The following is a 114,651-nucleotide window of genomic DNA, read 5'->3' as shown; positions in this document are numbered from 1 at the left end:
CAAAATCCAGTTGCCAATGTCAATACTTACAAAACCTTGGTTTTATTCTGAACCCCCAAATCCAGTAGGGACCCAAGTCAGTCATCTTTAGTAAACCATTTTTGTTGACTGCTTAAGATGCACCTCTTCACTCAGGCCTTTGGGTCCTTTTGATGAGACCATTGAGTCTTTTGTTTGTTGAACAGTCTTGGGAAAGTTTTTATCTCACTGAGTTGATGAATTTTTAGAGTTTAATAGTATTATTGGTTGTGTTTTGTATTCTATTTTATTGTTATTTTTGTCTGTTTGGCACTTTGGGATATCTTATGAAGAGCAGTTGTTCTTAAAACTCCTCAACTCTGCTTCCTGTTGTTTACTCATCCAGGAGGTCCTGCCATCTTATCCCATGACTGCCACTCAGGCGCCTTTGGTGATGGACTTGGTTGGCCTCCGGGCTATATGGTATCATGGTATCTGTTCCAGCCTTCACCCGGATTTTTTGTTTTAAAGAACATCAGATTTGACAATGAATGACTTCAGCCATTCTATTCTATTTATGTATTTATTTTGTATGAACTTTCTCAGTCAGGGTGGAACAAGATGTTATGATGGGAAACGAGTAGTCCCAAACCAAATCTTGCTGAAGTAACGGGTATGCAGGCATTGGAAACACTAAAAGGAGCAGAAGAAGGAGAGGTGTTTATTACTTAGCTCTTCTGCATCACCTGATTCTCCTCCGTGTATCTGAGTTTGCCCCTTGAGGTTACCTCCCTCAGCTGGGCTCAGTTCCAGAGCCCATCTGGTCAAAAATCAAGTAAAACAGAGTCCACATAGGGCATTGGCGAGTGAGCATTGGCAGGTGTGGGGAGGGATAAGAACTCTTGACCCTCTGGTGATTCTCTGGTAATCTTAGCTCTGCCCTCACACAAACTGACAAAATGAGGTTTTTGTAGGAAGAAGAGGCTACTTTGAAGTGCTGTGCCTAAACTGCTAGCACAGAAATATACAGCTGAATCCTCTCGCTTTACAGAAGAAATATTCAGGTTGCACTGCTCTGTTTGAGGCTGCTCAGCTGAGAAACGGTTCAAACCATTGCCAGTCTCTTGAGGTTGCCCCAAATAGAAGCTATAGAGGAACTGCAGAGCCTGCCCTGCAACCTGTCGATACCAAAGCATGCGCTCATGCCCGTTGGTTTGTCTGCACTCCATCCTGGCATTTTGGCCTTCCACCCGCACCACACTCCAGGGTTGGCTGATGTCTGCATAGGAGCATCCTGGAAGACAGACAGAGGCAAACCTTGTTAAAACAAAATCCATTTAAAACAATGGCTTCAATAAGAATCTTTAAAGCAGCCTATAAGGACTTCTTGAGCAGAGGTCATACCCACTTCCAAGAGGCAAATGGCTACACACCAGCCGATCCACATCTCTGAGCTGTGGGTAAACCTTTGAGAGGTTTTATGTGGCTGCAGTGAGTACTTCCTCTCCTGGCTCCAGTTTATGACATCAGAAAGGCGGGGAAGGGAACTGAGCTGCCAGCTTGAATCAATCTTTTCTACAGAACAGTCCACTAAACATTAGCAGATTCACTGGTGTGATTCCATTTTATTCAGCGCGACTGAGAGTTAGGGGTGTGCGAAACACTTATCCCGTTCCGGCCGGCAGTCCGCGGTGGGGAGGGGAGGCGATCCGTCCCTCCCCCTCAGAATCCTCCCCGGCCTGAGCCGGACTTTCGGACGCTGCTGGGCTGCGGCCGCAAATGGCCATTTTGCATCCCTGCCAAGCCGTGACCTGGAGCCGCCGCCAGAGCCGCCGCCGGAGCCGCCGCCAGGTAGGTCTGTTCTGGGGGGGATTTCAGGGGGTGGCGGGGGGGTAGTCCGTTCTGCCACGGACTCCAGGGGCCCGGATTCTAAAGAATAGAGCCTCACTGGAGTCTGTGACAGAATTCTCCAACTTCCCTACTGAGAGTTCAAGACATTATTTCTGAGGAGCTCAGCCCTACACTGTTTTTAAGCATACCCCTACCATCTGTTTAATTTTAAGGCAACATCATTAAATAACCTTTTGCCAAATTCAGTTGTTTTACGTCTTGGTTTTATTTTGAACCCCAAAATCCAACAGCATCCATTATTAGGAATGTTCTAGTGATGGGTTTGAATAAGAAAGCAGAAATTTTAATGTTCTCAAGCCAAATAGAGCTGTGAATATTTGCTTGATAATCACACCCATTCCCAAATAAAATTAATTCCAACTCTATTTTTAATACAGCTAATATAAAACCAATGATATGACTTCTTTTCAGAGCATATCCTGTGCAATGGACGTTATGCGCATGATCCTGGTACAATTGGGGAGAGCTGCAGAGCAGATTTTAGCCCCTCTTGTTTCCCTGATCTGAGACTGGCAGAGCCCGCTGAGCTCTACATGCTAGTATGGTGTACTGGAGACAGTCTAGTCAATCCACTGAAAACTGGGGGCTCATGTCAAACTACTTGCAAAGGAAACCAAATCTGTCTTATTTAATTCATATGTGCAATGTACTGAACATATCAAAAATTTAGAAAATTATAATTAGGGGAACATTTCCAAAATTGGAGATTTCAAAATGGCCACCACTCTCATGTGATCTAGCATTGCACTTTGGCAAATCCATACAAAACTATCACACATCAACAAAATGCATATATTGCTTTCTCCCTAAATAAATACATTTAATTGTGTAAAAACAACAGATTTTTGTGGCACCTTGAAGACCAACAAATGTATAAATTCATTGACTAAACATGTGTCTAAAGCTGTGTATCCAACTCCCAAAGACCTCGAATCAGTTGACTTTCAGAAGCCTGTTATTCTATAAATTTATTGTAAATTTTCTTAAGGACAATATTTACAAAGATACAGACTTGAAATTACTATTATTATTATTATTATTATTAATTTCATTTCTATACCGCCCAATAGCTGAAGCTCTCTGGGCAGTTCACAAAAATTAAAACCAAACAACACACAATTTTTTTTTATTTATTATTGCATTTATACCCCGCCTTTTTTCCTCTTGCAAGGAACCCAAGGCGGCTGACATGATCCTCCTCCTCTCCATTTCATCCTCACAACAACAACCCTGCGAGGTGGGTTGGGCTGAGAGTCTGCAGCAGTGCAGGAGTTTACAAATTTTTAAAACAGCAAAGCTAAAAGTTTAGAAAGCTAAAATGCTAAAATGCCTGGGAAAATAAAAAGGTCTTCACCTGGCGCCGAAAGGAGTACAATGTAGGTGCCAGGCGAACCTCACTAGGGAGCTCATTCCAGAGCCGGGGTGCCACAGCAGAAAAAGCCCTCCTCCTAGTAGCCACCCGCCTCACTTCCTTTGGCAGGGGCTCACGGAGAAGGGCCGCTGATGATGATCTTAAGGTCCGGGCAGGCACATATGGGAGGAGGCGATCCTTCAGGTAACCTGGCCCCAAGCCGTTAAGGGCTTTGAATGTTAACACCAGCACTTTGAATCGGGCCCGGAAATGGACTGGCAGCCAGTGCAGCTGGAAAAGTACTGGCGTAATATGAGCTCGCAGGCCAGTCCCTGTTAACAATCTTGCTGCCCTATTTTGGACCAGCTGAAGTTTCCAGACTGTTTTCAAAGGCAGCCCCACGTATAACGCATTGCAGTAATCCAGACGAGAAGTTATCAGAGCATGGATAACTGTAGCAAGGCTATCTCTGTCCAGATAAGGGTGTAGTTGGTACACCAGCCTAAGCTGATAAAAAGTGCTCCGTGCCACTGAGTTCACCTGTGCCTCAAGTGACAGTTCTGGATCCAAGAGCACCCCCAAACTACGAACCTGATCCTTTAGGGGGAGTGCAACCCCCTCCAGAACAGGTTGAATATCACCTAGCCGGGCAGACGAACCACCCACTAACAGTACCTCCATCTTGTCTGGATCAAGTTTCAGTTTATTGGCCCTCATCCAGTCCATTACCGTGCCCAGGCACTGATTCAGAACAGCCATTGCCTCACCGGGGTTTGATGAGAAAGACAGGTAGAGCTGGGTGTCATCTGCATATTGATGGCACCTCCGCCCACACCTCCGGATAGGGATGTACGAAAGGTACTTACCTTTCGCGGATTATCTTTATGGTTGGGGGGGAGGCGTTCCGTCCCTCCCCCTGGAATCCTCGCCGGGGGGGGGAGGCGCTCCGTCCCCCCCCCCCGGAATCCTGGGCAGCCGGCTGTGCTCCGCAGCAATTCTGCGGAGCCGTCGGCCAGCTCCGCCAGCAGCCGGACATCCGGCCGCTGGCTAGCAGGGACGCAAATGGCGGCGGCCATAGCCGCCGTTTGCATCCCTGCAGTCAGCCGTGATAGGCTACATAAATGTTTACGTAGCCTATCACGGCTGACTTAAAAAAAACCACGCGCGTACGCAAATGGTGGCGGCCATTTGCGTTCCTTATTTTGGCACGTCTTAGTCTACGTAAGCATTTACGTAGACTAAGATGGCGAAAATAAGGGGAACGCCATTTGCGTTCCTTATTTTGGCACGTCTTAGTTTACGTAAACACTTACGTAGACTAAGACGGCGAAAATAAGGGAAACACAAATAGCGTAGACGCTACGCTATTTGCGTTCCCCTTATTTTCGCCGTCTTAGTCTATGTAAATGTTTACGTAGACTAAGACATGCCAAAATAAGGAACGCAAATGGTGGCGGCCGTGGATAAAATCCCCAGCATAGGGGATAAAATATCCCCAGCATAGGGGATAAAATAGAGCCCTGTGGAACCCCATGGCACAATTGCCATGGCACAGAACAATAATCCCCCAGCACCACCTTCTGGAATCGGCCATCCAAGTAGGAGCGGAACCACTGTAGTGCAGTGCCTCCAACTCCCAACCCAGACAACCTATCCAGAAGGATACCATGGTCGATCAGCTGCTGTGTGTCATGCCATAGTACAAGCTCCGTGACCAAGAGCTACCAATGCCAGTGGGGCAGTGAATCCGCTCTAGGTTTCAGTCAGAACCAGTCAGAACTCTAAAGGAGCTGTCCAAGGTGCGAAGCTTTAGCTCCTTTAGAGTTCTGACTTCTGACTGGTTCTGACTGAAACCCAGACCAGATTCACCTCCCCACTTATATTGGAGCCACCAGTCTCCACTGGCTACCATCATTTCCCCTGCAGGTAGATCTGGATGTGCAATTACATCATCATTTTGCATCAAGTTTGTGATAGCCATGGTGCATAAATTTGGCTGTCCACCTCATTCTGAGGCTGGGAATGTTGAAATGTGTGCTGTCAGATTACACAGTACAGACATTCCTAGCACTACTCCAGTTCAATGTATCAAGTGCATGTAGAATTACACCTGAAGCAAAGCAACTTTACTGCTTTTGCTGATTCCAACTTTCCTGGTATTTGAAAATATTTTGAGAGGACATGAGAAGCCATAGGCAGGTGCTGCTCTTGAAAAGGAGCCAAAATCTGCCGCCTGAACAGTTTGTCTCATTCTGCCTAGTGATGGGGCTGGCTTGCTGTCATTTTGACTCTAGAGTAAGCGCCAGGCCCCCATCTGGATTAGGACCCTAGCATGGGGGTAGGAGGCAGTCTATTCCCTTTGCTGTCCAAATCCAGATCAGGGCCCCCGCATCTGCGATTTATATTCCAAAATAGTGGTCCATTTGCTTTCAGGGATTACTATTTTGCAATATAAATTGCAGGTGCAGGGGGAGGGGAATCGATATGGCTCAGAACTTCGGTGGGGAGAAAGGGCTAAAGCTGCCCTGCCCCCCTCCCCATGCTAGGGACCCAGTCCAGACTGGTGGCCCTGTGCTCACTCTAGAGTAGAAATGAAAACAATCTAGCAGCTATGTCTTTAAAGTAGGGCTGAACTTAACCCAGTAGTCTCCCATCAGTGACGGGGCAGGTGGGGGAGTGGGGATCCTGCACATAAGGAGATCAGCCCGCTTTCCTTTCACTGTGTGAGAGAGTTGTTTAGAGAGAGAGCTGGCTAGCTAGATCTGTGTGGCGTGTCTGTGTTCTACTGCAGCTTCACTTGTCCTTCTTCCTTCCCACCCAGCCCTTCTCAGTTCAACTATTGCCATTAGTCTTCACTGTCTTTCTTGTCTAGATTCTTTATGAAACAAACAAAAACATTCAAAAAGTGCTTTCCTTACCCTGTTCTCCCCCCCTGCCAACCCTTCTCAATTCCTGCATTCCTTCCCTTCCCATTTCAACTCTTATCTTTCTAAAATATATATATACAAAAAATCCACAAAACACTTTTCTCTTCTGTTAGGCTTTATAGTGTACTCCCTCCCCCACCCCCCTTTACCTCGCAGGCAGTTTTTCTTTCTGTATCTCCTTTTCTTTTGCGCGCGTGTGTGCGCGTGCAAAGCACTACGCATGAGTCCATACAATATATAGTGGGCAAAGCACTACACATTTATTATACATTTTATACAATATATAGTGGGCAAAGCACTACGTAATTCATTTGTTTACTGTGGTGCAAAGCAGGCCCAATATGAGGCACCTAAGGTGTCATCAGTATAATTATATTGTCCTCTGGCTGTGCTTGCAGTGCAGGACTGTAGCTGTGAATGTCATGGGATGCTGTAGCATCTCTGTGTCTTCCTCCAATGCCACAGACCGATGCCCACATGGCATGGGCCTGCTATGTGGATGTGCCCACCTGGCAGGACTGCTGTGTTTGCTTCCTGCCTCAGTGAAGACAACTGCCGTCATTATTTTCCATGTGCCCGCCTTCCATGGGTGCACTTCTGCTTTCAACCAGTACATTGTTGTATTGCTTCCGCTGCACGTGGAGAGTGGTGCTTGCCTTCCGTTTGAATGGAGGGGATGGTCTGCCATGCAAGGTGCAAGCATGGTGCCGTCACAGGTGCTACACAGACTGTGCCCACCTGACAGTGGAGAGGGCCCACCTCTCTGCCTGCCTGCCTGCCACATGCCCAGGGCCTGCCCAGGGCCCTCTTTGCTACTGCTGCCACTGCCCACCTCCTCTACCAGCCTCTGCCTGCCTGCCTGCCTGCCCTGTGCCTGGGTGAAATAGCTGGGCTTGGTGGCTAATGTGCTCCCCACTGTACCCCTTGCACATAGGCACCTCTCCTCATCCTCTGCCAGCCTGCCTGACAGGTCAGCCTTGTGCCAGCACCCATGCTCGAAGCTCATGCTCGAAGCTGCCTCTTCTCCTCCTCTGCCTACTGTTTTCTCAACTAGTGTGTATTCCATTCAGCCAAAGAGAGCCTGAGGTCATCCAGTGTGAAGCTGAATAGGAGGGGAGGGGGTTATTTTGCACTACAAAAAAACCTACACCAGAGATTAAGGATAGTGACTTCCTCCTCTTAAACACCTAACATCTCTGATTATCCCTTTGTTACCTTTGGTTTGACTTTCTGAAAACAGCATATTTTACCTGCGCCTAGCACAAAAACTACTGGGCCAAACTGTCTGAGGTTGGGCAGGTTCGGTCATCTGCATTGGGGCTGCTAGGTAACCCAGATTTCATGCACTTCTGTGGAACTGGTGAAAAGTTATAGCTCTTTGCTTTGAGGGTTTTTGTGGAGAAAAGCAATTTTTGCTTGCGCCTAGCACAAAAACTACTGGGCCAACCTGGCTGAGATTTGGGCTGCCAGGTCCCCAAATGTCATGTATTTATCATAGAAACTGAAAAGTTATGGTCATTCCTATTTTCCAATGCAAGTCAACGGGAAAATGTAAAATCCTAATAATCCGGATATCCGAATCTTGCTTCGGATCTGAATCTGGAGTGAATTGGATCGGGTCTGAATCAGTCTGAAGCAAAGCAGAGCCGATTCAGAAGGTCTGAGTCAGCATCCGAAGTGAATTGGGGGGTCCATGCCCAGCCCTGTTATATACAGCATTGTCCCTCTCCTCCATCACTGTCACTGATTGGACACTGCTGGGTTAATTTCAGCCCTAATCTGGAAACTAGAGTTGCCATTCACCAAGGCTCACAATTTCCGCCTTCCCTCCTCCTCCTCCTCACCTCCTCCCTGATCTTTCACAAGTTGATACATTTTAGAGACAGGCTCTGGGCTTCAAAATGGCTTCAGAATAGGTCTGAATCTCTGAGGCGCACCGAGGGCTTCTGGGGTGATCTGCTTCACTCTGGACTGTCTTGGGGCTATTCTGAACTGCTCTGCAGCTCCACAAAGCTCCCCTGAAGCACCCCGATTTGCTTCAGGATTTGGATTCGGCTCCAAAGCAGTTCCAACCCTAATTTTTGTTGAGAAAAGCAAATTTTACCTGTGTTTAGCACAAAAACTACTGGGCCAAACTGTCTGAGATTTTGTTGCAGAACTCAGAGTCAGAGAGACCACGGAGTGAAGGAAAAAGAGATTCTTTATTTAACGTGCGGGCTTAAGGCTGGAATCATTTCCAAAGAGCCAGAAGCCCCGATTTACATCAGCACATTGTTTTATAGATATTGTGACACACAGGAAACGGCTCCTCCTCTCCCTCCCGTGTGGGGTTGCAGTCCTCAACATTTTTTCTCTTAGCACCATTGTTTATAATACAAGAAATGGGTTATAGGGTAGCCATGATAAGCAGAGAACAGAACAGAACAGCAGAGAACAAAATATACAATAAGCAAAGAACAGGAACATGATATGCAGTTCTATGCTGACCTTAGCCTTTGTTGACAAGATAAGAAATTCCTGTGTCTTGTCAGCTTACAAACATATATTTCAGAGAGCAAGAGCTCAGCAAGAACATGAAGCATGAGACTGCATGAGGCTACTTAGTCTGACCCCCGATATGGCTGCTACATTCCCCCCTTAAATGCATAATTTCATTATAATTATAGCATTTTATTACGCAAATAGACATTATTACGCAAATAGACATTCTGGTTTGCGAAGCATAACACAGGACTCTTATAGCAACCCTTTTACTTACTATCTTGTTGAGCTATTAGAGCGTAGAGGGCGGCAGTTTTACTAGCCAAGACATAAAACAGATTGGTTAAACAGCGCATAAGACAAGGAATGCAAAGGCATAACAGTATCTCTCTGAACAACACTGGTAGAATTAGGATGAACAATGCCTTAAGCCAGCTAAGAAATGGAAGCCAAGGGGTTAACTAATTTAGCTAATTGTTTTCTTATTGTTATGTCAGCAACTATATTATGCATGCAGATTACTGATTTGAACACCTACAGCATTACTATTATTAGTCAAATTAAATGATGGAGGAGAAAAAGATTAAAAAACCTGTTTGCAGGTATATCTCTTGGCAAACAAAAATGTTTTACTCTTGTGATGTTAGCCAGGTGAAGCCAGTAATTATCAGCGAATTGCTGGGACAGATTTCCCTCTCTAGGGGCAGACCCCCCTTTTTGCACCTTATTAAGGAAACACAATGCAACATTACCAGCACTACAACACGCATGTTTGATCTTCTTTGGGAATAGCTGGGCAGCTATTCACCTGGCTAGCTGCAGTAGGGTCTAGTCCCCTTCTTTAATTCTCCAGTTGCAGGTCTGACCGTACGCAGGGTGGACAATCTCCAGATGTGTCCACAGTAAAGTCTAGCCTGAGTCTTCTTACTGCTTTTTCAGAATGATTTTTAAAGGATTTTTGAAAAGGAAAGAAATCCTTTCAAAGGATTTTTGTTTATAGTCTACTCCCCCCCTTTCGCTGTCTTGACTCGTGTCCAATATATCCAGGGTTTAACTCCAGCTACTTTTATAGCTGCGGGGGTGGAAAGTATGACAGTTTTTGGTTTTCTTTACTTGGGAGTTAAAGGGTTATTTTTTCCCTCTTCAACTCATACTTCATTTCCTGGTTGGAAAGGATGAACTTCTGTGATGGGAATTGGGGGCTTATTTTCTAAGACAGAGCGACGCTGGGCTTGAAGAACTTCGCTCAGTGTTTGGACTTCTTGTTTAAGGCTAACGTTTGCTTGCTCTTGATGCCACTCTAGTGTCAATCATGAAGTCAATGTCACGGCTCTTCACAGTCAATGTCACGGCCCCTCTCAAGCTGTCTTCTCTCTAACCCGTTTTGGCTCCTTTGGTTTTCTCTTTTGTGTATTTGATTTATTTTATTTGGGCATTCACGCCACCAATGTCTATCTTGTTCACACTGGGCACACTGTGCCTTTGCTTCTGCTGGGTCTTCTATTTTTTCGTCCACATCTTCTTGGGCCTCTGGGTCGAGGGTATACTGGCGATAGGCATCTAAAAGGCGCTCCAAGTACACTCTGGGGCCTCGGTGGCACCTTGCAGCACTTTAGACACTTTGGTCATATTAACTGACTTTCTTCATACTTGCTTTCATGGCTTCTAACAGCAGGGTTTGATACTGGGTGAGGCGCTCTAGCCCCGCTTGTGTCTTGGGATTTTAGCGGGGGGGGGGGGTACTTACAAGGAGACTTTATTGGGTAACTTACAGCACACAGGCATACCTAATGGTTGGATCAGACAGCTTCTCTGAACCACGAGCTATTGGGCTAAATGGGTTTTATACTATACATGTTACCCATGAGGCAGCACAACACTGGCAAGCATTTTCAGCATAGGCTAGAAGTGTTTGGTTCTCAGGCACAGCTTCTTGTAAACAGACTTCACTTCCCAAAGTGCTTGATAACATTTTCATTTATTAGTATGGGAACAGAAATCTCTCTCTCTTTCTTTTGCTTTCTTTTTCTTGCTGAATTGCCTGTATTGCATATTTTAAACTTTTTATATAAAACTTTTTTCTCTATGAACCAGCCTTGTCTCTTTATTTGTCTTTTTTTCAAGTTAAACTCACTTACTTAAACTTTTCTGCCTTACACTAGTCCCAATGACACACATTTGGGATAGGCTCTTCTTCTCCTTCTAGTTACATTTTCTTTATCTTAAAGAACTATTACATTATTGTGGCTACTTTATCCCAGGTAATAAGCTCCAGGCACAATCAGCTGCTTCTAATTTACCCTGGGGGCAACTATGACCACGGTTCTTCTTTATAAATGTTCTTTCTCTTTGCTTCTTGCCTCTTTTTTCTTCTTTTCCCCCCTTCTCTATCTGTCTGCCACTTTCCCTATTTCTGTCTTTTCTACTTGCCTCTGTCGTTCTTTACTTGTCTTTGTCTTTTCTTCTTGTCATCTATTGGGAACCACACAGTATCATTTGGAGTTGCAACTAACACTAATCTGCAAATATCACATATATTTTATGATATCTAAGAAATCATAAAATATACACAACAAACTTTTTTGCAATTTAACACAATGAATGGAAAACACTTTTTGCATGGTAAGGCATGATGGAGCAGATCTAGCAATTATACTGCTCTTCTGGCTGAAAGCTCAGGACCCATCAAAATAAAGGGATGGACATACCCACACACGCAAAGAGTTCTAGGTCACCATTTTTGCATCGGCAACTCTATGCTGCATGAGTTCTGGCAGAAGGAAATCTAAAAGTCATAGATCAAACTCAGCCTGTTGTACACTGAGCTGACTACAAACACAGACACACAGTCTACAGCAATGAGAGTTCAAGTTTATGAAAAGCTTTACAGCACTGTCCATGGCAAGTCTTTGACAATTTAAAATTTTAGTCCATGTGCAGAGTGTCTCTAAAAAGCCCAGATGATGATGGAGGCAAACAGAGAAGGCTCTGGGCAATGAAGATGAGATGTTTCTAGCAAAGGCTCCGCACTTCTGCATTAGGTTAAAAAGGGGAAATGTGGCCCTACACCCCTTCTGACAGACAAGGGCCTTTAACTTTTTAGCAAGGCCTCTGTCTAAACAGAGCGGCACAGCTCAGCTCTCTAGCCGTGACACTTCAACCTGGGCAACTCCTCTGTAAATTTTATTCTACTTCTGTCAGGTTCTCACAGACATTTTAAAAACTTACTCTTTTTTTTTTTCTTTTAACCTGGTACACGAAAGCAAAGTGCCGAAACTTAGGACGCTGGGGGGTGATGGGCATCGCTTTATACTTGCATTTTCAGGCAGCCATTAATCTTCTTTGGGGAGGCGGTGGGGTGATTTGCAGGACTTTAAAGGCAAGCTTCCCAGTTTGTTTGTATTTGTAAATCCCAAGCTTAAAACAGGACACGATGAGGTGCAGGGCAGCTAAATCTTTGCTTTGGCACGGGCAACAAATAACTCAGGCCAGCTTTCTTCGCTGGGGTCTCAAACAGGAAAACAGTCTTAATTTAAAGTTGTAACATCACTGACAGCGTCAGCCAGCCAGCTACACAGATTTCACTGTTTTTCAAGACAGTTACTCCAATATTTTCTTTTCTTCTCAATCAGGTTGGGTCTCCCAGCTTACACAGTTTATTTATCATCAGTGAGATTTCTTCATTGCAGGGAATCCCATGGCAAAAGCTTAATGGTTACGCTCTTCAGAAATCATATAGCTGATGGTCAGTAGCTACAGGCTCTATGCAATTCTAGGACAGTTCAAAGCTAAACACGGTTACCTTGACAGAGATCTTCAACGTGGTCTCTCTGCTTCATTCTGCCTTGGGACAGTCCTATGGCACACTTTCCACTTGAAGAGGGGTCTAGCCTGTGCCCTGGGGGCTGATTCTTCACCTTTATTCTCCATTTTGCGCCTTCATCTTCTGGATCTACATTTTCAGTTTCCATTTCTTAGGGATTTCATCTCAATTAGGCAAGGTGATGATGTTGCACAACTCAGAACGTTGTGGGCAATTTTCCTGCCCCCCCTCTCGGCGCGCTAGGCTAACAGCTACTTCTTCGGCCTCACACTCCCACGCTTTGTTAAAAGCCAGGCTGTCCTGCAACATTTCTCTGATTAACAGCCTCAGATCTTGTTCTTGTTTTTGTCTCAGCTTGGCCTTGAGCTTTTTTGCTGTTTCCTCTCACTATTCTGAATCCTTTAAAAAAAAATCTTTTTCCTTTTTTTTTTTTTTTTAACATACATCTCAAGGGGGTGCAAGTCTTGCTTCCCCCACCTCCCATAGCCTCCCTCCTAAGATAAAGACAGACACAAGGAGGGAAAGGGGATTGGTCAGTGAGTAAGGGGTCTCACTGGCCGACACAAGAGGATTTTACACACCATGCACTTTGCTACTGGCCTGGGCACCCGGACGGTCAACGGTATGCGACAGAAACCGCAGTAGCCACTCACACAATTATCAATTTTCACCACTTCATTCATATGTCCCTGCCACCCACTTTCCCACTTTTCACTAGAGCGGAGAGCGGCTTCCCCAGCTTCCTCAGCTTCCTGCTGAGTACTGGCCGGCTGAGTACTGGCGCCCGCTCGGGGGTGTGATCAGGCCCCCCTTCTACCCGCAAGGAGTAGTTTCTTTTTGTATACGTATACCAACACTGACCTTCTTCATAAGGTGGGGCCCTCTTTTTTTCTGCCCAGTGGCCTTTCTCCCTAAAGGCGGGGCCCTCTTTTATTCCATAAACTTGCCTTTCTCCTGAAGGCTTCCAATGTGGGTTTCAACTCAATTGCAGCTGCGATACAGGCAGGGCTCAAGTTCCTTCCTCCGCTTCCCAAGGTTCTCTTGCTGCTCACTGCCGTTTGGGCTGTCCCGGCGCAGGCTTTCTCCCATTCACCCGACAAAAAGGTCAGTGGCGCCAAGAAGGGAGGCATGCACCGAGCTCTCCCTCCCGGTGCAGCGATTAAGAGCAGGCAACTGCCACCTCTCTGTCTCAGAGCCTGCCACATCCGAGTCACGGCACCATTTATGTTGCAGAACCCAGAGTCAGAGAGACCACGGAGTGAAGGAAAAAGAGATTCTTTATTTAACGCGTTTATTTATTTAGCTTAAGGCTGGAATCATTTCCAAAGAGCCAGAAGCCCCGATTTACATCAGCACATTGTTTTTATAGATATTGTGACACATAGGAAACGGCTCCTCCTCTCCCTCCCGTGTGGGGTTGCAGTCCTCAACATTTTTTCTCTTAGCACCATTGTTTATAATACAAGAAATAGGTTATAGGGTAGCCATGATAAGCAGAGAACAGAAGAGAACAGCAGAGAACAAAATATACAATAAGCAAAGAACAGGAACATGATATGCAATTCTGTGCTGACCTTAGCCTTTGTTGACAAGATAAGAAATTCCTGTGTCTTGTCAGCTTACAAACATATATTTCAGAGAGCAAGAGCTCAGCAAGAACATGAAGCATGAGACTGCATGAGGCTACTTAGTCTGACCCCCGATATGGCTGCTACAATTTGGCTGATGGAATCACCTCCATGGAGGCGACCAGGTCCCCAGATTTCATGTATTTATCAAGACAACTGAAAAGGTATGGTTGTTTCTGTTTTCCAGTGCAAGTCAGTGGGAAAATGTAAAAACCAAATAATTCGGATATCAGAATCCTGATTTGGATCCGAATCCAAAGTGAATTAGATCAGGTCTGAATCAGTCCAAAGTGAAGTAGGTTTGATTCAGAAGGTCTGAATCGGCAACCAAAGCAAATCGGGGGTGGGGCGTGCACAGCCCTACTTTAAAGTAATGTCTGCTTGGGGTCTTCGTGGCAACTCCATCCAGAATTTCTGGCAAAAGATTGTTCTCTAAAGTTCTGGTTGCACCCTGTAGGAGAGCCACAAAGCACTCTCCTTTCATCTGCTCCATCAGTCTTTTCCAAAGCCATTCCAAGATGCAGACTTCCTTTACCCCTGCCTGCCATTTTGCTTAGATGAGGGAGAGACAACGGGAGAGAAAAAGGCCCCAAAGAACTTGAAATATAAACTTTGAGGGTGGTAAAAAGAACAGCGAGCAGGGGAGGAATGGGACCGATAAGAGTAACGAGGGGTGCAGTTGTACATATTTGGCTTCCATTGTTGTTCAGGGTTGAAGCAAGGGCTTCACAGCAATGGAGGTTTTTGAGGGAAAATTTGAAGATCTACCATTTGAAACCTGAAGCAAGACTCAGTAGTATATTTTGGGCAAACGTTCCTTCTATTTCAAGCACATTTTTGAAACGGTGTGCCAGTGTGGTGTAGTGGCAAGAGTGTTGGACTAGGAGCTGGGAGATCCGGGTTCTAGTCCCCACTCGGCCATGGAAGCTCACTGGGTGACTTTGGGCCAGTCACACACTCTCAGCCCAACCCACCTCACAGGGTTGTTGTTGTGAGGATAAAATGGAGGAGGGGGAGGATAATGTAAGCCTCCTTGGGTTCCTTGCAAGAGGGAAAAAGGCAGGGTATAAATGCAATAAATAGATAAAATATAAATAAACGGAAAAGGCCCAGACAAAGTTAAGACCAAATTTCTAAAACCCACAGTGGTATAAAAAGGAAGAATGGGGATGGAGTTAAAAATAGCCAGAATAGATTAGCTTAGCCTACGTTGCATTTTTGGTGTGTTTTATGATTAATGTGTGATACTGTACTTTTCTTCTCTACCTGTTGGTGATAACAGACCCAAGTAATGATTTTCACATTTTCCTTTGTTTATTTTTCCCCTCCATGAAGTCCTTGGGATAGAGATAATGTCCGTTCCAGTGGATAAATACATGCAACAATTCCTCCTGGCTTGTCAACCAGGAGGAAGACACAATGAAATTCATTTTGCTCATTGCCTTCTTAGGAGCGGCTGGTAAGTCTGCATTTTTCCTCATAATTCCTGTCTGGGCCACAAGGTGCTGAGAAGACTCTTACACTGAATCCCCTGCTTAACTTGAGACTGAGGAGGCAGGATTTCTGTTGACTTCCAAATACACTCGTATGTGTGCACGTATTGCTGAGCTTGAGTGCTTTCTGTAAAAGTACAAGGATACAAGCATTTGGCCTAGCTAATTTTTGTCACTCACCCCAAGATTGGATTAATCTTCATGGGCACACAAATTTTCAGGGAGGTGAGTGTCTTCTCTCTAAAGTTGAGGTGGCCAAGGGTCGTCTCCTCCTCCTCCTCCTCCTCCTTCCAAAAAAAGCCTTGTCAGTGTTTCCAATTCAAGCTGTGGCTTCTCTGCTTTGAACAATCCTGCCCTGTTTGTGGACAAATGCCCCTGGGAATGATGCTACATCATGATGTAGTCAGAGCCTTCTGTCCCAAGACATGTCCCCAGAACACAGCCAGGCTGCTGAAAGCAGCCAAGCTGCTGCTTGAAAGGGCGCTAAAGGAAGTTCCCCCAAACTTTCTTAGAATTCCCTCCCCAAACATCACCCCGAATCTCTCTATCACACACACATGCTTTTGCAGAGCATGAATGGTCCCATGAAAGACGGAGGTGATCAGTGCACCTTTAGTTTCTGATGCTTTTACAGGCATACATCTCCTATCGCAGTGCCAAACTAAAAGTTTGCAGGAGACCCAGGTGTGAGAAGCTGAGTGTGGGATTAAGCAGAAACCCCATATTGCCCAAGCCTCCAAATGCAGGAGTGGGGTCCATGATGGGAGGAAGGGACGAAGAGAACAGTGGGTGGCTGAATGGCGAGGGAAGCTACAGAGCGAGCAGCAGCCCTGCCACAGAGGCAGCGGGCAGGCCGTCGGCTGAGGCTCCTCCTGTCAGCTAGTTCCCTTGAGTCTGAGAGATGCTTCTTGACAGTAATAGCCTGCTTATCGAAGTAAAGTTCTGCTCATGAGAACTTTTTATTGCGTTCTTATGGGACCCTCTACAACAGATCTGGAGGGTGCTCAGGGGCTGCAGTGTGGAGAAGCAGATGGGGAGGTTGTGTTCCACCAGCAATGTCCGTGGTGGAACGATGGTCTTGGATCCAAACCCTGAAATCAGTTTCGGACAGGGTGATACATAATATTCACATTCTCTGTGATTTCCTTCCTCCTTTACTCAGGTGCCCTCCCTCTTGGTGACAATGATGACGATAAGATTGTGGGGGGCTACACCTGCCCGAAGAATTCTGTCCCCTATCAAGTCTCCCTGAATTCTGGATACCACTTCTGCGGCGGTTCCCTCATCAACAGCAACTGGGTTGTATCAGCTGCTCACTGCTACAAATCGTGAGTTAAAATGGATTTGTCATTCTGCTCCTTGCAGCACTGTTGCTCTTCAGCAAATGTTACTAGCTGGCCGACACACATATGCCTCACAGTCCACACTGGAAACCACCATCATTGCCATCACTGTAGCAATGGGGCATTGAACCTCTTTTAGCCCAAGGGCCGAAGAAGCATTGGGGGGGAGATCACACCCCAGTGGTGGGCGGGGCCAAAGGCAGAGGGGCGGGGCCAAAAATACCAGCACAGTTTAGCTTGAAATGCTCACTGCTGGTCACTAAGCCTGAAGGGAGCCATTTCAACATTGTATAAGGAGGAAAAAACACTCTCAAAAAGCTGGGAAACCATGAAACGATCAGCAGTCAGGAGAAAGGAGGGAGGGGGCTGGGGGAGGGGGCCATCCAGGGAACTAGGGGAACCCCAGAGGGCTGGACTGGGACCCCAGGCAGGCCAGATTTAGCTTGTGGGCCTGAGGTCTGACACCCCTGCAGCTGCACTTAGCGTGGGCTAAGGCAGTTGTTTTGATTGCTTCCATAGATGGGTGTGCGTGTATCTATGTATCTCTGCATATGAATTGCTTGTAGGCCTAAAGGGGACCAGAAACCCACTTCTAAATGAATCCACATTTGTCAATATCCAAGCCATTTGGGGCCGCTTCCAATGGCAGCAATATTACTGAGAATGGCTTTGGGAGCGTGGGGTGTTAAAAAGTGTTAGATAGCAATGGGGACGATCGAGATGCTTGTGTCCTTCTTTCAATCCAGACGTATCCAGGTGAGACTCGGGGAACACAGTCTGACCTTAAATGATGGCTCTGAGCAGCACATCAATTCAGCCAGCGTCCTCCGACACCCGCAGTACAACTCCCAGTCGCTGGACAATGACATCATGCTCATCAAGCTGTCCAAACCAGCCGCCCTCAACAGCCGTGTCAAGGCAGTCGCCCTGCCCACCAGCTGTGTGACTGCGGGGGCACAGTGTCTGATCTCTGGCTGGGGCAACACCCTCAGCACTGGCAGTGAGTCCTCTGCGTGTTGTTTGTCAAGCGTGATCTGCCACATGCAAGCAGGCTCCATGGCACATTCACGGAGCCAAAATAATAGGAGGGATAGTTAAATATTAGTCTAAACCTGACCAGCCAAACCAGCCAGGCTCCTTCTGTTCCTTTCAATAAATTCCAGCTCCCTCCCAATTTACGATTTTTACAATTTACAATTTACGATTTTTATTTATTACAGTTATTTCTATCTCACCTTTCAGGATACAAGTTCTTCCGCGAACGCTTACAAGCAACACCAACAATCGTTAATAAAATCACAATAAGCAATTTTTTGAAAAAAGACAAGTGATCAGGATCCTTGCCACAGGGCAGAAGGTGATAGAGAGCCTGGAGGGGCAGGGGAGGGGCAGTCCAGCTGGAACAGGCTCTGAGGTGCCATTCACCTCCTGCAGAGCAGCTGGTGGCAATGACCCTGGTGGAGGGGGGAGACTGTCCAGCTGAAGCAGGCTCTGAGGTGGCCTTCGCCTGCCTGCATCCTCCCCTCTTCACAATCCCCAGTAAACCGAATCATTATCATAGCCATTATCATAGAATCCTAGGGTTGGAAGGGGCCTAGAAGACCATCGAGTCCAACCCACAGCTCAGTGCAGGAAGCCTGATTCCCAGGCGGTCTCCCATCCAAGTATGAGCCAGGGCTGACCCTGCTTAGCTTCCGAGATCAGGCACATCCAGCCCAAAAGCAACATCGCCTCAGATGGGTACATAGAACTTTCCTAGAGTCCAGGACTGGGCCAAACCAAGTAATTTTGGCACCTCAGGAAGAAACTGGAAATAAAGAACCGACAGGTGGAGAAATGCGGAGAATCCTTCCTGTCTTATTGCTTCTCCCCTCCAAATCACCCCTCCAAATACGGCTCTTCCTTTTTTTCTTAAAAAAGGGGAAAAAGGGGGGGGAAAGGACATTGGCATTCTGTTCCATAAACAGTTGTGGAAATATGGGGGGAGGGGCATGCTTCCAGTTTTCAGGATGAATATAATGTTTCTATTCTCTTTTGTCTCCTATTTCCTGCAGCCAACTATCCAGATCTCCTGCAATGTCTAAAAGCTCCTGTACTTTCCTCCAGTCAGTGCAGTGGAGCTTATCCAGGACAAATCACTAAAAATATGATTTGTGTGGGATTTCTGGAGGGTGGCAAAGATTCTTGCCAGGTAAACCTTCTCTCTTTGTCTCCAGGATGGACAGTGCAATTCCATTAAGCAGCACAGAAGACTCTGTGCGGTTAAAATGCCTGGCTGGCAACAACTGCTTAACAAGGGCAATATTTTGGATGATGTATGTATGGCCTGGAGGGATAAAATCAAGGAAGAGGGCTTTGGGATCAGGGGCTATTCAGAGGGCCAGAAGAGAATCCTCTAGTAGCTAGAATAACCTCTCAGGTCTCCAGTTGCCAATTCCTAACACAGAAGCAAAGGAGACCCCTTTCCTGCATTGAGCAGGGGGTTGGGCTCGATGGTCTTATAGGCCCCTTCCAACCCTACTATTCTATGATTCTATGAGATAAGCTACACAGAGACAGTAACTTTATTCATAGAAACATACAGTACGCTCTCCAATGCCCATTACATCTATAATCCTATATTAGAGCTGTTTTGCTTCTCTCCTCAGAGATGTACGCTTCTGAGGACAGTTTACGCAATAAGTAGCATGAAGTGGTAGTGCATTTCCTGGACTTCATGCCACCTGGGAATATTCCTCCATGAAAAAAAAACTTCCTTGCACAGCAGCAGCACAGGGGTTGTGTGCGTGTGTTCGGCTGCATTCGGCAAATTAAATTCTGCCTTCTCCCTTACTCTGGCATTGAAATTGGTACAATAGAGTAACAACAGTGTGTGCGCGTGTGTGTGCGCGCACGAGTGTGCGTGCACATACACAACATTTCGAAGGGCCATAGCCAGTGGAGGCCGGTGGCTCCAATGTCAGTGGGGCAGTGAATCCACTCCAGGTTTTAGTCAGAACTCTAAAGTTGCTATCCAACTTGCTTCACTCCTTTGATGGTTCTGTAGCAGCCATATCAGGGGTCAGACTAAGTAGCCTCATGCAGTCTCATGCTTCATGTTCTTGCTGAGCTCTTTCTCCCTTGAATATATTGTTGTAAGCTGACGAGACACAGGAATTCCTTATCTTGTCAAAGGTCATACAATTGTATATCTTGTTCTCTGCTTTTCTCTTCTGTTCTCTCCTTATCATGGCTACCCTATAACCCAGTTCTTGTATTATAAACAATGGTGCTGGGAAAAGAAATGTTGAGGACTGCAACCCCACGCGGGAGGGGGAGGAGGAGCCGTTTCATATGTCTATAATATATATAATGTCTATAAAAACAATGTGCTGATGTATTTCGGGGCTTCTGGCTCTTTGGAAATGATTCCAGCCTTAAGCCCGCGCGTTAAATAAAGAATCTCTTTTTCCTTCACTCCGTGGTCTCTCTGACTCTGGGTTCTGCAACAGTTCTTTTAGAGTTCTCGCTGGTTCTGGCTGAAACCAAGAGCAGATTCACCGCCTCACGGACATCAGAGCCACCAGCCTCCGCTGGCTATAGCTCCATGATAGAGCACCTGCTTTGCATGAAAAAGGTTCCAGGTTCCACTTCTGGCATCTCCGGGCAGGACTGGGAAAGACTCTTGTCTGAAAGCTGGTGCCAGTCAGTGCAGTGGAGGGGTGGGCAACTTGTACTCCAAAACATCTGGAGGGCCACAACTCCCATGATCCCTCACCATTGGCTAGGCTGCCTAGGGCTGATGGAAGTTGTGGGCCAACATGTCTAGAGGGCCACAAGCTTCCCACCCGTGTGTAGACAACACTGCTGGATGGAACAATTTTCCAACAGCTTCCTACTCCACTGGGTCCAATAAGGGTGCTGCTAAGAGTGTTCACTGATGGTAAACAGTAGCAAGTGTTGTTTCTTTGGAAACCATGCAGCCTCTTTAGCACAGCGTATAGTATATTTCTGTGTGACTGGAGAAGAGGCACGTGGTGTATACACTCGTTTCTTTTTTCCTACAAATATCTGCATTCAAAGGAGTTTTTATGAAGCTTTAAAATACTGCATAAACTGGCCAGAGCTAACACTGGGCAAAATAAATGTATGTGGACGCCCGTGGAAATAATTGCTCTCTCATACCTCTTTCAATTCTTTGGCCCTGTCCACAGTAACAGCCTTCTCGGCTTTGGTACTGTTTTGACTTAGGGAGTTTATTAAATTTAGCAGAATATAAATATCACCAAAAATAAATAATAAAATAAAAATGACTGCCTTGGGTTTCCCAAATAATCCTTCAAAACATAAATTTGGTGAGGTACTGAGCAGTTTCTCTCAAAAATCCCTCACTAGTTCTCTAATTCTTGGTGGCAACTCACCACTTGTTCCTTTGCACTAGCAAGTGCTTATGATGTTGCATTCGTGTTGGTTTGCGCTAGTGTAACCTCATTAGTGCTAGCGTTGTGCCACCACTGGATAGTACTCATGATCTGTATTCTGTGGATGCTCCTTCTAGAACAATTGCCTGTCTCCATCCATCCAAGGTGGACGATGCAAGTTCTTATCCCTCTCCAACTTACTGAATATACTTTCATTGTGTTCTTTTACAGGGAGACTCTGGTGGTCCTTTAGTCTGCAATGGGCAGCTCCAGGGAGTTGTCTCCTGGGGCATTGGATGTGCTCAGAGAGGCTATCCTGGAGTCTACACCAAAGTTTGCAACTACGTCTCATGGATTAAAAACACTATCGGATCCAAATATTAAAGCTTTGCATTTGAAAAAAAAATAAATCTTCCTCCCAATGAGTTCAGATTTGGGGATTGAATATGCACAAATAAAACTATGATGGTGTTCATTAGTGCAAAGGAAAGTCTGGTGATTATCACTTCGTGTTTGTTCTGCTGAGGGGAAATGTCTTTGCCATTGAGCAAGCCCAAGCATTCTAATGGGTTTTATTCATTTGAAATGATCAACCACTAACACTTTGAGGCTAAGGATGGTCAGCTGGTGCCTCTCTCATCTTACCAGCAACATCAGCTCTAGTATGTATTCGAGTTTGAGGGAAAGAATATCAACTCCTACTGCAGACCAGAGAGGTGTCTGAATGTGTGCATTTGAGCAGGAATTCTGAGTGTTGCATCTAATTTCACACATCCATGTTTATTGATTAATGTCCTGAATGTGCGCAGGCTCCATAACAGATCGGACACCACAGGCAGTATGTGCATCTGCTGCCCCACCCCCAAATCGACGGTGCTTTCTGATGGAGGCTATTCACACATTTAGCTGTAAATCATCAAGTATCCTATAATCAAGTGAAGAAGAATCAAGTTACATTCATGTGTGAAACCCATACATTTGCTCTAACAGTCCTAGTAACACTTCCTTTAATGATCCAAGCATTAATACTTTGGGGATACTTGATATGTCTTTGAGTTTCATTGCTATTGAAACAAAGTTTCACACATTCTAAACATCAGGGAGAGCAACGGACCTAAGTCTTGCCCTCAATAGACATCACTTTTAGATGTGTTTGGGTTCATTCTCCATGCTGGGACTCCACACAAGAACTGTTTGTGATTGCCCACTCTAAGAGGAAAGAGGTGAAGGGAGGATCTACACTAGAGACTGTTTTGTTTGTGAGGCAGCGCACACAAACGAAACAAGCCCCCCCCCCATTACTGCTTGGTGGTTGTTGTTCAGTCGTTCAGTCGTGTCCGACTCTTCGTGACCCCATGGACCACAGCACGCCAGGCCTTCCTGTCCTCCGCTCTCTCCTGGAGCGTGCTCAAGTCCATATTCATTGCATCAGTAATGCTATCTAGCCATCTCATCCTCTGCCGTCCCCTTCTCGTTTTGCCTTCAATCTTTCCCAGCATCGGGGTCTTTTCCAGGCACACGTTAATGAATGCAGCGTGGTATCCAATGTGTTTATAAGGCATTCAAGTGCCACACACCAATGCATAGTGTTTTGATTGCAGAAGAAGTAGGGAGGAGCTTGAGAGGTCATGAGAGCGGAGTTGCATCACGTATTGCTTCTTACTGCATGTGGCGTATTAGAAGTGGGTGGGGTGGTTGTAAGGGGAGCCCTGCTGCTTCAGGCTTCCCCCCACTTTTTTTACATTGTTTAATGCATGTGCACCAGCAACGGTCTACATTACGTTAACCAGAGAGAAGGGGTTTTTTTGCACAGCAACTGCATGAAGTCCACTTTAGGCTTGCCTCTCCTCCACCAAAAAGTATTCCCAACAGCCCCTTCTGCAAACCAACTCAAAAGCCAATGCAGCCCTCTCCCGTGCAACCCCTGTTCTTATGCCTCAAGCAGTTTCCTCCTTCCCTGCTTGGAGCCCTCCTTACCTGAGAGTAAACACTACTGAAATCAATATGACTTACTTCTGGGCAGGCATTTAGACCCTCACGTTGTCAGATAGTAGCTTTTTGAGGCAAGGAAATGAAAAGGAAAGGGGGCAATTGGGAAGGCTTGAAAAGACATTCCAAACCTCTTCTTTTGTTGAGAGGAGGTGGGGGGGCAGCACTGATTTCACTCCCCATTTCACTGGGCAAGGCAGAGAGAACGAGAGAAAAGGTGTGTGGGGGGGAGCCCTTCAGCAGGAGGGAGGTGCTGAAGCTGTCAGGAAAGGCTGCTCACTGCAGTTCTGCTCAAAGCTGCTGCTGTTCTGCTCGTGGGACTGCAAAGGCGTATGCATACATTTGAATTTTTTAATATTTTCATTGTGCACCTATGCTCTGTACCTGTGCAGGAACGATTTAATAGGGAAAATGCGTCGTTCACAGCTGCAGACCACTGTAGGCACACTTTAGCAAATACTGTTTTTAAGAAATGGTTTATCATGCTCCCCTGGATGAGGTCAGCCAATGGAGGACAGACCACCCACCCTTCCTTCCCACAGATCCACTCCCCCCCGACCTCCCCAAAGGTGAGATGTGAAGGCAGGAAGAAAAGACACCAAACGCGTTCTGCAGGCTGACGCCACTCCCACCAGGAAAAGTTACAGGATTATGACATTAGCACACACCAGAATTTATACAATACAGAAACTGCAAGGCACACAAAAAATGTGATAAAAGTAGTGTGAAGAAATCCAGGATAGAAGGGCAAAAATGGCGTGATGAGAACAGTTTGGAGCATGCATGTGCCACTCTAGTGACCCAGGCATTGCAGTGATGGGCAGAGGGGTGGGGGGACTGTGTAGACTGGCCCAGAGAATTGACACCAATCTCTTCCTCATGAAGCAACCACCAGGAGGAAACAGCAGAGGACTCTCCATATATTCTTTCATCACTCCTGATTCCAAGGACGTCATGCTCGCAAAAGCCAAACTACCCAGGCCTTGCTGGTTGTTGCTGACACATGTGTGCACCCCAAAGACTCGGAGCCTGCGTTAACTTCAGTTAAGGGTTGGCAGACGCCCAGCACAGACGTGTAGATGCACATGTATGTGTGTGTGCTTGTGTGTGTTTCATTTTTGCACCATTTACTGAATTAGTTTTTATCCAGAGGTTTTTATCCAGAGCCAGCTGCCCTACAATAGAGGAAAGCTGCAGTTGCTCTATGGTAGATAACTGATGACAGATAAAGTCAATGTTCTACTTCTTCACACATGACATATGGACTTCTCTATCTCAAGTTGTGGTGATGGTCACTAGTTCAGATGGCTTTTTTTTTTTTAAGGATTAGACAAGTTCATGGAAGATGGCTTTATTACTGGCTGTTAACCACCGAATTTGTCAAAGTGTCTGTGTCCAGAACAATCTTCCTCAGAATTCAAGATGCTGGAGACAAACAACAGGAGGAACCCATCACTTTAATGTTATACTTATGAGCTTCCAGACAACTCTAGCTAGCCACTGTTAGAAACAGTGCTGGGCCAGAATGGAATCTTGGCCTGATCTATTCTCAAGGAAGTCACCGCTCTTTAGAGGTTCACTTGTGACTCTACAGGTGTGTAGAGTCACAAGCAAAGCATCAAAGGGGTGGCATGTAACATATCCAGCTCCCAGTTTATAGCTCTCAAGAGAGACCATTACAAAGAAGGGAACTTCAATCCCCAGCATATGAAGTGCACATATCCCAGACAGCAAGGCTGGGAGTGGAGGAAATAACAAAGAAGCAACTTCTTGAAGGAAGAAGCAATGCTTACTGAGCATAAATGTCTCTCCATCTACTTCTTGTCATTCTATGGCCCTGGTCAGCAACCTCTCTACAAAAGGAGTGGTAGATGGTGACCCAAGGCCCCAAACCCAGCCCACGATATGGTCTGCCAATAAGTTACAGATCTTTCCCAGGTTTGCAGGAAGCTGATTGACCTAACTGTCCTGTGAAATATGGGGAGGATCTACATTGTGTCTGCTAGCACATTGAATTCGATAGACTGGCGGGGTAAATGCCATCTCATTAAAACATGATTATTCATACTCACCCTGTTTCCCCGTTTCAGTACTTCATTGAATGCACAAGCACGGTTTATACTCAAGCGCAGTGCTGTTTTCCTGCTCTTAAAGAAGGTGGCTCTCATTGGAGGAGCAGAAACTCTTCCTGTTTCTGTTGATTCCCTGCCCACCATCTCTCTCTTCCTCTATCCCTGTGTGTGTGTAGGGATGGCGCAAGCATCCTGTTGGGGCTCGAGGCCCGGCGAGAAGTTCCCACTCCCCCCCGCGGACACCAGTTCCCTCAGCAAGAAGATGGGAAGAAGGCAGCGCCTTTCGTCCTCCCCCCATCATTGCTACAGTGGCAGTGGCACGGGAGAGGCTGGTCATTTTCTGTAAGTTCTCCTGGCCTTAGGGGAAATGACCAGCTTGTCCCTTGCTGCTGCCACTGTAGCAGGTGGGGGTGGAGGGAAGAAGGAGGCAGTTAGCCTCTTCTCCCCCCTTCACCTGCTGGAGGCCAGGGCGAGAGGCTGGGGGGTGTCTCTCGATGCTCTTTTCCCCACGCTAGCCCTTGACAGCTGGCGTGAGGAAGAGAGGCAGCAGCGGAGGCACCCAGCACTTGGGCGGCGGGGGGGGGGCTGCTAGTGTCTTTGAAGCTTCGAAGACTGCCCTGTTTTTGTCCACCGCTCATGAGATGACGTTAAAATTGTCCACAGACATTTTTATTGATGTTAGTCCATGAATAGTGATGACTGTCTGCCTGGATATGTGTGTGTGTTTCTTTCCGTGCTGCGAGCATGGAGGGGACTGTGAAAATTGCGCTTGCCTGGGCTTGCCTGGGCAAGTGTGCAGAGAAATTGGGCTGGAGAAGCTACTATTCTTTGAAGATTTGAAGATAATGCCTTAATTAAAAAAAAAGCCAAAGCAGGGGATAGAAGGAGGTAAAACTTAGTGTCATTTGAAGGGATAGAAGAACCCCATGCTCAATGTAGGAAGCCTGATTCCCAGGCGGTCTCCATCCAAGTACTGACTAGGGCTGATCCTGCTGAGCTTCTGAGATCAGATGAGCACACGCACATCCAGCCCTTTGCTTGTTGCTGATGAAACTTTGAGTGCTGAGGAAGCTATGCAATCAGTAGCTGGAGGACCACATGGGGGCGTTGAGAGCTGTGATTGGACAGGAGGGAAATGCAAACACCATTGTCTATGGGCAGGCATGGGAGAGGGCTATGACCTTATATGGTGACGAACACGGAAGAGCAGAGCACATGAATGGGAAATACTGGAATATCAAGGTACTGAAAATGGTAGCAGGGAAGCGGGAAATTGCAGTTCCAATATGAAGCAGGAACAGCGTAAAGTGAAAGACGGGGGACAAAACCTCATTGGAAGTGTAAAAAAACGTAAGTGTAGATCGGCCCATGGTTACTTCTGAGTTGACATGTATAGGAGTGTACTGAAAAATGAGTTATTTCTATGCCCACACTGTAGCAAGTTCAGAAGAATACAATAAAAAGGAGCTATCCAGAAGAGGGTGGAGTTCAATTCAGTTCTTTCACAGCTTCACGTTTCTACCTGTAAGTCAGACGCTTGCAACCTCACACAGCTGTTTTTTAAATTATTGGTATTGTTTGCGACCCAAAACTGGGCCCTCCTGCCCCAACCAAAAATGTGTCACATTAGTAGTACCTCAACAACATTCTTTTGAAGGCTTTCTCAGATCTTGCAAGTGATGGTGGTAAGTTACTTACCTGACAAGAATACAGCAACAAGCAAATGGGAGCTCTTGGGGGCAATGGAGCAGACATTTGCTTGACTGAGCTACAACTCAGCAGACACACGAAAATCCTTGAAATCCATCAAACAGCAAACACAACAAAACACAGAATGTGAAAACAGAAAGTTGTGAGAGCAAGGAAGAAATTAGGGAGAAACCACACATGCTAAAAGCAGAGCCAGCTGGGAAAGAGTTTTATGTCCAGTTTTACATAAGGAAGTCCTATGAACAAATCTCTATAGGGTTTTCTCCAGACAACCCCTCGCAGAAGCCTAGGTGAGGCAGTTGATTTTATTTACTGAGCAGCAAACTGTCTATAATTTTTCTATTTACACACACACCACCACCACAAAAAAGATGCTATTTGGATGTTATGTCCTGGGAACCAAAATACCTCAGGTTATTCCTCTGTAAGAGATATTTCCCTTTCAATTCCCCCGTGAAGAGGTTTCTGTTTGGCTTCCACCATCAAAGGCAAGTCCCATTTGGATTTTATCTCCCAGGCACCAACATATCTTGGTCTGCACCAGTGTAACAGCCATTCCCATATACCAAGCACTCCTCAGTGAAGAGGTTCCTGTTTGGCTTCCTCAGCAGTTGCCTCACTGTGTAATCTTGCTTGGCACAGAAGTAGGTGCCAGTGTCTCCTGGCTGGGCTTTCTCCAAGGATAGAGGCAACGCATAGTTCTTCATCCCGGTGGTCTTGAAGCGGTCCTGAAATGCCTTGTCAATGACATTATCTGCTCCTGAACCTTCTGATGTAAAAGCCACCAGCTGGAGCTGGGCACCCTTGTCCTTTTGCTGCTTGTACCAGTACATGTTGACATGAGTGGTTTTCATTTGGGAACAAGTCAAGGTTACTGGCTGCCCTTCCCTGACCACCTCTGAGGAAGGCTGATTAACAGCAGAACCTATGAGGGTAAAAATAAAAAAAAGAGTTGAGGACATAATCAGAAAAGAGAGAAATAAAGGGAGGGGGTGCAACACCAAAAACAGAACACATTTCTAAAAGAAGTGGGTCCACTATCCATCGCAACCCTTGCTGCCTAAGTTGTGCAATTTCCAACATAATACTGTAGGAGGTCCAGAGAATGTAATTCAAGGCAATATCCAAAACGGGCCACAATTAAGGAGACGTTGACTCAAGTCCTTTGCCACGCTGATGTTTTATACCTATAAACCAAACATCTGCAGCCTTTTCAGGGTTTTTTTTTAATCACTGATCTTCCTGGTGGGTCTGAGTCACATCAGTGGTACCAACATATCTGTCTTTTTTAGGTTTGAGATAGACGGGTGGGGGTGCAAAAGTGAGAACAAGAGAGACCAGAAGAGAGTACAAGTGCCAAAGAAAGATGGCCATAGGCTGGAAGCCAAATATCATTTTCTCAGGGAATTGAAATTGGTTTAACACAGGCATTATTGCCCATTTATCTTGTGGCCTCAGTCTTCACGGATTGGCAGGGTGCGGATGAAGGGATGAGTATGCACACTGACAGAGGCAACTTCCTTTCAAAAGATTGTATTCATCAGACATATAGAAACAACAACAGTGACGACAACAACAACAACAGACTGGATTGTTTCAGACTGGCTTAAAAGCTAGTTCCAGATATACAGGTGTTGAAGTCCAATGATTTAAGTAACAGTGCTAAGTCGCTTACCTGACGCGAACAGAAAAGCAGCCATCAAAGGGAAGCTCAACGGGGCAATGCGGAATTTCAGCAGGTGTTTGCCTGTCAGAACCAATGGCAGACAGAGCACCATCCCGGATAACCAGCAAGCAGCGAATGTTGTACTGTGCTTGCGGCATCACTGACGACATGTCAGAGACACCTCCCACCTCCTGCTCGTGCCTTTTTGAGGACAGCAGTGCTGACACAGGAAGAAGCAGCATTTGTGGCAGCCTCCTTGCTCTCTTTCTCACTGTGGTCTGTGCTGCAGGTGCAGTAGAGAGTCTGGGACTTGGTCACATTCGCCGCCACCCTCAGCTCTGTGTCACTAACCCGTTCAGCCTCATAGGACGAGCGTCCCCAAGCTGCCCTTTCCTTTTTCCCTTCCAGTCTAACGTTTGCCAGGCAGTGCAGCTGGCCACGGAGGTCCTGCACACACCAGCTCATCCAGGGGTACGCAGTATTTTTCAGTGTGCAGGTCACAGAGACAGATGGCTCCTCGCCAACTATTAGATACTGTGATGACAGTTTCACCAATTCTTCACCTGAAAAACAAAAGGGGCACATAGTAGAATGAAGAGACCATCTCGGTAGACCTGGGTTTCATAGGATCATAGAATAGTAGGGTTGGAAGGGACCTGTAAGATCATCGAGTCCAACCCCCTGCTCTAGAGTCACCTGAAAGAGCACAGGCCAGCAGGCCGGTGAGCACATAGAGGAGCAGAAGCATTTGCACAAGGCTGAACGAGTGGCTGGATTGCTCACAAGCCCAAAGCACTTTGGGACAGATTTCACCCAGCCACTCTCTTCCAGGAAGGGGCGTGGCCAGAGGTGTGCCTCCGCTCCAGGCTCCAGGCCACATTGATTGCTTAGGGCCAACCCAGATGTGATGAAAAATGCATGGAAGCATTTAACATTCCTGGGTTTGTTCATTAACTCGGAGCTGCTGATCAGAGCTGCAGGGTGTGAGGACGGGAGCATTAATCCTCCACACACACACACACCATACGGGAAGCCTTTCAGCGTATGCACCCCAGTCCTCCTTACATCTTTCTTCTTGATGTTAAACGAAATGCCTCTCTAGAGCAATGAGCAAGTACACCCAAAGGTTTCTTCTAATGTTGTAAACAGTCTAGGATATTCTGTAAGTTAAGCTTTTTCGATGCATATCTTGCTTTTGTATGGAGCATTACGATGTGAGGCAATAATAATGTTTTATCAATGTATGTTTCACTTTTCAGAATCATATAAGCAAAACAAACAAACAAAGCGAACAACCAACCAGCCAGCCAGACAACTCCCTGGCCGAGGATGTTGATAGTGAGGGAGATAACAAAGGCAGTGATGCGGTTGTAAAAAGAGGGTGAGGGCAGGAACCTGAAAGGTGGGAGAAGCCAAAGGGGAACGTGAGCAAACACAGTCCATGTGCAAAGGCGTCCTTGTGGCGTTGGGGGGGGGGGTGCTGTGCTAGCTTGCTGGTACGTACTGCTCCTGCTCTGCATCCTGGACCCTTCTAATCCTGAGATGGTGAGGGGGGAGTCGGTGGTGGTTGGAGGCTTCCTGTTTGGATGCCCCATTCTTAGAACATTCCCTTCTCAAGACCAGTGCAAAGCTTCTCGCTGTGCAAAGAAAATGAACACATCCCACACAGCGTCTTATTGTTGTATGCTGAGCAGTAGAACCAGAGCACGTGGAATGATCCAGAGCTGACCACAATAATATTGTCCTGTTTTCATTTTTGTCTGCCCCTTTGTTTCTTCCTTCCCTTTACAAGTTTACAGTGGAGATCGGAAGGCTTTCAGCCATGTCTTGAGAGATTTGCTCTGGAATGAAGGAATGGAACCACAGCCAATGGACTGCTTTGTTGCTTCTATGCTCCTGCTGCGAAAGGACAGGCTGTGGCCCTTTCCTTGTGGATCTGCGTCATGGATGCAGGCACCAATGGAATGTTGGCACCCTGGGTGGTTCCCTAGTTTGCCTATTGTCCCTCCATATAGACAACTAGCCTGTCAGGGAGAAGGATTCTACCCTCACCTTTACTCTTGTGCTATTTTTCTATGTGCAGGGAGGTGTTTTTGTAGGGAGTCATTGACGTAAGCTCCCCCTTTCCATGCAAACATGCATCCATTCTGAAGTGATAACGGGGAAAGCTTTGATATGTGACTCTCCCAGTCAGAAGTCCTCTGTAAGGGCAGAAAACAGATGATGGTTTAAAAGGTGAGGTTAGTGTGCATCTATCAGCGTTACCCTTCCTGTAAAAATATCATTTATCGTATCCCACTGTTTTCAAAAGTCCACATGTTTTTTGACAACCGGGATAACACCACAGGAAATCATTCCCACTCCCTCTTTCAATCCATCTTCAACAGTTGAAAAACTATATATCCTTCAGCCTTGGTATAAGTAAAATGTTTATTCACTTTCCATACCTATATCATTCAGCAGGCTGGAGACAGATTATCATTTTCCAATAGTCTGGAGACAGATTATCAGACAGCTGAAAGTAGCGTGGTTGGGACATCGGTACCGGCCCAGTGTGCAAACTCCTTTCTTTTGCCCCACTATCAGCCCTGATCAAACAGGTTCTTCATTTTCTTTCACTAAAGAAATGGAAATAGGAACTGATTTGAATCGAGGCCATGGCCATGATCCAAGTCAGTATCCTTCACTGCTGCTTTTAATGGGGGTGGGGTGGCGGGGGGTGGAGAATGAGGCCAGGAGATCCAGTCACAGATTGGTGATGTCTCAGGTACTTTGACCCTTAGTAGAAGGTGTTTATATGACCTATGTTTATACCGCACTGCCCCCTACTGGAAAGGCTATGTTAAAGCATCTGATAGGAATATCTGCATTAGACCAATGAACAGATGTGGGAGATGCAAATCTGCCCCAGCTCTGCCCACCAAGTTTCTCAGATATACAGAGCAGCGGGGTATCCCTGATCTGTTGGGACTCCATCTCCTTCTCCACTTTCTCTGGCTAGCTAGCAGTTTGCCAGTTTCATGCCAGTACCTAACAGAGCCTACAAGACAGGATTCGGGTTCTGTGGGTCGGTTGGTGCAACACCCACACTCCTGCTCTATATTCTCCTTGCCTACGCTGATAAGACTGCGATTTCGTGGCCACCATGACAACTACAGGTCTGTCATTGGTTGGGTTTAGGCTAGAGACAGCCTCTAACCTCTGCGTGGGTGGAGGACCTATTGAGGTGGTCTGCCTCTGGAGGCTCGTGGATCTGGACTGTCCCCTATATTTTCCAACTGCAGCAGTTGGCAGTCCTGTCAGTTCCCTTTTGGATCTCTGGAACACAGAAGTATCAACACAATGGCACCCCAATGCTATCTCCTGCCTCGCTGAGCTGGAACATCTCCTTGGCTTACTGAGGTCAAGCAAGAAACATGCAGAACAGCAACCAGACTGGGAATGGCAAAAGACTCCGACTACGTCTTTCCAAATGCAACTCAGTGGTGCTGATAGCAGCAAAGGAAACACGTTCTTCCCTGCCACCATTGCATCTGGTCCATGTCATACAGCAAAGCTTCCCAAGCAGTTAAGAGTTCTTTGAAAGCTGGCCAGCTGGAGGATGGTTGAGTGCCCCTTGGAGGCCTGCTGTGAGCACTTTGCAGGAAAAATAATTCCGTTTTGCTCCAGCCTGGATGCCATAGTTATCTCAAAATGCGTTGTGATTGTCACGACGTGTCCCACTGCTGCCACCACCATCATGTGGTTCAAACTCCTGTCTTCCCAGGAGCTGTGCAGTGAGTCAAAGATCAGGATGTTTGGGGGAGCTCTCCAACAAAGGAAAGCGTATGGCTTCAGCCCTGGCTAGGCCTCAAAGGAGGAACTTTAGAGCTGGCTTTACTGCCCCACCCCGCCCCCATTCCTGGCCTGCTATCAGCCCCTGGCTTCCTCCTCACCAGTAGGGCTCAGAGATTGTCGACCTTGTGCTGCCAGAAGGGCACTGCACCTCTGGTTCTGGACTTTGGGTGGGTTATTGGTATCTGCTGATTCTCCTAGACCCCTGTGGGGCACTGTCTAGAGCAGGCCGGTGCGGGCCACCAGTTCCAGAGATCGGCAAGGGAGCTGACAGGAACGGCCACCATATCCATGGCCATGACAAACCTACACCTTCCAGCTCAGGTCCTGTGAGCAAACGGACTCTAGCTTTGGCTATTGGCCTCTATTGGCCCTAAGCACTGAAGCTCCCTTGGTCAAGCTCAGGGGTTCCTGACTCTCTCGGTGCTGTAGCGGTGCTCCCTGCACATCCCTCTTTTGCTTTGGGGTTGGCCACTGAAGTGGCAGCTGTCTCTCCCCACACGTGGCTGGAACAGCTTCTTGTGGTGAAGGGGAAGGGAGGGAGGAAGGCAGGATGGCAAGGAAAGAAAAAGAACCAAGGGGAAGACTAAGAGAGGAAGAAAGAAAGAAAGAAAGAAAGAAAGAAAGAAAGAAAGAAAGAAAACATTAAAAAGCAGGAACACCACTGAGATGAGGAAGAAAGTAAGGGTGTAAATTGGGAAGAAACACCCATTCGACTGGGGCAAGGACGTGCATTTGCGGAAGTGGCCCTGCAGATATTGGGGGATAGCTCTGAGCCATGGGCCGGAATCCCCTTGAAAATGCTGGCGGGAACCCCACTGAAAAGAATGGGAGCAGTGGAGGCTGGTGGCTCCGATTGTGGCGGGGCAGTGTTTCTATTCTGGGTTTTAGTCAGACCCAGCCAGAAACTCGGAAGGAGTTGTCCAGGGGGTTAAACCCTATCCCCCAAATGGGGTCAGTCCCTTGGATGGCTCCTTCAGAGTCCTGGCAGCTTCCTGCTGGAACTCTCAGAGGATTCACAGCCCCACCGAAATCCGAGCCACCAGCGTCCTCTGAATGGGAGCCGCCCAAGAGCACAGGCTGTGGGTGGGGAGCTCCGTCGGAGACCGTGCAGAGCCCCTGTGCCACCATCCATGGTGCTGCATAGTGGAGGCTGGTGGCCCGGACTTCGGTGGGGCTGTGAGTCCATGACGGGTTCTAGTGAGAACCAGCCTGAACTCTAAAGGAGCTGTCCCAGGTGCTGACCCCATTTTGGGGATAGGGTTCAGCAGTTCGGATAATCCCTTTAGAGATCTGGCTGGTTCTCACTAGAACGCGTCATGGATTCACAGCCCCACCGAAGTCCAGGCCACCAGCCTCCACTGTGCAGCACTGTGGATATGCCTGACCCCTGCAAAGCCAGGCATTTCAACAGGGCTTGTGCTGGAGATCCTCCCTGTGGATTATGCCCCACGTTAATGGCGGGAAGGGGCTGCCATGAATGTTTCCTTCCTCAGGTACCAAAATATTCTGCGCCGGGCCCATGTAAGAGACATCGGCTCTGTTCAGATGCACACTGGGGAAGGGCAGTGAAGTTAACCATGGTGCAGGGTGGTTAGCGCTAACTGCTGCGAGACCCCTGCCACATGTGCAGGTAGCCACAGCCCGCAGCGTGGTTAGCGTAACCACTCACTAACCGCCATGGTTACCACTAAACTATGCAGTCCTCCAGACGGGCTGCCATGCATCCCAGCAGCCTCAGCGGAGGACGCTGCTATGGGTGACCATTTTGAGGGCTCAGTGGAGGAAGCTGCGGGCAGCCATTTTGGAGCTTGGTGCTGCGGCAGTCGCAGGCAACCATTTCATGGGGGGGCAGGTTTCGGGGCAGGGGCACTGTTTGAGGCAGGGATGCTGCTGCTTGGCCAGCTGATGGCCAGGCAGGGATGTTTTCCCTTATCCTGGCGGACACAGGTGCTTGTGCCTAGGAGTGCTAAGTGCTCAAGGTCTCTGTGCCAATAATAGCGGCATGGGATCGAAAGCATCTTTTCTCCCTGCATGCTTCTCCAATTTTCGTACTGCAGGCGGGGATGGAGAGCGAGGAAGCTGGCTCTCGGCTGCTGCGTCATGTGTTGCTAGGCAGATTTTGACCATGGAGATCTGGAGCGCTGGCAGGAGCAGCTGGGCCCATTTCAGCCACTCTTGCCGTGGTGCTCTATGGTAGCACTCAGTTAACCATGGGCACCTGTTCAGGCATCATGCGAAGCGATGGTTAGGGCTGCTAACCATGTTGCAGCAAATGGTTAGTGAGCGCGGTTAATCCATGGTTAACAAACCACCATGGTTGGGAAAAATGCCATTCAGCCATCACGCTAAGCCATCACAGTTAGCTAAAAAATTCTAACCATCAAGGCTTAGTGTGATGTCTGAACAGGGCCATTGTCATTTCCACTTTCATTCCCCTGTGAAGAGATGTCTGTTTGGCTTCAACAGTGTGTAATCTTGCTTGGCACAGAAGTAGTTGCCACTGTATCTCAGCTGGGCTTTCTCCAGGGATAGAGCCAGGGCTAGCTGCACAACATGCTAACCCACACTAAGTTGCTGAGCATGGACTGTTGTTGAACTGTGGGTTAGTGTGTTGTCTGAACCCAGGACATTTTCCACAGAATGGCTTGTTAACCACGCAGTGTGGCTATTTTTCTTGAACAAGCCACCTTGAGGACCCATGGTTTGTTGTTGGGTTGTTCAGGGTGGTTAACAAGCTACACTTCATGGTTAACAAGCCACCCTGTGGAAAATGTCCTGGGTTCAGACAACATGCTAACCCACAGTTCAACAAACAACCCACAGTTCAATGACAACTGTATGTGAAAAATACATATCTCTGCACAGAAATACAGGAGAATGAGCTTGGTAGCCCCATCGAGAGCATCTGGATCAAAATAAATGGAGCAAAGAATAAAAGGAACCTGATGGTTGGAGTCTACTACCGGCCACCCAATCAAGGAGAAGACAAGGATGAAACTTTTGAAAAGCAAATAGCCAATGTTGTAAGGAAGCATGATGTAGTAGTAATGGGGGACTTCAATTTCCCCGATATTTGTTGGGAGACAAATTCTGCAAAACATGGCCCCTCCAGGAAATGCCTGACTTGTGTGGTGGATAACTTCCTCCTACAGAAAGTAGAGGAAGGAACTAGAGGATCGGCTATCCTTGACTTGATCCTAACCAACAGAGATGACTTAGTGGATAAAGTAGCAGTTACAGGAACTCTGGGGGAAAGCGACCATGTTGTACTTGAGTTCTTGGTTCTAAGGGAAGCAAAAGCCAAGTTTAGTGAAACGTGTACCCTGGATTTTAGGAAAGCTGATTTTAATAAACTCAGAACAATGATCAGTAAGGTCCCATGGCAAGCGATGTTAACAAGAAAAGGAGTCCAAGATGGGTGGGAGCTTTTAAAAAAGGAAATTCTAAAGGCACAATCACAAACAATTCCAACAAGAAGAAAAGGTGGAAGACAACAGAAGAAGCCAATGTGGCTTCACAAAAAGCTTAGAGATTACCTGAAAACAAAAAAGGACACATATAGGAAGTGGAAATAAGGCCAAGTAACAAAGGAAGAGTGCAGGCAAGTAGCACAGAATTGCAGGGATGGTGTCAGGAAGGCTAAAGCTGAGAATGAGCTGAGGTTAGCGAGGGATGCTAAAAACAACAAAAAGGTTTTCTTCAGCTACGTGCATAGTAAAAGGCAGAGGAAAGAAATGGTGGTTCAGCTATTAAATAAGGATGGCAAAATGATAACAGAGGACAAAGAAAAGGCAGAGGTGCTCAGTTCCTACTTTGGCTCAGTCTTCTCCAAAAAGAGGGTCTATGACCCCGCTGGCAAAGGCAAAGTACAGGCTGAAGAGGCAGGATTGCAGCTTGAGATCGATAGGCATATGGTCAAGGAACACCTAATTACTTTGAATGAGTTCAAATCTCCAGGGCCAGTTGAACTGCATCCTAGAGTCATAAAGGAACTGGCAGAAGAACTCTCAGAACCGCTGTCTATTCTCTTTGAGAAATCATGGAGGACAGGTGAAGTGCCAGATGACTGGAGGAGGGCTAATGTTGTCCCTATCTTCAAAAAGGGTAAAAAGGAGGAACCTGGGAACTACAGACCAATCAGTCTGACATCAATCCCTGGGAAAATTCTGGAGTAGATGATAAAGCAATCCATCTGTAAGCACCTTGAAAACAATGCAGTGATTACTCAAAGCCAACATGGATTTGTCAAGAACAAATCCTGCCAGACGAATCCAGTCTCATTTTTTGATCAAGTAACCTCCCTTGTGGACCGTGGGAATGCTGTGGACATAATATACCTTGACTTCAGCAAAGCTTTTGACAAAGTGCCCCATGATATCCTGATGAGCAAACTAGCTCAAAGTGGCCTAGATGAAAAAATGATCAGGTGGATCCACAGTTGGCTACAGAATCGGACTCAATGAGTGCTTATCAATGGGACCTTCTCAAACTGGGGAGAGGTAATGAGTGGGGTACCGCAGGGCTCAGTCCTGGGCCCAGTGCTCTTCAACATTTTATTAATGACTTGGAGGAGGAAGTGCAGGGACTGCTGATCAAATTTGCCGATGACACAAAATTGGGCAGGATAGCTAATACTTTGGAAGACAGAAACAAAATTCAAAGTGATCTGGATAGACTGGAGCGCTGGGCAGAAAACAACAGAATGAAATTTAATAGGGATAAATGCCAAGTTCTGCACCTAGGAAAAAGAAACCAAATGCACACTTACAATATGGGGGATACATGGCTCAACAACACTTCAAGGGAGAAGGATCTTGGAATTGTTGTCTATCACAAGCTGAATATGAGCCAACAATGTGATGTGGCTGCAAAAAAGGCCAATGCTCTTTTGGGCTGCATTAATAGAAGCATAGCTTCCAAATCCCAGGAAGTACTAGTTCCCCTCTACTCAGCACTGGTTAGGCCTCATCTGGAGTACTGTGTCCAGTTCTGGGCACCGCACTTTAAGAAGGATGCAGACAAACTGGAGAGAGTTCAGAGGAGGGCAACAAAGATGATTTTATTTATTTATTTATTTATTTATTTATTATTGCATTTATATCCCACCTTTTTTCCTCTTGCAAGGAACCCAAGGCGGCTTACATTATCCTCCTCCTTTCCATTTTATCCTGATCAGGTGACTGGAAACAAAGCCCTATGAAGAGAGACTGAAAGAACTGGGCATGTTTAGCCTTGAGAAGACTGAGGGGAGATATGATATGATAGCGCTCTTCAAGTACTTGAAAGGTTGTCACAGAGAGGAAGGCCAGGATCTCTTCTCGATCATCCCAGAGTGCAGGACACGGAATAATGGGCTCAAGTGACAGGAAGCCAGATTCCGGCTGAACATCAGGAAAACTTCCTGACTGTTAGAGCAATACGACAATGGAACCAATTCCCTAGGGAGGTGGTGGGCTCTCCCACACTGGAGGTGTTCAAGATGAGGCTGGACAGCCAGCTGTCAGGGATGCTCTGACTTGGATTCCTGCATTGAGCAGGGGGTGGAACTCGATGGTCTTGTAGGCCCCTTCCAACCCTACTATTCTATGATTCTATGATTCTATGACAACCCACCCTCAACCATTGACTTTCCGTTAGCATGTTGTGCGAACCCATGTATAATTCTTCCAGTGCTCTTGAAGCACCCTTGAAGTGCATTCTCAATCTAGACTCTCGAGGACTTCCTATTGAAAAAATCACCAGCTGAAGCCATGCATCCTTCTCCCTTTGCTGCTAGTATCATCAGTACATGTAATTATGAATGGATTTCACTTGGGAATAGCTCAGGGGCACTGACTCCCCTTCCCTACACACCATGTCTGAAGACTGATGAAAAGCAGAACCTATTTGAAAAAATGCATGAATAAACAAGCTGAAGATTGATTCAGAAGAATTAGATATAAAGGGGGGATGTTCCAACTTCAGAAAGAGAATGCATTTCTAAAACATGTGGATCTATCACACACTGCAAACCTTATTACCCCAAAGTTGTTATTCTAATTACAACCTGTAGCAAAGTCAGAAGACTACAATACAGGGATATCACCAAACCGGGGTCAGGGTAAGACATATTTCAATTAACTTCATACCTTCAAGTTTTCTGTCTATTAAGCCAAACGCTTGCAAGCTCGCATGGGTGTTGATTAAATTATGGGCCTTTGTGACCCACAACTGTCTCCCTGTCCCAGCCAAAGATAGGTCTCATCGGTGGCACCACCACAGCATTTTTTTCGAAGGCTTTCACAGATCTTCCCCAGATTTTGCAGGAACCTGATTGACCCAAGACAACAGTGGGATAAAGATGATCATGCACATAGCAACAAATGATATCTCTATTGTGTCCTTTTAACCCCCTTGGAAACAATGAAATGTCTCCAGACACACAATAACAAATTAATAGTGGGTGCAGTGTTTCAGGCTGGGGTTAAAAATGAGTGCCAGGTCTGCAAGGGTTCAACACCTCTGATTTCAGTGATGGCTGTAAGTAACTTACCTGGTGATAAGAATAAAACAACAAGGAAATGGAAGCTCATTGGAGCAATGAGGCATTTCAGCAGACATCTGCCTGACTGAGCCGACTGCAAACACCAACATTCTAGACACCCATCAAGTAGCAAATGCTACAAAACACAGATGTGAGAACTGGAAGTTCTGAGAGCAAGCAAGGGGAAATTAGAGAGAAACCACTCAACACACACACACACACATACAGAACCCCAAGCCGGTTAAAAGCAGAGTGAGAGGGGAACTATTCAGAGGGGGTAACATTATCCATTAAATGACGATAAAGTATTGCTGAAAGATTTATCTCCATAGTAGTTTCCAGAGCCATCCCTCCCATAAAGCAAGGGGCGGCAGTTGGTTTTGGGGTGCCATTCATGGGCAGCAAATTGCCTACTGTTTTGTCTGGTATCATATTCTCAGTGGCCACTCCGAGGCTGTGGAACTCCCTGGTGAGGGAGGCTAGGTTGGCTCCCTCTCTGTTGTCCTTCCGCCAGCAGGCAAAGACCTTTTTATTCAAGCACGTGGTCTGTTGGGGTGGGTGCTGTTTTCATCCTGTTATTGCTGTATTGATAATTGTGTTTTAATGCATTTGTTTTATTATTGTTTTAGCCAGGTTTTATTCATGATTGTACGCTGCCTTGAGTGCCATTTTTCTTGGTAGAAGGGTGGGGTACAAATCTATCAATAAATAAATTTTGTTACCACCATAGAGATATGGTATTTGGATTTTATGCCTCCACCATGGCCAAGTCCCATTTGGATTTTATCTCCCAGGCACCAACATATCTTGGTCTGCACTGGTGTAACAGCCATTCCCATATACCAAGCACTCCTCAGTGAAGAAGTTCCTGTTTGGCTTCCTCAGCAGTTGCCTCACTGTGTAATCTTGCTTGGCACAGAAGTAGGTGCCAGTGTCTCCCAGCTGGGCTTGCTCCAAGGACAGAGGCAACGCATAGTTCTTCATCCCGGTGGTCTTGAAGCGGTCCTGAAATGCCTTGTCAATGACATTATCTGCTCCTGAATCTTCTGATGTAAAAGCCACCAGCTGGAGCTGGGCACCCTTGTCCTTTTGCTGCTTGTACCAGTACATGTAGTTGTACCTGGTTTTCATTTGGGAACAAGTCAGGGTTACTGGCTGCCCTTCCCTGACCACCTCTGAGGAAGGCTGATTAACAGCAGAACCTATGAGGGTAAAAAATAAAAAATAAAAGAGTTGAGGACATAATCAGAAAAGAGAGAAATAAAGGGAGGGCGAGGGCGTGCAACTTCAAAAACAGAACACATTTCTAAAAGAAGTGGGTCCACTATCCATCGCAACCCTTGCTGCCTAAGTTGTGCAATTTCCAACATAATACTGTAGGAGGTCCAAAGAATGTAATTCAAGGCAATATCCAAAATGGGCCACAATTAAGGAGACATTGACTCAAGTCCTTTGCCACGCTGATGTTTTATACCTATAAACCAAACATCTGCAGCCTTTTCAGGTTTTTTTTTTTAATCACTGATCTTCCTGGTGGGTCTGAGTCACATCAGTGGTACCAACATATCTGTCTTTTTTAGGTTTGAGATAGACGGGTGGGGGTGCAAAAGCGAGAACAAGAGAGACCAGAAGAGAGTACAAGTGCCAAAGAAAGATGGCCATAGGCTGGAAGCCAAATATCATTTTCTCAGGGAATTGAAATTGGTTTAATACAGGCATTATTGCCCATTTTTCTCGTGGCCTCAGTCTTCATCGATTGGCAGGGTGTGGATGAAGGGAAGAGTATGCACACTGACAGAGGCAACTTCCTTTCAAAAGATTGTATTCATCAGACATATAGAAACAACAACAACAGACTGGATTGTTTCAGACTGGCTTAAAAGCTAGTTCCAGATATGCATGTGTTGAAGTCCGCTGAATTAAGTAACAGTGCTAAGTCGCTTACCTGACGGGAACAGAAAAGCAGCCATCAAAGGGAAGCTCAACGGGGCAATGGGGAATTTCAGCAGGCGTTTGCCTGTCCGAGCCAACGGCAGACACAGCACCATCCCGGATAACCAGCAAGCAGCGAATGCAACAAAACACAGATGTGAGAACAGGAATCATGTGAGCAAGAGAGAGGAAATCGGAGAGAAACAGCTCAACTGCAGGAGCTAAAGGCAGAGCCAGCTGGGAAATGAACAGTTCAGTGGAGGTAACGGTGTACATTTCATGAAAGGATAGCTTGTCCTAGGGAGAATTCCGTTTTCCCCACAGCTATCCTGAGAGTTGCAGTTTGAAGTGCCATGTGGACTATGAAGGCCAGGTGGCACAGTTGCCTGCCAGTCATCATTTCCATCTGTTACCTTCCTGCCCTGCCCTTTGACTGAGGAGCTCCATGCAGCATTTCATGAAAGGATAGCTTGCCCGGCCCTAGTGGGCAAGTAGCTCTCGCCCGTCCCTGGCACTGCACTGTGCTTGCGGCATCCCTGACAACACACCGGAGACACCTCCTGCCTCCCCTTGCTTAGAGGTGGAATACAATGACATTAATGGGTCAAGTGAACTGCAGCTGTTCCTCTTCAGGACTCAAGGGATATGTATCTACTCAAGAACGAAGGCACTTTCCTCGGGAGAGCAGTGATGTGATGTTCCTTGGAAGGGGAATGAATGGAACTATAGCAGTAAATATGGTATGGTCCCACTTTTGTCTATAAATTGGCAGATGAAATGGTCATTGCTGAAGTTGCCACTGGGTTTCTGTCGGTATTGGTTGATGAGGTGGGGTTTCTGATCTGCTCAGTTCTCTGGAGTTATTGGGTTCCCTCCCCAGATAATGCAGTCGATATTTTGTTGCAGCGAGAATTCAGTTGTCCCTATTGTTAGCCAGTCCTTTGCATTTGGAGTGCCAGGGGGATGATGATTGCCCAAATGCCACAGTTGCTTATTAATCCTAATTTTACCTGCTACACAGCTATAATGGCCCCTGCTACGGAGCTCCATGCAGCCCTTTATCCCACGTTCCCTGTGCGGTGGGCTAGGCTGAGAGACAGCAGGGATTTGCCCTGGGATGCCTATATCCAATGCCTATATCCTATATCCTTCAAGCCAGTGTCTGGCACTGTATTGTGCTTGCGGCATCGCTGACGACACGTCAGAGACACCTCCCACCTCCTGCTCGTGCCTTTTTGAGGACAGCAGTGCTGACACAGGAAGAAGCAGCATTTGTGGCAGCCTCCTTGCTCTCTTTCTCACTGTGGTCTGTGCTGCAGGTGCAGTAGAGAGTCTGGGACTTGGTCACATTCGCCGCCACCCTCAGCTCTGTGTCACTAACCCGTTCAGCCTCATAGGACGAGCGTCCCCAAGCTGCCCTTTCCTTTTTCCCTTCCAGTCTAACGTTTGCCAGGCAGTGCAGCTGGCCACGGAGGTCCTGCACACACCAGCTCATCCAGGGGTACGCAGTATTTTTCAGTGTGCAGGTCACAGAGACAGATGGGTCCTTGCCAACTATTAGATACTGTGATGACATCTCCACCAGTTCTTCACCTGAAAAACAAAAGGGGCACATAGCAGAATGAAGAGACCATTTTGGTAGACCTGGGTTTCATAGGATCATAGAATAGTAGGGTTGAAAGGGACCGGTAGGACCATCGAGTCCAACCCCCTGCTCAGTGTTTAGTAGGCACAGCCCTAGAGTCACCTGAAAGAGCACAGGCCAGCAGGCTGGTGAGCACATAGAGGAGCAGAAGCATTTGCACACGGCTGGACGAGTGGCTGGATTGCTCACGAGCCCAAAGCACTTTGGGACAGATTTCACCCAGCCATTCTCTTCCAGGAAGGGGCATGGCCGGAGAAGTGTGCCTCTGCTCTAGGCCACATTGATTGCTTAGGGCCAACCCAGATGCGATGAGAAATGCACGGAAGCATTTAACATTCCTGGGTTTGTTCTTTAACTCGGAGCTGCTGATCAGAGCTGCAGGGTGTGAGGAGGGGGGCATTAATCCTCCCACACACACACCATACAGGTCCCTTTTGATTCAAGTTCCCCCCTCCGAATCTGCCCAGAAGGGAAGTTGCCACTGATGCCCATGGACGTTTCCCCAGCAGTTTCAGAGGGGAGGGTGATCGTCATCACTACTGTGCAACTTGAGGGAGGGTTGAAGCCTTTCAGCGTATGCACCCCAGTGCTCCTTACATCTTTCTTCTTGATGTTAGACAAAATGCCTCTCTAGAGCAATGAGCAAGTACACCCGAAGGTTTCTTCTAATGTTGTAAACAGTCTAGGATATTCTGTAAGTTAAGCTTTTGTGACGCATATCTTGCTTTTGTATGGAGCATTATCAACAACAAGAACAACAACAATGTTTTATCAATGTATGTTGCACTTTCGGAGTCATATAAGCCAAAAAACAAACGAACAAAGCAATCAGACTAATCCTTGATCAGGAATGTCAATAGTGAGGGAGATAACAAAGGGAGTTATGTGGGTTAAAAAAAGAGGGTGAGGGGAGGAATCCAAAAGACAGGAGAAGCAAAAGATGGACGTGAACAAACGCAGTCCATGGACGATGGCTTCCTTGTAGCTCTGCAGGTGGGTCCTGCGCTATCTTGTTGGTACTGCGCCTGCTCGTCTCATCTTCTCATCCTGAAAAGATGAGGTGGGGAGTCAGTCGGGCTGGGAGGCTTCCTGTTTGGATGCCCCTCCATTAACGGGTGGGGCTCAAGCCCAGCACAAGGTGTGTTGCTGCTCAAGGAAAATGAAAATCTCCCCCATGACATCTTATTGTTGTATGCTGAGCAGTATAACTGGAGCATATAAAATGATCAGAGCTGACCACAATAATGTTGTCCTGTTTTCATTTTTGTCTGCCACTTTATTTCTTCCTTCCCTTTAGAAGTTTACAATGGGCCTATGCAGCCAGAGAACTGGAGATCTGCTCAGATGGATTTCAATCCTGTCCCTCATAGATTTGCCCTGGAATGAAAGAATATCACCCGGGCAATGAACTGCTCAGTTGCTTTTATGCTCCTGCTGCAAAAGGGCTGGCAAAGATACCAAAAGGACAGGCAAAGATATTTACATTGTGGACGCATAAGAGCAAAAGAAGAGCGATGCTGGATCAGACCTATGGTCCATCTAGTCCAGTATTCTGTTCACACAGTGGCCAACTAGCTGATGACTGGGAACCCACAAGCAGGACATGAGTGCATTAGCACCCTCCCACCCATGTTTCCCAGCAACTGGTATACATAGGAATACTGCCTCTGATACTGGAGTAGCACATCGCCATCAGGATGAGTAGCCTTGATAGCCTTCTCCTCCAAGAATTTGTCTAACCCCCTTTTAAAGCCATCCAAATTGGCGACCAGCACTACATCTTGTGGAAGTGAATTCCATAGTTTGACTATGTGCTTTGTGAAGAAGTACTTCCTTTTATCTGTCCTGAATATCCCACCAATCAGCTTCATGGGATGACCCCATTGGGTTCTGGTATTATGAGAGAGAGTGGAAAATGTCTCCCTACCAACATTCTCCATACCATGCCTAGTTTTGTACATCTCTACCATGTCTCCCCTGACCCTCCTTTTCTCCAAACTAAACAATCCTAGCTGTTGTAACCTTCCCTCAGAGGGGAGATGCTCCAGCCCCTTGATCATTTTAGTTGCCCTTTTCTGCACTTTCCAGCTCTGCATTCTCTTTTTAATTTGCAGTGAATAGAACTGTACACAGTATTCTAAGTGTGGTCACACCATAGATTTGTATAAAGGCAGTATGATATTGGCCATTTCCTAATTATGCCTAACATGGTGACTTTTTTACAGTGGCCACACACTGGATCAACACTTTCATTGAGCTGTCCACCACAACCCCATGATCTCCTTCTTGGTCGGTCACCGCTAGCTCAGATCCCATCAGGTTATACTTGAAGTTGGGATTTTTTGCCCCAACGTGCATTCCTTTACACTTGCTTACATTGAACCGCATTTGCCATTTGGATGCCCATTCCCCCCTGTTTGGAGAGATCCTTTTGGATCATTCACAGTTCCTTTTTGTTTTAAGCACCCTAAATAATTTGATGTCATCGGCAAACTTGACCTGAGACCTTGCAGAGCTACTGCCACTCAGCGCAGACAACCTTGGGCTCAAATGACCCGGGAGGTTCTTCACAAGAACAGAACGAGAAGCACATTGGAGGATTACCTGGATTTTCATGGAATCAGCTTTGGTCCATCAGGGACACACGAAGCAAGAAAAGCTGGGTGTACAGTACCGTTAAAATCTGGTTTTCAGGGGTCACACAGTGCTTGAAAAGAACATACTTCTGGGTGGGGTGGGGGAAGTAGAACTGAACATCATCAGACTGGCAGGGGCTGTTCAACCAATGAGAGAGTCTTGTTTGCCCCCTTGTCCAGGCTCCCCCCTGCTATTACGTTATTATGAATGGAGAGCAACTAATTCACAATTCTGAAGGCTCCCTTCTGCTACTATATGATCTCTCCCCACCCCACCCCGCTGCCTTTTTCCCCAATGTGCACACTTTTGCCTTGAGAAGCCAAAATCCTCGATTCTGGAGTGCAGCATCTAAAGGCTTCCTGTGAAAGTAGCCTGGCCTCTCAATTTTGCCCCATTCCAGTTCTCTGTCATAGAATTATTGCTTCCAACCCCCCTTTCTACCCCCCTTCTCGTTCTCGCTGCTTGCAATGAGATGAAAAGCTCCCTATTGCGATTTTACATAACAAGAGAGAAACTACAGAAACTACAGAGAGCTTCGGCTATTGGGTGGTATAGAAATGAAATAAGTAAATAAATAAATACAGAATGTCAAAGAAGAATAGCATCAAGATAGCAAAAGAGTACTTTAGGATGAGTTACTAAAGTTAGCCTTTTAACCCTTTAAATGCTTTAATGCTTTAGTGATTTACCATGGCTCCTTATGCACTGAAACCTGTTAAAGATTCACTGCAGGGGGGAGAGATTTATTTCTTACTTCTGAGTAAACACAAACAGAAGGGGAATACTTTACAGAAAGTCCCATCAAGCACTGGAAAATGTTGAAGATTCACTGTGGGGGAGCGAGATTTATTTCTCACTTCCAAGTAAACATACACAGACCAGGGGGATATGGGAAAAACTACTTCGATTGGGGGAACAAGAGGGAATGGGGCTTCCCACCCCTTTGACCATGTCACTGCCAGGTCACAGAGGCACACCCAGGGTTTAATGCAGGGGGTAGGGGGACAGACATGGCACACTGTGGTAAAACCACCAGGGAGCTGCTTTCAGAAAAAAAAAGTCAGACTAAAAGGAGTTTCAGAAAATGCAGCTTTTCAAGAAGGAAGCAGCTGGTTGGCAGCAGATTGGTGACAACATCATTTGTCACAAACAAACTCAGGCTGCTCTAGCTTTGCTCGTAAATTGCTCGTGAAGACAGCCCCCAACTGTCTGCCACAGTATAAGCATATTCGTATTTATATAGCACCATGAATACACATGACTCCTACAAAGCTAAGCATTCTAATAGGGCTTATGCTGGAGAACTTACCTGTGGATTGTTCCCCATGTTAATAATGGAAAGGGCTGCCATGAATGTTATCTTCCCCAGGTACCAGAAAATTCTGGGCTGGCCCTGTGTCAAAAAAGATGCCATTCCCACTTTCATTCCCCTGTCAAGAGGTTCCTGTTTGGCTTCCCCAGCAGTTGCTCACTGTGTAATCTTGCTTGGCACAGAAGTAGGTGCCAGTGTCTCCCGGCTGGGCTTTCTGCAAGGACAGAGGCAACGCATAGTTCTTCATCCCGGTGGTCTTGAAGTGGTCCTGAAAGGCATTCTCAGTCTTAGGTGCTCCAGAACCTTCTACTGAAAAAAATCACCAGCTGAAGCCGTGCATCCTTCTCCCTTTGCTTCGCGTACTAATACATGTAACCATAACTGGTTTTCATTTGGGAACAGTTCGGGGTCACTGACTCTCCTTCCCTCTGCACAATGTCTGAAGACTGATGAAGAGCAGAACCTAGTTGAATAAATGCATGAATAAACGAGTTGAAGATTGAACCAGAGGAATTAGAAATAAAGTGGCGGGATGTTCCAACTTCCAAAATGGTATGCATTTCTAAAACATGTGAGTCTATTAAGCACTGCAACCCTTACTATCCAAGACATGTTATTTCTGTTACAACCTGTAGCCAACTCGGGAGAATACAGTACAGGTTAGCAGACCTCAGGTTCCTAGATATGCAATTAGATCTAAACAGCAGGGTGTGATTAACACAAATTTATAAAATAAAGGCAAGTGCAGAATTCAGTTAATAAAGAAAGGGAAGTCAAAACATATAACACTGATGCCAGAATAAACAAATGCTTCCAGCATTTAAATAAATACAGTTTCAAGAAATAGTAACAGTAAGTCTGTTGCGGTCCTGTCCTTCCTTCCCCAAACCTCTGGATGTGTCCCTTCAGAAAACAGAAACCCCTAAGGGCTCCTTCACACGGTGCTTTTATCTTGCTATTGAGATTGCTCACTCACAGAAGTTTGTGGGCCCTTTAGATGAGGGTGTGAACCTCCAGAGCATCTCTTGCACTGAATTATCTTTATTCTGTTTTTAAATAGATAGGAGATAATGAGCTATCAAATTACCCCACTTGTGTTCTGATTGAGTTCCCTCCATGAAAAAGGAAAAGCAGCAAAAAGAGGGGCTGGACCAATGAAACATATGGAAGATGCAGATAAGGAGGACAAGGAGGGGGAAAGGGGAGGGGGGAAAGGAAGCACGTGTAAAGGGAGTCTGTTTTGATCCTGCATTTAAAACAGAAGCAGAAAGCCCCATTTTAAATGTAGGATTTTAGGCTGGTGAACAGATGCTCTAAAGTCCTGCTTTCTGCTTCAGTCAGGCCTGACATACAGCACAGATCCTTCACGCTCTCAGGAACAGATGCTTCTTCTGTTGACAGTAACTGCTCTTTTTCTCTGTCTGATCTGGTCTGTTACTCTTGGTCTTCTGCCGTCTCAGATGCTTATTCTCGACTTCTTCATCTGTTTTCTTCTGCCTCTCCTGAAGACTTTATCTTCCCCTTCAGTCAGCCATGGCTCCCATCGCCTCTCCACTCTCCCCCCTCCCCCCTCCCCCCTCCCATCACATCAAATGTCAACATCCTTCTTCCACTCCCTGGGCAACTTGCCCCCTTCCCCCACCCATGCTCTATCTGATACTTTCAGTTCCTTCTACACAGAGATATCGCCAAAATGGAGTTGGGGTAAGACGTATTTCAATTAACTTACTTCACACCTTCAGGTTTTCTGTCTATTAAGCCAAACAGCTGCAAGCTCACATGGATGTTGGTTAAATTATGGGTCTTTGTGACCCACAACTATCTCCATAGTAGTTTCCAGAGCCATCCCTCCCATAAAGCAAGGGGCGGCAGTTGGTTTTGGGGTGCCATTCATGGGCAGCAAATTGCCTACTGTTTTGTCTGGTATCATATTCTCAGTGGCCACTCCGAGGCTGTGGAACTCCCTGGTGAGGGAGGCTAGGTTGGCTCCCTCTCTGTTGTCCTTCCGCCAGCAGGCAAAGACCTTTTTATTCAAGCACGTGGTCTGTTGGGGTGGGTGCTGTTTTCATCCTGTTATTGCTGTATTGATAATTGTGTTTTAATGCATTTGTTTTATTATTGTTTTTAGCCAGGTTTTACACCACCTTGAGTGCCATTTTTCTTGGTAGAAAGGTGGGGTACAAATCTAATCAAATCAATACATACATACATTTTGTTACCACCATGGAGATAGGGTATTTGGATTTTATGCCTCCACCATGGCCAAGTCCCATTTGGATTTTATCTCCCAGGCACAACATATCTTGGTCTGCACCGGTGTAATAGCCATTCCCATATACCAAGCACTCCTCAGTGAAGAGGTTTCTGTTTGGCTTCCTCAACAGTTGCTTCACTGTGTAATCTTGCTTGGCACAGAAGTAGGTGCCAGTGTCTCCCGGCTGGGCTTTCTCCAAGGACAGAGGCAACGCATAGTTCTTCATCCCGGTAGTCTTGAAGCGGTCCTGAAATGCCTTGTCAATGACATTATCTGCTCCTGAATCTTCTGATGTAAAAGCCACCAGCTGGAGCTGAGCATCCTTCTCCATTTGCTGTTTGTACCAGTACATGTAAGTATGGGTGGTTTTCATTTGGGAACAAGTCAGGGTTACTGGCTGCCCTTCCCTGACCACCTCTGAGGAAGGCTGATTAACAGCAGAACCTATAAGAAAAGGGGGAGAAAGTAAATGAATAAAGCAGGGAAGCAATTATTGAGATGGATTTAATATAAAAGGGGATGTTTAATTTCAGATATAGGATATATTTCTAAAAAAGGGGAGTCCACTAAGCATTACAAACCCTAAACATATTTGTTTTATAATACTTACAACACCATAGTTAGTCCAGGATACAATACAAGGAAATGTCCAGAATGGGCTAGCATTTCGAAAACATACAGTCGGTCATTTCCTACAGTTTTCTATCCAGAGAAAACACCTGCAACTTACTTCCTCAGGTGTTTTTAACATCACGATCTCCTTGGTGGGTTGTGACACACAAGTGGGTCATGCCTAATGTAAGCTGGCTCACACCAATGGCACCTTTCTTTTTAAGGATAAGTGGCGAAGGAAGGGAGGGAATGAGAGAGGGTGGGTGTGAGAAGAAAGACTGGCAGAGAGAAAGACAGAATACAAGAACAAGAGAAAGTCGTATATATAGACTGGACTCTTATGGTTTTCTCAGGGCGTTGAAACTGGTCTGAGACTGGCATCTCTGCCCAGCACATATACAGTTATTACACTTTCCTCTGCATTCATAGGTTTTGCACAGACCTGTTTGACTCAAGACAGTAGTGGGATGAAGAACATGAGTAAGTACATCATAGGATAGAATACCGTTATTGTGCCAGCTACGCCTCCCTGGAAAAGAATTGTTTGTCTCCAGCCATATGGTAAAAATGGAAAGTGAGTCCAGTGTTCCATGTTACAAATAAGTCCCAGGTTTGAAAGGATTGAAGGCCACTGATTAAAATTAAAGGGCTAAGTCACCTACCTGAAGAGAACAGTAAAACAACAAGCAAATAGTAGCTCATCAGGGCTTTGGGGCACCTAGGAAGACATTTGTTTGACTGAGCCAACTGCAGACACACCAACATCCTTGACAGCTATCAAAGAATTAGTGCAGCAAAACACAGATATGAAAGTAAAAAGTCACGTGGGCAAGAGGGAAGAAATTAGAGGCAGCTCAAGCACAGAGGCTAAAAGCGCAGTCAGCTGGGGCAGGAAATGTTCAGTGGAGATAACAATATACAGTTTTTCTAGAAGAGGACTGCAAAGAAATACACACACATGCACCTTCTGTCCCTAAAAAACCCTATCTGTACCCAGAAACTCTCCACGCCATTATCTAGAAGAGAGCAAGGCATGCCTGAATCATCTCCCTCAGATTCACAGGAGTTGTTTTCCTACATGTCTGATAGGAAAAACGGAGAGGATATTGGTTCCATTCACACCTCTTGTCCCACCTCACTAGGACATTAGCCAGTGTTAATGATCAAATTCCACTCTGTGAATTTCATTTCATTCTTTACATAACCCTTGACCCATCTCTGGGACTTCCCTTTGTTCCTACTACATAGGTTTAGAGTACAACTTCTATAAAAAAAATTAATGAATTAAGTGAACTCCTGCTGTTCATCTTCAGGACTCAAGGAATATATATATATATATATATATATATATATGTCTCTGTGTGTGTGTGTGTGTGTGTGTGTGTGTATACACACATACACACACTCAAGAACGAAGGAACTTTCCTCAAGAGAGCAGTCATGTGATGTTTCAATGAAAGGGGAATGAATGGAACTATAGAGGTAAATATGTTGTGGAGAAAAGAAGCATTAGAAGTAAAGGGATAAAGATCAAGAAAAAGGCAGCACTTTTGTCTATAAATTGGCATATCAAATGGTCATTACTGAAATTGCCACTGGGTTTCTGTAGGTATTGGTTGATGAAGTGGGGTTTCAATTCTCTGGGTTCTCTCTCCAGATAATGCAATCGATATTTTGTTGCAGCGAGAATTCAGTTGTCCCTATCGTTAGCCAGTCCTTTGCATTTTGGAGTGCCAGGGGGACGATGATTGCTCAAATGCCACAGTTGCTTATTAATCCTAATTTTACCTGCTACACAGCTATAATGGCCTCCGCTACGGAGCTCCATGCAGCCCTTTATCCCACGTTCCCTGTGCGGTGGGCTAGGCTGAGAGACAGCAGGGATTTGCCCTGGGATGCCTATATCGGATGCCTATATCCTATATCCTTCAAGCCAGTGTCTGGCACTGTATTGTGCTTGCGGCATCGCTGATGACACGTCAGAGACACCTCCCACCTCCTGCTCGTGCCTTTTTGAGGACAGCAGTGCTGACACAGGAAGAAGCAGCATTTGTGGCAGCCTTCTTGCTCTCTTTCTCACTGTGGTCTGTGCTGCAGGTGCAGTAGAGAGTCTGGGATTCGGTCACATTCGCCGCCACCCTCAGCTCTGTGTCACTAACCCGTTCAGCCTCATAGGACGAGCGTCCCCAAGCTGCCCTTTCCTTTTTCCCTTCCAGTCTAACGTTTGCCAGGCAGTGCAGCTGGCCACAGAGGTCCTGCACACACCAGCTCATCCAGGGGTACGCAGTATTTTTCAGTGTGCAGGTCACAGAGACAGATGGGTCCTTGCCAACTATTAGATACTGTGATGACACCAGTTCTTCACCTGAAAAACAAAAGGGGCACATAGTAGAATGAAGAGACCATCTCGGTAGACCTGGGTTTCATAGGATCATAGAACAGTAGGGTTGAAAGAGACCGGTAGGACCATCGAGTCCAACCCCCTGCTCAGTGTTTAGTAGGCACAGCCCTAGAGTCACCTGAAAGAGCACAGGCCAGCAGGCCGGTGAGCACATAGAGGAGCAGAAGCATTTGCACACGGCTGGATGAGTGGCTGGATTGCTCACGAGCCCAAAGCACTTTGGGACAGATTTCACCCAGCCACTCTCTTCCAGGAAGGGGCATGGCCGGAGAAGTGTGCCTCCGCTCCAGGCCACGTTGATTGCTTAGGGCCAACCCAGATGCGATGAGACATGCACGGAAGTATTTAACATTCCTGGGTTTGTTCTTTAGATAGCAGCTGCCAGAAGCCCCTGATCAGTAAATGGTAAACGCAAAAGAAATATAATAGTGTTCAGTACTAAAATCCTTGCACTTCATAAATAAGGGAGGTGCAAGAAGGATGGAAAGTACAAAAAGTTGGCTTAAAGAAACTTGTGCTGGTAGTCACTTTGTGCTTATTCTGCTGAGAGAAATGTCTTTGCTGTTGAACAAGCACACACATCTCCTGCTGGGGTTTCTTCATCTAAAATGATCAACTGTGTTCATTTTGTGGGTAAGTGTTGTTTTTCATCTAGATTAACGGCTGGCCATCCAGATATTTGGGCTCTTCCATCAGCTCTAGCCAGCATAGCTAATGGTGAGGGATCATGGGAGTTGTAGTGCAAAACATCTGGAGGGCCACAATTTGCCTACTCCTGATCTAGATGGACTCATCTCACCAGCTGCATGGACGAATGTGTCGCTAGGACAGTATTTTGTCAACCATTTCCCCATAGGGCCTAGTGCTTTTTGACTGCAACAGTGCAACTGAGGTTGCTGAAGACCTACTTCCCTATCTCTGGTATGTTTTTGAGCTTGAGGGGACTGGAAACAAAGTCCCATGAGGAGAGATGGAAGGAACTGGGCATGTTTAGCCTTGAGAAGAGAAGACTGAGGGGAGATATGATAGCGCTCTTCAAGAACTTCAAAGGTTGTCACAGAGAGGAAGGCCAGGATCTCTTCTCAGTCATCCCAGAGTGCAGGACACGGAATAATGGGCTCAAGTTCCAGGAAGCCAGATTCCAGCTGAACATCAGGAGAAACTTCCTGTTAGAGCAATACGACAATGGAACCAGTTACCTAGGGAGGTAGTGGGCTCTCCCACACTGGAGGCATTCAAGAGGAGGCTGGACAGCCATCTGTCAGGGATGCTCTGACTTGCATTCCTGCATTGAGCAGGGGGTTGGACTCGATGGTCTTGTAGGCCCCTTCCAACCCCACTATTCTATGATTCTATGAAACACAACTTGCCCTTACTGCAGAGCATACAACTGTTGTAATATGCATTTGAGCAGAAATACAAAGGGCTCCTTCAGTTGTCATGCATCCATGTTCATCACTTAATCCCTTCCTTGTGTGCTGATAGCCTCTTCCTCCAGGAGTTTGTTTAACCCCCTTTTAAAGGCATCCAAATTGGTGGCCATCAGTACAAGTTGTGGTAGCGAATGCCATAGTTTAATTATGTGCTGTGTGAAGAAGTACTTCGTTTTATCTGTTCTGAATTTCCTACTGATCAGCTTCATGGAATGACCCCGGGTTCTAATATTTTGAGAGAGGGAGAAAAATGTCCCCCTATCCACCTTGCATAATTCTGTACATCTCTATCATGTCTCCCCCCTTCATGGATCACTGCCTTTTTGTGGCGAAGGGGCTTGCGTAACTCAGTGAAGCCATAAGCTATGCCGTGCAGGGCCACCCAAGACGGACAGGTCATGGCAGAGAGTTCTGACAAAATGTGGTCCACTGGAGAAGGAAATGGCAACCCACTCCAGTATTCTTGCCAAGAAAACCCCATGGAACGTATCACAAGACTAAAAGATATGACGCCGGAAGATGAGCCCCTCAGGTCAGAAGGTGTCCAATATGCTACTGGGGAAGAGCAGAGGGTATTTCCAAGTAGCGCCAGAAAGAGTGAAGCGGCTGGGCCAAACCCGAAAGGACACTCAGCTGTGGATGTGTCTGGTGGTGAAAAGAAAATCCGATGCTGTAAAGAACAATATTGTTTAGGAACCTGGAATGTCAGATCAATGAATCAAGGTAAGCTGGAGGTGGTCAAACATGAGATGGCAAGATTGAACATCGACATCTTGGGAATCAGCGAACTAAAATGGACAGGCATGGGCGAATTTAATTCAGGTGACCATCATATCTACTATTGTGGGTAAGAATCCCTTAGAAGAAATGGAGTAGCACTCATAGTCAACAAAAGGGTGGGAAAAGCAGTACTGGGGTACAATCTTAAAAATGATAGAATGATCTCAGTACGAATCCAAGGCAAACCATTCAACATCACAGTAATTCAAGTCTATGCCCCAACCACTGAGGCCGAAGAAGCTGAGGTTGATCGGTTCTATGAAGACCTATAACACCTTCTAGAACTAACACCAAAAAAAGATGTCCTCTTCATCATAGGGGATTGGAATGCTAAAGTAGGAAATCAAGAAATCACCGGGATAACAGGCAGGCATGGCCTTGGTGTACAAAATGAAGCAGGACAAAAGCTAATAGAGTTTTGCCAAGAGAACATGCTGATCATAGCAAACACTCTTTTCCAACAGCACAAAAGGTGACTCTACACATGGACGTCACCAGATGGTCAATATCGAAATCAGATTGATTATGTCCTTGCAGCCAAAGATGGAGAAGCTCCATACAGTCAGTAAAAACAAGACCTGGAGCTCACTGTGGCTCAGATCATGAGCCGCTTCTTGCAAAATTTCGGCTTAAATTGAAGAACGTCGGGAAAACCACTAAACCATTCAGGTATGACCTAAATCATATCCACTCCTTATACAGTGGAGGTGAGGAATAGATTTCAGGGATTAGACCTGATAGACAGAGTGCCTGAGGAACTATTGACAGAGGTCCGTAACATTGTTCAGGAGGCAGCAACTCAATTCATCCCAAATAACAAGAAATGCAAGAAAGCAAAGTGGCTGTCTGATGAGGCTTTACAAGTAGCTCACGAAAGAAGGGAAGCGAAAAGCAAGGGAGAAAGGGGAAGATATACCCAACTGAACGCAGAGTTCCAGAGAATAGCAAGGAGAGACAAGCAGGCCTTCTTAAATGAACAATGCAAAGAAATCGAGGAAAACAACAGAATGGGAAAGACTAGAGATCTCTTCAAGAAAATTGGAGATCTCAAGGGAACATTTTGTGCAAAGACGGGCATGATAAAGGACAAAGAAGGCAGGGACCTAACAGAAGCAGATGAGATTAAGAAGAGGTGGCAAGAATACACAGAAGAACTATACAGGAAAGATCTGAATGTCCCTGATAGCCATGATAGTGCGGTCACTGAACTTGAGCCGGACATCCTAGAGAGTGAAGTCAAGTGGGCCTTAGGAAGCATTAGTAACAACAAAGCTAGCGGAGATGACAGTATTCCAGCCAAACTATTTAAAATCCTAAAAGATGATGCTGTTAAAGTGCTGCATTCAATATGTCAACAAATCTGGAACACTCAACAGTGGCCACAAGACTGGAAAAGGTCAGTTTACATTCCAATTCCAAAGAAGGGCAACGCCAAAGAGTGTTCAAACTACCGCACAATTGCGCTCATTTCACATGCCAGCAAGGTGATGCTCAAAATCCTACAAGCTAGGCTTCAGCAGTATGCGAACCGAGAACTACCGGAAGTACAAGCTAGGTTTCGAAGAGGCAGAGGAACTAGAGATCAAATCGCCAACATTCGCTGCATCATGGAGAAAGCAAGAGAATTCCAGAAAAATGTCTATTTCTGCTTCATTGACTATGCTAAAGCCTTTGATTGTGTGGATCACAACAAACTGTGGCAAATTCTGAAAGTGATGGGAGTACCAGACCACCTTACCTGTCTCCTGAGAAACCTGTACGAGGGTCAAGAAGCAACAGTAAGAACCAGACATGGAACAACCGATTGGTTCAAAATTGGGAAAGGAGTACGACAAGGCTGCATATTGTCACCCTGCTTATTTAACTTCTATGCAGAGTACATCATGAGAAATGCCGGGTTGGATGAATCAGAGGTCGGAATTAAGATTGCTGGGAGAATTATCAACAACCTCCGATATGCAGACGATACCACCCTAATGGCAGAAAGCGAAGAGGATCTAAAGAGCCTCTTGTTGAGGGTGAAAGAGGAGAGTGCAAAAGCTGGTTTGAAACTCAACATTAAAAAAACTAAGATCATGGCATCTGGCCCCATCACTTCCTGGCATTTAGAAGGGGAAGAAATGGAAGCAGTGACGGATTTTACTTTCTTGGGCTCCAAGATCACCGCAGACGGTGACTGTAGCCATGAAATTAAAAGACGCTTGCTCCTGGGGAGGAAAGCTATGGCAAACCTAGACAGCATAGTAAGAAGCAGAGACATCACCTTGCCAACAAAGGTCTGTCTAATCAAAGCGATGGTTTTCCCAGTAGTAATGTATGGCTGTGAGAGCTGGACTATAAGGAAGGCTGAGCGCCGAAGAATTGATGCTTTCGAACTGTGGTGCTGGAGAAGACTCTTACGAGTCCCCTGGACTGCAAGGAGGTCAAATCAGTCCATCCTAAAGGAAATCAACCCTGAGTGCTCATTGGAAGGACAGATAATGAAGCTGAAGCTCCAATATTTTGGCCACCTAATGCGAAGAGAAAACTCCCTGGAAAAGACCCTGATGCTGGGAAAGACTGAAGGCAAAAGGAGAAGGGGACGGCAGAGGATGAGATGGCTAGATAGCATCACGGATGCAATGAATATGAACTTGAGCACGCTCCGGGAGAGAGCGCAGGACAGGAAGGCCTGGCGTGCTATGGTCCATGGGGTCACGAAGAGTTGGACACGACTGAACCACTGAACAACAACAACAATCATGTCTCCCCTTACTCACCCTTTTTTCCAAGCCAAACAATCGCAGCTGTTGCAACCTTCCCTCATAGGGGAGCTGCTCCAGCCCCTTGATCATTTCAGCGGCCCTTCTCTGAACCTTTTTCCAGCTCTACAAATCTTTTTTTTTAGGTGTGGTGACCAGAACCATACACAGTATTCTAAGTGTGGCTGCACCATAGATTTGTATGAAGGCAGTATGATATTGGCCATTTCTTTCTCAATTCCCTTCCTAATTATGCCTAACATGGAGTTTGTCTTTTTTACAGAGGCTGCACACTGAGTTGACATTTTCATTGAGCATTTTCACCACAACCCCAAGATCTCTGTCTTGGTTGGTCACTGCTAGCTCAGATCCCATCAGGTTCACGACCATGACTATAATATGGAAGAGACTCTGTGACCTAGAACCTTTCTCTACACAAGGCTGTTATTATGCCCTTATGATTTCTCACTCACGGTAGTTTGTGGGTCCTTTATATGACGCCAACCTTTCCTGCGCTTTTCAACCATTATCATGGGTGTTTTTTTGTAATGAGGAAAGTCTGGTATATCCTGAATGGTTCCATGAAACCGTCCATGTAGTTGCACAATCCGCTATACCACAGCACCATCTAGTGGTTGTATAATGAAATATATAGAAAGGCAGAGAAAGAAACCCACCGGAAAAAAGCATGTGTAAAGGAGCCAAGCTTAATCCCACAAAGAATCTGGCTAGCAGAAGCCTTGGTCAAGTTGTGGGATAAAAGCCTCATGTAGAAATGCCCCTACTCTCAAGGATGATTAACTATTCAGTCTCCACAACCAATCAAATCAAATCAAATAAAAAACTAACCCCAAACATCTTTGTTGTTAGTTGCACGGGGAAGGAGCTGAGGAAGCAGCTAAGAGAGCTATGCTGAGAGTCTATATTGTCAGACCAAACAATTCCAGGCTTGATAGGCCAATGGGCCAACTCAGGGCCAAACTACATGTGACAGAGGAGATCCATAATCAGCTCTCCCAACACCATTTTCTTTCGTTAAAGCAGCCACAGAAGGAATGATTTGGACTGGTGGAAGGGGATTAGACACTGTTTCCCAGCTTAAATTCCCCTTGCTCTAAAGCTACTGTTTGGCCACAGAGGGGAAATACAGCAGGTACTCATATTGTACCCATCTTCCACTATTAATAGCAGTTTCAGGACCAGTGATTTAAGTTGGGCAGATGGCACGGGGTATGTGTGTGAGTGTGTGCAGGGGGAGGTTAGTTACAAAAAAACAACAACCCTTCAACAACAGCACTGCAGCCCCAATCCAAATGAACAGACACACGGTCCGTGACAGCTTTCAATGAAAGAAAATGATACCAGGTGATCAGTATAATAAGACATGTATATGCCCTACATTTAAACAGCCCTGCCCTCTACTGGAAAGGAACTGTGACAGCAGCTTATAGGATGTCTCCATTATATCAATGAACAGAAATCTGGCAGGGGAGGTGGGGAGATTTCAGTCCTTCTCAGCTGTGCCCACTAGCTTTCTCAGTGAAGCATCAACCTATTGTCCATTTCAACGAGAAAGCTAACTGCACCTATATATCTCTCCAGCTGGATCCTGGAAGTGCTTAACTTTGCCTAGATCATGCCTATAGTTCATTGGGATTTGGGGGGGACGTGTTTACATCTTCCAAGGTTCTAGATTTCCACTCAAGCGTATTAGGTCGTGTGTGTTTTCTCCAGCTGAGTCATAGGGGATATCATGTCATAACCAGAAATGTCCATTATCTCTTCTGTAGATAATTTAAAATATGTCTCATGCTGCAGTTTGGGATTAAAGTTGGGTCTGGGTCTGATAAGGCTAAATACTATTGTTCTATGTGATGCAGTTTCTCTCTTTGCAGAGATGGGTGGCAACCCCCTGGAGAACAGTAGATTTGAACCTGGTGTCATTGATGGCCTAAAGCTGAGCTACCTGAGGATCTCAAAAGCCAAGCTCACTGGTGTACCCAAGGGTAATGCATATGACTTCCCCACCACTACCTTGTCATAGCAACTCCTGGCTTCTCTCAGTGATTGATGCCATCTTCCTACACCCTTCAGCTCTATGAGAATATAGCATACAGTCCTGGCTTTTTATGGTTTAAGTTGGGATTAGAATCTATCGTTGTATGCGACAGTGCTTGTTGCAAACTTATAGCACATTGCAGCTTGCCCAGGTTTGGCCGCTGCACAAGAATTTGCTTTCAAGGTGGGAAGGAAGGAAGGAAGGAGCTGATTCCAAAGGAATGCAAACATCTGGACCCTGAGAGGCTCATGGAAGACTGGTCAGCATGGGAAAGGAAGCTGTGACCAGAGCAGGCCTAGGAGTAGTAACCATCATGGTCTGGTTCTCCAGCACTTCTTGGAACAATAGGATTCACCAGTGGAGGAGCTGTGACAACATCTCTTGCTGCCAAGATCAGAGGTGGGCAGATGTCAGGGTCCCGGGATCTACTTTGTTTTTTTACTAGAATACACCAACTGGAGCCATACTGGCTCAGGAGGGCGGACATACACTAAGAATTAAGGAACAGGGTGCCTCAGAACACATGCTCAGCCCAGGAATGTGTGCATGGTACCAGAACCAAACTGACAAGTTCTTTCACACAAAAATCCTAGTTTCCCCCAAGTGTTCTTTTTCAGCACCTAATTGGGGGTGGGGGAAAGCTTTTTTGTTGTTGCTATTGTTAGATAAGTGGGAGTCAGAAACCTTTGCTGATCTACTGCTAATCACCCAGAGATCTACCAGTAGACCCCAGTCTACCTTCTGCCCATTCATGGCTGAGATTATGTTGGCCTTGGCCATTGCCAGCATTGGAGGGGTGACATGCTGGTGATACTCCAGTCTGATGGTGCAGCAGGACCTTTACTGGCTACCAAGCTTGGTGTGACAGCTGTGGCACCTAGGGGGTGGGGGCAACCATTTGGGTCTCCAAGAAGCAAGTCACCCCCACAACATGTTAGATCTGCTCAAGATTCCAGTTTAGGGGGGCTATTAGCCACCACCAGGGGCAAGGCCTTTTCTATAGGAACCCCCAAATTACTCCCTTTCTGCAGAAATCCATACAGTCTCCTCCCTGCTTTCTGCAGACAAGTAAAAACTGTGTTTCAGTTCGCCTTTGAGAATTAACCACCGCTATGCCATTTTATTTTGATTGTGGCACTGTTTTGCACTTTGGGGTGCATGTGTGTGTGTGTGTGTGTGTGTGATATTGTTGCTTTTATTGTGATTTTGGTTTTTGTAAACTGCTACGGACCTTTGGTGGAAAGTGATATAGAAATAATGGTATCTTCTTGCACCTCTTCCCCAACCAGATCTGCCTGAAACACTAAATGAGCTACATCTGGACCGCAACAAGATCCAGGAAAATGAATTAGAGGATCTGATGAGTTACCCCAAAGTCTACAGGTAGTATGAATTGTAAAATAACTCTATTGCCAGGACTGTGCAGATGAGTCAGGGCTGGTGTCGAGATAGGCATGGTTGGGCACTTGCCAAGGGCCCAGACCCCAGCAAGGACCCGCTGATGAGCCCCCTGGACTCACTCCTCCTTTTCGTCATTGCAACTTAGGCTCAATTGTGCCATTGGATTGTTACTGAGGGTGCAATCCTATACAGGTTTAGACAGAAAAAAAGTCCAACAACTCCCAGCCATGCTGGCTGGAGCATGATGGGAATTGTAGGGCTTTTTTTCTGTCTGAACCTGCATAGGATTGCACCCTAAACTACTTAAATGCCTGTACTGAATATGTGACTGAAATAGTAAATTTGTTTCAGCTTCTACTGCTTGAGATGTTGAGATTCATCAAGGCAATGGTTCTTTCAGGAATGCCCAGGCCATACACCCCTCCTCTTGGTTCTATCCCATACCTTCCTCTGCCTGCCTGCCTCTCTGTGTATCAGGTCCTGTCATATTATTCACATACACAATGAACCTACTAAAGTGGCTGTCACTCACAACCATGGGCTCCTCCCCATTTGCATCAGCACACATCTCTTTCTCCCCTGAGTGGCATAGATTCTCAATGCTTCCATTGTCATACTTGGAGACTTGAGTTTCACTATTTTTCTTCACACTCCATTCTGTGCCAGATCTTAAGTTTTCTACAAGTGCTTTTTATTATTTTATCTCCTTTAATATATCTTAATCTCTCCTTGCTGTCACATAGACATGTTCCTCTTCCTGGAGACATCTCAGATGCCATTAAAACACCAAAACTGAGACATTTGGTCTGGCTTAAAGTTTATTTTTTCCAAAAAAAACGTGTTATTCTTATCTCTTCTTAAGCCTTCCCTGGCTTTAATCCTTAAACATTCCTTCCTTCTAACATCGTATCAAAAGCAGACCCCAGATAAAATCTTTTCGTTCTTGAGCAAAAGGATTTTCTGCACCTGAACATCAATGGTGGTGGTGGTGGTGGTGGTGGTGATTACTGTTGTTGTTGTTGTTGTTGTCAGTATTATTATTATGAGCTACTGACAGATAAGGACAGCATATGATTGGTTTTCCACAGGAAAATAGGATCACCGAAGATTTATGCTGATATGCAAATATAAAGGCCCCCATAGCTACACTGTGTTTCTCAGGGCATTACACAGCAACAAACCCTGGTCACCATTGAGGAGCCACAGCCAATCCCAGTACTCTGATTAGCCTACTAGTTTAAGACGCATGCTTCCAAGCACCTGTGTAGTGCATTCACACACATCCCATTCTTAGGTATATACTTTAAAAAACTTCGAACCCCTGCCAAAGCAAGTGAGGCGGGTGGCTACCAGGAAGAGGGCCTTTTCTGCTGTAGCACCCTGGCTGTGGAATGAGTTCCCTAGAGAGGTTCACCTGGTGCCTACATTGTACTCTTTCAGGTGCCAGGTGAAGACCTTTTTTCCCCCCAGCATTTTAGCATTCTAGCGTTATCATCCTTGAACTTTGCTGTGTTAAATTTTTTACTGCATTGTAAATTTCGACATTGCTGCTAGGTTTTTTTCTGGTTGTATTTTTATACCGTAGTTTCAAGCTTTTATATTTTATACTGTGTTTATTCTGTACTTTGTGGTTTTAATTTTTGTGAACTGCCCAGAGAGCTTCAGCTATTGGGCGGTATAGAAATGTAATAAATAAATAAATAGGTATGCACCCAGAGTGTACCTTTATGTTCCAAAACACACGGAGAGAGACATACATGCACACACCAAAAAGAATTCTGACTTGCCTCACACCCTCTGGAATTATTTCCAAGCATTGTTTACCACACAATCTCAGTCATGCAGAATGTGATGGCATCCACAGCTCCAGAAACAATAAAAAGGTAAAGGTAAAGGTGTCCCCAACCAGTCATGTCCGACTCTAGGGTGTGGTACTCATCTCCATTTCTAAGCCGAAGAGCCAGCGCTGTCCGAAGAAGCTTCCATGGTCATGTGGCCGGCATGACTGAACACCGAGGTGCACAGAACGCTGTTACCTTTCCCGCCGAAGCGGTACCTATTTATCTACTTGCAATTTCTTGCTTTCGAACTGCTAGGTTGGCAGGAGCTGGGACTGAAGATGGGAGCTCACTCCGTCACGCAGCACTCGGGTCTCGAACTGCTGTCCTGCAGTTCAGCGTCTTAACCACTAAGCCACCGCAGCTCCAGAAACAATACTGACATCATAATTAAAGATGCTGACAAAGAAAGCACTGTGGTAATATTTATTAAGTTGGACTATGTACAGGAGGCTGAGTGGCAACTCCCTAACACTCTTTACGGGCCCCTATCCTCAGATCCCACTGAGGAATACCAGACAAAACTACAGATCTTAGGAAGGAGTTTCCTATGGATGAGAAAGACCAAATATGTATTGACACAGCTCAGGAGCCCTAACCAGGCATCTTCTGTCTGGCATAAACCAGGCAACCCAGGGAAGCCCATTGTTTCAGGCATTGGTACTGTCACAGTTGGGTGGTCCAGTTAGTGGGTGGTCCGGTCCATTCTCAGACTATATGCTACCTATTCTCCGAGATACATGCAGGATGCCACTGACGCCTTGAGGAAATTAGTCTCCCAGAAAATATCCTAACTACCATGGATGTTGATTCCCCTTCCACCAACATCCCCCACAAAAATGTACTTACAAGCCTTCAGGAATATCACTGCTGATGATGCTATAGCATACCTAGCCAGCAAACTCTGTCACTTACAATTGTACTCACAATTATTTCAGCTTTGGAGAGAACATGCATCTTCAGATCAGTGGCTCAGCCACGGACTCACATGGCCTCACAATATGGCAACATCTTCATGGCTGATTTAGAACAACGCTTTGTTTCTGAAATTGATATGAGCAGAGAAAATCAACACCACAGAAGGGGTGTTGATGAAACTTTAATCACAAAAAAAGACTAAAATGCTAAATTATACTGCAGGCCTGTCATCTAAATAAATGAACATCCAAGATAAATATATGAGCCACTGAAATCCCTTGCTAAAGACACAGATTAAATGTCCTCCCCTCAGTTTTTCCCCCCTTTTCCAGCAGATCAGTATGTTCCAGCTGCGATGGATCTTTTTAGAATTAGAAAGCAAACAAGCCCACATCTTCCTCACTTAGCGATGCACAGCAGGGGTGGGGGACACCTTAGCAATAGGACAGGATGGAAATGAGACAATGGTGAATAGAAGTACAAGCCAGTCATTGGGCCAAACCAATGGGCTACTGAGATCCACTTTTCCTACCAACTAGTATTCATATCTTGGAACATTTTCATCTTTTAGGGGTACTTCTGTCACCCCACCCTTCATAGCCTAACAGAGAAAGCCTAATACGTGCTTAGGAAGTTGGATCTTTGTGAGAAGGGAAATCAGGAAGATGCACAGGGAAAGCCCTCCTAGGTGACACACAGCCACAAAAAGGTGGAAGGATCACCATGGGAGCCGGTGGAGCTTGAGAGCCCTGGGCTAGGTCCGCACTGCTGCTTCACAGCGGTATCAAAGTGCACTGGTAACAGCTGGGGCATATTACACATTCTATATACCGTTATCATAGTGTTATTCCCTGCTTTTTATTCCACATTATCCAAAATACCACAACAAATGTCACTGTGTGTCCTGCAAGGTATATATGCACAAGGGGGATTATAGCATTACCATGACGGGATCGTAATGATATGATACAAGGTGTAGATCTGGCCCTGGATTACAGATGGAGTGCTAGATAGAGAAACAGACGGCTCACCAGCTTCATGTTCTGTTGCTTTTTTTCAGATTCACAAACCAATAGAGCTTAGTTATCATAAATATATCAACACAATTTGAAAACGTACCCCTTAACTTTATATTCAGCACAGCTTTTCCACCACCAAATATCTTTAGAAGTTGCTATTATACACATTTTGCAACATGTGGGCAAGGAGAAATGTCGCACCTGAAAAATGCACCTAAAAAAAGCAACAACAAATACCCTTTAGGAAGGATGCCATTTTCTTATGTAAGATGATGCACTTATCCCACCTTTTAAATCTGATATTGGAGAACCTAAATCACTGTCCCTCCTCTCTGGCACTAGTCCCAACCGGTCCCTGGTATTTCATATAAATTGGGTCTCCTCCACACCACAAGGTAGCTAGCGTAGGGAAAACTCTTTCAGAGAGTGTGTGTGTGTGGGGGGGGGCAGACGCCACTCCTAAAATGATGAGCCACCCATGTATGAAAAGCCTGCTGTTTCTCATGTCCACCGTGTGCCTTTGCTCCAGCCACTCCTCGGTTCCTCCACTGCGTTTCTCTGTGTTTCTGGATCCCTCACATGAGATATACCTCCGATGGGACCACGATGATGAAAATGCCATGATGACTTTTGAGCTTCAAGCCCAGTCAACTGGATGGGTGGCTTTTGGCTTCACCATTAATAAAGAGATGTCTGGGGCAGACTTTGTGATTGGTGGAGTCCTTCCCGATGGGAACATCTATTTCTCGGTAAGTTGACAACATGAACCATCTCCTCCACTTTCTAAAGAGCTTGGCTCTGCACATCATGGGGCAGGGAGAGGGAGGGGGCTATTTCCATCTTGACTGCAGTTACACATGAATTTAGAGATGATTGTTTCGCATGACCAATGGGAGTTATGCTTTCAGAGGTATTGCAGTCTCTATTGTGTGCACTCCCTAACATATGTGCCGAACATCATTTCAGTTTACGCCGGGGGCTACACTCACATCATCAAAATGACAGATAAAAAGGGCTTGCAGAGCACCAGGAAATGCACCCCTGACCTATTTTTTCATCCTGTTCTGTCTGAGCATGATCAGATCATCTGCAGACATGCAAGAATTATTGAAGCTGCTCCCCTAACTGTGCCCTTATCCAAAGGCAGAATTTGCATCCTCAAGCCAATACCCCTCTCAAAAATGTTTTTTTTTTTTTTAAATGGGAGAAAGAGGGGGAAGGTGACAGTGTTTTTGTTCAACATTTTAAAACATTTCTCATCCCATGGTAAAATAAGAACTGCTGGATCAGGCCAAGGTCTAGTCTAATCCAACATCCTGCTTTCCACATTTGACAGTCAGATGCCTCTGGGAAAGCTACCAGCAGGAGTGGAAGGCAGTAGCCTCCCTCTCCTGCTGTTGCTCCCCAGCAAGAAGCATTCCGTGCTTCTTCCATGGATTGTCTGAGCCTCTTTTAAAGCAACCTCATCTAGGGATCTTGTGGTGGCTGGTTCCATAAAGTATGTATCATCGGGGGGCGGGGGGACGTCTTTCTTTTGTCTGTCCTGTATCTTGTGCCAATAAATTTCATTGGATGACTCCAAATTCTAGTATTATGAGAGAGGGAGAAAACCCTCTCTTTGTCCACTTTCTCCACACCATGAATACTTTTATAAACCTCTGTCATGTCCATCCCCCTGCTTCCAGGCCCCAGGTCATTTTTTCTCTAAACTAAAAAACCCCAAGGCTTTAGCCTCACCTTACAGAGAAGATGCTCCAGTACTCACACCCTGTTCATTTGTGTCACCCTTTTCTACAGCTTTCCAAGCACTTATGATATCCTGATGGGGGTGGCATGACCAGAACTGTACACATTATTCCAAATATGGCTACACTATTGATTTGTATAAGGGAATTATGATACCAGCAATTTTGTAAATGATAAGAACATGGGAATTTGAGGGCAAGTGATTAAAAAAAAAAGGTGGGGGGGTTGTAAAATTTGCCAGAGATCTGTTTTCCAGGGTTGCACCACTCCATACATGCAGTAAATCATTTGATTTTCGCATTGCATGGTTGTTTAATGACTGGCAGTAAATGTCTGAAATGACTCCATTGAACAGCATTGTCTCTGAGGTACTGTGTAAGTTCTTTCTGTAGCGACTCACTGATGTTGCACTAAAGCGATAACCTTACATGTATGAACCAGCCCATTGATGCACATATTTTCTTGTTGAGAAATCTCTTGCTGAGATTAGCTTCTTGGATATGCTACTGTGCAGAGCAGTGAAATACTTCCACTTTGCCACCCTAAATAAAAGCAAAGATTGTTAAGTGAAAGGGGAAAGTTGCATTGTTTTAGGACACAATCCTATGCATGTTTAGACAGAAAAAAGTCCTACAACTCCCAGCAACCCTCCAGCCAGCCATGCTGGCTGGGCCATGCTGGGTGTTGTAGGACATTTTTCTATCTAAACATGCATAGGATTGCATCCTTAAAGTACATTGTTTCAGATGGGTTTGATGGGCATTTTCTCATTTCATCTTCGTATCTTCTCATATGTCTCAGCTAGGGATGTTGCTGAATTTTGCATTGGGCAAAATTTTGAGGTAGGTTTGGAACTTCCTGCTTGTGTGAACCACCTGAGGAATTCTGAGGCAAGGAAAACAAGTTTCCATAAAATTAGCAAAATTTTTCAGGGAAGTTCTGCACAACCCTAAATTAAAACTGAGTTTTGCATGCGAAATACAATTGCCAATTGAACAGGGGGGACATGGCCCAGTTGCCAGAAATGCAAAAGAGCAAGGCCAGTTTTTCTCTCCTCAGGTATTGTTGGCTTGTTGTTGTTTTTAAATAACAAGCTCTGTGCCTTAAGTGACTAACAGTCCCAGCTCCAGTTTTGAGGGAGCCTTTGGCACTGGGTCCTCTGGTGTCTCCCCCCCACATGTGCTCATGGGCCCCCATGTCAGAGGGCAGGTGGTCCCTCCCCTCCATCCTCATCCTATCTATTTCCAGCAGACATGAGGGGCAGGTGGAATCTACCAGAAAAGGAGGACAGCAGCGGTTGTGGTGATATTAATACTCCTCCAATGAGCACCAGTAAATGTAAATGCCCATTTTAATTGCCTACAATGCACTAAAAAGGGGGCTCAGGGCAGTGGCATTAACAGTGGTGGGCCCTCAGCACCTGCCCAAGGTTGCCACCTCTTGACACAAGTGTGGTGAATATAGAGCTTTTGTGCTGGGCTCTGCCCCCGGACCTGACAAAAAATGCTGGACTCTGGTCCCTGGTGATACACCCTGGACCTACTCTGGACCCATGCATTGAATTAAAATTTTTTGATTTCACAATTTTGGCAGTCCTAGTAAAGAGAAACTCTTGAGGTGAATTCAGAGGTGCCAACTGGGGCAAAGAGTTTGAGGAATTTCAAGGGAAGCATAATGACTTTTGAATGACAAGGTCAAGTGCATCCCACACATGAGTTTCAGCTTTATGTTGCTTCAAGCTGATGCCAAGAAAGATGCATGTTTGTTTGTTTTCTTAAACAAAAATATTCACCAGTCTTTGACTGAGTGGCTAAAATGTGACACAACATGTCTCCAAGACATGATTAGTTGCAAAAATGAAATGTGCTACACACTCCTATGCCAGTTTATCCAGTTTATTCGTGCTTCCAGATGAAGGGCTCCTGGCACTACCAAGTAGAAGGTATTGTGCAGCTATTCCATCTTTTCTTTCTTGATGGATTTCCTGCAGTAAGAGAAAAGATGGAGGAAGTGGTGGGGAAACACGGGAAGATCACAAGTTGAAAACGACATCATTTGGAGCCCCCATAAAATTGCATGAATGAGGCAGGCTGATGGTTCAATAAAGGCCTAGTCGGGAAGGATCCTAAGAGCCAGACTTCGATGCCAATGGAAATGTTTTCCTTTTCGTAGCCCCGCCCTCCTGCCACAAGGGGGAATTCAGGAAGTAAATGGAGTGGGTGGAAAAGGTTTAATCCTTTGTACAGTGGTCCCAATCCAAATGGGGATATGCGCGGTTACACTAAAGGAAGGAACTAACCCTCAGTTAATGCTACAAGATTAGCGCGGTGGGGGCTGGGAACTTCAATGCCAGTGAGGAGGTGAATCCGCTCCAGGTTTCAGTCAGAACCAGTCAGAATTCTAAAGGCACTACCCAAGGTGCACCTTGCATAGCTCCGTTAGAGTTCTGACTGGTTCTGACTGAAATCCAATGCGGATTCACCGCCCACTGGCATCAGAACCACCAGCCTCCACTGGATTGGCATAAAGTGTAGTTTGGCTGCTACTGTGTTCAATGGGGCTTACTCTCAGGTATGCATGCGTAGGATTGCAGCATCAGCTGATTAAGAGGGGTGAAATCTCACACTTGCTTTAACTTGCTTGCTTTTCTGTAAGCCTAGGAGAAAAATTTGGGCCACCAACATGATACACAAAACGTTATGGCAAATCCTCATTTATGGACTAGAGTAGCAGGTTGATTTTTCATTACGTTATGAAAAATGATGATATGGGTGGGTAGCAGTCTCTCACACCCATATCAGACTACAAAATGACTTTTACACACCATCCTAGGGACATTTATTTAGCAGTAAGTCCCATTCATTTTAGAAGGGCTTTCTTTTAAGAAAGGATGCCAACATTTGCAGCCTTGCAGCCTGATCCTATGCATGTTACTTAGAAGAAGGTCCCACAGTATTAATGTGGCCTACTCCCAAATCGGCATAGAGAGGATTACAACCTAAGGCACAGGTCACGATACATAAGGATTTTCTCCTGCAGCAAGGTAAGTCAGTGACAATGAATGGCCAATATCACCCAAGGGCATTTATCGTGAAGCAGAAATTTGAATCCAGGTCTCCCTGATCAGAACCCACCATTCTCTCCACCACAACACATTGGCTCTTTTAACTTCCCAAGTCCTCTTTGTTTCACTCAGGACTGGCATGGTGTGAATGATGAAACCATCTTGGAGGACAAAAGCCAAGACTATGAGTTGCTGTCACTGACCCAGGACGCGACTTCCACCACTATGGCATTCAGGCGACATTTCCGAACATGTGATGAACATGACCTGGACATCACGGTAATCAAGCCAGGAGTGCCTCCCGCATAAGTGAGGACACCATCCAGCGTACATTCTGGATCACAACCCAAAAAAGAGTTTAGCAGGCTTAAGTGTGAACTGTGGGAAAGCACTTTTAAAAACCTCATGTCTTACAATGGGAGAGTCTAAAGGGTGTGCTTAGCTCTCCCACTGAAATGAACAGGCCTTTAAAATGCATACTTGCTATCCTGGTTGTAGCCAAACATGGCTTCCAAACTGGCTCACAATTAGAATGTAATACAAAATAGCAATGAAAAAATGTTATGCAGTACAACTGCCAGTATTAAACTCCCTGAAAGAGAATACAGTATTTAAGTGCCCTCTCAAGCTGAGGTATGAAGGGTGGCCACTGCAGGGGAGCGGGCTTTTTGGCAGTGGCCCCCCAGTTGTGTAATGCTCTCCCTAGAGAGGCTCGCCTGGTACCCATGTTAATATCCTTTGACGCCAAGTAAAGACCTTTCTCTTTTCCCATGCTTTTTAATAAAATGTAAGATAACTTTTACTATCATTTTAAAACATTTGTCTCTGCTTTTATGATACTTGGTGTGTTTCCCCTATGAGGTATTTTAGCACTCTGTATTCTGGCTTTGGTGCATTCGTTTCTAGTATTTTATTACTCCACCACATCTATACCTTAGCACACCTTTGCTGTTACCTTTCTTTCAAGTGGGCACCATTTTAGCTGTGTGCATTAATCAAACTTTTAATTTGCACTTTTTCACCTATATCTTAAAAAACAAAAAACAACACACATTAAAACATTCCTGCAATAGCGCTTACATTCAAAAGTGTTACAGCACACACACACACACAGAATGGTTTTGGTTTTTTTTACAAACATGCTGCCTTCTCAGTGTTTCCAGACAGTGCCATTCTATCACTGCAGGGTTTTTTCCTCCATGTTTCTATTCCCCCCTTATCCCCACCCCCTGCAACCTTCTACCACTATGGAAATAATCACACAATCGCACTGAAATGTAAAAATTGCTTTAGAGCAGAAATTTTACTTGACTGAAAAATTGATCCAAAAATGGTTTTAAAATGGCATGCTCAGGTAAATTCTCCCTGCCCTGGCCACACGGCTATGTCATACCCACTAGTGTGGATGGAACAGAGCACACAAAAACACACAAACACACAAAAACTCTATAATCCCCAAAGTGTGGGATGTCGATTGCAATTCCATGTGTAGCTCATGGTGGAACAGCAAAGCCGCTAACAGCTGCTGGTTTGGAAGCATCCTAAGGCTGCAATCCTAAACATACTTATCTAGGAGCATGCCCCGGCATATATAGGATTGTACTCTGTGTGTGTGTGTTTCAGATAAAAAACTTCCAGTTAATGTGTCACATTAACTGTCAGAATGAACACACAGACATTTCAGTTACACTCAGAAGTTGCACTCACAATTTGTAAGAATAGATTTCTTGGCTGGCAGTTCACTGTAATGAATTCTCCCAAGTGAGGACGTTCATATATCTGTCCAAAAAAGAAAGAGGCATTCCTGAGGCACACGTTTTGAAACAGCTACACACTGACACTTTCTGAACCATGCCAAGCTGTAATGTCAATCAAGCAGTAGCTTTCTACAAGAGAATGTTTGTCTGTTATATTTATATCTTGCCTTTTCCTCTATAGAACCCAAGGTGGAGTACATAATCCTCCTTCCTCCTCTCCATTTTATCCTCACAACAACCTTGTGAGGTAGGTTAGACTGAGTCAGTGACTACGCCAAAGTCACCAGTGAGCTTCATGACCAAGTGAGGGCTTGAACCCAGGTCTCCCTAGTCTCCGTTCAACACTCTAACCACTACACCACATTAGCTCTCCATATAGATAGGATCCATTTGGAACTATAATCTGCATTCCTTGGATCCTCTTTCTGAGACTGTCCACTGTTTCAGCAAACCCTCCATTCTTATCAACAATGCACATCCCTGCCTGGGAGCTCAGGTCAAGAATCTGTACCCCAAAGGATGGCTAGCCACCAATCCTTCCCCCTTATATACAGATTCTGATAGGGGTTAACATCTAAATATCTTTGACTAATCTGTGGATTCTTACAGACAGAATCAGGGTGGACAGCTTATTTCCTACCTAAAATGCAACAGAAATATAGCATGCATGGGAGAGTCATAGCTAATTGGTATGTTTTACAATGCATTGTTACTACGGATATGGTGAGATAGAGAATTAATAGAGACACATGGTTGCTCTGACTAATTTGGCTGTTCTTAATCCAAAATGTGAAAAATGAGAGATCTTTATCTTCTTTTTACTTGCCAGTTTGCCTGTGTGTCCAGGTACATGTGACAATGTGATACTACAGTGGAGATTTTCCTTTTAACTTCTCCTTGCACAGACTGACACCCTACGACTGATTACTGGCTATGGCACAGATGACACGATCGATTTCTTCAAAGGAAAAATAACCCACAAGTCTCTTTTCATGATGCTGGTGTCAACTGAAGATGAATATCACTTGCCCAGTGTCTATCACGTGTATGATCTGAAGCTAAATGATGTGAGTAGGCAGCCACTAACGACAAAGCTCATGAATCTCACTGAGCATTTCCATTCAGCAACATCACAAAGCTCAGTATTTTGTAGTAGACAGGAAGGTCACTCATTCACACTGGTGGCCATGCTACTCACAAGGCAGTATTATTTTTCTTACTCTTTTTCAACTTATATATTATTATAATTTTAGGTTAAAAAAGAAACTGTATATGACAAAACTACAAATAATTTATAATAAATTATATTGTATTGCGAATAAATATCCTAACATTAGTTTCATTGATATTAAACTCACCGTAAACATTTGATCACACACAACAAAGCACCTTCCTTTGTTATTCAAATTACCATCTTCAATAGTTATTCTTTCTCACTTCATCTCCTTTTGCTTAAATCAATAAATGTATATTTAACAGGTTTCTCCATTGATCCCCCCACCCCACCTGAGCCTGCATAGCATGTATATGGTGGCAAAGTAAAGTGGCAAAATTATCAGAAACATCAGCTGATGAGTAAGATTTTCTGTAATAGCAATTTCACCCCAATTTTTCCGCAATAGCAATTTCCCTACACTTCTGCATTATTTTAACTGAAATGTCAGTTATAGAACCTGTTGACTTTGCAGTGGAACAGTTGCTTAGAATGTTGCGCTGAACTGCAGGGTAGCCAATGTTTAGGAAACCATATCAAGCTCTGCTATATGCAGAACAACTGTAGTGGATGGAAAGATTCTTCTACACCATGCAAAAAGTGGTTGACACACATTAATCCTGTTGCCAGTGCATTGGGTACAAGAATACAGGCATTTGCTCAAAGGGAATCTGGTATCCCCATGATCTTGTTTTCATGATCAGGATTCCATGGCAGTATGAGAGCAACACATAACCATGCTTCTCAGTCTTGCCATGATTTTTTTTTACTTTACAAACTAAATTTACCTTGAGAGTTCATGGGATATCTGTGGGTGGCTCCATATAGTTGCCCTACTGTCCTGCATGGGGTACTCACTTCATTTTAGAGGGAATTATACTAATCTGCCACCCCTTCTGTTCCAATCCACTACTCAAGGCAAGTGGCTTCACTTTATCTCCTGGTAGGGCCAGGCTTCTTAACAAATCCACAGCAGGAGGAAGTTTCAGAGGATGTGGCCTCTCCTGTCATTGAAAGCATCCTAATTCCTAACAAGAAAAGCCGTATGCATGAAAGCGCTCTCCAACATGGTGCTTAAGGGTGCAAAAACTTATTTGGGGGTCAGGGTCTGGCCACCCCACAATGCTTTGTGTGTGCTTTGACTTTGTTTTTCAGTTCCCCATCCCAGTGGATGAGACCACCTATGCCTGTACCTTCATCCCACTGCCCATAGTCAAGACAAAGCATCACATCTACAAGGTAACTGTGGAAAGAAAGCAGGCAGGGTTGTGTTTATCCTCTCAAAGGCTCACTGCAGGCTGTTTTTAGGGGGAGCAATGAGGACAATTGCCCCAGGCATCATATTGATAAACAGTCCATTCCAAATGGGGGGGGGGGAGGCATTGACTCAAGGTGACTCATTGAGGAGTAACAGGGGCCTCACATAAACTTCAGTTCTGCAAGGCATCATTAGTCTATAACTTGAGAGTTTGTTCTAATTATGAAAGGGAAGAATCCTGATGGGCCACCTAAGAAGTAGTTTTAGAACAGATAGCAGGACACCTTTGGTACTTCCAGACTCTGTTCGGGAATTGCCTAATGATGGTATCCCTTGCAATTTGAGTACTTTGTATACAATGCAGCACAGTTTGTTCTTATCTTATGATTATTTTAGTAGTCGTCTTGTGCAAGCTGCAAAACAGGAAGTCCCTGGTTTGAAACTTGTGTCTGCCATGAGCTCACAAGTTAGTTTTCAGGGCTAGCTCCAGGGTTCAGGGGGCCCTTCTCAGAGTGCTGTTCTGGGTGCCCTCCTACATGAGCATCCAGGGGTGGGATGAGGTCCCCACAGTGCCTGCAGTTGCTATCGTTATTTTCCCAAAATGCAAAGCACCAGACATTCTACTTCCAGGGCATTAGGGATAAACAAAAAACAAAAAAACACACACCCATGCCTCTCAGACAGGGAACTTTCCCTGCCTTACAACCCTTTCCTGTACTTCTTAGCGTTCCCCCTGTTAGATAAAAAGGGGAGGTCATAAATAGCTAGTGTAGCTAGTGACTCGGTCACGTAGGCATGACACGTGACAGATGAGTCAGCTTAAACAGAGCAGGCAAAGAAACAAAGAACAACAGGTCAGTTTATACTGAGAGCAGGCGAAAAGACAAAGAACAATGGGTCAGTAAACTGAGAGCATGCGCAGAGACAAGAACTGATGGGGAAGTATTGAGCTGTTGGGGGGGGTATAAAAAGATTGGGCGCGCCATGTTCTGGGTCCAGACTGCTCTGCACCCGTTTTGCAAAACAATCAATAAAACTTTGTTGGTTCCACTGTCGCCTGCCTGGCCTCTCATTTGACCAGAAGCAAGAACTTTTTCTAACACCCCTAAGGAGCAGCACTACTCAGTCAGATTTCTTCCTGTGTCATTTTCTCTGTCTATAGTTTGAGCCCATGATCACACCCCGGAATGAAACCATGGTACACCACATCCTGGTTTATGCCTGTGGCAATGCGAGTGTGCTGCCTCAAGGCGTCAGTGACTGCTATGGAGCAGATCCCGATTTTGCCCTGTGCTCCCAAATCGTTGTGGGCTGGGCTGTAGGAGGAGGGGTGAGTATGTGGAATTTTCCAGATCAAGTGAACCACTTCCTGTCTGATCAAACTTCCACACCGAAGTCTGAAATCCTGTCTCTAGGAGAGCCATGTATTTGTCAAATTTCAAAATTTTTATTTCATAGCAGCTTCTGGAGATGAGGGAGGAATTTGCTTCCCTGAGGCCGGAGTAAAGAGGCCCAGTCCTTTTAACCAACTGCATACCATTCTTTAAGTGCCAGGCCCATTTCGGTCACCGAGGGCGCAATTCACCACTAGGTTCTGCTGGGCATGTCCCATTGCAATGAAAGGGCTGCCAGACACTTCCCTGCCTCACACCACAATTCCATACATGTCTCCTCAGAAGTGAATCCCATTGAATTGAGTGAGGCACATTCCCAGGTATGTGGGTGTGGGACTGCAGATTCAGTGAATTTAAAATATAATTGACCTCTAGGCAGAATCAAATTCTGAGGCCAAGGGAACAGGTGACGCAACTGTCAAGTGATTATTTGTGAACAGCAATTTTTCTTCTCTCCCTCTACTCACCCCCTCTCCTCAACTAGTCCTACATGTTCCCAGATGAAACAGGAATTTCCATTGGTACCCCAAGGGATGCCCAGTGGATCCGCTTAGAAGTCCACTACAGCAATTTTGACTTAATTCCAGGTAAGTAAAAGGACATGTGAATTGGATGAGGAAAAGTGCGGGGCTGAAGTGGGATATGGGGCAGGATCCTGGGGGTGGGATGAGGCCCAGGGGTTCAGGGGAGCCCAGTACCAGGAGGGGGAGAGTGAGGCTAAGCTATAAATCATGCTTGAGGATGTTTGTGCAAACATATTTCCCTATATTTATGTATTTATATGGGGTGTTGAGAGAAAGAGAGATTGAGAGAGAAAGAATGTCTATATGGGGTGGAGAGAGCGAGAGCATGTACAGGAAATTCTAGGAGTTGTCGTTTGAGAAATGTGCACCTTTTGGTATGACATGCCTTCTCAAGACTACAAGTCCCAGATTTCCTTGTTTCCTGATGGTATTTCCTGTGCAAAGGTAGGAGGAGCCAGTGAACTGTCACAGCCATAGACTCATAACAGGAGTCCTCAGGCCCAGGAGCTAAATCCAGCCCACCTGGGCATCCAATCTGGCCCTCCAGGATTCCTCAGAGATCCACGTCCCCTCCCCCCGGCCCCTCCCCCTCCCCCCAACCACCAATCATTTAGTGGTTTCCCAGTTTTGTGCAGTTTTTTCCCCATTCTACAAGGTTGAAATGACTCTCTGAGGCTTAGTTCCTGTCAGCAAGAGCTTTAAGCTAAAAGATGCTAGTATTTTTGGTCCCACCCTTTTTGTCTTTGGCCCCACCCAGCACTGCAATGTGACCCACAAGAGCTTCTCTGGAACAGAATGTGACCCTCAGGGCGAAAGAGCTTCTGTGCTCCTGACCCCTAATGTGTAGACTCTCATACAGTGCTGAACTTCTTGGTTTGGAAGCCATTTTTGATCACTCCCCGAGTAGAAGTGTCAACTGCCCATAGGAAACAATGGAGAAATCCAGAATCTCAGTGTAGCTGAGACTGGGTACCAGGGGACATGAACAACAGGCACATTGACATCACAAGGTGTAGCCAGTGGAGCAATCACAGTGCTCCCACACTCATTCATTGTACCCCTGTTGGGGTTGTCTGAACAGCCATTATATTGACAGTAAGTCCTTCTATAAATATTCATTTACATTATCCGTAAGCATTTCTCCCTATGAAGTGCTTACCAGAGGAATCAGACTGGTTGCTTTTCAGGAGGTTTGTTCAGGATGATGGTGAGGTGAGGTAGAGTCCAGCAACTCTGTCTAAGGTCCCATGTGTCATTAGGTAAGAACATAAGAATTATCTTTGTAGACCTGTGGGGAGGATGTGAAGATGATGGCCTTTGCATGTTGGTTGTCCCCAGTATCTGCTACTCAGGCGCATATTTAATGTACAGATTAGTATATATAATCTTCATTATTGGAAACCCCCTGATTTTTCACACAAATGGTAAAGGAGCTTCTGACTATCTCATTCACATGGAAACCTGTGCAGAACCAGCAGCTTAGCTTATGGTTTTCTTTTCTAAGACTTAATTGACAACTCGGGGATACGACTCTACTTTACCCCGGAGCTGCGTCCTTACGACATGGGGGTGCTGCAGACAGGAATCTTCACCTTTCCTATCCATTTCATCCCCCCTGGAGCAGATTCTTTCCTGTCCTATGGCATCTGCAATACCAGCCATTTTGAAGAGGTAAGCTCTGGATCATTGCACGGCTCTTTCCTTGGCCCACCCCATCACCTCCACTTGTAACTAGCAATTATATGGCACTGTAGAGTATTCAGACTAGCACCTCACACACTTCATCTTCTTATCATCGTTATAAAAGCCCCGTGGTGGGCAGGTCGTTATTAGGGCCAAGCTATACATCCCACAGGAGACACCTTCCCTATCTCCCAACATGAAGCTGCCAGTCTGAGCACAGGAGTGGCAGAGAGAGGAGACACCTAACTCTTTGTCATTTGTCTGCTCAAAATCACCCTCCTCAACCTGCTTTTCTCCCTGTAGAGCAGGGGTAGAGGACCTCTGGCCTGCAAGTCCCCCTCCACCTGCCATGCAAGAATGAGACTTTTTAAAAGCCTCCGTTAGTACCGGTGGAGGATTTTAAAGAGCCTAATTTCCACACAGGACATTTTAGGGGGAGGGAGTGTTGGAGAGGGAAGGGCTAACTCTCTCCTCCCTGTGCACTGCACTCCTCCCTGAAATTTATTGTGTCCCCTGCCCCTTCTCCCCAGCACAACAATTAGACATTTAGAAAAGGCCTAACTGTTGTGTAGGAGAGCCTTGGGGTTTACAGCTGGGGAGGGAAGACTTCTCCCTCTCTCCCTCCCCATTCTCTACAACCCTCACAAATTGCCCCCCTATGCAGAATTGATGCTATTGATGCTTCCATTGATGCTAATGGGAGATTTTTTTTTAAAATGTCTTGATGCTGCATGTGGGTAGGATAGAGGAGGTGAGGCAACTGAGGGGGGAAGGGGAGAGAGAAGGCAGGGAAGAGAAAAAAATGGGGCGGGGGAGAAGTGATGAAGAGAGAAATGAATGGTTGGATGGGGAGAGTGCATGTGTGCGTGAGTGTGAGGGGGGTCTTCCCCACTCACTTTGCATACTGGTCCCACCCATGTTGGGGTCCAGCCTTCCCTACTGCTGGCAGGTGGGCCCTAGAAGGTTTCCAATGAGGGGAAAATACAAGAATCATCTATGGTTTCCACAGATGGAGGGAAAACATTGGAGGAGAGGGGCTGGGGGACAATTTTGAGGGGGCCAAATGGTAAGGAGGGAAAAGGCTGCTTTTCTGCTTTAAAAAGTCACACAGCTCTTCATGCATTTCCCATGTAATATCTAGTTTGGCCCTTAGGGCCAAAGTAGATGTGGTGCTAAATGCATCACTTGCAGCCCTGTCTGTTAAAAAAGAAATTAATAGCAGGCATGGGAGGGGGCTTGTCAGGACCACAGTGCATGGGGACTGTATAACCCTTTCCCGCCCTGCAGTGGTCCCACTGAAAATTCCCCCTCAAAGCTGTTATTAGCTCCAGGAGGAAAGCCCCCGTCAGTGCCAAAGGAGGCTTCCTTCCTGGGGCTGATTGCAGGGGGGGTTGGGGAGGATTTTTATCTTGGACTAAGGCAGGGGAGGAAATGGTTAAACCTTCCCAGCCCAAGCATTACGGCCCTGATAAAAATACCCCACTCTCTCACATGCACATTTTTTTAACCAGCGAGATTGCAAGTGAGGTTCAGTATGATATCTCCTTTGGCCCTTATTTTTCTCCTACAGGTGAGGATGACCTGCCAAACACCATGTGAGTCAGCCTGGCCATGTCGGTAGCAGGCTGCGCTTCTTCCTTGTTTAGCAGTGTGCCCAAGAGCAGCTGATAATAAGCAAACTGTCACAGTGGCTCAGGTTGGGAAGCCAGAAGGATCAGCAAATATGGAATGATTTCCTGGGATGTTTGCCAGGCCAAGTGTTCAGTATGAACCAGGTGGAAAATGTAGAGCTGGTTTTGTATATACGACGACGCTGCAGCAATAGGTCGGCTAGTTGCACATCACCCAAAAGGAGGACAAAAGAAGACACCAATTTGCACATCCTACTTTATAGAGAGAGATGCACGTTTAGAAATAATTACTATACTTTAATACATTTAATAAATTAATAAATACTGTAAAACAGAATTAATTTAATTTATTAATGGGGCATGCTGGTAGTTGAAGGACTTTTTGTGTCTAAACATGCATAGGATTGCACCCTAAAAGTATGTAGTACAGCAGAAATACTGTACATCTCACCATAGTTGGAAGACTGTGACCAGGTGATGCGTGTGCCTTGCTCAAACTGCTGTCCGGGTGCTGCTGATGGGCAGCTTCAAGGCCCAGCTCTTTCTTTTGATGGTTCTTTACCTCTAAACTGGACTTGGACTGGGCTGCCCTTGAAGTAGAGGATTGTCCTCTGACAGGCCTTCAAGTAGGGGACTTTCCTTTGTAAAGTAGGACACCTGGCCACCCTCTGCAGCAACTCTGTTTGCGCAAAGCATGAAGCACATTCTCCAGAAGCCATTCACTGGCCTTTTTTCTCCCTAGATGAATGGGGCTCCAGTGCCTGATATGCATGTATTTGGTTACTTGCTGCACACCCACTTGGCTGGACGAGGAGTGAGAGGTGTCCAATACCGGTAAGAACAGCTATTCTACGTGTGGGCCTAATTGGACATGGCAGCTATGGGACTCCCGCAATCACATGGAAAGAAGGTGGGTGAGTTTCTGACTTTAAAAGCAAAATGTGAGGGGTGGAGAACCCCCCGCCCCAACACACACCCCTGCTGCACCTTGTCTCCCCACCTAGGTCACAGTCACTATTGGAGCTCAGCTGTGGAGAAATGTGAGTAGCTAGGGGAAGGTCAGGCATGGCCAGAAGAGTTTTGCATTCCCCACTCCTGTGCTGCATTTGCTTTTAAAGTTGGACTTCATCTCTTCTGCCTATGCAACTGGGGCAGTTCCTTAGCACTTTTCAAATAACATAAGCTGAGTGAATGCATGTCTGAGGGGCAGGGGGAGGACTCTCACTGACAGGCCCAACCTTGAATGTCTACAGGAGTCTCCATACATACAACTGTGTGCTCCATGGCTGTCTCTTGGTAAGCTGGATCACACACACACACACACACACACACACAGAAAGAGAGAGCTACACACAGTTAGATGTACAGCTGAATGTAAATAGGTCCCCTACACACACACATTCACTCACTAGAGGTATGTTGTCTGAAGAGTGCTGATGTCTAAACTATCCTTCTTCAACCTGCTGCCCTCCAGATTTCTGGACTTCAATTCCCATCTGCCCCATCCAGTATGGCCAACAGTCAGGAATGCTGGGAGTTGTAGTCTAAAGCATCCTGGAGGGCACCAGGTTGGGGAAGGCTGCTCTAAGCACATGGACTGCTGCAAGTACATCTACTTTGGCCTGCAGAGATGAGGTATGTCACAGGTGGGATTGAGCTTTCTGAAGAATATGAAGTAAAATTGCTTCTGAATTATTTTCTAAATTATATGAAATACCAGAATAACGATCGATACCTAATTTATATGCTAACAGCCCCATCTTGATTTAAAAATAATCCCATCAGAAATCAACAAAAATGATTGACTAAGGCCTACGTACCTTGTGACCACCAGGCCAAAGACAGCCCTCCAGCTGATGACAGCCTGACAGTGCCACACACACTACAGCCCTATGCAGGTGTTCTGCAAGCTCACCTGAGGGCTAAAGGGTGGGGGGTAGTGAGGGGGGCACACCTCCATACCTACCTGCTCAGTGCCTATCTTCCCACATTGACGGGAAAGGACTTCTACTTGCATCTGCTTGAATTTGAGGAAAAGCCTCCATGTGATTGGGACCCAGGCTGTGTTTCCATCAGTGATTTACTCCAACCTGGCTGTACGGTGAGGTCTGTGTGTTTCCATGATCTTGTGACCATTCAGTACCAGCCCCTCATTTTAATGCAGAAAAACCGCTTCTTCTGAGACTGGTTATAGTCCAACTTTTCCAGCTTACTTCAGCTCCATTACTGACTTGTTTCCAAAACCACACTGGTTTCAGTATCATAGTCCTACCCATGGAGCGCATAGCCTGGCCTTTGTGGGTGTGTCGCTCTGACCTCAGTGACCCAACCCTTTCCCTCCTTGTTTTCCAGAAGTTTCATCACCATTTTGGAGCAGGATGCCGAGGGACAAACTTTTAAAACATCATTGAAAATAAACACCAGAACACAGCCCATGACCCCAGTCACGGGGTGTTTTCTCCCACTGTGCTGAATGGGGCTTGCCCTCTCAATGACCTCAGAAATAACAGAGAAGCCCCTCAATTGACATGGCACATATCAAAGTCCAATTACTTCAATGTGATTAAGCACGATCTTGAGGCCCTGGTCCATTGTCTTAGGATGTAACTCCTTCACAGCTTCCATATAGAGAACCTGTGCATTAAAAGGGGGGCTGGTTTCCATTTATTTCCCACAAGAAACCCATTAGTGTCTCCTCATTAGTGTCTCCTCATTGCGGTCGATGAGGCTTGCCTTTGAATGCCCACATCAGCACTTACAGAGGTTCTCCCTCAATTGAAATAGCACACTTTAAAACCCAATTCCTTAAGTGCGATTAAGTGACCAAGCAGGATTACGAGCCTCCGATGAATTGCCTTAGGAAGAAAGTACTTCACAGCTTCTTTGTAGATATCCTGAAGGCTACAATGGGGGCTGGTTTCTGTCTTTGTGTTTACTGCGCTCTTTCCCCCACAAAACCCATTACTGTCTCATCAGAAGTAACTCCCATTGTGGTCAATTAGGTCCTCTGGGTTGAAATGGGGGCTGGTTTCCTTCTTTGTGTTCTCCCTCTCCTTTCCCAGCACAAGCATATGTGTGTCTACTCGGAAGTAACTCCCATTGTGCTCAATGAGACTTGATCCTGAAATGCTGGTGCATCTGGACTTTCAGGGGAAAGGAGAAAGCGGGGGGCGGAGGAGCCTTTCTTCACAGCAAAGCTGATTCCTTTTTAAAAATCCGGTACTCCTCCATTAGCTTCTCCTTCCGTTGTCCTGGAAACACGGCCAAGGAGGCGGGAACGCTGATGAGGTAATAAGACCCAGCCCAGACTCCACCCAGACTCCACTCAGCCATCAAGAAAATAATTCGATTGGAGCTCAGTGGAAACAGCACAGAGCTCCAGGCTACAGCTATGATAAGCTGGGACTTTAAGCACTGTGGAAACTGGAAAAAGAGAAGATGCGATTGGAGAAACATAGCAACAGAGTTGCAAACAAAGTGTAGCCGATAGCATGGAAATACGCCCCCAGATAAAGGTGGGCTCCAATGACACAGAGGCTTCTTCTCGCCTTCGAGTGAATGCAAATAAAATCCCCCTTCAGTCCTCCTGGCTACACATGGGAGCATCAGGGACTGAGCAGTCAGGGATGGGGATGCTGGGGGTGGAGCTTGCATGTGTGCCCTCACCCTACCCCACCCTTTTAGCCTTCATGGGTGCATGCAGGATGCCTACATGGGCTTCCCCCATCCCTGTTCTGACAGTCTCAGTAGCAAGCAAAAACAGGAGTGACTTGTCAAGGCATGAATGACATGCCCTACATGGCTTCTGGGCTGCATTTGATTTGCTGGGTGTCAAGTTGTGCAGGTCTCCTATAGCAGAAGAGCACTATGTCTCCCTTTCAAGTATTCGTAACAAAATATCAGCCTTACTTCTATTTCTTAAGGTATAGTTTTCACTCATGGTAATGTACCTATAAGTCTTTCTCTCACACATAAATCGCATACACTTACTCACAGACATACAGAGAGAATTAAAAAGAAGAGCCCTGCAGGATCAGACCAAATATCCATCTAGACTGGTGTCCAGTTTTGAATAGTGGTCAGCCACATGCCACAACTACTTTCCATGAATTCCTCTTAATTATTTTTAAAATCTATCAAAGCTGGTGGCATTACCATATTTTGTGACAGTGAAGGCTATAAGTGAATTATACATTTGTGTGAAGAAATACTAGAATTACTTTCTTTTGGCTGTTCTGGATCTCCTGCCAATCAGTTTCCTTAGATGAATCTTGAGTTCTAGTATAATGAGGAAGGGAGAAAAAGTTCTCTCTATCTAAATAATCTTGTGGGAAGGAATTGTGCACATCAACCTGTACCTGAGTAGTGTGTATCGCAAAAAAAGTTAGAAGGGGGAAGAAAATGAACCACCACAAAACCAAGGGACACTAAACAGAAGTCTGGCATGGAACATACCCTATTTGCCAAAAGAGGATGGCCCACTTGTTCCAAAACAAGTAAAGACCTATGCTGGTGGGGGTGGCACAAATGCAGCCACAAAACCTATTTTCATTGATTGTATGGACAAACTGGAACAGAGCCAACAGATGTTGCTTCATTTCTGCAATATTAATCTTCACTCTTGGAAATGTTCATCGGGAAGTCATTAGATCAGATATTGGTTGGTCTTTTTACCCCAATTAGTTCCTTCTCAACAGCATGATGAGTTGTCTATATCTCCGATTTCTTTGTCTCCACTCCCAGGAATGGAGAGCAGCTGAGAGTCCTCTGTGAAGACAATAAGTATGATTTCAATCTCCAGGAGACAAGAGCCTTGAAAGAGGTCATCGTTTTGAAACCTGTATGTTATTCTGGGATGCCCCCTTGAGCCATGGTTAGGTGATAACCCAGTTTTTGTTGTGACCCTCCATTCTATAGGTTTGACCTTGTGGTCTGCTTTTTTTTGCAGGGAGATGAGTTCCTGGTGGAATGTCACTATCAAACCCTAGAACGAACAGGGCTGACCTTTGTAAGTTCTTGTCTGGAAGCCAGCTAAGCATGAGGAGAAGATGGTGGGTGGACAGCTTTTGAAAATCAAATCTGGCCATTCCCAGAATACACAGATAGGTAGTATTTGTTAGTAACAACTTGCAGGGCCTGGGACAAGATTTCAGGTTCCATTACCAGACAGTGGAGGGAAGTCAAATGCTGCAGGGAGAGGGGAGATAAAAGGGATGGGATGTCGACCTGTGGACATGGAGCATGGTGGGAAGGTTGGGTTGCATGTGAGTCTCCTTCTCACTGCTTCCATCCTGCCAGGAACCTCCTACATGAATTGCCACATTTTGTCCCAGAGGTCACTGCAGTGGAGACTGGTGGCTCCGATGTCGGTGGGGCAGTGAATCTACTCTGGTTTCAGTCAGAAGCAGCCAGAACTCCAATGGGGCTGTCCAATGTGCTGAAGCTATTTTGGTGGCTGGGTTCAGCCCCTTGGATGGCTCCTCTAGGGATCTGACTGGTTCTAACTGGAACAGCGCAAATGCACAGCCCTACCAATGTCAGAGCTACCAGCCTCCACTGAGACAGTGGCGTGGTAAAACTGACTAGACTGACTCCAAGTTTCTGGAAAGTAAAAATCTGTATATATTTATATTCATGTATAGCCATACACTGGCCACTGTTACACTACAAACCTAATCTGATTCAGTACTCATTTCCTCTTTCCATGGAACCATGGAGCAGAGCCCTAAGGGTCGCAAATGCAGAATTCTTAGTACTCTCATCAAGCTACCATTCCCAGGGAAGGATTGTCTTGGCAGAAAGCCATGAGAGTTACGTCTGTATCTGCGGTGCAAGTGTGTATTGTGGGTCTGAAGTGATGTCCCCGCACAGCACGGCTACCATTCTGGTGTCCTAATTCCCTGTCTAGCTTCATAGTCATGGAAGGGGCTGGTAACTGTGCTGCAGTGAATTCACCTCTGTTGCATGGATGAACTTGTTATGGTTTTCTGCCTTTCTCTCAGGGAGGGCCAAGCACCCTGAATGAAATGTGCCTGGCATTCCTCTTCTACTATCCTCGCAACTTCATCTCCAGCTGCCAGGGATACCCAAACATTCAGTATGTTGCGCAACAACTTGGCCAAGAAGCAGCAGAGTAAGTGTTTCTGGGCTGGGACCAGAGCAAAACACTGGAATGGCACGTGAGGAAGAATGCATTCTCCAATTGGTAACAGAGCTGGAATAATGCCATAGGGTGAAGACAGATGTTCTAAAGTACGGTGGGATGCAATGTGGAATGCAGTGTGGTGGAATGCAGACTGTGATCAGTAACAGGCTGGAATAATGCCATAGGGTGAAGACACATGTTCTAAGTATGGTGGAAGTAGTTTGAGCACTCATTTAGTGCATTCTGAGGCAGAAACTGTTTATTCAAAACTCAGATCAAACCGCCACATTTTAGAACAGCATTTCCCAACCTTGGGTCCTCAGATGTCGTTGGATTTCATCTTCCATCACTGCTGACCATTGACCATACTGGCTGGGGATGAAGGGAGTTGTAGTCCAGCAACATCTTGGGGAGGCTTCTTTAGAAGATGTGTCTGTCTTCTTCACCCATTATTAGCTTCCCATGATGCAGGCAATGTGATACATTTCCTTCTTTTTCCACATTCCATCTCTACACCCATGGTCGTCCATCTCCTCATGCATTTCTCTGCTGCAGTGCAATGGAAGGAATGATGGCCATTAACATGGTGGAATGGGACAACGAGACCATCAAGAATGCAGAGAAGGCATGCAAGGAAGCAGACCAGATTATCTTAATTAAAACAATTGATGTAAGCAGGATTTCCGTTTTTGATGTAAACAATGTTATCAGCTAAAAAATCAGGAATGGTTAAAACAAGCATGTGCAGGCCACAAGCGAAGTTTGGGGTCAGTTCAGGATGTGCATTTTCCAACAGGGAAATCAATATTTATGTCAGAAGAAGCATTCCCTGCATCTGGTAATGTGTGAAGATGGAAAATATACTGCGGAGGAGAAAAGAGGTTGGTTCTGTAACTCGTGCAACCAAACAAGGAGGACCCAGGTCCCGTCAAAAAGATGCAAAGAAACAAAAGCAATCTGTAGCCAGCACAAGAAGCAGAATTCCTAAACCACTGAACAAATGTGATCTAAAAACTTCTAGGGGGGTTAGAGAAGGTATGACATTAGCTACTCTGCATACTGTTGTAAAAGGTTTCCTTGCTAGTCTGGCTGGTTTTCCTGAAGTTCCCCCATTTGGCCAGTGCTTGGTGGCGGTGCACAGGCTGATTTCTTGCCTGACAGAACTTGAATTTGTGCAGGTCAAAGAATACAGTGTGGTCCAGGTGTGCCTGCAGCTGCACAGCCTTACCCCCAAAAGGTTGTTCAGACTGGAAAAATCAGGACAGCAAAATGGTCTCTGGAGTTTGTACCTTTAGCAGTTCAGTCTTTCAAATTATGTCCAACTTTCCCTGATTTCACCAAGAAAAGGCGGTATATGGCTTTAGTCCTGATGGAACCAAATAGCCCAAATTGTTGCCCAGTCTCCCAAGTACTGCAACAAGCTGATATATCTTTAACGTTTTTCTTTCCTTACCTCCAGGAGCTGGTGAAAAATGAAACGAGCTTCATTCGAGATATTACTGATACCAAACCAGTACCCTGCAGGAACATTCCCAGCACCATGCCTGCGCCTCGGCCCAAACGGCAAGCCAAGAACCAGGCAGCTCCAACGGCGGCTTCCACAGCTCTCAGCCCAAAGGACCTCTGTCCTCTTCCTGCCCTGCTCTTCTTACTTTTGGGTTTTTCTTGGCTTCTCACCTCCTGTCAGTGTAGACTCTGAGAGTCACATACCAATTAGTACCAGTTATAGGATATCACTAACATACTAAAGCTTTTGTGGCCACTCGTATTACTCTATTACCTTTCTTAAATCTCAGCAGCATGGTGGATGGGAATTGATTTCCACCCACACTTCCAATACTGTGGAAATGAAGTGCAAGGCTGGAGCAAGCAAGCCAGTGCTGGAAAGAAGTCCCAACAGGTTACCTTGAATTTAAAGATGACCTCTCCTGTTTTTCACTTTGAACGTAACCCTGCTGAAGGGAACAACATGTATCCTCGCCTCTCTAGAGATTTGGCAGCTCCAGCTTTCCAGATGGGGCAAGCAGAGTAGGAAGAGGAGGGCCTGGGTGTTCCAGCAACCAGCCACTGCATTCTAGAGTGCCTCCTCCCCTGTGCTCAGCCACGTGCCTCGTAGTGATTGTGCAGGAAGACATGCAACAGTGAGGACATTGGAAAGTAAGCTGAGGTGGCACAGCAGCCAGCAATGACATCCGCAGCCAAAGCAAGCAGCTGTAAGGCGTTTCTATATCAGGCCGTTACCCCACACTTATACCTGAGCTTCTGCTTCCAGATTCTTTGGGGGATTGAGATTGCCTCCTTTACACATGCTTTTTTTCCAGGGTCGGGGGAGGTCTTTCTCTGCCTTTCTATATGTTTTATTATACAGCCAGAGCCACTAGGTGGTGCTGTAGTATAGTGGAATTGCACAAGTACATGCTATAAATATAATGCCACTCAGAAAACACTGCACTTTCCTCGATCCGGATGATGACATCGTGTAAAGGACCTGCAAACTATCATGAGTGAGCAATCACGAGTGCACAATAGAAGCTTCGTGTAGAAAGGCCCGTACACTCAAGTGAGGTGGAACTATAGAGCAGCTTTCCCCAAGCTGGAGCCCTCCAGATGTGTTAGCTTGCAACTCCAATCACGCCCAGCCAGCACTGTGCATGCTTGCTGGGGCAATGGGAAGTGTAGTCAATACACTCGGAGGGTACCAGGTTGGAGGAAGCTACTGTAGAGCATTTCTGCAGTGAGTATTGCTGGCTGCTCCTGGATATTATGTCAGCCCACCTCTGTTTCCTACAGCCTCACCATCAGTATTTCTCCACCCACCTCGTGCACACCCCTACACAACTGCTGTTAGGTGCATAGCTGAATACAAGTGAAGGGGGCACTGCAGGGTTCAGCTTGTTTCATGGTTAATCTTGGGATCTGGAACCATGCAGGTGGGTGCGCACACCCATTCCTGTGGGAGGATTATGGCTTTTGTGAACAACAGGTTGCCCTGGATTTGCAGTTGTTCATTCACTGAATGCAAAGGAACAAGGATCATGCCTATCAATGTGCTGTGATCATAAGTATACTTACTTATTTGGAACTCAGATATGGGGATAAACAATGCCATTCATACTTTGCAATGTGAATGGGGGATCACTTATGTTTGGATCTGGATTGTTTTAATCTGAATACAAACTCAGAGGCACACAGCTCCTGATCCAGCCAGGAAATAGATCCTTCAAGGAAGTCTATTCCAACCCCCAGATCTCCCTTTCTGGATCAGGGTAAATGTGTTTAGGGGATCAGGAGGCCTTCATCTGACACAAGTCATTTGTAGTTACACAGTGATCAAATACAGAGATGGATGAATTGGTTCCGACGACTTTCAAACTATTTGAAGCACTTCGTTCCATCCTGTTTCTGCATAAAAGAGTGGGTAAAAGATTAAAAAAGGCTATTGGCTGACTGCTGCTTAAAAACTGGACATTACAAGAAATACTTAGAAGGCAGCATTTTAAAATGACTTAGGGAGCAATCCTATGGGCTCTAGTCAGCAGCTAGACGGCCATATGATATCTGGTTTTCCAGGAACCGACCTTAGAGCCCACGCTCTGAGGAGAACTGACCTTCCTCCCCTTCCGCACTGCCTCACAGGCAGCGCAGAACAGCCTCACACTCCACGCTCAGAAGAGGAGTGCGGAACAGCCAAAAGAGGACGTTCCGGGGGGGTGTTCCGAGGCAGGGAAGGCGGAAATACTGGTATGACACATCCTACGTGTTGTCCGGCAGCCTCCTGCCCCGCTCCGCCTTCCCATGGCTAGACAGCCAAAATTGCAAATGCAGTGCAGGAGAAGCACGGAGGGAACGATCCCCTCCATGCTTCTCCTGCCCTGCAATGGGTAGGCAGTTGCCTCTGAGTTTGGCCTATCCCCCTATGCATGTTTAGACAGAAAAAAGTCCTCCAACTCCCAGCATTCCTCAGTCAGCATGTTTTTTTCTGTCTAAACATCCATAGGATTGCACCCTCAATGTTCCCATTTCAATGTCTGAAATCCGCTGAGGATGCCCTTTTAATGGTGGTAGCTCCCCCCCCCCCGACTCACCAAACCCCAAGCCTGAGCACCTTCAGAAGACCTCCTGGTTCAGGCTAGCCTTTTGGGGTTCAGGAATAAGTCAGGAAAGGGTGGGATAATGTCACTGATATCAGGGCTGGCGCAAAACACTTTGCTGTCTGAGTCGAAGGGCAGCTTCGGTGCTCCAATGGTACAAAAGCCAATCAGACTGGCATGGACTTCAACACTGGAAATGGAACAGCATTCTCCACTGCACCTGAAGGCAGCAGGCTAGCTTAGGGGGCACAGGGCAGGTCTCATGGCACATAACTCCAACACCTCGCAGCTACTCCCTGCCTCCTCACATCCACACTAGAGGCAGTCACCTCACTCTGCCTAATGGTAGGGCTGACCCTGATTGATATAGATGCAAACTTACTCTGTTTTGCTGATTTGTGCAGGTTAGGCATCTAGATAAATCATTTTGATTCTCATAGAAATGGGACACTTGGAAAATCAAGCAAACATTCTTTGGATGTTTGGGAATGGAAATCTTTCTTTTGTCCTTTCTTTTGCCATTTATGATCAGAAGTGGAATATTAATTTTTCAAATTACCATTGGAATAAGTTTAGTTTCTAATTAATTTGTTTAATATTTTTTAAATTGCATAGCATTCTAAGGTGAAATGAAACACTGCTGGCTAAAATAGCTGATTGAAAACATTAACATTGGTTTTGATATTTTATGTTTGGAAAAAAATCAAGTCAGTCCCCCCACGGATTGACAGCTTCCTAGGAAGAGTGAAGTTCACCAAGATGACTTGCAGTTTTACTTAGGATTTCTGTCAATCAGTATTTTACCAGTGTCTATTCAATCAGTTTGTGATCACTGCCTAGTCACTTTGTAAATGTTCTGTAATTTAATTATAAAGGGGGGGGAGGATAATTAAATGAGAAAAAAAATTCTTATCCAATAAACTACCATTAGTAAATGTTCCTGCCTGAGGACATGAAATTACTACACAGTATCAAAATACTAATCTGATTAAATATAACGTTGGAATGATGAAAAATGAAGATGCAAATAAACATTTATGACAATAAAAGCAGGAAATTATATTTTCATCTGACATTTACATCATGCTAATATTTCTGTCTTTAATTTTCTACTGTTAGTTTCACACAGTGTAGCAATTAACCAAAAAAGTTCATTTCTGATCAGGGGGGGTTAATGTTCCTCTACCTACAGCATTGCCACACTTTTTAGACAGCAAAGTCGAGGTGTCGTCTTTAAGATGTTTCTTATTACCTGCAACTCGAGGCTCCCTCCGATTGCATCTAAGGAGGCCAGTTTTTTAAAAGGTTGCAGATTTTCACACTCATCACCTCTCAGGGCCAGATGCTGAAGTGTTGCAGTACAGTGAGAGATAACAGCAAGTGGCTATGCTGATCATGTTCGGCACATCATAGGTGATCCACTTTCTTTACTATTTTCTTGTTTCTCCATGTCCATCAACATGGAGCTGCCTGCAAAGCTGTCTGTATTCTGTGATTAAATAATATAAAGTTCATCCTAACAATCCAAATTCCCTACCGAGAAAAACAAAATCCTGCAACTTGTATTAAGTGTGCAAATTTATGGACTGTTATATACTACTTTGCACACTTCAGTCTGAAGTGTTTGGTATCCTGCATAATTTATTCTGGCTTTGCTAGTCAAAGCTATGCAAGGCACTGAAACCCCAGTGAGTGGAAATCTTATTCAGCCATTCCTTGACTTCTGACATTTCAGCACGCTCATTGCCCACAAACATTCGAGCATGCATTTGCAGCCATAAGGGCTGGAAACTTGCTTTTAAAAACCCTGAGATCTCAGGAAACTAAGTTCTGTGATCAAAACTACATTCTGTATTCCTGTGGAATTGCAACATTCATACAGCCTTAGTTAAGAGCCTTGAAGGTTTATGACTCAAATTTCATTTCAGGATAAGTCAGCAATGCATTCCCTGAAATTAACTAATGGGATGAAACTAACTAACTCTCTCTCATCCCACCCAAGCTCCATGAGTGTGGGTTTAAAATGTTTGTTTCAAAATGGAATTTGGAATTAAACAATTCTTACATTCTTATATTCCTCTGGTTAGCTGATGCTGCTGACAAACTAAAATGATGACTATCATCTGAATGTCTTTATGAACTTCCTAGAGGTATTTGGCTGGCCATTGACCCAGAATGCTGGATTAGATGGATCTTTGGTCCAATCCATCTGGCAATTCCTGTGTTCTGAACTTGGGGGAGGGACTGCAGTTTGATACTAGAGCACATGTTTGACATGCAATGACTGCAGGTTCAACCCCTAACATCTCTAAGTAAAAGGCTCAGGCTGAAGGTGATGGAAAAGACCCTCTCTTTGAACCCCTGAAAGACAGACAATACCGGGATAGATGGACACAGAGTCTGACCTGGTATAAGCGAGGCTCCTGTGTTCCTATCCTACCTGTCCTGGGCCATAATTCAAAAGAAGCAGAATAGAATTTAGCAGTCGAGGCTGGTGGCTCCGATGTCAGTGGGGCAGTGAATCTGCTCCGGGTTTCAGTCAGAACTCTAAAGTATCTATCCAAGGGTTGCACTTTGGATAACTCCGTTAGAGTTCTGACTGGTTCTGACAGAAACCTGGAGCAGATTCACTGCCCCATTGACATTGGAGCCACCAGCCTCCACTGGAATTTAGCTTTCATGTTCAATATTCCAGGAATTCCTAAACCATCCTTTCCCAAGGCAGTGCCTTCCAGATGTGTTGGACTACAACTCCCATTATGCCCAGCCAAACATTCATTGTTTGGATGTTTTGGGACTGTGACCATTTTCATTATCAAAATTACATCTTTAAAACTAGGGATCAAATGATGGCAGAGAAAGCCTGTGGTACAAATTTTTATTGGATTCATTCATCCCATAACCTAAAACCTGTGCCATGTTAGGATTCACCGTCATTTTCACAAATACAGTACAGCTGACTGTTTAATATGAAGTGACACATGCAAGCTCATGATCGGACAACACAATTTTAATTTGCAAAAGCAGGCAGGTATCAGGTTTTGCTTATCACACAGCTCTCAAAACATAAGACCTTGTTCCAAGCCCTTGCAATTTGAATACTGGGATTCTTCTGTTTTACATGATGAATGCTTGGCAAAAAGAAGGGCATATAACTCTTCCATACAAATTCGTAGTTCTTGATCCTCTGAAATGGAAGCCCTTTTAAGTGAAGACAGACATGGGGTTGAATCTAGATTTAGGGTAGACCTATTGAAGTCAATGGGACTCAAGTTAGTCATGACTAACTTAAGTTGCATTGATTTCAGTGGGTCTACACTAACTATTACCAAGTCTGGATCTAGAAATAACATTTAAATATAAGACATGGTGGGTTGTTTACCTGTGGTCTGAGTCTGTCTTCCTCCTATCATCACAGTTTACATGACAAACAGACATTCTATCAAGTTAAATGTTGCGTCAGCTGTCAGTTTTGCCCCTCCCACATTTTATTTTCTAAAGCTCCACATATATGTTTATCCATGTGCACATTAATTCTTCCCTCTATTTTGAAAAAAGAAACCATTTAAAATAGTTGCAAAACTGAACTAGGAGTTGTGGGGTGTCTTAGTGATGATGTCACTAGTGATGGCCAATCAGTTTCAACCACAGCCAGATTTTGCTGCAAGCTTAAAGAACCCTTTATTTAAAACAACACCCTGTAGAGGGAAAGGTATATTTGGAATGAACACAGTGGGGGTGCTTCGATTCCACTGCCACTGTTCTGGAAATGTTACCTCTGTTTTCATCCTAAAATTCCTGGGTTTCTATGGAACATTCTGTTTCTGTGGAAAGCTTCTGTTTTAGGTTACTGCTGCACACAGGGAAGAATCTGTACAGCTGATTGCTTCAGTTTTGGATTGCTTAGGATCAGGACGAAACCTTGTGCAGCCAAGGCTCCAAGCTGAACTGTCAGACACAGAAAATACTGGTAAGTCCAAATGGGAAAGATATCAGCTCTGACTAGTATCTCAGAAATGTAGAAAGAACTATAATTTAGAACGAGAGACAGCACTGCCTTGGCTGCATTTAGATGAGCTTCTAGGCGAGGATTGTGGAAAATGGATGCATTTTGTTCCAGATTTTGGACATGCCTGAAAAGAGAGATGAGAACTGCAATGGAAGAGAAAATCACCACCACCAGGGGAACAGCACAGCCCAGGATAATTGAGAGGAGTTTGTGAGACAGAGTTATTTGGACCAGGATGACTTTGTGCTGCTTGTAGTTGCTTGTAAGGTTCAACTCAGAGGGAGGGCTGAGTGTCTGATTGTTCAGCTCTTTGGTCGGATTTCCCTGTGAAACTTCTTTAAAGGCCCAGAGCATCAGGAAGGAAAAACCCAGAGGAAGTAGCATGGAGCCAAGGAGGAACAAACGTAGAAAGCTAAAAAAAAATAGCTTCACCTTAAGCAGAAAAGGCTGTTTGAAGTTGACAATCTTCATGCAGTAGAAGATGCTGAGCAAGGCAGTGAAGCAGAAGCTTGAAGTGCCAATGGCAGTATCAAGGATGAACATGATTTTTTGCACACTGAAGAACTTTCTGTAGAACTCTTCCCAGGTGAGTGAAATGAAATAGTCCAGAGTTACTGTGGTGGAGAAGCAAAGGTTGGACAGTGCCAGACTGGCCAGGATTTGGTCATTGGGCATCAGACTTCTGCTTTTCATCCAGTCGGCAAGATTCACACCAAAAATAAGCCCACTGGTGATGATGACGAAGAGATAGAGGGCACCTGAAACAGTGCAGTAGAAGACTGTGAGTGGGCTGGGGTCATTTGTCTGGCCGCCAGACACAGGGTATCCCATCGTGATATCTGTACTGATGGAAGATCTATGGAATGTGATCTCATCTGGCTCACACTGAAAATCAGAGGTCGATCAATGCAAATGAGCAGAGTCCTCCAGTTACTGTTTTTCTAAGTGGCACCTGGGGCATACATGTGAATTCCATGGCGTGCAGATACATAACACAATTGCAGCCTTAGACTACAATCTTTACTCACTTATCTGGGAGTAAGTCACTGAACTCAGTGGGGCTTACTTCTGAGGAGACATGCCTAGGATTTCCCTGTTAGTCACTTTTCAGATACGACAATGATCTACTTCTGATATTTCAGAGTAGCCAACAGGCAGGAGCACTTCATGATTCTATTTTTCACACCATCATTCCTTAGTTTCAAATTTACCATGAAGAATGTAATTGAGGCCAATTCATTCTAAGGGGAGACCATTAATGGTTAACAAGGTTGTGAAACTGATCCCTACAAATCATTCCCATTATTTGTGGCCCTTCCGACTTCTCTGAGGGAAGAGTCTGCCCCAAATGATCAAAAATGGCGGGGAGGCGGGGAGAAGGCCTGTGAGTGTCACTGCTTCTTCACGGTTTGCTCTTCCATTTTTTGCTGCAGAAGGGCATGATGGAATTGGTGGCAGCCTCTTGCAGCCAGCCATTGTGTGCAGCCCTCTCATGCCTGAACCCTATAAGTTAGGCCATTATTATCCCCACAGCACAGATGGGTTATGAGGCTAACTGAGCATGAGAGAGAGATGCTGCAACTGTCCCTTTTAACAGGGAAGCTCCTGGGTTTTTGCCACCTCTTTCTGGTAAATCACTGTTCCTAATTTCTCTCGGTTTTTGCATTTTGTGGGTGCCTTGCTAACAATGTGTTAGTGTGAATTGCTGGAGTTGCCAGACCTCTGGGTTCGGCCCCCTACACAGGGTCTCTGGAAGTTAAATCTCAGAGTGGGGAGTGGACACACCTTTGCCCTCTTCAGAAATTATGCATTCAATCAACGTGTGGATGGGGCTGTTCTGACTAGCTCTGTCTCCTAGCAGCCATGAGTACAGAGTAAACATATTTGGCAGGGAAGCCTTCCTGTGTACAGCTGTATGTGCAAAGGAGTCCCTGTTTCAGATGTTCACACTGTATGCGCAGATGCCAATGGGCAGGGCAAGCGAGAGCATATGACACTGGCCTTTATTAGGCCTTAGAAGTCTGCCACCTAGTGGAGTACACTAAATTACACTTGCAGAGACATGGGACAAAGAAGTCCATAACAGCTGATGGAAACTCATCTCTAGATCTTGAGTCAAAATTTCTTCCTTCTGTAAAGGCACAAATGAGAATGTATAATATGAATTAACTGTATATTATTTTGTGACGTCAGTGGTAATTTGACCACAGACGAAAGTGGGATGAGTATAACATCATGGGAAATAATCCCTCCCTCTCTCTCATTCCATCTTCAACATCTAGAAAAACTATCCAGCCTGCAGCCTTAGTGCAAGAGGATTTTCACTGATTTTCCATATAGCTTGTTAATTCTGGCTGGTTACAGATTATCATTGTCTCCAGACAGCTGAAAGTGGCACAATATGGATGTCAGTCAGTTTGGCAGGTTCTTCGTGGTCTCTATGCATCACACATATGGACTCTGCACCTGTGCAGAGACTCATTCGGGAAACTCCTAAAGCTGAGCAGCGTTTTGGCGGGAACCCCTCCCCCACCCTCTATAGTATATACAGCACGGGTTCCCGCCTTTCCCCTCAGTTCCTTTTCGACCGCCTTTCGGTTACCTCACTGGGAACTTCTCTGACTGTTTTTTCATCAACACCGAGCCTTTTAGTGATTCTTAGCAGTTTCTTTTCTTCTTTATTGGTTGTGATATATATATATATATATATATATATACATACACACACACACATATATATATACACACACACATACATATACATATATATATATATATATATATATATATTTAAAAATTAAAAACTTATTTAAAAAAAAAATTATTGGAAGGACTGAGGAGAATGGAGATAAGCATCACTTCAGGCTGCTTTTAGAAAATGCATGGCTTGTGGCAGTAAAGTGCCTTCCTTGGACCATCACTCACTCTGCCTGATTTGTTTGGGTGAATCCCACAAAGTGGAATCCTGCCATCATTGCCAATCACTCTCTAAACAGGCATGTAAGAATTGGGCAGACCAATTAAAGGCTATTCTTTGGCAATGAGCCCTCCAGGCAGTAGTCATGCCTAAAGCTCAAACGCCTCGTGAGCGTGCTGCCCCAACTCCTTCCACAAGCACAAAAGGCAGGGCCATGATGACTGAGACTTCTCCCCCGCCCCCAACAATAGCTGAGGAGGGTAGAAGAGACCCACCAACACTGGGTAGATCCTTAGCCATTATGGTGGCAAGGAAAATTTCTAAAAGGGCTAAACACCCCAAACCCTCTACCGATACACCGGCCAAGAAAAAGAAAAAGGAGGTGACTGAAAAATCTGAGATGGAACGTGGCATTCTGCCTCCACCTCTTCTACTTAATTCTCTAATACATGTGGTAACTACAACTCCACCTCACATAGTGGTCTTGGACCCGATCTCCATGGCCTCAGAGGGTGAACTTAGAGACATGCCACCTCTTCTATCCCATCCATCTCCATCAGATCGGGACTGAAGGTCCAGGTCTCCTACTCCAAGTTGTCCACAGATGACTTTGTAGTCTCCTCGGTATTGACTCAATTTTCACCTAGGCAATGGGACCTACTTCCTCGGTACTGATCTCCGGATCCATATTAGTCCAGCTATTGATGTGGCTATGTTGATCGCGACCAATCACACTCTCCAAACTGAGAGTGGGATTGCTACTCTGGCTGATTGTCATCCCCACACAGATCTCAGCAGAACAAGGACTGGATACTTAGAAGCGATCAAGATCTTCTCTATGATCGTTCTCGCTACTTGGGAGCTACATCATCATATACTCTCTTTCAGCCTGTGCCGCCTACCCATTTGGTAGGCTCCTGACGTTTTTCTACCTCCTCCACTGGTGCTATTGTGTGCTACTTCCATACCAAAAGGGGCCCGTATGGAACTCCCAACTCTGCCTCTGGTTCCACCTCATGGCTGCACCAAAGTGGCACAAGCAGTGGCAGCTAACTCACCTGACTCAGCAGACAACTATCAGTCTGACCCCTCCTCATATTCTTCAGTCCCCCTTTCGGTATCTTCCCTGGATGAGGTAGTGGGAACAAGAGATAGAGCCCCACCTTCTGAGGACATGGGACATTTCTCCAAACAAGTGCTCCGAATGGCACAGTCCTTCAGAATTGAAGTACAATAGCTTACTGAACATCTTTGTGACCCAGTTTTTGATACCATCACCATGGACCTCTCAAGCCCTGTAGCTATTCTGTTCCTACCAGTTCTTCTCCACACTGTGCAGCAGACTTGGAAGACACCTTCCTCAATGGCCCTGACATCTAAGAGGTTGGAATCAATGTATAGGATGCAAGAGAAAGATGTTGTCTTCCTTTTTGCTCACCCAAAGCCACATTCTATAATCGTGGAGTCAACGCAGGGGCGCTCTCGAAAATCCCATGCATCACCCATTGATAAGGAAGGCCATAAGTTAGATCTTGTAGGGTGCTGCCTCTACTCTTTGGCTGCTCTAGGGCTACGAGTTTCAAACTACCAGGCCATGATGGCCAGGTATCAACTCTTCCTATGGGGAAATATAGATTCTCTTAGTGCAGACCTTCAGGAGGAACAGAGGGAACTGGCTAGGAAGTTCCAGTCAGAGGCATCTAAATTATCCCAACAGCAGATAAACACGGCCTGATATCAAGCCGACTGCACTGCGAAAGTTATGGTCAGTGCCATGGCTTTGAGAAGACATGCTTGGTTTCATTCCTCAGGTTTGACTCAGGAGGCCACATCAAGAATAGAGGATCTGCCTTTCAATGGAGAAGGATTATTTAATTTGAAGACTGATGAACAAATGGACTCAGTGCAGAAGTCAAGAACAACTGCAAAAGTTCTGGGCACCACATTTTAAGAAAGATGCAGACAAACTGGAGAGGGTTTAGAGAAGGGCAACAAAGATGATCAGGGGACTGGAAACAAAGCCCTAGGAAGAGAGACTGAAAGAACTGGTTGTCACAGAGAGGAAGGCCAGGATCTCTTCTCGATCATCCCAGAGTGCAGGACACAGAATAATGGGCTCAAGTTACAGGAAGCCGGATTCCAGCTGAACATCAGGAAAAACTTCCTGACTGTTAGAGCAATATGACAATGGAACCAATTGCCTAGGGAGGTAGTAGGCTCTCCCACACTGGAGGCATTCAAGATAAGGCTGGACAGCCATCTGTCAGGGATGCTCTGACTTGGATTCCTGCATTGAGGAGGGGGTTGGACTTGATGGCCTTGTAGGCCCCTTCCAACCCTACTATTCTATGATTCTATGAAAATGGGAATTGGACAACCACCACAACATCACGTTCCATACCGACCTTGTCGCTGTACCAACAGCAACATTCCTATCTCCTTAAACATCCAGGAGACAGAGGACCAATATACCAGTCTTAATAGCAGCAACGGAAGAACTACCCCTCCTCCAAGTATCAGGAGAAAGCTAAGGGGGACAGTGCTTCCAAACGTCATCTTGGACTTGAATATTTTCCCTATAAACAGTGATTCTCACTATCTCCCCTTTGGGAATTTCCTGAAGTACTTCTACCCGACCTGGCTGTCAATAACATCAGACAGGTGGGTTCTAGCTATTGTCCACAGGAGTTACAAGACAGAATTCTCCACCATTCCACCATTGGGTCCCATATGAATTATACCACCTTCGGAGGTCCTCAAAGAGGAAACACAAACTCTATTTCAGAAGGGAGCTATTCAACGTCTCCACCCTGGATCCATCGTGAGGGGCTTCTTTTCAAGATACTTCACCATACCCAAGTGGGACAGGGGCCTTTGACCCATCTTAGATCTCTGTGAACTAAACAAGTTCAATGCACCCAAAAGATTCAGGATGATTACACTAGCTACGATTCTATTCTGTCATAGTTATCCTCAATCTTCTTCAAGCCTTGGGACTCAGAATCAACAAGAAGTCTCAATTCACCCCTGCCCAAAGGGTGCAATTCATAGGGGCAATACCATCAGGCAGGTGCATTGTTTGCCAGACGTTGAACTACAGCACACACCGTTCAATGCTTCTTGGGTCATATGGCAGCAACAGTGTTGGTCGTAGAATGGGCTCGTCTCCACATGAGACCTTTACAAAATTGGTCCGTGCGGATCTTCCACATGATGGATAATGCATTTCACACCACTAGCTTTCTACAAATCGAGGATTGAGCTCTTCTGTAAATCCCAATGTTTATTTATGTGCTATGGGGGATGTTCCAAGCGATTGTCAGTATCATCCCAGAGACTAGTGTCTTGGATTCTACAAACTATTCAGTTAGAGTACCAGACCTCGGGGAGGGGCCTACCACCTTGAATCTGAGACCATTCGATGCAGGGAATGGCAACATAGAATCATAGAATAGCAGGGTTGGAAGGGGCCTATAAGACCACCAAGTCCAACCCCCTGCTCAATGCAGGAATTAGAGTCAAAGCATCCCTGACAGATGGCTGTCCAGCCTCGTCTTGAATGCCTCCAGCGTGGGAGAGCCCACCACCTCCCGAGGTAATTGGTTCCACTGTCATATTGCTCTAATAATCAGGAAGTTTCTCCTGATGTTCAGCTGGAATCTGGCTTCCTGTAACTTCAGCCCATTATTTGGTGTCCTGCACTCTGGAGTGATCAAGAAGAGATCCTGGCCTTCCTCTCTGTGACAGCCTCTCAAGTACTTGAAGAGTGCTATTATATCTCCCCTCAGTCTTCTCTTCTCAAGGCTAAACATGCCCAGTTCTTTCATTCTTTCCTCATAGGGCTTTGTTTCCAGTCCCCTGATCATCTTCGTTGCCCTCCTCTGAACCCTCTCCAGTTTGTCTGTATCCTTCTTAAAGTGTGGCGCCCAGAACTGGATACAGTAGTGCCTTTGAGGGACCTATGCAAAGCAGCCACTTGGTCCAGGCCCTCAACTTTTGTTAGGCAGTAAAGATTGGATGTATGAGCCCAATTGGACTGTGCCTTTGGCAGAGCTGTACTTTCATCACTACTGAAATGAATCACCAGCCTACCTCCGATAAGTTAGCTTGTTATTCACCCATATGTGTGATGCACAAAGACCACAAATAAGAAAGACAGGTTGCTTACCTGTAAATGTAGTTCTTCGAGTGGTCATCTGTGCATTCACACAACCCAACCACCACCCCCACTTTGGTGTCAGTGTTGTAAGTTATTGGTACTGAGGTGTATTTTCCTTGAGCTCGAGACTGTCAATTGTGTTCTTAAGGAACTGAGGGGAAAGGCAGGAACCCGTGCTGTATATACTATAGACGGTGGGGGAGGGGTTCCCACCAAAATGCTGCTCAGCTTTAGAAGTTCCCCGAATGAGTCTCTGCGCAGGCACAGAGCGCATATGTGTGAATGCACAGACGACCACTCGAAGAACTGCAGTTACAGGTGAGCAACCTGACTTTACTGGATGTCAAGTTGGTGTGGCTGTTTTCCATACTGAGGATGGTTGTAAGCCAAGCCAAAGCCCTGAGAGCAAGTAGATCAGCTCTCAGCCTGGGCAAGACCATTGCAGAAAAGGGGAGAGAGGGAAGCCTGGTTAGCACTCCATTACCAATCCTAATTCTTGTCTAAGGGTGTAAGAGTGAAGAAGAGCTGTAATAGACTGGGTGCAGTTTCTCTGCAACAGAAACTAGGAGACTCTTGAAGAGCAGAGGACTAATATTTTGCCTCCTGGGAGAAGGGATTGCTGCTAGTCTTGCCCAGGAGGAAGGAACAGCTACAGCCTGCTTTGCAAACCAGGACATGATGGCTTTAGTCTAAGGAGCCAGACTCCAGGGGCTGGTGGTTTCTGGAGCCAACGCTGAACATGACAGCCCTTTGCTTCCTTGTAACTACCAAGATGCAAGTTGTGTCATCTGTGGGTGATCCATCTATGGATGCCTGAGCAACGTGGAGAAGCTATTCAAGTGACTGAGCTTGGCTACCCAGTAAAGGACTCACTTAGGCTGCCACTTGAAGAGATTCTACTTCTACTGTGTACAGTGGCAGGTGGCAGCTCTGCCCTCTGCTGTCCATTTCTGAGCACATCTGTATGGTATCTATTCATGTATGCAGCACTCCATGCAAGCAGAAACCCTGAAAAAGCAGGGTTCCCAATCACACCTGCATACATATGGTTGTATGCATGGAGGCACGTTTGGTGTACCCTCAGAGCCCTGTACTTCTTCCATTTCATGGCCCCACTCTTTACAGTTCCTTCCTCTATGTTCATGTATCCTGTGTCTGCCAACTGGAGAGTTTTTGTGGTTGTCACAGGACTTTGTTGTTTTTGCTGCAGCAGACTAACACAGCTGCCCCTCTAGAAGTAAGATTCTGTTTGCCTTGTTGATTATTTGGTCATGCATTTCAGTTACATTCCCAGTTACTTTCAGAACAGTTCCATAAACGCTTTCATTAGAGATCAACAAATAAGAACCCAACAAATAAGAGCCCCATTAACAAATAATGTCCCCCAGTAAAGTTTTATGTCTTTCTTGCAGTGTGCATAACTTTGTATTATCAAAACTGAACATCATCCATTGTTTTAGCTCCTTGCAATCTGCTTTAAATGTACAGTGAATAACCTTTACCTTGGTAATTGCCCAGGTGAGGACAAGCTGTGTCATGAAGACACAAACTGAAGAAGGATTCTGTTTCCTATTTTCATAATATTTTTCATAATGCACTTTTGCATTTATCCATTCAGAAGGTTAAACAAATTACTATTGCAAAAATGGGAGGAAATGTTATAATAAAATGCAGATGGGCAGAAAATCTTAGGAGGCAGAGCAGGATTATGGTTTTCCACTAATTTGGTTGGCATTCTTCTCTCTAGCACTGTGCTTTTGCACAGCTCCACCACTCATTTAATCAGGGCATGTGCAGGAAAATCTCCCTGTAGATTGTGCCTTGCAGGTCAGATCTATCTGTCCCCCATTCTGCCACCTTTCGTGATGCCCCAAATCCACCATGACCTTTTTTACACAAGGCTGTTAATCACTGTATTTATTTTCAGTTTCATCTCAGCATTGAGATCTGAGCTCTAGACTAACAGCTTTTCCTTTCCTGCTTTTCTGCTACATATCCACTAGGTGGCGCACTACTATAGCAGAATAGCACAAATACACAAGTAGTTCTTTCACATTCAGAAATAATAGCCCATTTTTCCCACTCCAAAAAAACCCAGCAAAGTGGTCTTAAAAAACAGAGGTGAAACTGGAGGATCACATCATTGTCTAAAGAACCCATAAACAGCAGTGAGTAAGGAATCACGAGTGCACAATAAATGCCTCATGTAGAAAAGATCCATATGATATGGTTGCTACAGATTGCCTCTTGGGAGAGAGTTGCCTCTGCTCTGTTTTATCCTCAAAGAGGAAACCAAACAAACCTTTTACCACAACCTGATTAAACAGGTCTGATGCTTTCAGCTTTTGTTTATATGATATACCCTTGAAATATTTATCATCTTTATTCCTGTAAGACCCCTTCCTAACTCCCAGGTAAGAGGGTTTTAGTGGCACTCAGTCATTGTTTTTCTGCTGCAATAGCAGCTTTTCTTCTACACCTGGTAGTTGGATGGGCCATCACCCATTATTCCCCAGTCCCAAATTTTGATTGTGTGAGCGGGAGAGATTATACACTTCTTCATCCCTCACTGCAGTCCTGACCCTGATTGCAACACACACACACACACACACACAAACACACCACACATACAAACACCATGGCTGCAGTTTAGGAAAGAAAAGAAAGGCAGTGCAGATGCAAAGAGAAGAGTTCATTCATTCATTACATTTCTATGCTGCCCAGTAGCAAAACCTCTCTGAACAGTTCACAGCTTGATAAATACATAATATAAAACTTTTGACATTCAAGAATTTATAACAGTTTAAAAACAAGTTAAAGTCAATTAACAATAAAACTACCAGGATCTGATAAAAAACTAAAATGCCCCATCATATGCTGTCAAATGCCTGGGAGTAGAGGAGAGACTTTAACCTGGTGCTGAAAAGATAACAATATTGGTGCCAGATGGACCTTACTGGGGAGAGCATTCCACAGTTGCGGGGCCACTGCCAAGAAGACCCTCTCCCTTGTTGCCATACTCCAAACCTTCACCAGAGGAGGAACTCAGAGTGACACATGAGAGACATGTGTATAGAAAGATTGAATCTGAAATGTTATGTAACTATGTAGACATAGAACTCATAGCCCACCTTCTTTAACATTATTTCTCATATATAGTCACAACTTTACTATATATATATATATATATATATATATATAATTTCATTCATACTCTTTCATTCATATAATCAAGCTCTACTACTATCAATAAAGATTGCTTCTCTCTATGACCTTTAAATTCCTTTCCAAGAACTTGTTATCTCTCCCTTCCTCTAGAATTGGCCTGGACTGCAGGCGCCATAGTGAACTTTTTTCCTTTGTTTGAAATGTAACAAACATGGTGTGAAACAAACAGATGCATGCTCACTCTGACCCTGAAAGCACCTTGAATTGTAAATTTTATTTATTTATTTATTCATTCATTCATTCATTCATTCATCGTTTCATTTCATTTCATTTCTATACCACCCAATAACCAAAGCTCTCTGGACGGTTCACAAAAATTAAAACCAGACGGCACACAATAAAACAATATAAAACATTTGTTGTTCAGTCTTTCAGTCATGTCCGGCTCTTCGTGACCCCATGGACCATAGCACGCCAGGCCTTCCTGTCCTCCGCTCTCTCCCGGAGTGTGCTCAAGTTCATATTCATTGCATTGCTGATGCTATCTAGCCATCTCATCCTCTGCCGTCCCCATCTCCTTTTGCCTTCAATCCTTCCCAGCATCAGGAATATAAAACATACAGAACATTAAAACCACAGTATAACAATACAACCAGAATAAAACTTAGCAGCAGTGCAGCGATTTAAAATACAGATTTAAAACAGCAAAGCTAAAAGTCTCAAAAGCTAAAACGCTAAAATGCCTGGGAAAATAAAAAGGTCTTCACCTGGCGCCGGAAAGAATACAGTGTAGGTGCCAGGCAAACCTCACTAGGGACTAGGAGCTCATTCCAGAGCCAGGGTGCCACAGCAGAAAAAGCCCTCCTCCTAGTAGCCACCTGCCTCACTTCCTTTGGCAGGGGCTCACGGAAAAGGGCCACTGAGGATGATCTTAAGGTCCGGGCAGGCACATGTGGGAGGAGGAGATCCTTCAAATAACCTGGCCCCAAGCCGTTAAGGGCTTTGAATGTTAATACCAGCGCTTTGAATTGGGCCCAGAAATGGACTGGCAGCCACTGCAGCTGGGAAAGTACTGGCATAATATGAGCTCGCTGGCCAGTCCCTGTTAACAATCTTGCTGCCCTATTTTGGACCAGCTGAAATTTCCAGACCGTTTTCAAAGGCAGCCCCACGTACAACACATTGCAGTAATCCAGACGAGAAGTTATCAGAGCACGGATAACTGTAGCTAGGCTATCTCTGTCCAGATAAGGGCGTAGTTAGTATACCGGCCTATGCTGATAAAAAGTGCTCTGTGCCACTGAGTTCACCTGTGCCTCAAGTGAAAGTTCTGGGTCCAAGAGCACCCCCAAACTACAAAAGTGTCAGTAGAGAACATCATGAAATGTAAAAGGGTTAATGTGCCAACAATTCTGTGTCATATTACATATGAAACATTCTAGCCCAGGTCAGGAAAGCGGGGAGTGTGAGTGGAGCATGAATGGTTTCATTGCAGGAAGGCCTTGGTATATGCTGAAGCCTGCCAAATATCAGTTACAAAAGATGGAGATGGGTAGGGATGTCGGAGAATTTCTCCACGAATCTCCGGGAGGCCGAATGCCAACACATTCGGCCCCCCAAAATTGGTGGAGAAATGGTCCGCCACCCCCCTGCCACCCCCCCGGAATGGGACTTACCTTTGCCGAATGTCCCTGGCGCTGGCTGCTCCCGGCGGCGGTGCGGCGGCGGCGGCCGGTCTTCCAACTGGCTGCCACTGCCACCATTTCCAAGTAAAACACACACACACACACACAAGCAAACGTGATAGGCTACGTAAAGATTTACGTAGTCTATCACGGCTAGATTTTCAAAAAACCCTGTGATAGGCTACGTAAATCCTTACATAGCCTGTCACGGCTGACTTGGGGGGGGGGGAAGCGCGTATGCAAATAGGGTTGCCCTTATTTTCGCCGTAGTCTACGTAAATGTTTACGTAGACTACACGTGTCCAAATAAGGAACACAAATGGCACCGCCATTTGCGTACGTGCTTTTTTTTTCCCCCCAAAGTCAGCCGTGATAGGCTACGTAAGGATTTACGTAGCCTATCGCGGCTGACTGCAGGGACGCAAACAGCGGCAGCTACGGCCACTGCCATTTGCGTCCCGATTGGCCAGGAGGATTCGCGGCCAGAGGGACGGGGCGCCTCCCCCCCGGCCAGAATTTTGGCGGGGAGGAACGGAGCGCCTCCCCCGTGGCCAGAATTTCGGCAGGGAGGAACGGATCGCCTCCCCCCCACCGCGAAGCAAGCTGCGGGACCAGGTAAGTGACTTTCATCCATCCCTAGAGATGGGCCAATAAAGAGGGGCATCAGCAGATGTTTTAATAACAAAGGACAGCATTCTGGAAACAACCTTCAGAGATGTCGGGGAGTCAGAAGGATGTTGTCAAGCTGTCAGTAACAACCAGCAATATTGGATTTTGGAACATGATGTACAGTATTATCAACAAAAAAAACCCTCCAACCCCTCTTTGATGCCATTGGCCCCAGTGAAGGAAAAAGAGTATAAACCCTTGAGCCTGCCAGTGTTCGGGAGGGGCGTGGTTGCATCTGGATCATTCGTATGTGCACATACCAACAGTACCCTCGATCCATAGGTGCTCTGGCCAAGTGCTTGATAGTGTGTGGTGAGTATGCATTGGGCAGAATTCAGGGGACAGGATTTTACTGTCCAGGGCATGGATAAGGCGCAGTTATCTTTCTACTGCCATACTCACTGTTTTGGAGATTTTCACACAGACAGCAGGCTCTGGCCTGAGCTTGGCTGAAGTAAGCTGTGTAATGAACAGGGACTAACTGTATATTATTTAGCCATTAAAGCACCACATTTGAATAACTAAGTTTGTGACCAAGGAGTGTGTAGCTCCTCGAGATTCCTGTAACTAAGGAGCATGCAACCTCTTAAGCCTCAGAGAGTGTGCAACTCTCTGAGGAGGCTTGACTTTTTGCTTGCTTCTTTATTTTCAGTAAATCTCCTTTTCTTTCATCTACATTGGTTGTGTGTGCCCTGTCTCCACCTCATAAGACCTGAGCCCTTCAGCCTGATCAGCTGAAGAGTTCAGGGGTTAATAAAGTCTACATTTCACAGGAGGAAAGCCTTGGGTGTATGATTGTAATGTACGGGGAGGTTCATAAACACCGGGGGGTGTCCAGACAAAACCTTTGTACTGCAATTGCCCTGCCTTGAACGTGGAATTCTAGAGGGTGATGTTGTCTTCAGGGGGGCTGAGGGGGGGTGATGTTGTCAACAGGGGGCTTCTAACCCCTCCGGTGTTTTCCCATTGCTTTGTCCATCAATTGCTTACCAGAAGAAAATCTGCTTAGGAGGAATAAGTGCACAGTGCCTTTTGATGGGTAGCACCAACAGCCCTGCGTCTCCTGCCACTGCCATCCAACCATCAAACGCACACGCACCCCCAGAGAGATGTGTGCATCCTTTGCTTATTTAATGTGTTTTATTTTATATTGTATTATCACAATTCTGAATTTGCAAAATTGTGCTTTCGAAATAATAGTGAGGGATTGTTCTGGCTGAAAAGAGGAAGCTAATCACTGAAACATCCCACCCTGCTCTATGGGGAATAGGAACTGATCAATTAAAAGTCCATTAACTAAAGTCTCAACCACCTCTGCTGAACACAGATAAATTACTTAGCTATATTAGAAGAAAGGAGTAAGATTAAGAAGAAAGCTACTAAGAGCCAACGTGGTACAGTGGTTAGAGTAGCGGACTAGGACCAGGGAAACTCAAGTTCAAATCTCCACTTATCCATGAATCTCCCTAGGTGACCTCAGGCCAGTTATCAGCAGCTTAACCTACTTCACAGGGTTGTTGTAAGGATAAAGACTCTGTATGCTGCTTTGAGCTCCTTGGAGTAACGATGGCGTATAAATGCAATAAATAAATAATGAAAGGACAGATGGAGAGAGAAGCTGAGCAAGATGTATTTCTGAGTAAACATCATAGGATCTTGCCCATGAGATGCCCATTGCCAGTTAGATAGGTAGACAGACAGACAGACAGACAGACAGACATGGAATATATGGTTATATTAAGTCCCACATGGAACCACCTTTGTAATTCAGCTTCCAGCCAGTGGAGGCTGGTGGCTCTGACTTCGGTGGGGCTATGATTCCATTCCGGCGGCGGTTCGGCGGCTGTGGCGGCTGCGGTGGACGGTCTTCCGACCAGCTGCCACCGCCGCCATTTCCAGTTAAAAAAACAAAAAAACAAAAAAAGTGATAGGCTATGTAAAGATTTACATAGCCTATCACGGCTAGATTTTTTAAAAACACCATGATAGGCTACGTAAATGTTTACGTAGCCTATCACGGCTGATTTAAAAGGAAAAAAATAAACACGTACACAAATGGCGGCGCCCATGGGCGTCGCCATTTGCGTTCCTTATTTTGGCACGTCTTAGTCTACGTAAACATTTACGTAGACTAAGACTGCAAAAATAAGGGGAACGCAAATAGCGTACATGCTACGCTATTTGCGTTCCCCTTATTTTCGCTGTCCTAGTCTATGTAAACGTTTACATAGACTAAGATGGCAAAAATAAGGGGAACGCAAATAGTGTAGACGCTATGCTATTTGCGTTCCCCTTATTTTCTCTGTCTTAGTCAACGTAAATGTTTACGTAGACTAAGACGTGCCAAAATAAGGAATGCAAATGGTGGCGCCCATGGGCGCCGCCATTTGCGTATGCGTGTTTTTTTTTTCTTTTAAATCAGCCGTGATAGGCTACGTAAACATTTACGTAGCCTATGATGGCTGACTGCAGGGATGCAAACGGCGGCGGCTATGGCTGCCGCCATTTGCGTCCCTGCTAGCCAGCGGCCGGATGTCTGGCTGCTGGCGGAGCCGGCCGGCGGCTCCACAGAATCCCTGCGGAGCGGAGCCGGCAGGCCAGAATTTTAGGGGGGAGGGACGGAGCGCCTCCCCCCCCCGGCCAGAATTTCAGGGGGAGGGATGGAGCGCCTCCCCCCCACCTCGAATCAATTTTGCTAAAAGGTAAGTGACTTTCGTACATCCCTATGATATAAGACATGACCTAAGAAGAAAAAGGGGAGAAGAAAGTGGCTATTTAAAAAGGCAGAATTTGTGGCTGTCCCTTTTGAAATGTTCAGTTTACATATATGTTACACTGAGAATGCTATCCTATCCAAATTTACTCTGAAGTAAGTCCTATTATGACCAATGGGGCTTACTCCCAGGTAACTGTGCATAGGATTGAAGCCTAAGGACAGGAAAAACATCCTCTAACTCCCAGTATTCCTCAGCCAGCATGGCTGGTTGGGGAATGCTAGGAGTTGTGGAACTTTTTTCTGTCTAAACGTAGGGCATTTCGACATGATGCTTTTAATCCACCACTTTACTGAGGTTTCTGTTTCCGGATTCTTTGGAGGCTTAATATCAGCTCTTTTCTTTCTCTTCCTTTCCTTATGTTCCCTTTTACACACACTAGGCAGCACAATTACGCTAGGCTTTATCCCACCATTCAGAAATACTACCAGACTTTCCTCACTAGATACCCCCACACACACACACACTAAAATGGTTGCACAGCATGGGGGAGGCCCTGGAGGACAAGAAGAATGCTGTATGAAGGACCCACAAACTACCATAAGTGAGGAATCATGAGAGCACAATAAATGCCTCATGCAGAAAGGCTCATGAATAGGATTGTGCCCTAAATACCTGAAATCTGGTGTCAGCATTTACATGTGATGGCTGATATCCCCAAACAAACTGTGTGAACATTCAAAAACTCAGAGAAATGATAGTCACCTAAATATGATTGCCAGCATTCAGTGGTGTATGTTCAAAACATGGAGGAAGATATATTTGTTTTCAGATGTTTATAAAATTTATCTGCGATTATATAAAATAAATCAAACAGCACTGTGGTATTCTACCCCTGCCCCATACAAATGCAATGGGTTGGATGAAGACTTAGTCATATTTAGAGTACACTCGTTGATTTCATTGAGTGTACTCGAAATATTACCAAGCCTAGTCCAACCCAGTGGAAACATTGGTTTGTAAAAAGGGGAAGTTTGGAGCATGTGTTTCTATAGAAAGACTGCTTAGAATAACCATCCCACAGAGTTACCACAGGCAGAGGAAGAAGTGAATAATTCTCTATGTGAAAGGGAAAAGCAAGACTTCAAGGTGGAGGAAACATTGTAACTAAGCCCCATCAGTCATAGCCAGAGCTCCACAAATGCAAGAAGAGGGAAGAAAAAAAAGAAAGTCATCTTTTCACTCAGGTAAGCTGCTTTTGTTTCTGCTTCTACACAGGAGGGCCAGACCAAATTTGTGAAAAGGCAGCCATGACTAATGTACGTCCCATGGATTTCAATGGGGCCTACCTGTGACTGGTTTAGCTTGGACCCAACCCAGGTCATATTATTCACATCTGGGCCTGCAGTCATCAGTTGGCAGCCAGGACCGCAATCCTCAAAGTAAGCTCCATTTAACTGAGTGGCGCTTCATTCTCAGTAGACACTCCCAGGGGAGAGGGTGGCTCCGACATGATTTTGCACTCTGGAGGGTTCAACGAGACATGACTGTGACAGGCCCCAGGCTGGATCCTGCCCATTTTCTATAAAGCTGGGGAGGGTGATTTAAAGTGCAGCATAAAGGGGAGTGCAGAGTCAAAACTCCCCCCCCCATACACTAGTGCCTTTCTCCCCCAAACCATTTCTGCCCAGCTCTTGTTTTTTTTCCAGCAGGGGTTACTTCTGGCCACAGAGCCCCAGTGGATGAAAAAGGGTTGAGGAGGAGTAATTTCCAGGGACAAAAGCAGATGGTCAGCTCCCCTCTCCTGCCTCTTGAATTTGCACATTGAATCTCCCTCTTTATGCAGAATTGGCAATGACCAGTGGGTCTCTCTGCTGCAATCATGGTCAATTTCTTGTCCTGAGTGATCACACAGCACTATTTTCTGTTACCAGGGGTCATGATTCAGCACTGGGAGCCAAGGCAAGAGAAGGAAAGTTCAGTTATGGATTTGTAGTAGAAGGTTTGCCCTGCTTCTGTGCTTCTAGAAGCAATTTGACCTTCAGACCTTTGATGATGCTCATCTGCATGCTGTGAATGCTTCGCCTGGGGTTTTCTGCAGATCATGTCCCTATAAAAGAAGGGGCCCCTTTCCACCCGAGGGCCAAATTCAGTTTCAAAGAGCTATTGGGGGCCTCATTTCAGTGTTGGGGCCATTGCCAAAGGCAAGGGGCGGGGTCAAAATCCCCCAAATACCAATATATGTTAGCTTAAAGCTCTCACTGCCGGCTTTAGGAAAGGCATTTCAACCTTTTAGAATGGGGAAGATGCCATACAAAAGTCAGAAAACCACCAAATGACTGGTGGTTGGGGAAAGAGGGTGGGGCCAGGGAAAGGGGTGTGGAGGGCCAGATTAAGACCTCAGGTGGGCCAGATTTGGCCCGCAGGCCTGAGGTTCAGCACCCCTGCTGAAAAAGACACAAGAACTGGCCAGATCCTTTTTTTCCTGGCAACCCTCGATTTTAGCCTAGATTTTTTTAAAAAGTGCATAATGCAGCTTCCTTCCCTCAGTCAAATTGAAAATAACTCTCCGTTTGGATCTGTTGCATTGCTTGCCTTCATGATAAGTCGTTCTGGGTGGAAGCATTGGGAAGCTGAGGTCATGTGATGGTTCAGCGTATGACTTAAGAGTTGGAAAATCCCTGTTTCAAATATCAGCTGAACCAGAAACACTTTTGATTTGCTTTATACCTTTGCATTGTACTGAATAGTTTACTCCTCTAAAGGAAGTTTATTCATAGAAATCTCTGTACATCTCAGTGCACACTGTCAGTTTTGATACTGCACTTACATCTCACTTAACTGAAGATATATGTATTTCAGATCCAACCAGTCTTAGAGACATATTTGAAGATTTTTGCCTGCATGCAAAGAGGTCTGCTTCTAAATCTCTTCTGCCTAACCTACAAGATAATATGAACTGGAACCTTGTGGGTGTACTTGTGACAACTGCGGTTATTAAGCTAATAGGCACTTCACTGTTTCTTCTGCACTGTGAGTATCACACTGAATTTGATTTTTTTTCTGTGCAATTTTGTGACTTTGGTGAATTATAGTTTAATAATGTCTCCTTTCACATTGTACATCTCTTGTGGTACATCGGTTTTCTGCATTTCACCCATGGCATTTCCTTTGGCAACAGTTCCTTCCTGACCTGAGTACAATTTGCAGAAAGTTTGCCTTTTTACTTATTGTTTCAAATCTTTATTCAGGATTTTCAAAAGAAAAGAAAGACATAACTCTTACATCAAGCCAGTATTAAAACAAAGCACAAAAAAGTGTTTCAGTTTGAAGTTAGCATGGCAAATCAAAATCAAAATCAGAGGATGGTGCATTTCAGATACATCAACAAGCATTGTTGTTACTGTCGTTAATCTTGGTTAAAATAATTTTTTTAGGAAAAGCTCCATAGTTCACCAGTGTCAGTGGGGCTATAAATCCGCTCTGGGTTTCAGTCAAAATCAGTCAGAACTCTAAAGGAGCTATCCAAGGCACTGAGCCTATTTTGGAGATGGGTTTAGCACCTTTGATAGCTCCATTAGAGTTCTGGTTGGTTCTGACTGAAACCCAGAGCGGATTTATAGCCCCACTGACACCAGTGAGCTATGGAGCTTTTCCTAAACATTTTATTTTAACCAAGATTAACGACAGTAACAACAATGCATGTGTGCGTGTGTGTTTGGATTCATGTGTGAGATGGAAAGAAACACATGATCCTATTGCCTGCTCTCGATCTCTTGATCCTGGGTGATGTTGTATCTGAAATGCACTGTCCTGTGATTTTGATTTTCATTTGAAATGCTAACTTCAAACTGCAATGCCTTTTTGCTCTTTGTCTTAACACCAGCGTTATGTATCCTGGGGCTTAGTGATTGTGGCTTAGTGATTGTTTTGAACATTGGCAGCTCTTTTGGAGTTGGGAGTAGCAACAGTGGGTGGAGCGTCTGCTAAGCTCCTCACTTCTGTGTGTGATAAATAAATACGGTTGTGTTTGAGGCCTGCTGAGTCTTACAGTCATTCCCTCTACCTATACAAAGTTTTGTGGCGACGAAGGTGGGATTCTGAGAGCCATACAGGCAGCAAGGACAGTGAATCTATTTACACAGCTAACTGGTGAGCAGTCAGGTAGACCCACTTAAAAACTTGAGCAATGTGTGTGTGTGTGGGGGGGGGGTTAAAGAGAGAACTAAAATCAAAATGGCAGCTTTTGGACATATCGAAGTGCTTGATGTGAGTCAACCTGCTTCCTGGGATTCTTATGCAGAACGGCTTTCAGTCTATCTTGAAGCAAATAAGATAGCTAATGCTGAACAAAAGTGAGATGTACTCTTAACTGTTTGTGGGCCACAGACATTTGCCATTTATTTATTTATTTCTCATATGGCACATTCACATCGTGTTACAATAAAAACATACAGCATAATAAAATACGAAATATAAAATATAAACAGGAAGATCACAAACGTATGTCTAGGTTACAGATAAAGTTTTTTGCTTCAGTTGTCACAGCCAGGAAATCAGCATAAGTTCCCTCGCTGCTCCTGCCTCACCCAAAACTAAGACATTTGATGAACTTTTAGGATTATTGAAGATACATTCCTCATCAAATCCTTCAGTTATTGTGCAGAGATTTAAATTTCACAAACAAATGCAGCAACCTGGAGAGGGCATTGCCCCTTATATTGCAGAACTGCATCATCTTTCTCAACACTGCAAGTTTGGGGATTTTCTATGTTGACGGATCACCTTGTCTGTGGGATTTATGATGAAGCACTACAACAACGCCTTCTGTCCTAGCCAAACTTGACATTTGCAATGGCTCAAGAAAAGGCATTAGCCAGTGAGACTGCATCACTATATGTCACAGAACTCAAGAGAGATGCAGAAGATGTAAATGCCATCCAGAACAAGCAGGCTGAGAATTCTAGGCAGCAAGGTCAACAGAACGCAGTAAATGCACCTTCCATAAAATCTGCAGATAGGCCATGGCTTAGCTATTCCTGCTCAGGTGGTGGAGGACCACATCAGCGCTCTCTGTGCAGATTCAAGGATGCTGAGTGCAGGTTTTGCAAGAAGAAGGGTCACCTTGAGGGAGTCTGCCATTCAAAATCTGTCAGCACAAAGCCAGGGAACTATAACAAGGAGTCACTCCACCTAGCATCTCATGGGGTTGCTTATCCACAGGGTGATGAACAGCTATATCAAATTCAGAAGGTCAGTGGCAAGGAATCTCATGATTCTGTGTTGTATGCAACAGTATTAATAAATGGCCAGAAGTGCAAAATGGAAGTGGATTTGGGGTCTGGGGTATCCATAATTAACAGGGACACCTTTAAGCACATATTTTCTGGGACCCTTGCTCCAAAGTTGTCAAGTCCATCATGCATTCTGCATTATTACAATGCAAAGAAGGTTGATATTGTTGGATGCTGCACTGTAGATGTACAGTATGGCTCCTTCCAAGGGAAACTTCCACTCATAATTGTGGAGGGGCAGAGGAAAAATCTCTTTTGGAGAAACTGGTTCTCATCAACAGGGATTAGCGTTCAAGGAATTCATGCCCTTACTACAGGTCAGGTTGCAGCAATTGTTAATAAATTTCCAAGGGTCTTTTCTGAAGAACTGGGAGAATACAAAGGGAAGCCAGTGTCACTCCATCTGGATCCATCTATTGCACAAATTTGCATGAAAGCCAGGAATGTGCCTTTTGCATTGCAGGAAAAAATTGAAGAAGAGCTTGAGCATCTCATCAAGCAAGGTGTACTAGAACTAGTTTCACAGACCCAGTGGGCAATACCCATTGTGCCAGTATTAAAACCTAATGAGAAGGTGAGACTGTGTGGGGATTACAAGTGCACTGTGAATAAGGTGCTTAAGCAGCATCCATATCCAGTGCCTGATGTCAGTCGACTCCTCACTGTTCTTGGTGGAGGGAAGGTCTTTGCAAAACTTGATCTGGCCCAAGCATATCAACAGTTAGCCATCGATGATTCTACAGCAGATGCCCAAACAATAATCACTCATTGAAGAGCATTCCAAGTAAAGCCTCTGCAATTCAGAATTTCTGTGGCCTCTGGACTGTTCCAACAATCCATGGAAACCGTACTTTCTGGAATCCCATGTGCTGTACTATATTTTGATGAAGTCCTGCTCATGGGATCAGCAGAGGAAGAACTTGCTGAATGACTTCAAGAAGACCTACATTGCTTTGACACATCCGGCATTCATGTAAAAAAAGAAGAAATGTGAAATTGGAACCTCCAGTGTAACATTTTTGAGCTGTTGTATTGATGCTTCTGGCATTCACCCCACTGATGAAAAAATATGTGCAATTCACGATGCACCTGCTCCAACAACAAAGCAGGAACTTCAAGCCTTCTTGGGAGTTCTCAATTTCTACCATGTGTTTCTTCCACAAAAGACTACCATTGCTGAGCCACTTCATCGCTTGCAGGGAAAAGGAGTTCTATAGAAATAGACCAGCCAGCATGAAATGCTTTCCACAATGTCAAACACTTGTTGAGTTCAAATTCTGTGCTTGTACATTATGATGAAAAAAACCTACTAATCCTTACTACTGATGCTTCTTCTTATGGGGTTGGTGCTGTGCTAAGCCACACATTTCCAGATGGTACAGAGGCACCAATTGCTTATTATTCAAGGACTATGTCATCCACTGAAAGGAACTTTG

General features: G+C 45.5%; 6 protein-coding genes across 7 annotated transcripts in view; 4 read left to right on the top strand and 2 right to left on the bottom strand.

Annotated features, from left to right (window-relative positions):
- Window positions 1-15,477: 15,477 nt before the first annotated feature.
- On the top strand, window positions 15,478-21,802 carry LOC146352877 (trypsin I-P38-like). Its single transcript, XM_084835093.1, has 5 exons — window positions 15,478-15,538; window positions 16,735-16,900; window positions 17,662-17,915; window positions 18,970-19,106; window positions 21,547-21,802. Exons 1-5 carry the CDS (start codon window positions 15,499-15,501, stop codon window positions 21,697-21,699), a joined length of 750 nt encoding a protein of 249 aa, XP_084691219.1. The 5' UTR covers window positions 15,478-15,498; the 3' UTR covers window positions 21,700-21,802.
- Window positions 21,803-42,552: 20,750 nt separating this feature from the next.
- On the bottom strand, window positions 42,553-50,287 carry LOC146352875 (uncharacterized). The gene is made up of 4 exons (XM_084835096.1): window positions 50,167-50,287; window positions 48,848-49,336; window positions 46,636-47,101; window positions 42,553-42,637 (listed from the first exon to the last, which is right to left on the bottom strand). Exons 1-3 carry the CDS (start codon window positions 50,267-50,269, stop codon window positions 47,001-47,003), a joined length of 693 nt encoding a protein of 230 aa, XP_084691222.1. The 5' UTR covers window positions 50,270-50,287; the 3' UTR covers window positions 42,553-42,637; window positions 46,636-47,000.
- On the top strand, window positions 48,316-62,561 carry LOC146352874 (biglycan-like). 2 transcript variants are annotated; one of them, XR_014787872.1, is made up of 6 exons: window positions 48,316-48,342; window positions 49,023-49,244; window positions 49,934-49,984; window positions 58,755-59,317; window positions 60,208-60,301; window positions 62,416-62,561. XR_014787872.1 is itself a non-coding variant. In XM_084835097.1 (6 exons), the coding sequence occupies exons 3-6, from the start codon at window positions 49,972-49,974 to the stop codon at window positions 62,537-62,539; spliced, it is 342 nt and encodes a 113-aa protein (XP_084691223.1). In that variant the 5' UTR covers window positions 48,316-48,342; window positions 49,023-49,244; window positions 49,934-49,971; the 3' UTR covers window positions 62,540-62,561. The 2 variants fall into 2 exon arrangements, 1 of the variants encoding a protein (XP_084691223.1); XM_084835097.1 differs by having other exon boundaries at window positions 58,755-58,865.
- A 1,458-nt stretch (window positions 62,562-64,019) lies between these two features.
- Window positions 64,020-86,276, top strand: LOC146352873 (putative DBH-like monooxygenase protein 2). The gene is made up of 14 exons (XM_084829689.1): window positions 64,020-64,030; window positions 64,624-64,843; window positions 69,037-69,183; window positions 71,567-71,728; window positions 73,030-73,113; window positions 74,295-74,462; window positions 75,011-75,113; window positions 76,555-76,721; window positions 79,107-79,198; window positions 83,108-83,204; window positions 83,313-83,372; window positions 84,367-84,497; window positions 85,065-85,179; window positions 85,969-86,276. The coding sequence occupies exons 1-14, from the start codon at window positions 64,020-64,022 to the stop codon at window positions 86,206-86,208; spliced, it is 1,797 nt and encodes a 598-aa protein (XP_084685815.1). The 3' UTR covers window positions 86,209-86,276.
- Window positions 86,277-90,892: 4,616 nt separating this feature from the next.
- On the bottom strand, window positions 90,893-93,440 carry LOC146352872 (taste receptor type 2 member 9-like). Its single transcript, XM_084829688.1, has 2 exons — window positions 93,042-93,440; window positions 90,893-90,961 (listed from the first exon to the last, which is right to left on the bottom strand). Exons 1-2 carry the CDS (start codon window positions 93,438-93,440, stop codon window positions 90,893-90,895), a joined length of 468 nt encoding a protein of 155 aa, XP_084685814.1.
- A 15,561-nt stretch (window positions 93,441-109,001) lies between these two features.
- The window catches only part of LOC146352871 (C-type lectin domain family 5 member A-like), a 20,495-nt gene continuing 14,845 nt past the window's right edge, over window positions 109,002-114,651 (top strand). Inside the window, exons 1-2 of the mRNA XM_084832183.1 lie at window positions 109,002-109,168; window positions 110,784-110,954. Of these exons, the coding sequence (XP_084688309.1) occupies window positions 109,123-109,168; window positions 110,784-110,954 (217 nt within the window). The 5' untranslated portion in view covers window positions 109,002-109,122. The remainder of the gene's footprint in view (window positions 109,169-110,783; window positions 110,955-114,651) is intronic.

Source organism: Heloderma suspectum, chromosome 2 (genome assembly GCF_057233095.1).
Source record: "Heloderma suspectum isolate Gila_16-S chromosome 2, 16-S_ref, whole genome shotgun sequence".
NCBI classification, from domain to species: Eukaryota; Metazoa; Chordata; class Lepidosauria; order Squamata; family Helodermatidae; genus Heloderma; species Heloderma suspectum.
The sequence above is the reverse complement of the archived record's forward strand: the minus strand, read 5'-3'. Positions and strand labels throughout refer to the sequence as shown.

Coding starts and splice junctions, on each gene's coding strand:
- LOC146352874 (XM_084835097.1), top strand. Junction 58,866..60,207: donor GCTCACTGGTGTACCCAAGG/GTAATGCATATG, acceptor TTCCCCAACCAG/ATCTGCCTGAAACACTAAAT. Junction 60,302..62,415: donor AGTTACCCCAAAGTCTACAG/GTAGTATGAATT, acceptor TCGAACTGCTAG/GTTGGCAGGAGCTGGGACTG.
- LOC146352872 (XM_084829688.1), bottom strand. CDS start 93,440: ATGGGATACCCTGTGTCTGGCGGCCAGACAAATGACCCCAGCCCACTC. Junction 90,962..93,041: donor AACAGCCTTTTCTGCTTAAG/GTGAAGCTATTT, acceptor TCTGTCTTTCAG/GGGTTCAAAGAGAGGGTCTT.
- LOC146352873 (XM_084829689.1), top strand. Junction 69,184..71,566: donor AACATGACCTGGACATCACG/GTAATCAAGCCA, acceptor CTCCTTGCACAG/ACTGACACCCTACGACTGAT. Junction 79,199..83,107: donor GTGAGAGGTGTCCAATACCG/GTAAGAACAGCT, acceptor CTCCACTCCCAG/GAATGGAGAGCAGCTGAGAG.
- LOC146352875 (XM_084835096.1), bottom strand. CDS start 50,269: ATGTTGGTGTGTCTGCAGTTGGCTCAGTCAAACAAATGTCTTCCTAGG. Junction 49,337..50,166: donor TGTTTTACTGTTCTCTTCAG/GTAGGTGACTTA, acceptor CTTTTCTTATAG/GTTCTGCTGTTAATCAGCCT. Junction 47,102..48,847: donor CTCCATGGTGGTAACAAAAT/GTATGTATGTAT, acceptor TTATTCAACTAG/GTTCTGCTCTTCATCAGTCT.
- LOC146352877 (XM_084835093.1), top strand. CDS start 15,499: ATGAAATTCATTTTGCTCATTGCCTTCTTAGGAGCGGCTG. Junction 17,916..18,969: donor CAACACCCTCAGCACTGGCA/GTGAGTCCTCTG, acceptor TATTTCCTGCAG/CCAACTATCCAGATCTCCTG. Junction 19,107..21,546: donor GTGGCAAAGATTCTTGCCAG/GTAAACCTTCTC, acceptor GTTCTTTTACAG/GGAGACTCTGGTGGTCCTTT.